We start from the raw sequence: 144,179 nt of genomic DNA on the forward strand, positions 1-144,179 counted from the left end.
TTCTTGCAACATTTATCAGCAAGGACGAAGGACAGAGCTCTAGGACTCTGTTCATTAAAAATATATATACTTGCTAAACGTATACGTTTAGTAAGTATATCTTTACAACAGATCTGTTGTTCTCAGTAACTATTCCAAGTACACATCATGTAATGCTCAATTGGACGTATACTGAAAAAACCCACATAAACTTATAGTTTTCTAGAAGTTTTATTTTTATATCACTTTTTTTTTTTTTTTTTTAAACTTTTTTTCACTTTAGTTTCTTTTCTTTTTTTCACTTGGCATGCTAGCTTCTCTATGCAGCGTCACTTCCGTCTCCTCCTTAGCAAAGCAAGATGGCGGCCGTCGTAGAGAGAGTTGATGGATGTGTTGGGTCCTTGGACTCGGACGCGGTGTCACCCAGACAGTCCAGCCCTCCACCGGACCAGCCGCACCAGAACAACCCGCTGTTAGGACTGCCCATTGTGGCCATCGATGCCATTCTGAATTTTCTGACCTACGACGAAATCAGCCTGCTGCGCTCGGTAAGACTAAAAAACAAGCCACCTACAAGGTGAACAAAGCTAGTGTTAGCCACATGCACGTATCGTTGGATACTAGTTATGTAAATTATTCGCAGAAATAATTGTATACATTGTTTAGACCCTGTGTTTAATGTCTGTGCAGCCGTCAATTGCAGCCATGGCCCGCAGTGCTCACTGCGCTGTTAGCTAATGAGCAGGGCAGCCTAGCTAAGCAGACACCGGAGTAACGTTACACCACAGACACACAAACACACCACAAGATGAATGTTGATGCTGAACCCAACTGTTAGATCCTGGGTGTGACTGTGTAGATATCCCTGCAGTTCACACATGTCCTGCCTTTTGGATTTGTACTTTAGTGAGGTTTGCTGGAAATCATTCACTGGTCAGTTTCCTGTGCTTTTCACTGCAGCTCTCTCAACAGTCCCTTTAACTAATTCTGCTAACGTTACATGCATAGTTGGCTAGTTACATACATGGAGGTTTTTGCAGGGCTTTATACAAGTGCACGTGGACTTTGTTGTAGCCGTGTTCCTTATTAGCGTTTTGCTATGCAAAATGTTCCGCCTCATCTAATATGGGGTGGCAGTAGCTCAGTAGGGAGTTGGGTTGGTTCAAGTCCCCATACGGACCAAAATATGGTGGTGGACTGGAGGCTGGAGAGGTGCCAGTTCACCTCCTGGGCACTGCCAAGGTGCTCTTGAGCAAGGCACCGAACCCCCAACTGCTCAGGGCGCCTTTCCAGGGGCAGCCCCCTCACTCTGGCATCTCTCCATTAGTGCATGTAGAGGTACTGAGCATGTGTGTGTAATCCAGGCCTGTGTGTAACGTGTCTAATAGTGGTGTAACGGTACGCAAAAATCACGGTACGTACCTCGGTTTTAAAGTCACGGTTCGGTTCATTTTCGGTACAGTAAGGGAAAGAAATGCAAACATTAAACTGCAGGTTGTTTATTACTATAAACTTTTTTTAACAATTTGTTTACACTTTTTTAAACACTTTTAATAAAATATAATAAATAATTTATATATAAAATAAAAAAGAATAAGAAATAAAATACTGCTGCAAAGTTCTCCACTAAATAAAATACTCTGTCTCAAACCAATATAATAAAATATAATGAAAAATATAAATAAATGGATAAATAAAATAAACTATGGATTACAGTGCAGCATTACCAATCCCAGCTTGTAGGCCTGCTCATATTAAAAAAATATATATAACTCTTCCAAAGTGTAAAGTGCATAATCAACAGTTTCAGTTCACACTCGCGTGATGCCTTTTCAAGTGCGTTAACAAGTTTGAAGTGTTGCCAGAAACATACCGGATCATTCCTGAGCAACGTCGGCACACTGCTTTCGTCTTATCGACTAGTCTTTGTCCATTGACGTATTTCACTGGGAAACCAAAGTGTTCCCAAACAGGAGACCTTAATGATATGGGTGGCTCTTCAAGCTCCGGCTTGTCCATACTGTCTATGGGCTTGTCTGCATTGGCCATGACGCTAGCTAGCGAGAGACTGGGCTAAAGCGTTCCGTTTATGTTGTTGTACAGCGCACGGTGTGTGATTTTTATTTTTTTCCCCAAACTACTTCAGCAGTCGATTTCATTGGTTTAGGTTACAGTGACGGCGGGTAGGTTTAGAGATCAGTGTTTGGTGTAGGCAATCTGTACAGTGATTGACATATTGACATGACCAATGAAAACTTTAGAATCAGCTGCAGGGCGGGATTTGCGCTGAACGCGGAGACTTCCGCCACTTAATATGTTCGTGTGGAAACACGAAAATTGACCTATGTTCTGCACACAAAAGATTGCATTCGGTGCACATGTGCACCGTACCGAAAGCCCTGTACCGAAACGGTCCAGTACGAATACATGTACCGTTAACACCCTTAGTGTCTAATAATAACAACTGAGGGAAAACATTGTAATTTGACAGGCTCCAACCTCGTCCATGACTGTTTGCATGTTTCTGATGAAAGTAAGACATGTACAAAATCTGCAACATGACTCCTCAGTTTTTCTTCTTGCTACAGTGTACACTAAATCAGACTCTTAGCCAGTACTTGTCTAATTGTCTCCGATATTTGATCCAAACCAACATGGTAAATGAATGGGTCAGTGCACATGCACCTTGTGAGATGGGTACACTTCCTGTTCACTGTGCACTGGTGAATAGTTTGCAGGAGTAGTGTTGCAAAGAGAGACAAATTTCCATGGGAAGTTAAGATGGAGAAGAAAGGAGATTTTTTTTCTAGTGAACTTATTTTTGAGAGAAATTAGGGCTGGGCGATATGGAGAAAATCAAATATCACAATATTTTTGACCAAATACATCTATCGATATCGCAATGATATTGTAGGGTTGACAATCGGTGCTTTCACAAAATATTTACACAATGAGATTTGTGATAAGTATTCATCAGTAATGTGGATATAATGACTAAGTGGTTAAAGGCAAATAATAGAACAGTCTGGAATGTTCTTAAAAGTAATTTCACTTTAAAGCAGCCTGTAAAACCAGGAAAAGACAACACTTATGTCATATTACGATATCCAAAATTTAAGACGATATCTAGTCTCATATCACGATATATCCATTTATATTGATGTATTGGCCAGCTCTAAGTAGGGTTGGGTACCGAGACCCGGTGCTAATACGGCACCGGTGCCTTAACGACCGGAATCTACTGGGCCGAATAGCAACGCGGTGCCTCATTTTGGTGCCACTTAAATATCTGCGCTGCTCTCTGATGCTCCGAAATGCACGTTAGAGGCAACAGAAACATCGCTGCAAGTCATGCTAATTAACACTACATGTTACACCGGTAACGTTAGCCTACCGTTAGCTAGCAGCTGGATTAAACACGGTTAAAGGTGCTCTAAGTGATGTTGGGTTACGTTACTTCTTGTTGATGTTCTAAGTATTGTCAAACAAAACGGAGGCTAGCTCGCCCCTCCCTCCTCCTCATCCCGTCGTCCCGTTTTTGTTGCCGTTTGTGGAGCCTGGGCTGTCTCAAGGGGGTAAGCTTCGCTTCAGAACTCAAACCTCCTATGGCGCCATTTTGATGCTACCAAACGATCACCCGACGTTAGCATCCCATTTACTGCCATTCATTTTGGCGTCACTTTGACAGTGAATAACTTTACATCTGAAGCGTTTAAAGACTTTTTTTGTCCATTGTTTATTTCTAAAGAAACACGACAATGTATAAAAGGTAGGGCTGTCCTCGACTAAAGAAATTCTTAGTCGACTAACACTTATATGATTTTGTCGATTAATCGATTAGTTGATGTAATCGAGAGAGCTGTGCTCTTTGAGAGGTGATTAAGACTAGAAAAGCACAATATAAATGTAGTTAATGAACCATCTGTAAAACTGACTTTCTCCACAATTAATCCTGCAAAAGCACCACTAGGGCTGAACGACTTTTGAAAATAATCTAATTGCGTTTTTTTTTCCCCAAATATTGCGATTGCGATTCGATTCTTTTTTTTAAGCTCTTTGTCTTCTGTATTATTCAACAAAGAATAATAATATAATAATTTATAGTATGAACACACAATTACACACTAGACAGTTAAATAAGTAAAAATATAGTATATAGTATATATCTATACACACACACACACACACACACACACACACACACACGTGTATTTTTTACAGTGCACAGAGAGGAGCTGCCTCCAGCCCCTCCCCCTCGTGAAGTTACGTGCTGCCGTGTGTACTTGTTCAGAGAGGCTATCGTTGCGTTAGCTAGTTGCTGGTGTTCTTGCCGTGGGATTAACTGTACTAATAAAACTGTTGAAACACCGCGGCCACGCTGCTGTGAAAGCTCCCTGAACGTCATTTATCAGTCTGGTTGTTACCCCTCTCAGTGGCAGCTCCTCCACTCATATCTTTATAACGGAGCTAACTGCTAACCGGAGCTAACAGCTAATCAGAGCTAATTGTTGCCAACCGAGCCTTGAGTTCTGTGTGCCTGTATCCATTAACTGCATGTATGGACTCAAGCCCGAATAAAACCCTTCATTTTATTAAAATGGCTGTAAAAGTTTTAAACTACAACTCAGAGTTGTTTGAATGACAGAAATCAGCTCAAGGTACGGCGTAGCGTTAGCGTGCTAGTTGATGCTTTCTCTGTGGAGTGCAGACTGATTTGCTCTCGTGAGTCATGTGACCAAATCGCAGCCTTTGCGATTAGGAAATCGCGTTTTAACATATCGCGATATTATCGCAAATGCAATTAATCGTTCAGCCCTAAGCACCACTTTAAATATTGTGTTTACCAGAAATGTGCTCATAAGTTTCTTGGAAATTAGTAATTAAGCATGAATAAGCATAAAAAATGACTCATCAACTAAAGAAATCTTAGTCGACTAAGACCAAAACAACCGATTAGTCGACTAAGAGGTGGCAGCCCTAATAAAAGGCTCCATTACCTTGTAGCTCACGTTATGGCTCCGTAGCAGACGTTTTTATAAAAATAGGCTAACGATTGGGTCATAACCACCAGACTTACTGTCTCATAGTAGAGGAATTACCGTATAGTACAGGAGAAGCTCTCAGGCAGTTTGGACTTCCATTAGCTGTTTAAGTGTAATTACTAATGTTAACTATCATTTTAGTGATCAATAATTAGCCTGTGTCTATGTTATCTCCTTACATATACCTACGCTCTCCATCTCTGCTAGATTGGGAATGATTGAGATTTCTCTTGGCACAGCTACCAGAAGACTTCCAACTTTCAGACAGGTTGCTACGTCACATTTACGTCGTCTCTCTCAGTTGGAGGCTGCTCAGTAACGCTCAGCCATCACCGGGAAAGAGCTTCTAACGGCCTTCACTGGTCTCCGTCCAGAGACACGGGATCTGGTGGTCCAGTTTATATACTGTCTATGGACTGTCTACAGAGACCAGAGCGAAAAATGTTGTAGCCTAAAAAACGTGTGACATCGCTTAGAGCACCTTTAAAATGCTGACGGCTAAGTGTAAAGTGTGGCTGTATTTCACTGTAGAGGACTCCCAACACCAGGCCGTACAACAGTCTGCAGCAGCCGTTGTCAGAAAAGCAACACAGACGGTGCGTTCACTTGAAACTCGCCTTGCCAGCCTCGCGGTGCATTGAAAGTTATTGTAAAATACACGTTTCCCATCTAGTGGTTGTTTTTGTCGTTTAACAGCAATTTACTGGTGGAGTAAGTTATTATTACATCATTGATAAATCATTTAATTTTGACCATATGGCCGTAGCAATAAACAAGCCCTTCTTCAATGTCGCCTACTGTCATTTTGTGCTCTTCTTTTTGTTCAGGCACCGTGTTAAAAGTATTGCTTTAGCCAACCCCTAGCCCTAAGAGGAACACACATCAAAAGCAACACTAGGTCTTTTGGCATGTTGTGGTTAAAAGTATGAACATTGAATCGTAAGCTGCACTGCATTCAGCAGCACTCTACCATCACATGTCATTTAGTATCCCATTAAATATGATTTCAGTAAAATGACAACCATCTGCATGCACAGTGCATTCTTGATCACATGTGCAGCACACACTACTGCCAACACTACTGCACTGTCTGAGTCAAAGGACTACATGCTTTCATGCATGTGTTGATTATATTAGTGGAGTGAATATATCTAAAATGTTTTTATTTCAGTTATCCAGCAGATAGTAGCCTAAAGTAAAGTACACAGTTTATACTTGCTAGTCTTTCAGGGTTTTCCCACAGAATGGGCCTTTGGGGGGGTTACTGTGCATGACTGTACGCATGATCGGTCTGTGTACAGTGAATGCAAGTCTCTGTTACCTCATTTGGCAGAAATCTATGCCTTTTCCTGTAATTTCTGACCATTTGATAAACAAAATTGTATAATATGCTTGAGTAAATGAAACCCTAGTGTGGCTTTGCCAGACCTTCCTCCACAGCGGATGAGAGGAAAACCTGCTCTGGTTTATTGGCACTTCTTTAAACCAATCACAATCGTCTTGGGTGGAGCTAAGCACCGGACGGAGCCACGGTGCCTCTGCAAAATAGTGTCAGTCTCAGGAAGGAACATGTTTTGGTGGAACATGTGAACCTTCAAAAGTAGTTTTAGTCGTGCAACAGAAAACTCAGATTGGACAGATAGTCTAGCTAGCTGTCTGATTTACCCTGCAGAGATCTGAGGAGCAGTTAACCATAGTCCTCACAAATCCACCAGAGGTTAGAACACCAACACAGAGAAAGAGGACAGGGACGGACATCTGGCCAAAAGGAGCACATCTGGCGGAATTTCCGGCGGCACCTGAACAATCCTGGAAGTGGAACGTCGTGGAAATAGACTAATGAAACCCCAATTAACAAAACCCAGTGTTTCCTGCAGCACTTTGCAGTTAAGGCGGCCGCCTTAACAACACACACATGCCGCCTTAACTAAGTCTTAGGGCAGAGAGCATTTCTATATGTTTCTCTGTCCTGTTCTTCACATCAGTGAGGCTTTCTTCTCTTGTTTCAACGAAGTGAATACATGACGAAGTGACTGGAACTATCATCACCTCTCACGGTGGATTCTCAATGTCTGGCTGCTGCTGCCCGGTCTTTGAGACACAGTTGTTGTCTGTTTTAATCACTACACATGGTTCACAATACACAGTTAGTTAGCATAGTTAACACTACACACAGTAGTGACGACGACGTCCATATTTTATACTGTCTATGCTACAAACCACCGTTAAGGATGCATGCCGCCACCTACTTTTCCGCTAGCTAGGTGGAGATGCTGTAGGCTAAAGGCCAATTTATGCTTCTGCGTTAAGTCGAAGGGTATGTATGTAGGTACGTGGAGACACGGAGCCTACACTGTAGCCTGACGTGCACCTCTCAAAACTTGTAACTACACGGCGCAGCGACGCACGCCGCTCGGCCGTGGCTTGGTAGCGTTGCATTTCCCCCGACTCATTTCCTGGATCTCCTTCTACGTAAACAACATGAAATCAAGAAGAGGGTTAACTTTTCCTGCTCCAGATTTCCCACCGTGGTCAGAAAGAACAGAGGAGACACTTTGTTTCTCTCACTAGGACTCTAGAGCTGCTAATCACTCTGAAGATAAGCACCGTCACTCTCTCTACCACACTCCCCACGCACACACACATGCCAGCCCTGCTATTCTCTTAAAGAGATCGACACACACACCAATGCAAAACTACTACGACTCCATGACTGTCCCATGGAGTCACAGGACAGTGTCTGGGTGTCACAGGACGTGTCTGACTGTCCCGGGACACTCCTCAGGACACTACTAACAGGACAGGACAGTTTTTGCTGCCACTGCTTCTCCCAAAACGGTACAAGCATCGATACGCGCTCACGGAAAACTTCCGGGATTTCTTGACGCATTGCTTCGAAACCTCAGCACAGAACGTAACATCGCTAGTAAGAATCCTAGAAAAGACAAATATCTTGGTGCTGAGGTGGCCGGGAAAAAGATTCTGAACCCCACCAACCACTGAAGTACAGTTCTGTTACCCTTATGTACATAGTCATCAAACCGAGTACCTGTTGTTCAACTATTTAATGTTGTCCAACTATTTAATGTTGTCCGTCTCCTCCAGGTGTGTAAGCGCATGGACGTGATCTGCCAGCGCGTCCTGAACCAGGGCTTCCTGAAGGTGGAGCGGTACCACAGTCTGTGCCAGAGGCAAGTCAAAGCCCAGCTGCCCAGGTCAGTATCACACCAGTACAAGCAATGCACCAAAACTGCAATGACAGGGGTCTAGTGACATCACACTCATGTTTCTGAAGGGACATTATAGGGAGGGGTGTCATAAAAACAATATTAAATAAAACGCCGATACAGATAATCTGCAAACAGCCAAAATACGGCCCGATCATCAGCCGGGGCCGATAATCGGTCTATCCCTAATACTTACATACTTTTACATAAGTAACATTATCAATGCAGGACTTTTCCTCATAACAGAGTATTTGTACAGTGTGGTATTAGTACTTTTAATAAAGTAAAGGATCTGAGTAGTTGTTCCACCAGTGTGTTTATCATAAATTGTTTCCAGGCGAGAATCGGAGAGGAGAAACCATTCCCTGGCCCGCCACGCTGACATCCTGGCTGCCGTGGAGACGCGCCTCTCTCTGCTCAACATGACCTTCATGAAATACGTCGACTCCAACCTGTGCTGCTTCATCCCTGGAAAGGTTAGCTCCGCCAAACGCACGGCAGCATTAAAAAGGCTTCTCTCCAGTACTAGGGGTTTGGCATGGGCCGGTACGAGATTGTGTTTGGTGTTTTAAGCCCCCAACGTCGTCTTCCAGGCAGAGCTGCATAGAAGGGACTAGGGTTAGGTGCCTTGAAGTCGACTGTCGCAACGCTGCCTTGAAGTCGGCGGTGGGGGCTTAAAACACCATCGAGCATGATAACCTTCAGCAAAAAAAAGATCACTCTTTCACAGTATCGCTGTATTGCAATTACAGCTATAAATGTATTATTTTGAAAAAGTCTGGGTAAAATAAAAAAACTCTTTTCCATTGAACACAATGTATTTTATTTTTAAACACACTGCACACTGGCAGGGAGAGGGATTTCTAAACTGTACTTTCTGTTACTGACGACTCAGTCAGAAACAGTATGATGAGGTTTTGAAAGCGTGACTTTTTTTAATCCATGGTATACCTTGAAACCGGCCCATGCCTACTAGGGGTGTAATGATGCCTCTATCTGGATCGATATAGCGATTCAGTGATCCGCAATCTAATAATATGGATGCAAAGGGAAAATATAGATACAAATCGTCTGAGATTCCCCTTTATTTTAGATTCCCACTTTATATTCATTGTTTTTATTAAAGAGAATAGTTTGTTTTCAATCTAAATGTCTGGAAGACCTCACTAATAAAATTGTCAAATCATATTTTAGTTGCTATTTTGAGTTGGAGCTGTGTTAAATGGGCATATATCCTCTCATATCGATGGCAGGCCCCTGAATTTAATCGTATCGTATCGTAACAGACTTAAAGATATCAGTAAATATCCTATCGTTGCCAAAAGAATGTTGGCAAGGCAGCTTTATATGTATAGCACATTTCAGCAACAGGGCAATTCAAAGTGCTTTACATGAAAACAGATTAAAAAATTTGAAAACAGATAAAATACAAGAATAAAAGTTACAGTGCAGTATAAGAAATGAAACATTGAAGAGCAATTAAAACAGTTAAATATATAAAAGCAGATAAAATAGGAATTTCTCTTTATATGCTTATATAGAATGTCATACAGTGTCAACAATGCAACTTCAGTATAAGAAATGAACAGTTATTTAAAGAAAGGCAACATCAAATAGATAGGTCTTTAGCCTTGATTTAAAAGAACTGAGAGTTGCAGCAGACCTGCAGTTATCTGGGAGTTTGTTCCAGATATGTGGCGCATAAAAACTAAATGCTGCTTCCCCCTGTTTAGTTCTGACTCTGGGGACAACAAGCAGACCTGTCCCAGACGACCTGAGAGGTCTGGGGGGTTCATCCTGTAGTAGCAGATCAGAAATGTATTTTGGCCCTAAACCGTTTAGTGATTTATAAACCAGCAAAAGTATTTTGAAATCAATTCTTTCAGGCACTGGAAGCCAGTGTAGAGAGACTTCAGTACTGGAGTGATGTGATCCACTTTCTTGGTCTTAGTGAGGACTCGAGCAGCAGCGTTCTGAATCAGCTGCAGCTGTCTGATTTTTTAGGGAGACCTGTAAAGACTCCGTTACAGTAATCTAGTCTACTGAAGATAAAAGCATGGACAAGTTTTTCCAAGTCCTGCTGAGACATAAGTCCTTTAACCCTTGATATATTTTTAAGGTGGTAATAGGCTGACTTTGTAATTGTCTTAATGTGGCTGTTAAAATTCAGGTCTGAGTCCATGACTACACCAAGATTTCTGGCTTGTCTGTTGTTAACATTATCGTTTGAAGCTGAGTGCTGACTTTTAATCGTTGCTCTTTTGCTCCAAAAACAACCACCTCAGTTGTTTCTTCATTTAATTTAAGAAAGTTCTGGCACATCCAGTCGTTAATTTGTTCAATGCACTTAGTCAGTTGTTGTATTGGACTATAGTCCCCTGCCGATAAGGTTATATGAATTTGTGTGTCATCCGCATAACTATGGTAACTTATTTTGTTGTTTTCCATAATTTGAGCCAGTGGAAGCATGTAGATGTTAAACAGGAGAGGCCCCAGAACTGAGCCTTGGGGAACTCCGCACGTCATATTTGTATGCTCAGATGTATAATTCCCTATAGACACAAAGTAGTCCCTACTCTTTAAATAAGACTCAAACCACTTTAGTACTGAGCCAGAAATGCCAACCCAGTTTTCCAATCGGTCTAGTAATATGTCATGGTCGACCGTATCAAATGCAGCACTGAGATCAAGTAATACCAAGACTGAAATTTTGTTTAAGTGGATGTCATTAAAGACTTTAACAAGAGCCGTCTCAGTGCTGTGGTGTGGTCGAAAACCCGACTGGAAGGCATCAAAACTGTTGTTTAGTGACAAGAAAAGGTTGAGTTGTTGAGAAACCGTTTTTTCAATGATTTTACTTAAAAATGGAAGGTTTGATATCGGCCTATAGTTGCTCATTAGTGACGTGTCTAGATTGTTCTTTTTTAAGAGTGGCTTAATGACTGCAGTTTTCAGGGCCTGTGGGAAGATACCTGAGAGAAGAGACATGTTTACAATCTGTAGAAGATCTGTAGCCAAACAATTTGCAACATTTTTGAAAAGGCCCGTTGGTAGAATATCAAGGCAGCAGGAGGAGGTTTTCAGATGTTGTATAATGTCCTCCAGGTTTTTACGGTTAATCATATGAAATTGGGTCATATTGGAATCTGTTTTGCCTGGACACTGTGACAACACATACCCTGTACTCGATATGGAAGCACTAACTGTTTGTTTAATTTTCTGAATTTTGTCATTGAAGAAGGTGGCAAAATCACTGTAGGCCTTTTTGGATAAAAGTTCCGATGCTACTGGTACTGGAGGGTTGGTTAACCTATCAACAGTAGCAAACAAAGCACGTGAATTATTATTGTTTTTGGCAATAATGTCCGAGAAGAAGGACCGCCTTGCATTCCTCAGTTCCAAATTATAAGTGCGAAGTCTCTCTTTATAGGTGTTGTTGTGGACCTGGAGATTAGTTTTTCGCCACCTGCGTTCTACTTTTCGACACTCTCTTTTTTCTGTTCTTACCAGTATGGCATTTCTCCATGGAGATCTTTTCTTATCAGAGACAGTTTTTACCTTAATGGGAGCAATGGCATCAATAACATTTGTAATTTTACAATTGAAATTGTCTACAAGCTCAGTGACTGAGACCCCTGAGAGGGTGGGTGTGGATGAGAAAAGCTGAATGAATGTTTCACTGGTGTTGTCAGTGATATACCGTTTTCTTATTAACTTTGTTTGGACACTTTTTTTGCACAGAGATAGTGCCATTAAAGAAAACACAGGAATGATCAGAGAGAGCAGCATCAGTCACCACAACCTTGGAAATGTTCAAACCCTTCGAGATAATCAAGTCCAGAGTGTGCCCCTTGTTGTGTGTGGGCTCCGTCACATGCTGAGTCAGTCCATAGTTCTCAAAAATACAACACAGTTCTTTTGTCCCTCTATCCTGGGGGTTGTCAACATGAATGTTGAAATCACCAGCAATAACTACACAGTCAAAGTTAATACAGATTAAAGACAGCAGTCCACTAAAGTCGTCAAAGAAGGATGCACAGTATTTAGGTGGCCTGTAGATAATTAGAAATATAGATCGAGAGGGGGACCTTAGCTGAAGAGCCACATATTCAAAAGAAGCAAAGTTTCCATAACATATTTGAGTACATTGGAACGAGTCGTTAAACAAAATGGCGACTCCACCTCCTTTCTTATTTGCTCTATTCTCACTCATAAAATTGAAGTTAGGGGGAGCTTACTCAATGAGGACAGCATCACTGTTATTATGGTCTAACCAGGTTTCAGTTAAAAACATAAAATCAAGATTGTGTTTAATAATAAAATAATTGATTAAAAATTATTTACCCGCCAAAGACCTGACGTTTAGTAAGGCTAAATGTAATGTAATCTAATGAAGATCTGATCTGAAATAATGTGTTAATATCCTCTCACCGTGAACATTTCCTAAACGTTCACCACAATTCTCTCCTAACTTGCTAGTCTTAGGCAAATGTGCTCAGTTCTACCGTTAAAAACAGAAATGTTCAGTGCTATATCAATTTTTCAAAGTCTACCATCCTTGTCTCGACGTATGGAGTGAACTGTACAACGTACAGCTCAGTGAGCTTTATTACAAATGTCAGTGTGATCTTTGAATGAGGTTTTCTTACGGTAGAAAATAGGGTTTAAAAGTGGACAAATTGTTGAGCTTTTCAGCTCTTCTCAGAAAAAGCTGGCTGCACTTCTCCACCCTGGCCAGCAGAGAGCCCAGTGACCTTTCAGCCTCTTTTCAGTCATATCTGTTGTGTGTTTTCTGGTTTTCTTGATTGATTTGCTGTGTGTGTGTTTCATCAGGTGATAGATGAGATTTACCGCGTGCTGCGCTACGTGAACTCCACTCGGGCCCCACAGCGAGCTCACGAGGTTCTGCAGGAGTTGAGGGATATCTCCTCCATGGCCATGGAGTACTTTGACGAGAAGATTGTGCCCATCCTGAAGAAGAAGCTGCCGGGGGCAGACCTGTCCGGACGCCTCATTGGCTCCACACCAGGTAATGCACATGTGTTTCTCCTGGCTCATAAAGTTAGAGTTCACCCATAGCAGCTCTCAATAAGACAATACAGGTATGTAGTAAAAATGGCAGCTCTTGTGGTTTCAGTCACAGTTTAAAAAGAAAGAAAGTATGGTGACAGAACACACAGCATGGCTGGTCGGAGGCTTCACTGTACGATGCTGAATGTTTAGATAATTAGAATTAGATTAACCCTCCTGTTGTCCTCGGGTCAAATATGACCCATTTTCTAAAAGCTTCTATATCAGAATTTTGGGTTTCTTTCAACCAACTTTTCAAAAAACAAAAATAACCTGGAAAATCAATTCACTACTTTCATTGAATTTGAGGGTTCAATTTGATAGCATTTGAAGAAAGAAATGAAAAAAGAATGTTGAAAAAAGTGACAAAAATGTCAGAAAGAGCTTCAGAAACGAGGGGGAAAAAAATAAAATGTCAAAATAGCACAAAGAAACTTGACAAAACATCGGAAAAAGTGTCTATTCAGCACTGGATGCTTATTTTCACATTTAAAAAATAAAAAATGTTATGGCTAAAATATCTGAAAACACGAGCTTGTACTGTGATGCATGTACACATTAGACATTGTTTCCAATACAAATAAATATGTCCAGATAATAAGATGAGTAGCTGGTTGTGGAAGTGTTTCTGCCCACTTTAAATTCCCATTTCAAAGTATATTAATGCTTACTTTAATGTTCCAGAAACACAGGCGTCTCATGAATCATTGAACCAGTGTATGTTCTGACCATGAGTGTGAAGTTTCTTTGTTTCTGAGAAATCGTGTATGTTCTGTCAGTTTGGTGTCAGGTGGCTCTACATACTGTAGGGTTTACCAGTTAATTCATATATTTGAGTTAATTTACAAACACATTATTTACAATGTTTATACAGTTAACTATTTACATATTTGTGTTTACACAGTCAGTATATGTGTAATTATTTACATCAGCAGTTATGAATCTACCTCTGTGGTTTTCCTCACATTTACCACACAGTCTCAGTTCTGCTAGCGTCTGATTGGTTCAGCTACATGTGATTGAGAAAATGAGGAAGTGTTGTTGTGGAGCTGATGTAGTGTGAAGAACAGTAAAGTGCTGCTCAATAAACTTATTGCCCCACACACACACACGTTACAATACTATAATACCCATGAGCCTTAGCCATCATTGCTTTGATATGGGTCATTTTAAATCATGTTAAATTCTTACAGTATTTTGTGATATATTACATTTACTCAAAATTCAATTGAGACACTGTTTATAGATGAAATAAGCAATGATTTACAAAAAGGAACCAGATCTTTTGAGTTGTTAAAGGATATGTAAGTTAATAGGACAATTGTCCAGCTTGTATTTACCTTTACGAAAGTGCTCGTTTTGCTGCTGACAGGCTCAGATTAATATTCTAAGTGTCTGACATTATGGAAAGGATCCCTACAGAGATAGACCTTTAAAACCGCTTTAAGACCTTTTCTGTTTAACCAGAAACGGCTCTGAAGTCGCTAGCTCTAAACCCACCAGACTCCATTTAAAAAAAGCAATACTTTTAGCGTGTATAGAGCCAATATATTTTCACATGTAAATTGGTAAACTATGTGTTTATTTCAACCAAAACTAGAGTTGTGATGGTTGGAAAAGTGGAAAGATGACCCCAAATGTCTTTTCGTAGTTTTATTTTGTTTCTGCCGACTTTGAATGAAATGTATTTTATGATGCTAAAATTACTGTTTATTTACATGGAGTCTGGTGGGTTTAGCAAACACAATTTTCACGGATGTTTTTGTTTAAAAAAAGGATCTTACGCTTTAACAGAAAGGTCGACCTCCGTAGAAATCCTTTCCATAATGTTGTCAGACACTTAGAATATTAATCTGAGCCTGTCAGCGGCAAAACGAGCAGTTTAGTGAAGGTAAATACAAGCTGGACCATTGTCCTATTATCTTACATTGTAGCTTGTTTCTCAGTTGCCGACTGCAGCGATCTCGCTTAATACTGGACCAATGTCAAAGATTGTTGTTCCCATCAGTCACTTCCAGGTTGATAAAAATGGTAGTTACCCTTCAATCTTTTGTTCTGATGATTCACCTACAGTACCACTGTCTTGTAAGGCTGCTGTCAGCTCTTCTTTCATGCTTCTAGACACACGAGTCTGATTCCCAAAGTCATTTATGAACCTTAAATACCACACACGTTGATGTGAGGCTCTCTGTTTCATATCATGGTACATTAAATATCTTTGGCTTTTGACTGGCTGGACAAAACAAGACATTTGAAGATTCATGCATGCATTCATTTACTATAAATGAATTCATTGAAGTAATAACTGACAGATTAATCAATACCAAAATAATTAATTTTTAGTTGCAGTTGGGGCACATTCTTGGCATGGGTTGAGTCCCCTTGTTCCCACATTTTAACATGCAATTAATTGTCTCAGAAATGATTGCAATTAACAATATAATTGTCTCTTTCAGTCAAATAAAAAAAAAAAAATCTTCATGTATTTATTATTCTGACAAATAAAACTTTTGAATGAATCCCAGATACATCCTTTGGTTATATCACGGTTCTGTGATGCAGATAATGTAAACCACGCCTCTTTATTATCATAAAACATTGTACTTAAATGAACATAAAACTGGACGCCTGGGCAGCTCCCCTGGGAGAGCGCGCCCATATATAGAGGTTTACTCCTCGACGCAGCGGCCGCAGGTTCAACTCCGATCTGCAGTCCTTTGCTGCGTGTCATTCCCCCCTCTCTCTCCCCTCCCATGTCTTCAGCTGTCCTCTGTAAATAAAAGCCTAAAATGGCCAAAAAATAATCTTAAAGGAACATAAAACTGATAATTACCATCAGTCATACCCCTTATGAGCTAATGTTGCTAATGTAGCTAATGTTAAACCCAAATAAAAGGTCTTGTCTTGCTGCATTTTTTATTTTGCTGGGATGGATCGCTTGTTTTTAGTTTATTTTGTGTAACCGTAAATTCCTAAAGAGCTGTGACCCTGTGTCCTGTTCCCACAGTGGCCGGTCCATCCACCTCCCTGACCACCATGTCCCTGTTGGCCAAGAACACGCCGTCGCGCTCGGAGATGACCAAGGTGCAGCAGCAGGTGAAGGTGAACGGCGCGTCGATGACGGTGCTGCGCCGCGAGATGCAGGAGATCCGCGTCAAGCAGCTGGAGCAGCAGAAGCAGCTGCAGGACCAGGAGCAGAAGCTGCTGGAACAGACCCAGGTGATCGGCGAGCAGAACGCCCGCCTCGCCGAGCTGGAGCACAAGCTCCGCGAACTGATGGACAGCAGTGCCGCCGCCCTGGGCGGAGCCCGGCCCGGCGCCCCCGTCCCCTCCACATCCAGCAGCGCCGGCGCTGTGGCCACCGCGGCCGCCGCAGCCGCCACCACGGCCAATACGGTGTTGGCCAGTGGCAGCGCCGCCGCAGCGTCTCTATCCAGAGAGCCAGAGGGCGAGGGGGGGGCATCACTCAAACGCACCAGAAAGAGCTCGGAGCTCCCGCGACAGTCCAAACGGCTGCGCAGCAAGAAATAAGAGACTCAGTGTGTCCATTTAGTTGAAGTTCTGTTTTTGGTTTCGAGGTCTGACTGATCACACCTTCTCCCAAATCTCCCCCACCCCCCCCGCGTCTCTGCCCACCCCAGCAACCCCCATCAGAATCAGAACACAGGCAGGTGGTCGGGCCTTTGCAGCGAAGCAACTATTTATTAAAGATTACGTTAAAATCACTGTATAGCTTTTTAACGTAGATGCTTTTCTAACAGGCTTATATGTTTGCCAAAACAATTTGGTAGGGCTTAACAGAAATTCTGATGGTGGGTTAATTTGGTCAACGGAAGTCACACGTCACGTCATATTAATGTAGTCCCTCCCTGGAATAAAATCTACCAATAGATTTAATTTCACAAACGCACACGATTAAAAGGATATCCCAGAGAAAATGCAGAGTTATGACGGTCCTTACATCACAATAACTAAAACTTCTAATAATAAACCTACTGGAAGTTAGTAGGAAGCAATGATTTCATTCATACGTTCTTCCTAACTTTGGCTAAGTGCAATAAAAATCTGTAACATTTTACTTGAAGGTATCTACATAAGAGTGACATGACACTCATGAACACGTGTTCATGACAGTGTCATGTCACTCTTATGTAGATACCTTCAAGTAAAGTGTAACCTAAAAATCCTCTAGAAAGTAAGACGTAATTGATATTCCTTGGCAGCTTGGTTGGTCCGTCCAAACTCGCTGCTCAGTTTTTGAATCGGCATTAAAAAAGGAAGAGATGGGATGTTAAAGAAGGAAAAGGGCAGCGTTCAGGTTGCATTAGTGTGTCACCTGTCGTCTCGTGTAGAAATAATAATTTCTATAAAGGGTTTCCAGCAGGACAGTCCTACAGCTCCTGGTGTTCATGCTTCTCTTTTACTGGATGTGCTGCGCTAAGAAGCACAAAGAACCGACAGAACTGCTCTCCAATGGATCATACCAGTGTTTTTACACATTTCAGCCTTTTTAATACAAATAATGCACATCTCAGAATTTTTTTTTTATAAAGTACACCAAGTGTTGCAGCATTTTGAGTGTTTGTACTTTCTGGACACTAACATTGATTTCACTGCAGAAAAGTGTACGTCATGACTTTGATTGCCTTGATATGCCTTGATTTTCAAACAGCCGTTTGAATTGTTTCGCTATCGAAATTAGAACTAGAGACCATGCAGTTGCACAATCATGCTTCATTTTTTTTTTTACAAAGAATTTCTTGTTGAAATCATTATTCTTGAGTCTGACAAAAATGTATGAACTCAAGTTTCACCTACTAGCTTTTGCCCGGGGCTTTCAGCCACAGCCCACAGCCTGAAGAAATAGTGGTTTGAAAATTGTGGGTCAAACGTGAGTTAAGAACACATTGGAATTAGTAGTTTGAAGATGTAGTTAAAGGCTCTGGCAATTTAATATTTTTTTTCCATCAAACTTATTTTTTTTAAGATCCACTTCTGCTCCAGCTTTTTTTCCCCCCCCCCCCCCCCAGAGCTTCCCGCTGCATCTCTCAGCCTTCAGTGGAGTTTGGTGTATTTCCGTGGCTAAGAACAAACTGTTTGGGAGTTTCTTGAGACTGAGTCGAGTTTCTGATTTCTCCCAGCATGCACCTGCTGGACTCAGACACTCAGTTACTGTTTCCAAGTCTTAATTATTTGTAGTAAATGGGTGGAAACGGAGAAAAACACTCGTATGGTCCCTAATAGTCAAAGTAGAAATTACGTTTAAAAAAAAAATACTGTATATGTAATGGCATTTAAAGGGTCTGTTCACGCATTTTCCTGCCTCTTCTCCAGTGCCGTGCAGATGTTTAGTTTTTTCTTGTCCATGTTTAGAGATCTTCTGCCTCCATTAACGGGAATGAGCCTAACTGCACGGATAGATGCCGCCAGAGGAGAGTGAGAAAATACATCTTTGACCCTTTAAGTGTAATTTTTCTTTTTCTTTTTTAATGTCACACCAACTTTGAAATTGAGGTTTAAAATCATTTAGTGTAACGCCTCCTGCACACTGGCTGCGTGGCGTGAGCGTGGCGTTTCTGTTGCGTGTCAGCTGCGTGGCGTTTTCTATGTCTTTACTAGTGCTGTCAAACGATTCAAATATTTAATCGCATTAATGTCATAGTTAACTCGCAATTAATCACAATTAATCGCACATTTTTATCTATTCTAAATGTCCCTAGATTTCTTTTTGTCCCATTATTTTTTTTATAATTCTTATCAACATGGAAGAGTGGATCGACTTGCTTTGTGCAAATGTTTTTTTATTGAAAACAACATTGGCATACTGTAGTGTTCAATTTCACACTAAGATTCTCACTTGAAGCAAATAATCTCTCACACAATGTAACGGCTTTGACGAGGGGGCGGAGAATTCACATCAGCCGTGTGCTTGGCCATCAGCTGTGTGCTTGGCCATCAGCTGTGTGCTTGGCCATCAGCTGTGTGCTTGGCCATCAGCTGTGTGCTTGGCCATCAAGTGGTATTTCAGACTGGACGTGCTGCGATGATAGCTCAGTTCACAACGACAAAACACACAGATCACTTTGGTCTTGTCTATGGAACTATTTGGCAACTTTTTAAAAGTAAACTTTCCATTCAGAATCTTATTGGCATCCATTTCGGCGTCTCGCGCTCGCCATCCACTCAAAACGTGACGTTAGCCTACTACTCTTTGGCCGGCTCCAAGCCCAAACGAGTGTGTGCAGCGTGCCTGTTTTGTTTCCGGTCTAGCTAGATCCGGTGTGGTGTTGTAGTTTTTCTAACGTTACTAGTTGTTGCAACAGCATGTGAAAAAAACTATAGTTTGCTAGGCCAAAAAGAAAAATTTGATGCCGTTAAAATGGGTTTGCGTTAACGCCGTTAATAAGGCGTTTAACTGACAGCGCTAGTCTTTGCACACCAGAAAGGTGTCTGACGCGGTGCTGCTGCTGCTAGCCTTGTCTGTACACAAGGATGTTTCCCATTGATAAAATGAAATATAGCGTGTTCTTCAACCCTATATACTGATCTGATTACAGCAAAGACGACGTCGGCAGTATTGATGGAAAAATAGGCTCCAGAATATTTCGTTCTGGATTGACAGGTGCAGTATTTGAAAATCAATAATTATTTATCATTTTTTTTAAATTACATTTATATCTGCATTTATGTCAAAACCTAGAGACTTTCAAACATCAAAATGTCATTTATTAAATGTATGCGTGTCGCGTGAAAAATAGGCGTCGGTTCTATTTCTAGCATGCTCGCGTTTTCGGCGCGACTCGAGCCGCGCCTGAGACATTCGTGTCACACAGGCAGTGTGCAAGCTCTAACCTGTTACCATGGGAGCCCGAAATAAAAACGGACACGCCACGCAGCTGACACGCTCACGCCACGCAGCCAGTGTGCAGGAGGCCTTAAGGAAGTACTGGAAGTTGTGACTGGTTACAGCGACGGGGTGCTAGACATGTTGTACATTTGTGCTCAACAGAACGGTTCAGAGTAAGATAGTGAAGGTCCCCCCGGTACTCCCCTCTCGCCTTGCTCGGCTGGGTTAGCTCTCAGCCAATATTGTGGCTGCTCTTTTTTCTTTGTTTGAACCTTTTCTGTCGTTTGGATGACCTGAACCACTCATGGCATGACCGTTTTTGGTAAAGAAACTTTGGAGATGCAGTTCACGTCTTGCTGAACACTAGCGCATATTATAAAGACACTGGGCAGAAAAAACACAAGAAGATGTTATCTAGTGGCTTAATTTGAGACTGCGTCTCAGTTTAGGAAACTGTACTGTAATCTTCATGTACTTTAAAGTGTAGATTGTGAATTATTTCATGTATGTATACCAAGAAAACTATCTTTTGAGTTGGCCAACTTGGGGCTAACTGTACGGTTTTTTGTTGCACACATTGCTGTTACAAATGTAAAAATCAAACCTATTAAAAACTCAACTTAACTTATCCACATATCTCTCTGTTTCCACCCATTATAAGCTCTATTTAAAGGTAACGTTCTGCATCCTCAATCACTTCACAGGTTCATTTATATTGGTTCACTTAACTCTAGTAGAACATATGCATTTGTAACATTTTAGGTTATTCCATTATTTGGTTTTGCACTTGTGAGAAACGCGTTAACACAAGAGTTACAGTGGACAGCCATGCTAGCGGATGAGTGAGGCTGGTGGTGCTTTGAGCTAAATGCTAAAGCTGATACAAAGCAGGTATAATATTGACCATGGTCCCCATCTGAAGGCCTATCCCAAATCCCAGTTTGTACATCCCAGAGTCCTCTCCTCGCGTCTAAGTCGCGCCCAGGGGAGGAGGTCTGGGTATCGTTAAAGAACGTTTGATACTGGTACTGATACGTACTAAACAATACCAATTTTATAAAACAAAAAGAGGTTACAACATTACACGTTACGTCACAAATGTTTTTATTTATCTTTCAGCATATGTAGAGTTTTTCCTGCGTGTCTCTACGACGTGTAACATTAGACAGCCAATCACAAACATTATCAGATCTTGGTAGAAGCATGCTGCATACTTATTGGCTCACTGACTCGATGAGATTTACTCCTTAGGTATTGAAATTGGGTATTAAATGACGAGGCATCTTTTGATACTTGATACTTTAGAGCACGGGTCTTCAACGTTTTTTAAGCCAAGGACAAACATAAAAACAGTTTACACTGTTAGTTAATTTCCTATCCTGGCCTGGGCTGGGACACACAGTCATACGGTTTGATAAAGGACTTATTGGACTTATCATTGCACTTACAATAATGAGCGTAGCTGCCAGGTCCTCCTGTATACGTCTCATCTCCGTTTTTTCCTGCATCCACCGTGTGTGTTTGTGTGTGTGTGCGCGCGTCAGTCTATGCTGATCCGTACCACCCCTACTGTATTGTATAAAATGAAGTTGCATAATAAACTGGGCCTAGTAATAACCTGTGGGCCCGCCTAAAGCCTTTATACATACCTTTTTTTTTTGCATAGAATACTAAGCTATATTAAAATAGGCTAATAGTTGTTGGCATGGTTTTATGAATCATGTTTTAATGTTAAACATAATGTGGCACAGTGAATCCTTTAGGAGGATGAACTGTATCTGTGGATGGCTACCTTAGTGACTACCTTACAGGCCAGTAAGCCTATCATCAGTGGGGATTTATATTTGCGTATAATATGCTGAATTATTTTTAGGGCATTTTAATTTTTTCGGATTTTTTCTTTTAAAAACATAATAATTTGGAGGCCCCCCTGTATTGACTTTGAGGACCCCCTAGGGGTCACGGACCCCCTGTTGAAGATCCCTGCTTTAGAGGCAATGCGGTCAGTGCCTAAAAAGTATTGAATTTGGGTACCCAGCCCTACAGGGGAGATTAGAGGCTGAAGAGTCGAGGCAACAGGCATTTAACGAAAGGAGACCTCCTTGCTCGGAGACCTCGTTTTGAAGCAATGTCGATTAAATATGAGGTGCGGCACGGCTGCATCAGCTGTCCATCGTGTTGATCTCTGTCAGATGAACAGATAGCACTTCTATATTTACTTTGAATTCTTTATCTTTATTTATTTATGAGGACAATGCACATTAATCAACATTTCTGTAAATGTGCCAGTGTTAGTCAGCTGGCTAGTTTGGAGTTGTAGTCCTGGGATTATTTATATGTGACAGTACCAGTACATCCCAACAGGGGGAGCCACAAGCTTTCCAGACAGTGTCATGATGTAAGATACTAAAACAAGACAAAATATATTCACTTCATGAGAAACGAGAAATCTCATTCATCCCATTGGGAATGAGGGTATCAAGGAAGTGTAACCAATACGCCTCCCTTTGGAGAAGGATTCGGTCCTTATTTCCACCTCTCTGACATCTTTACTGTCTCCATGCCCATGCACTGTAGTTCACTCAAGCTGTGGTTGTGACTGTTAAAGAGCCTACACCGATTTCTTATCATGATTACCAACAGAACACTTATGATCACAGATCCGGGTTTTTAAACTCTTGTTTCCCCAACATAATACAACTTGCAAGGACATTATAACAAGTAAACCCCAAATGTAGTATTACATGTGATTCTGCCCCTAACATTGATGTGAACACCAGACTGGGTGGGTGAGTTGATTCCCCTTGATCATAGTATAGCAGTGTATACAATTACAACAAGAAAAACTCCCACTAGGGATCTGGGATAGAAAAAATGAGTGAGCCTCTTAGGCCAATCGGACTTCACTCGATTATCACATGAATTGGAAGACGCTAAGCACAGGTATATCTAGACTAGGTTTGAATGAATCAGACCCCTAAACTTGGCGTAACTTATTGACACACGCACAAACAGGACCTATACAAATGCATTACAGTGGAACTATCATGCTTTCCCATATTTTCTGTCATATGAGTTAAAACGTTCAGAACAGTTTGAAATCTGAACATTTTAACTTACGGGGATTTCTCTGAAATACGTTTATCTGAAGTTTTGGCCACGTTTAACATGACAATCCGACATTATGACATTATAAATATGACAGAAAATATGGGAAAGCATGATAGTTCCACTGTAATGCATTTGTATCGGTCCTGTTTGTGCGTGTGTCAATAAGTTACGCCAAGTTCAGGGGTCTGATTCGTAACTTATTGACACACGCACAAACAGGACCTATACAAATGCATTACAGTGGAACTATCATGCTTTCCCATATTTTCTGTCATATTTCTGTTCTGTCAACAGTTTTTTCTACTCTCGGCTAAGTGTTACGCAACTCTAAGCCGGCCTTCTATGATTGGTCATCTGCTCCAGGTAGGCAGGACTGGAGTGTTTTTTTAAAGCTACTGCGGTGTTAACATTGTCGTATGTAGCTGCATGCTGACGGCAGTAAAAGATGTTATCTTGGCCGCCATGTTGTTAAATTCTCCCCAATTCTGGGTCACTTTACTCCAGAAACATTTCCGGTTATGTAGTATTTAGTTTAGAAGCTTTTAGCTGCGAGTTTTGATGGTAGAAAGTGCTGCTATATTTTTTTTTTTTGTGTCCACTGCTAACAACAATAGCTGCGTGCTAACGCCAGATAGCTGTAATCTTGGTGGGCAGTGTTTGTCATTTCAACCTTACTAATGTGCTCTGAATGCAGTTAAATATAATATAATATAATTTATTTTGTGCAGTTTTGATATTTAATTTATTTTAGTCACTTTTATCCATGCAGTTGTCATGTTCCTCCTCAGTTTCATATTAATGTGCTATGAAATGCACTTTGCACCTGTAAATATCTGTATTTATGTTTAAAATAAGATGAAATACGTGTGTTTTCAAAGGCTAGGTTTGAACTCCATAAAAGTGGGTCGTGACTTAAAGCTTTAGTACATAAGTTTTTGATATTAATGAACGTTCATTCACGTTCACGTTACATTCAAGCCGTTGCCAAATGAGTTGCTACAAAGCTAATTAAGACTATCAGCTCCACACAACTCTCTCTGGATCTCTCAGTATGACTATGTTCAGAAGATTGTGGCGTCCGGTGACTTTCCCACGCAGAAACTCAAGTGAAGATAATGACCTCTTCTGAAGAGTCCATCATGTTTTTTTAATCCTCCGTGTCCTCCTTGGCTACTAGCAACGGCGTGGAGGAGGGGTGGGGGTGGTTCGCAATCACGGAAGGCTTGTATCATGTGGACGTGCCGACAGTTTTGTTGTCATTACTTAGAATTCCTCATGGGGGAGACAGAAACTACGCACTATAGCTTTAATGACCAAATGGGGCAATGTGGGTCACAGGGTAAGACCAGTTGAGAACCCCTGACATAATGCACCATATTATTACATTTACATTTAAAAAAAAAGTGCAACCCCTGCATTTTGTAAGAACCGCTGCATTATGTGATAATTTATTACAAAATGCAGAGAAATGTATTACAACTCGCATTCAGGGTTTTTATTACAAAATGCGGCAGATTATTACATAATGCAGTTTTTTTTTTACATAATGAAATGAAAATGTATCACATTTTGACGCTGTTTTTACATAATGCGTTGTAATTACATAAGGCGTTGTTACACATCCACATCAGCCAACACATAAACGGTTCTGTCGTGGATTTATCGTGCCGGAATTATTTTGCAAAGTCTCCAAAAAGTCACTGAAGATCCAGACCGGATTACTAAACTTCTGGAAGGACTATGATCGCACTGAAGCCCTCTTTGGAAAGGCCCCGCCCCGGTGTTAGCTGTTTAGCTATGCTAAAACACAGAACAAGGCTACCTTGAAGCAATGCAGAGATATTGGAGATTATGTGACTTGATTCATGTATTCATAATCATTTATGTATTTTACAAAGACACTGTAATTCCATGATGGATTAAAAAGCTTCTGGATGGCCTACAATCGCATAGAGGACCCTGATAAAACAGCACATTTCTCAGCTTATAAACAAAACAAAAAAAGATCAGTTAAATAAGGTAAGTCTGCACTGTATTGATCTGGAGATATTAAATATGACACAAGGTGAGCTTGCCGGCGAGCTCAGGGTTTTAAAGGCACAACACAGGTGTCTGGCACCCTTTCCAGCCCAACAGCTGGAACTCAGTGTTTTTCAGGAACAGTGGCAATGGGTGAAACATAATGTATGTTGATGTTGGAGACCTCGCATCATTGTCATGCCCTCATTTTCTCATTCCCTCAACTTCCTGTGGAGCAAAACAGGAAGTGTTCCATTGTTATGATGTTCGACAGCTGCAGCAGCCCTGCACTTAGTAACTGGGAGAGGGGGGGGTGGTGGTGGTGGTGTGTGTGTGTGTGGGGGGGGGGGGGGGGGGGGGTTTCCATAAAGCCGGCCGGTATCCATAAAACATCGTGCCCATGATTCAATATAATCCATATCCTTCCAAAATCCTTGCAGCAAAAAACATAATTTGCAATACAAATGAGCAGTATGTAGTGCCTGAAATGGGCCAGTACTTGGTCCCCATGGATACCCTTAACTTCTGATTGTTATTTACAGTATTGTTAACCCTCCTGTTGTCCTCGGGGTCAAATTTGACCCATTTTCAAAAAGTTTCCAGTGTTTCCTCTATGTTGATATTACCGCGGCAGCCCGCCACGGTAAAATTTCTGCCGCCACGATATCAGAAATAGGGCATACGCACAACAGGGTTGTGCCGCTCCTTCAGCTGTTTATGAAAAGTCATAAAGTCATAATTACACGACTCTGCAGAGCCGTGTGCTCTACTGAACTCTTTCTCCTTTAGGGTGAGCAACTGGAACAGTGACAGGATGTCATAACTCGTGAAGTCATGGCAACCAAATAAACAGCGCGAGTACTACGTGTCACTCAATCTTAGGCAAAGTGACAAACAGCGACAAAAGCCGCGACATGAAATCCGCACTCACGTGGGTCCCCTGGAATATGACAGCTACAGTTTATTGGAAATTAGCATTGTGGACACTGAAGTTGATGAATTTACTGTTTATCAGACCCCAGATGAGACAAGAAGCTAACGTCAGCGAACGCTGTAGTGACGGTCCCTCTGCCTCTGACTTCCCGCTGCAGGAGACTCTGTATTAACGTTACTGTTTTAAAACTGTTTTCCATGTTAGTGGGGGTGCATACGTAGCAAAACGTAGCTAGTAATGTTCACTCAGCGTTTTGTTATTAAACTGTGTGCAAAATGAGTGGTGACGTTAAATCACCCTATGGTATTGTCTATTTGCTGGATGGTTTCAAGGTAACGGCCGGTAGCTAACATTAGCAGATAAGCCTGTACTTTTTGACGTTCAACGCTGAAAAAAGTGACAAAAACATCGGGGGGAAAGCGACAAAAGTGTCGAAAAAGACAAAGACGAAAGACTCTCCTCTTCAAGATAATTTTAAATCTTGACCCAGAAAAACTAAAAGTTGCATGGTCGATGGAAGCCAAAACAAGGTTTAATAGTATTATTAATAGCTGATATCATAGACTGTATATACAGTCTACAGCTGATATTTTCTAACCGAAATTTGCTATATGTATATATTATGATTTATTGGGAAAAACCTAACGATTCAATGTCAAATCTGACATTCAGCCCCCCCCATATCGGCCAAATGGAAGGATCCTTTGTTTCATAGCCACACTTTCAGACACTGCAACGACTGTGAGTTTGGTAGTCGATTCAGGCTCCTTGGATTGAATCGTTGAAAAGTCGCCCATTCGAGGTTACCCCGACAAGATATATGTATGAATATAAATATATCCAAGACACATTAAATGAGGTTGTCATGGAACTAATGCATTAGGGTACTGCCACCTTTTTTGTTCCAATCCAGGCACTGGTAAGGCAAGGCAGCTTTATATGTATAGCACATTTCAGCAACAGGGCAATTCAAAGTGCTTTACATAAAACATTAAAGAGCAGTTAAAAACAATTAAAAAATTAAAAACAGATAAAATACGAGAACAAAATTCACAGTGCAGTATAAGAAATTAACAATTATTAAAAAAAAAGGCAAAATCAAAAAGAAAGAACTGAACTGAAAAAAACTGAACGCTGCTTCCCCCTGTTTAGTTCTGACTCTGGGGACAGAAAGCAGACCTGTCCCAGAAGACCTGAGAGGTCTGGGTGGTTCATAGTGTAGCAGCAGATCAGAAATGTATTTTGGCTCTAAACCGTTTAGTGATTTATAAACCAGCAAAAGTATTTGGAAATCAACAGGAAGCCAGTGTAGAGACTTCAGTACTGGAGTGATGTGATCCACTTTCTTGGTCTTAGTGAGGACTGGAGCAGCAGTGTTCTGAATCAGCTGCAGCTGTCTGATTGATTTTTTAGGGAGACCTGTAAAGACTCCGTTACAGTAGTCTAGTCTACTGAAGATAAAAGCATGGACAAGTTTTTCCAAGTCCTGCTGAGACATAAGTCCTTTAACCCTTGATATATTTTTAAGGTGGTAATAGGCTGACTTTGTAATTGTCTTAATGTGGCTGTTAAAATTCAGGTCTGAGTCCATGACTACACCAAGATTTCTGGCTTTGTCTGTTGTTGTTAACATTATCGTTTGAAGCGGAGTGCTGACTTTTAATCGTTCCTCTTTTGCTCCAAAAACAACCACCTCAGTTTTTTCTTCATTTAATTTAAGAAAGTTCTGGCACATCCAGTTGTTAATTTGTTCAATGCACTTAGTCAGTTGTTGTATTGGACTATAGTCCCCTGCCGATAAGGTTATATAAATTTGTGTGTCATCCGCATAACTATGGTAACTTATTTTGTTGTTTTCCATAATTTGAGCCAGTGGAAGCATGTAGATGTTAAACAGGAGAGGCCCCAGAACTGAGCCTTGGGGAACTCCGCACGTCATATTTGTATGTAAGTCCAGCTGAGACATAAGTCCTTTAACCCTTGATATATTTTTAAGGTGGTAATAGGCTGACTTTGTAATTGTCTTAATGTGGCTGTTAAAATTCAGGTCTGAGTCCATGATTACACCAAGATTTCTGGCTTTTGTTGTTTTTAACATTGTCTTTTGAAGCTGAGCGCTGACTTTTAATCGTTCCTGTGTAAAAGTAATTTCTACAACACAGGATTGTAAATAAATGACATCAAATAATGATGTATACATACCAAATTTACAATATACCATTTCACAAGAAATAAAGCCATTGACTAAAAAGAGGAACCTAACATTTGTTTAGTTTAGCTTTGGTATTCATACAGTTGTCTTGTATTAACACAGTCCTTACACACACACACACACACACACACACACACACACACACACACACGCACACAGTCACAGTTCACGTTTTGTTTTTCTAGTGTGTTTCCTTCTCGCATTTAGAGGGCAAAGGGAAAGAGGCAACATCCGTGATCCTATCTGCCAACTAGAGTCAGAGTAATTTTTTTAGGAGTGCTCTCTGACAATTACTGGATGGACATAAAAGGCTTTGAGAGCTGACTGGCCTAAGAATAACCCCATTTAGAGCAATTTACTACTGTGGGAGGGAGGATCAGACTGGAAGTTTGTTAAAATGTTTTGATTTGTCCCATTCACCTCCCTCTCTGTGACCGCTCATCATCTTTACTTTCAGCTCCATTTGTGTTTTCTTCCCAACTACAATTATGCTAGTTCCATCCACTGTTTTGGAGGATTTTCCAGTTACTGATAAGAGTTTACTGATAAACTGGCTGATATCAGACTTTTATTACAGTTTTTCATGATCGCTAAGACCACTTAAAGGTGCTGTAGGCCTTTAAGCCAAAAAATTTGAACATCGACAACTTCTCAGTCCCTCCCCCCTTTCTGTTAAAGCCCAAAACGGTCTTATAAGCCCCTCCCCCCACAAGGGAGAGCTGTGCATGATAGAGCGCGTGTGAAGAGGGGGCAAGGTGAGGAAACCGATCTGCAGCTCATGCACGGGGAAGGGGAAGGGGAAGGGTAAGGGGAGGACGCTATGAAATGGGTGTGTCTGAGCAGTGATTGACACGCAGTTAGACACCCCCCCTGGCTCTGATTGGTGCATCTGAACAGGGAGCTGTGGATTTTTGCAAATCTCACTACAGGCTATAGGTGGAGCCAGAGAAGCTGGATTTTTTTTTATTTACCTGCTTCATGTAGTTCTACTGGAACATAGGGTCAGTTTCAGCAAATATGGCAGAAAGTTAGTTTTATAAGGCTTACCTACTGCACCTTTAATGGAACAGGGATCCACTTGATCTTCATCATCACCTTTCTAGCACAGCAGAAGTCTTCTCATGTATCATGACACATTTTCCACAACTTTTCTTTATACCGTATATACAGATCTCATTTAAAGACCCAAAACTCTTTCAATCAAATATCAGTCCTTCACTAGATCCAAACCTAGTGCATGGCTGTGGCGGTCCAGCCAAAAAGAATGACATGGAAAAATCTGATGCGGTACAATACAATAGTATTTCTAAATTTGGATACAATTCTTTATTGGCTCTTTGGTGAAGAAAGCATGCAGTACAAAAGCTGTACCATAATGAATGTCCAAACTTGTCTAGTCAACTTTAGGCCTTACATGTTATACATACTGTACAACAGTTCATGGGCACAGAAATATACGAGGGGCAATCTGGGACATTATTCACGATTTCCTCACACACATACAAGTGAAATGCTCTCACACACTATTGAAAGAATCTCATATACAATACTGAAAGTGAAATCCTAGCTTTTCAGTAGTTTCAATTTGTGTTCCAATAGTGTATATAAGAGTGTTTTAATAGTGTGTAAGAGAATTTCACTATGTATGTGTGTGAGGTTTCAGTATGGTATGTAAGCGTGTAATTTTTTAGTAGTGTATATGAAAGCATTCCAGTAGTGTGTGTGAGAGCATTTCACTTGTATGTGTGTGAGGTAATTGTAAATAATGTCCCAGATGGCCCCTCATAGTAGGACCTGCATACAAGAATAAAAACAAGAAAAAAAACCTTCTTAGAAAAATACCGTCTTTCTACAGTTCTTTCCAAATTAGTGTAAAAAAGTGCAGAGTGCAGCAGTTTTTTTTTATCTCTAGTAAAATCATCTTTGGAGAATAGAATACAGTTCATTCTGTGATTGGCTTTCTTGCCTTTTTTTGGCACATACTATGTAAAGGATCAGCTAAATAGCACAGGCATATAGCACAAATGAAGGTTGAACCGGTTCATGTTGATAGCTGTATTTTGTATTGGGTTGTCCATTGTGTAATGATTGATTGAAGGAAAATATTAGTTTGATCACAAGTTGTGTTGTTTGATGGAAATATTTGCTTTTCTGTCATGCACAATTTAGTTGACTGAAATGTTATGTAACTGGAGTAAATAAGTAATAAACGTTATTCATTTCCACGTCATTTCTTGTCAAATCCACAGGGAGCCGCAGACCCCCGGCTAAATGTTCATGTCGATCGAAGACTTTTTCTCTGACCTTAGTCTTTTAGGCTGCATCCATTTTTACATTTCAACATATACTCCCTGGCTATTTCAATTAAGGCCTTAGTTCAGTTCACTGTTCAGTTTCCAAATGTCAACTGTGAAATGGGAGAAAATATATAGATCTGGGAAGCTATTTGGCATGAAAAGGTAAAAGTCAAAGAGAGTGCTCAATAATTATATGGTTAGTTTAATTTATAATGAAACATCGTATTTTATAAACCATGTGTTTTGTGTGCAAACATCTTAATTAGTAACTAAAGCTGTCAGATTAATTAAGTGGAGTTCAAAGAACAATATTTTATAATATTAAATGTAGCGGAGTAGAAGTAGAAAGTGGCATGAAAAGAAAAGACTCAAGTACGTCAAATTTACTTTAATACTTGAGTAAATTTACTTCCACCAGTGGTAACTTACAATCGAGGCAGCGGTAGAGCAGCATCTCCCCTGCTAAGTGATTTAAAATTAATTTTTATGTCAAAGGAGTCTGGTGGCTAGATAGTAGATAGTATAGATAGGGAGCATAGATAACGGCTTCAGTTCCCCGTCTGAAAGGGCTGTCTGACGGCAAGGTAAGGCAGTGGAAATATTCTAAATATAGTCTACACTGAATAGAAAACTGTTAGCTATCAGTTCGTTAGTCCAACATTTTTTCTCAGACGCGGACCAATACTTATTATGTATGTGGTTATTACATCATGACTATAACCAATCAGACTGCTTGATTTGAGCTACCCATTTTAATAAGAGCTCTTAACCCTTAACATTTTCAATAACCAATTCAATTAGACTTTTATCATCCTATAGTGTCTTCATTGGTCCAATGGGCTCCTAGTAACCAAGAACCTGCAGCTCTCGGGTCTGCTTCCACTTTAAAAAAAGGCATCATGTACAAAAAGTTTCTAAACTCATGACTTTATGAATGGTTAATACATAATTCACTAAAGCTTCATAGATCAGTTATGATCCATTAATAAGAACAACCTTTGGGTTGCAAAGTGTACAACGGCAGATTTGAATTATTGTATGAAACTTTAAGTTATTAAAATGTATAACTACAGATGGCATACTATCTTCTGTTGTTGGCTTATTAGAAATTGAGTTACTCATGACCCTTTCATTATTGAATTAACATACAGTATAACTGCAGACTTAGCTTAGCTGCTGACAGTGTTGCTGTCTTCTCTTTGTTTGGGTCCACCCCATTTTGGATCAGGTCTTATTATTCTCAGGTCCTTTGTCCTTTGTGGATGGGGTCTATTACAATCTTACCCCAAGTTCTTCACACGGGGTAAAGGGTTAAGTAAGTTTTCCACAGGATCCATTTTAGATGAAGTCCAAAAGTGTGGCTTGGTGGCGTTGGCCTCTGGGAAACAATACAAAATATTCAGTCAGTCTGTATCGCTCAAATCGCTCAAAAATGTACACTGAGCTAATCTTGTCATCATCATGTCATTTGTCTTTACAGTATGTCCCACCCGTAATTATCCTCTATTCTGAGGTGTTGACATGGCAACATTGTGTCCAAAGTTAGGTTAGTGAGCAGTTCAGAATGGGAGCTTCTCAGCTATTTCTATATGACGTCAGTTAGTCAATTATTGTCTGTGTTATTATAATGGTGGGTTCACATCTCCTCGCTCCTCTCAGTTCCAAAAAGAAAAGATTCAGATTTTTTTTTTTGAGTTTTTGAAACCCATTCTAGGACCTCAGAGTGAAATATACGAGGAATGATAATAAAATAAAAAATCACTGTGTCAAAAACATGTGGGAATAAGATTCATACTATCCAGTCTGTGATTCACAATGTATTGCATACACTGGTCAAGAAATGAATGTATGATGTAATGCTCTCTCCTGCAATGGGAAAAGGGAAGAGGCCATGCAGTAAAGGCCTAATAGAATAAATCACTTCCCAATCCAATCCAGATGTGATTTCATTATTTTATCAGCTCCAGAGCTATTAATTCAACAAAACAAAGGCCATTTGGAGAGACACATGGTTTCCCTTATCCCCGAATCTTTTCCCCGACTCTAATAATTTCATAAACGGGCCAAAACACACAGGCTCAGAGTCGTCTCTAAACAATACACTCTGGTGGTGATCTCTCTGAAGTCCAGGTTCTCAGGAACATGATGAAGTCTGATAATATTATAGAACCTCTCGCCCTGCACGGCTCTCTCACGTCAGGCTACATCACTGACTCCAACCAGGCACAGTTGTTCATCATCAACATCAGGGCAGGGCTAGTCTCGCATTGTCAGACCTTCCTCCACAGCGCTGCGGAGGACGGTCTGTCTAGTCCACACGGCATTCTGGGATAAGAGAAAAACGTGCTCTGGTTTATTGGCATTTCTTTAAACCAATCACAATGGTCTTGGGTGGCGCTAAGCGTTGCACGGAGCCCCGGTGCCGCTAGAAAATAGCCTCGGGAAGGAACTTGTTTTGGTGGAACATGTGTACGTTCAAAAGTAGTTTTAGTTGTGCAACAGAAAACTCAGATTGGACAGATAGTCTAGCTAGCTGTCTGGATTTACCCTGCAGAGATCTGAGGAGCAGTTAACCATAGTCCTCACAAATCCACCAGAGTTTAGAACGCCAACACAAAGGAAGCGTTAGGTAACGGAAATCCGGGCGAAAAAAAGGACATAATGCGGAATTTCCGGTGGCAACGGGGCAATGCTGGAAGTGGAATGTCATGGATATAGACTAGAACAGGGCTGACAGAATGGGTGAGGGTAGACCAGGCAAGTACAACTTCAGCATTGGTATACTTTATTAGCTGTCCCATGACAGGTGTTGGCACTGTGAGCTAGTTGCTCTAGCTAATGTTATAAAGGTGAAGCCACAAAAACAGCATATTGCTGCAACGATGAGAAAAAATGAGATTTTTTTTTAATGGATAGGACAGTTGTAGTTGGGAAAGTGGGGCAGCAAAGGGCCACAGGTCGGACTCGGACCCTGGGCCGCTGCGGTAAGGACTGAGCCTTGGTACATGGGGTGCACGCTCTATCAGGGTGCCCCCAAATGTAGTGATGTTACTTCCTGTGCCGAGGCTTGGAAGCATGTGTCGAGAAATCCCGGAGGTTTTCCTTCCTCGCTGCCCGTCCGTACCACGTGACCGGTTTATGAAGTAGTTTGAATCCACATTTTATTACACATACACCAGCACATTCACCGCCGTCTGCCCAGGTAAACCACTGCCATTTTCCAGTTTTAGAATAGCATACTAATACTGCCTCTCTTTCGAAAAAATGACTGAATTATCCACATAGTTGGCGATTAATTAAATAGCTGAAAACTAATGGATTAATATTTGCCGCTCTATTGTATACATATACACATATAGGAAATAATAAATATGCTGCATATTACTATGTTGCATGTCACAGTCCTGGCAGATGTCCATATTGCATGGTCTGTAGATAGGGTTTGTACTGACCCATACTGTGTGTGTGTGTGTGGCTGTTTTGGGGATGGGGGGAGTTGATAACAATGGGTGGTGTGCAGTCGGGTGATAAGGGAGAGGGGAACTAGGATGGGTCGTTAAGGAGAGTGATAGCCTTAGGGGAAAAAAACTGGTTTGGTGGTCCTGGTGCTGATGGGAATGAACGTAAATTATTATTGTTTTTTAGCTATAATATTTCACTACTGTAAAAATGAGACAGCATGAATTCAACTCTTGTGACATCATCAGATGTCCCAGAGGGGCAATTGGTTTTGATGCGAGGTGTCTGCGGTCACTAGTGCCGTTCTTCTTCATTGACCAGAGTCTACAGAGCTGCCAGGTGTGCTGCTCTTTCATTTGGCTCCCTCCTCCTGGACTCTGTTATTTTTGGTGCTCCTGCTGAAAACAAGCTTACTCAGACACCATTTAATGACAGTCTACAAGTCCAACAAGCTCACACATGCTGCGTCAACACACAACAGCATGTGATTTCCATTGATGTAGAGAGGTAATAGGAGTACTACATGTCCTCAGGATACATTTAATTTGTGGTCTTTTATTACCTCTGCCAAGGAGGTTATGTTTTCGGTTTGATTTGTTTGTCTGTTTGTCAGCAGGATAACGGCAAAACTATGGGCCCGATGTTCATGAAACTTAAATGTTTCAAATAAATGTTGGAGCTGGCCCGAATCACAGAGCAGAAGAACAAATTATTTTTCACTTTAATTAACATTGCGAGATAGGGCATTTGGCAATGTCATCTTAAAATCCAGTAGATGGTACCAAAGTTCAGTAGTGACATAACATAGCCGATTGTAGAATTACGATGACTCCATACCATCATCCACAATAACGGATACCAGTAATCCTTTGGAGTAGCCTACAGAGATGGGAGTAAGTCACACATGGGCAAGTCACAAGTAAGTCTCAAGTCTTAACCTTCAAGTCTCAAGCAAGTCCAAGTCATGTTTTGTGACAATCAAGCAAGTCAAGTCAAGTCATACAAAACTTTCCATTTTTAAACAAGCTAAAGACAGCAGTTATGAACTGCTGGAGTTTTATTTGCATTATTTCCTACTCAATATTCAAAAGGCGCAACAGTTTAAATTTATAATATAATATATAATAATAATAATAATAATATAATTTGTCAGTGTATTTGTGAGTGAATGTGTGCGTGTGTGAGAGAGAGAGTGAGTGAAAAGTTATTAATATTCGTGAGTGTATATGTGCGTGTGTGTGAGAGTGCAGAGTGTGTATGTGTGCCTAGCTTTATTCACATACGTTTGTTTGTGTGTGTGTGTGTATGTGTGTGTGTGAGAGAGAGAGAGAGAGAGAGAGAGAGAGAGAAAGAGAAAGAGAGTGCAGTTTGTGTTGTGTGTAATATGTATGTATGTGTGTGCCTAGTTTTATTCGCTCTTAAACAAAGAGGGGAGGGTGTGCTTATTCATGGCCCAAAACTGAAGGGAGTTCTGTCCATCACAAACGTCCAAATAGTGGTTCAGCTGAATATGGGGACTGGAACCCGAATCTCTCCCGATTTGAAGTGTCTGATGAAATTCAACGTGGTGGTGGTTGACGTCGGAAATTATTGTATTGCAGACAGTTTGTTTCTTCTTTGCCTGGTCAGATGTGTAATCCTTATAGCCAAACTTTATTATTTTCGGTGCAGAGGGATCCATGACGTTAAGTTACTAGCCGTAGCCAGTCTCATTTACTGCAGGTCTGCCGCCACGTGCCGCATCATCATATCAATGGGTTCCCGCGCATGCAATAGCACTAAAATCGTAAAGTTAACTCCTCCTCAATATCAGAGGGGAAAAATGATATATTTATTAAACACTGTGTGTGTGAATAGGTGACAGAGGCAAATTGTAAAACGCTTTGTCCAGCGCTAATGGTGCTAAATAAATGCAGTCCATTTACCATTTACAGTAAAGAAAGAATCTGAATTTGATTGGCTTTAAGCCAATGTGTAGGAATTTCTCCCACCTAGTGTTGAGATCATATATCGCAATAAAATCTCTCACACCACGCAGTTCAAAGTACGTATTACAGCTACGGTAGCCTTCATGCTTCAAAAAGACGGTCTCCTGCTCTTTTCAATCTCCTTTTTCTTTTTCTGGGCGAAGAAGAAGACTCCTGTTCCTGAAATTCCTGTTTCCTTCTTCAAACTTGCCGGGGCCGGGAAGCTACGATACCCATTAGCAGCATTAGCAGCACCTGTGAGTTTATCACGTGACAGCGAAAACGCAAAAGGTGGAGCAGTATGTCTTGTATGTCCCTTACCGGGTAACGTATTTCAAGATGGAGCATGAATATGGAGCGTCTACCCCAGTTCATGCAAACGCAAATGTAAAATGTCAAGCCAATAGGAATACTTGGAATTGATGGTGGTGGTAAATATTCATGAAAAAGGACAAGTTTGTGAACAGGCAACACAGATTTGGATAATGAACAACTAAACATGTTACACACTGGACCTTTAAGTCGTAATGTGGAAACTACAAAGAAGATGCATTGTATTTCATTTTAACAACATGTTGATAACTGTTTCCAGTATTTGCGAACATAGAGAAAGGAAAGAGATCAGGTAAGCCATTAAATATAATCAGAATGATTAATTCCAACACCAGTTGAATTAACGCCAGTAGTTTTTCCGCAATCCTGCTGATGGACAAACAAACAAACCCAGAAAACATGACCTCCTTGGGGGAGGTAAGTGTTCATTAATTGCAGCCCTAATTCAATCAGGAGAGACTTCATTTAACAGTGAAATAAGTTCAATGAACATGGTGCATAATAGGTTGATATGTTTAGAGTCTTTGGCGATTAGACATCATCGCAACGTTAATTGATAAGATGTACAGAGGCCGTGGATGTATAGGAATATCCCCCTGATGGAGTCTAGACACTGGTGGGGGTGATGAAGGGATAAAGGAAGAGCCTGGAGATGTGGACGGATGTGATGTGAAGCGGGGGGTTTGATGATGGAGAAACCCTAGGTGCTGGGAATGATGAGAGCTGGAGGTAAATGGAGTGGAGGACAGTTGGATCAATTTTGCCTGAAATGACAACTGACAGCAGCAGAGAGTAGAAGAGATTTAAAGGCCCCGAACACCCACACAGGTGTTTTCATTCAACCTAGGTGACTAGACCTCTTCCCAGGACTGAGTAGGTGTGTCTAGACCAGTGTTGGGGAAGTTACTTTTAAAAAGTACTTGTACCGGGTGTCCATGCATTGTCGTAGACACATGCAGCCTCAACCGACACAAGTCCACTGCGGTCCGCTGCGTGTATGTATGAGGCCATCTCCAACGCATCCATCTGTGAGGTTGTCAGCTTTGTGTCTGCCTGGCTCAGAGCGCCGTCTAGCAAAAAGCCACAAAGCTTAAAACGCTCTCAAAAGTTAGCTTTGGCTGCTTCTCGCTTGCCATGATTACTCTGCTACCAGCCTCTGTCACGTCCCGTGTGGAGCTTGTGAGCACGCAGCTGAGAAGGCAGTGTCGCTGTCAAATCTGTCCCTGGGAAAAGTAACGTTGCGCCGAATTGAAAAAGGAACTACATTTCGTTACCAAATTTTCAGTGGAAGCGCGTTACACTACTTTTTACCTGAAAAAGTAGTTATGTTACTTTGTACTTTGTAACGCGTTACACCCAACACTGGTCTAGACTGATCGATTGACATCTTCCTAAACCTCTTGTTAGCTCTGTTGCCCCTGTTAGGGCAGGACAAATCATACCTTTATCATTCTTATTGGTAGAAAAGATTTGTGACCTAATAAACTCCCATCTATGCTCTGACCCACCTTCAACTAGAGGGTGACACGGGAATCAATTGTTGCTCCCATCCCTTCCCGAGCCCACGAAAATACTCACGTCATATCCCGATCATGTGACTGCCCCCCCCAAAATCTTGTCCTGCAAAATCCCGAGAGAAAGACTCCCGAATCCTGTCCCGCTCCCGTTTGGTTCCCTATGTGGTCTAAAGTTATCAGACTGTGTGCCCCCCTGTAGCATGTTTGGTTAATCACGGTCAAATCACTGAGGTTGCCTCGGAAATTTAGGCTACACTATACATGCATTACCTGCAGGCCTAGGCCTTTTCATTACGTAATTCCTAACGGAGATCTTCTCGAACGAAATGCCTCGCAATCTTTGGCCGCACTCAACACATTGCAGCGTCATTTTTTAATTTCATCTCCGGCTCCGTCCCGCTCCCGTTGATTTCTATGCTATCTATCTATATCATGGAGATTGTGTGTGCAAATCTGGTTGGTTTAACTGAAAAGTAAACACCCAGATTCAGCTGATGACAGATGCAGCTGATTAGGTTGGGAGGGAGAGAAATGTGAAGCATAGAAGTCTTCCTGAAAGAATTTACGCTGGGCTTCATCAGAGAGCATGTTTTTCCAGTTTAACATAATCGAGGCAGCAGATCATATTTGTTGCTGAATTTAGCCAAAAGTAACAAAACAGACAGGTTCACATCTACAGCAGTGGAAACAGGACAGGTCTGTGAGAGGTGTGTATTTTTACCTCTTGAGACATCCTTATTGTATGATGTAATGGTCTGAAATCAAAATGACTTGTGCAAAACAATGACAGCATGTGTCTTCCCCTGTTATTACGAATTATTGCTTCATTCAGGCACCACCACTAGCATTTTTCTAATGACAACGATGACTAATATGGAGAAACACGTGACCACTGTGGCAAAAACATCTCAACATTCCATACCAGACAGGATGGAAAGCATAATATTTCAATCCAGAAACCCTTACTTTGTTGTTGAACTTCAACACATTGTATTCAGGGTATCTTTACGGTGGCCCTGAGAGGCCACTGCACAGCAACCTAAGAAAACACACGCAAAGAGATCACAACACGCAACAAAAAGACAACACACGCAAATAGACCACAACACGCAACATTAAGAAAACGCACACAAATAGACCACAACACGCAACATTAAGAAAACGCACACAAATAGACCACAACACGCAACATAAAGAAAATGCACGCAAAAAGAAGCTTTATGTTATGTGTAGGGCAGTTAGCTGAGTTCACCAGGGGCCTGTTGCACAAAAGTAGAATGAAGAAATCCAGGATAACTGAAAAAGCGCAGCTTGACTTAGTGTGGTCCGCTCATCGCAGCTTAATCGGTTGCACGTTTGCCGAGCCAGGATGAGAAGGTGAAGCTATGTCAAGCCAGGTGTAGATAGCTGGGATAAGTGCACGTTCACGGCTTTCTTAAATAGACCACGGTATCGATCACAGATTTACTGATGCAGAAATGGAGAAGACGCGTGCGGCATTTGTTTCACCCGCTGAGCAGCAACTGTTAATGGAAAGTTACGAGGAGGTGAAGCATATAATATGCAAACAGGGAAATACGGCTGTTGTTATCAGACAGAGAGAAAAAGCCCGACAGACAATAGCGGACTGACTGAATGCGTAAGGATTTTAAAAAATCTACTTAGGGCCTACTAGTCACTCCACGTTTTTACAACGTTGTACATTCTGTTTTAATTGCTTTAATATGCTTGTTTTATGTGTTGGTTTTATTGCTGTATCTGCTTTTATGTGCTAAATGTGCTGGTTTTACTGTAAAGTGTCTTTGAGTAGCCTGTAAAGCACTATATAAATAAAATGTTTTATTATTTAGCCTACTTTGCCTTAAAAGTGAGCAGAGGGAATTCATGTTCCTTGGGCAATTCACCCTAAGGACTAGGCTTAATTTCAAACCCTTATTCATAATGTGAGAATATGTTTTACAACCATATGCACCAATCTCTATAAGCTATGACTAATTCTAAATATCTTTCTACAATTAATGTTTATACAGAACAAACATGACTGGACAAAAACTAGAAAAAAAAGTAAGTGACTTTAATACACACTGTAAGCATATCTGTAAAACAATATAGCCTATTATTATTCATGTTTTTTTCTCACTCCCAAGATCCAAGATGATAGTACCAACATAAAAAGATTAAGAAGCTTTGTGGCATTCCAACACATTCCCACTCCCATCTCGTAAAATACGGACGTTTGGTCAGGGTCCATTGTCGTCGTTATTGACGCTAAAAGTCTCTTTTAGAGTCCGCTGCACGGTGTGGGAGGATCCCCCTGCCTCCCCCCGCCTCTCCACGTTGCACGGGGCAAATTTCACGGGGAGAGCAGCGGAGGAAAAGCCCATTTCCTCCGCATTGTCCCACTTTATTTCCAGTGCATGTGCAACCATTTCTTACCATCTAAAGAACTGCAATAGTAGGATTTAAATCAAACTTGTGACAGCAATAGTGACAAGTAATGCATGTTAATAAAAATAAAGCAGAACACATTCAGAAGACAACGGAATAACTGTTAAACACGTTTATTTCGGATCAGAGCGCGGCAGCTGATTTAACACATCAGACTCCAGGATTAATCTTAGCCTGGCTGGTTAGCCTGGCTGGTTAGCCTGGCTGGTTAGCCTGGCTGGTTAGCCTGGCTGGTTAGCCTGGCTGGTTAGCCTGGCTGGTTAGCCTGGCTGGTTAGCCTGGCTGTTAGCCTGGCTGTTAGCCTGGCTGTTAGCCTGGCTGTTAGCCTGCTCTGGAGCAGGCTAGCTGCAAAGAATAAATCTCCATGGTTACTTGGCTGGGTTTAATTCAACCTGCTTTTGTGCAACCAAATCAAAGCTAAATTCATCCAGGATAACTTGAATATCCGGCTTAATCCCTTATCCTGGTTTTGTGCAACAGGCCCCAGATGTGTTTTGAGATGGAAAGGTCAGAACGTCAAGCTGCATAATAGATTCTTCGAATGTGTCAAATATCCAACATCCAATATACAGCCAACTTTACCACGGTATGTTACACCAGTGGTTCCCAACCTGGGGTCCGGGGACCCCTCAGGGGGGCAGCAAAGATCAGAGGGGGTGCGCAAGTCTTTATCTGGTTTGAGGTTGAGGTAAAAAAAAAATATTTGCACATGTTAAACAAATTATGATAATACACGAGAATATATAATGTATACAAAAGTCTGTATAAAAACTATGTATTTTTGTTCTCGCTTAAAATTGTAGGCAGGCTACTTAGTTGGCCAAACCTCCGGGACCTCTTAACCTGGGACCTTGCTGTCATCAGGTCAGCTGCTAGCTGCTAGCTGTTAGCTGCTATCATCCTCGTTTTTCCTGCCGCCACGGCATCACTATTTTATGATTGAAACATGGCGGAGAAACGTAAAAGTGCTAATAACTCCTCTGTATCAAAAAAGAAAGTAAGGCTCTATCTCGAGAGTTACCTCAACTTCGGTTTTGGAGGGGGGGGCTCAGCTTTTCTTAGACATAAGTAGGGGGGGTGCCAAGGAAAAAAGGTTGGGAACCACTGCGTTACACCACTGACTAGCCGAGTTCAAGAAGTCATCAAAATTGATCAATCCGCAGCGGTTGTAACACTAAACCTTGCAAAGCCTAGGCTAATATAAGAATATAATTTGAATACTTCATTCCCCGGGTGTGTTTTCATCCCAACCACAATCTTTTTCCTTAAATTAACTTTCTGTTTTAGTGTCTAAACTTGACGTTGCCGTAACCCTCAACCATCTGCAGCCACGTGTGCATCACTTAAAAGTGTCCCCTGGAAACACTTCCATTGTGTTGTGGTCTATTTGCGTGTGTTGTCTTTTTGTTGCGTGTTGTGATCTCTTTGCGTGTGTTTTCTTAAGTTGGTGTGCAGTGGCCTCTCAGGGCCACCGTATATCTTTGCTTCAGCTGGCTCTACGAACATGGCTCACAATGGTCAACTACAGTATCTGTGTAAATCCAGGATATTTTCTGCTACTCTCTAATGTTGTTTCAAACTGTGTGAGACCTTGCAGGACAGTTATATAACAGGTGAAAAGTCAATACCTGCAGAGACTGTCCAGATTTACATTAGCTACATCATTAGGGATTGGGTCTCTTGAAGAGCTTCCAAGCAAACACTGATGTTTTAACTGACAGCACACACTGTAGTATGTGTAGTGTTCCTTTGGAAGGGCCCTAACCACATTCCTGTTTTTGTTGGCACTCTTATGCATAGTCCATTATCTGGGCTCTGACAACAACCCCAGCAAAGACCAGAGGGGTTTTGTGTCTTTGTGTGTTATCAGTGTCACAGAGAATAGATGTGAGGAACATTGGAAACATGACAAGTTCTGGTTTATCATCAGGCAATTTCACTCAAGATAAAATAGCAGTTTGATTTTGACTAACAATAAGTGATGCAAATGTCACACGGTAGTGTGAGGTCCTGGTTTACCACCAAAAAAAAGGGTTTTCACTATTAAAATGTTTTAGTTCCACAGGATGACTCTTAAATCATTTATTTAAAATAAAACTGGTTTCTTCTGCACAGCATAAACAATGCTGAAAACCAAACTCTCCTCCAGTCGGTCACACCCGTGATTCTTTTCCTTTGTCCTGCTTCCTCTGGAGGCAAACCAAATTTTGAAAGACTAAAGTAAAGAGGGAGGAAAGGAGGAGGAAAGACATAAGAAATGTTGTTTGTTTATTTCCCCTTTTCTTTTTCCTCTTTAACCTAGTTTTATTTTTGTCTACAACCACATGTATTTCTCAATTTGTTATGTTTTGAGCCCCCTTTTTTATTTTTTATTGCTTAATCTATTATACTTTTCCCTCCGCCTGTCCCAGTACCTCCTCCTCCTCCTCCTCTCCTTTGACCGCTTCATAAACAAATTTCACACACACACACACACACACACACACACACACACACACACACACACACACACACACACACACACAGCAAGCTGTCTAGTGTAAGTGTCTCAATTATTCACACAAGGATTATGTTTTATCACCCAATGTAGTCTTGTTTGTGTTATGTCCCTCACTGTTCTTGTGCTGCATCACTTAATAAAAAATAAATTAAAAAAGCTAGGCTTACAGTAACAGTTTCACCTCATCGTCGGTCCAAGCTAATAAATCACTGCTCTGACTTTTCGCCATTGTTTTTCTTTGTCCAAAATATTCCCATTTATTTGCATTTCTTACATACATCCATGATTTTCAACCGCAGTAATGTCAGACAATCTGCTTCCTGTTTACGTGCATGCCCAATGTATGTGAATGGTAATGCCATATGTGTTGTCAGACATAGTAATATGGATGGAGATTAGTTCTACTACTGGAGCTAAAACTCTTGTGTGGACGGAGATCATTTGTTGTGATGTAGATGTAGCCTCAGGCACACTGGACGCAGTGGAGGAGGTTGTACAAGCATCTGGTTCAAAAGTAGTTATATAAAGTTATATAATGTTTTTACAATTGTCTGTGAGTTGAAAAACACAAATAGTTTGTTCTTAATATTTTATTTTGGCCTTTTGGGTCTTTATTTGAAAGGATAGTTAGCATAGGCGTAATTTGCAGGGGGGAAGGGGGGGTTACCACCCCCCAATAATCAATACTGGCCAGTGCAACCCCCCCAAAAAAAACATACTATAGTTTTCTTGACATAAATAAATTCATATGCACCATAAATTGATGCAGAAAAGGCACAACTTTTTGAAAAGTTCACCAGAAGGCAGGAAATGAAGTGTTTGATGTCCAAAATTCCAATTTTGCTCAAAAGTGGAGATCTCAACCCCCCCAATGTTGAGTTGTAGACAGGAAAGGGAGGAGAGAGAGGCAGCAATACATGCAGCAAAGGGCCGCTGGTTGGACTCGAACGCGCGCCACAAGTTAAAAATTCTCTTTTCTTTGGTGTGCCTTGGGCTGTGTATGGTGTCGCGCTGCTCCGTGTTTCCATCACATTTAGTTCATGGTTTGGTCATTTCACACCCTTGCCTGAGGAATCTGGTTTCTTGTTTGCCTTTAAACTTGCAGTAATACATGATTGGTTTTAGGTCAGCAAACTATTAGTCTGAAGGAAGCACTGGCCCTAGACTGTAAGTGTTATTATAACTTGTTTTTGATAATTTTACATAGTTTTCTATTGTAACGGAAATTAAGTTAATAATTATATATTGGAAAATTGAGAACAAGGGCTGTAGGTTCTGTCAACACACGCACGCACACACTCTCTCACTCACACACACACACACACACACACACACACACACACACACACACACACACACACACACACACACACACACACTGAAAAAGGATATAAATAATAGTTGACCATTAACATGAACATGTCCTATATGGGATTTGAATTACTGTAGTTTGCTGAAGAGACATCAGGCAGGGAGACAGAAGGGGGGGGAGGTCATTTAGCTGAAAGCAGTATGTGGGTGTGGCTGAATTCCATGACTTGGCTTTGTTTTTCTAGTTAGTTAAGGAAAAACAAAGGAATAATGTTCCAAAAATGCCAGGCAAAGTGATCCAGAAACGGGTCAATATTGTGAAGGAATGTGATATTCAAATAACATCACTCATGGAAATACAATACAGTCCACTGGTGGAAGAAAGTTGTTCAGACAAACAGTGAGTCACTGTAATAAAATGCCTTTCTCGTGAAATCTTTATCACATCATCTGATCCATACTTTGGTATTTCCTGGCTTGTGAGACTTTATAATGAAAGACATCGTTGCTCACTTCCCTCTCGCCCGGTCTCAGAACTGAAATATCAGTGGCCTCTCAGTCATTTCCTACACGGACACTTGGTGGAGATTGAAGAAAAAGCTCTCTGCTAAACTCAGGTGATACAGTCTGTATTTATGCAAGGGATTTAGCTGAAGGCAAACCCACCTCATCTCATATCGGCTGTCCCACATTTTTATCTCCTAGAATACAGTTGATGTTTTGGCTGATAACCTCAGTTCAGATTGTACACCTATAGAGCAAATAACTCTAAAATGATGTAAGTTATAAGGTGATGGTCCTTTAAACTTTGAACTGTAATGCAAAAGACTTCATGTTTTTCATTGTATAGATCCCCTGTCAACAGGTTTTATAATTATGCATCAAAATTCAATTATATTTACCCCCAAGATTCATTGTTTGTTCTTGTGAGCAAAAGAATAAAATAATGTTTTTCACACACAGCAGGTATTAAATCAGCCACTGTATTAACAGTGTATTTAATGTGTAAAAATTGGCTGGACAAAATTTGACATTCATGGTTCCCAGAGGATGCATGCTAATATTTTTGGTGATCCCCTGACTTTCCCTCGAGCATCACCACCAGGTCCAGATTTCCCTTTGTGCAAACACTTTGGTTCATGACCACACCTACTAAAACTGATGACATTCCCATCAGCTTCAGCTGTAGAGATGGGTTGATTTCCGGTTTCACCAGTCTGGACTAAACCGGTTTGATTTTATGCTAAGTGGTTGAACCTGGCAAACTTGCATTACAAACAGTGTTTGGCAGCAGTGGTGTAGTCTAATGTATTGTAGTGGGTATACTGTACTGTATATAAATATATTAGCCTATATATATGGGCTAGAAGCTTCCTTTGGGGAGGGGGCATATCATAGTGGGGGGTCTGGGTGTCCTCCCCCAGGGTTATTTTAAGCGTCAAAGACTTCATTTCCTGCATTCAGATACACTTTTATGTACCAATTTATGTTGGAAATAATTTATTTAGGCTATGCGAAGAAGAAAAACACAGATAACAATTCCAGATATATCAAAAATATAATGGAAAGTATGTTGTTACATGTCATTGGGCATTTTTAAGAGGGTATATGGGAATCCTGGAGCTTTCTTAGTGAGTATACTGTGTATACCTGCATATCACGTAGACTACACCATTGTTTGGCAGTAACTGGTTAAATTGAACTGAACTACTGAATCAAATAGCTTTTCAGTAGCTTAACGTGTGCATTTCTGAAGCTCAAACACAACAGAGCTTTCTGCTGCACTCTGAAATAAAACTGCTGAGGATCACTGATGCCACCGCCAAACACAGACGTGTATGTCGTGTACATGGATGTATAAAAAAGTAGCTCCTGGTGTAGTAAACTGTTTTTGCCATGTTGCTGTAGCTAAGCTTGCTACATGTATTCTCTGATCTCGCTTGGTACTGAGTGAGTTCCAATACTTTGTGGCTCTGATAGTACGTGTCTATATGGGCATTGTTTTCTGGTTGCCCTGCTTCCCAGTAGTGCACGCTAGTGAGCTCACCACCAGTTTCTCTTTACTGACCACTGAAAAGCAAAGAAAACAGTCTCCGCTCTCCTACAACCGCAATGGCTGGAGCTGATTGGATGAACGCGTCACGTGGGGCTGGCTGCTCCCGAATTTCAAAACCGACCATAATAGCGGCTCGTTCGGAATATGATCTGGTATTTTACGAAAATAGTTCACCGAAACATGTTTCTGAAAACATTTTAAGCGAGAAATAGGCCATGCAGTTGTTGAATCGGTCTTCATTTCAGATCGACAAAGCTGAGTTTAAAAGATTTCCGTCAGCTTTTGAGAGGCGGCGAGCTGAGCCAGCCACTCCTCATTTGCATAAAGTTGGCTGGATTCAACTTTGTGCAAATGAGGAGCGCGGCAGCTCAACGCCCCGCTTCTCTAAAGTCCCTGTGACGCTACCAGAATGCATTGCACGGCTGCTCCACTAGAAATGAATGGGAAGCAGGGAAATGACGCTGACAATGGACACACACCTTAAGGGCCTCTTTACAGTCGCCATTCCTGACCTGTCGCCCGCCAATGTGACGTCAAAATGACGTAGATTTCGCTGGCGCGCCAGGATTTTAAGTATTATTTTTAAGTACCATTTTTTATTTTATCTATTTTTTAGCGGCGCGCGACAAAGCACAAACAGGAAGCATGGACGAGTTCGAGGGCAACGTGATGCCAGGACTCTTAGAGTGACTGCAGGTCTCTCTTGTAAACTTATTGGGTTAAGATGAGTTCTTTCATGGTGAATGAAAGGCTTGATCCGACAAAGTAGCTCATCGAATCGTTGTGCAGACATTCTGAAGTATTCAAAGTGCTTCTCTTCTTCTCTTTGCCATTGTTTACCTTTTTCTTCTTCTTCTAGTCCGTAGAAATAGCAAAGTCGGTAGCCTTTCCTCAGCTACGACACCTCTGTTCAGGAGAAGACTGCAACACCATATAGCGACCAAGCGACCATATAAATAGAGTGTAAATAGTTACGGCGCTCCCATGACGTCACACTGGCGCGCGACAGGTCGGGAACGGCGAGTATAGCGCACGTTTAACAGAGAAGACTGCCTGCCAAACTCAGTAGATCTGTGATGTACTGCACAGTCACCTTGTTTGGTCGTCCTAGTTCTCCTCCCATTGTCTGAGCGCAGTGATACAAACTCATTTAATGGAAGAGTGGCCAAACCATTGATTACTTTATAGACTAGAGTAACATCAGCACGAAACACAAGACCATCAAAGGTCATGAGGTTATGTCTTTGAATGATGTTCCAGTGATGATAACTTGATGGCTTTTTGTCCAATGCCTTGAGCGTTTGTTTATAAAGTGCAGTGGAGCATGTGTTGTTTTTCAAGCTTGTGACCAGCTTGTGATACGGTGTATGTGTAAAAGAATTATTAAGTGCATATAAAGTTTTGCTGCATGTAAGGGGAGCTGGTTTCTAATATATCTAAAGTTCCTTACATTAAATTTGACTACTTTACACACCTGTTTCACATGTTTCTTAAAGGACAGTTGTGCGTCAAGTTATTCCCATCTATTTAAAATGTCTGGACACAGTCTGGAGCCTTTCCCCCTTAACAATGATATCTGGCTGACTTCCATTTTTTCTATTATAAAAATAAATACAGGCAGTTTTACTGATGTGAAGTGTCAGGCAAGACTCTAAGAGCCAGTCAGAAATGTTTGCCAGGGCCGATATTCGGCATATCCCTTGTCAGGATAGCTGTGTTAACTGTTAAAGTGCCCATATTATGAAAAAATCACTTTTTCTGGGATTTGGGGTGTTATGTTGTGTCTCTGGTGCTTCCACACACATACAAACTTTGAAAAAAATCCACCCATGCTGTTTAGAGTGAGATACAGTTTCTGAATGTGTCCTGCCTTCAGTCTCTGGGTGAGCTGGTCAAAATCTGCACGGCTTGTGACGTCACAAGCTGAAACGAGCAGGCTAACCGCAACCATTAGCTCGTAGCATTAGCATGCTAACGCTATGGCTAACGCTAGCATGCTACCTCGTTCTCAATAGCAAAGCACTGCTACAACACACACAAGTTCACCATAATCTACAAAAGAACTACTTCCATGTGCGCCCTCATTTAGAAGTCTCCCAGCTAATCCTGCCTTGTAACTGACCGAAGTTGTAGAAACAGCCTTTCTTTTACTGTCTATGGAGCGAGCTAGCTGACATGATCTACATCTGAGCTACTGGGCATGTGCAGTGCAATCAAAGATAGTACAGAAGAAGAAGAAGAAAAGAGGTCTCACTCTGTAGCTAAAACAGAGACCAGCTGAAAAGAGGATCTGCAGCAGTGAGAGAGAGCGGTGCAGTACAACACAAATATGGTGTTTTTTGAAAATTAAACCATGTAAACCTATTCTGGTACAACCTTAAAATACAATTATGAACCTGAAAATGAGCATAATATGGCTGCTTTAATGACAAATGGCTTGCAAACTATATTCCTATTAAAACTAATGACAGGTCTATAAATGAACCCTTAGCCCCAACTGTTCTGTAAAAACCACTGTGGTTGGTTTGAAATATTTAACAGTAACAATAAAATAGTTGTTACTATACCAACACCAACTGTGTTCTAATGTTGCTGTGTATAGTCGACTTGAGAACATGTGTTTTGTGGAGCTTTTAAGTGGCTCATAAGTGTAATTCACTGTGACTATCTAAAGTTTGAAGCTGTGATTGAAGTGAATATAAATCTCAGTGAAACATCAGCCTCCTCCCTCTTAATCCATTCTAACTTTTCCTCCAGCTCTGGTCGCTCCCTATTCGCCTTCAGGCTGAGTGTAAATCTCAGTCCTCCTCCACCTCTTTCCCAGCTCTGGCGGCTCCTCCTCCTCCTCCTCCTCCTCCTCCTCCTGCTGTCATTGCTCTGAGTGGAGCCCAGCCCCCTTTACTGTTGTCAGCTGGAGCTCTCACACACTCGCACACAAGCGCTCAGGCCGTCCAGCAGGCGAGGAAACACAGGTATCATGACCCTGCTCCAGGACAACCTCCACTCTGAATCCTCCAACAGATGCCTTGTCCACCACTGAAACGTCAAGGCAACCTCTTGAAAAACATGATGAGGAATCTCTGAGGAAGTGTTCTATTTTATTTTTTCATACTTGCCGCATTTGAATTGTCCTCAGACCTCAGGGATTGTAACAGTAACATGAGTGTGAAGAGTAAAAAGGCCGGGCTGGTCATCAGCTGGCAGAAGTCATTCTCCATCCTGGCTCCTTGGAGGAAAGGTACAGTCACCTTCTGTCTTCTCCCATGTCTGTCCATGGCATCATGAGTGGGTTAATCTTCCCCACCAGCTCGTGTCTCCAGTGAGATGAGATCAGGGCTTTAAATTGACAACCGGCAACCTGCCAAATGCGGGTAACATTGTAATGTTACTAGCCAATTTGGCAGGTGATGAATGAAGCAAATAACTCTGCGTCTGTTTGAATCGGCCGGCTGCAGAAATGTTTCCAGATTGGTCTGTTTTCCGCCAAGAAATTTGGGTGGTTTTGTGTGTGTGTTTGGCTTGGAAACGTAATCTTTATCTGGCAACACTGCTTGTAGTACTAATCCTACATTTCCCATCAACCCTATGTTGTGATCGCGTGATGCGTGCATGATCGATTACGAGCTACGCTGAACCGGAGAAGGCTTTAATGTACTGTATATCAGCCAAAAAGGATGCTTAAAATGTATTCAGCAGCACTCATAGTCTGGTTTATTTTCCTTGGAAAATATTTGACCAGTGGAAAATCTGATTGGCTAGTTAAAAAAATAAAATCTACTAGCCATGTTGGCTGAATCAGATGCAGCAGTGACTTGAGTCACAGGGTTTCCATCTGATCTCTCTCTGATGAGGGGATTTGTTGAAATGGAGGGATGAGTCACACTCTGAGGGCCTCTGTGCTGCTGACTTTTTAATTGAGCAGGAGTGTGAAACACTTTGAGAACTGCCTTAGCTGTGGGTCTACAGGGGCACTGTGATGTGAAGCAATCTGTAGATGTTTAAATTAAAAAAGAGCAGCTGCATCATATGACTCAGTCGGTTTTTATAAGAGTTTAATTGGATTCCCCGACAGGATTTTTCTTTCTAAAGGGCAATAAAGATTCAGGAGGAACTTTTAAGACTTAATTCTTTATCTTTTCTGGCTGCTTATCGTAGAACTTTTAATTTCACTTAAAGCAGTGCTTTTAATTAAAAAAAACTGAGAGCTGTAAGTGTGTCTGGTTCTGGTTGCCCCAACAAAACAGAGAACTCAGAGAACCCCCCCCCCATGTGTCTACTCTAACAACATAGAATAGCAGCTTTCAAAGGATAATTCATACAACAATGCAATCTGGTCTTTACTTATTGCTAGGTAATTGCTGTACTAATCATTACAGCAGCCATAAAGCAAATAATAGATAGTTATAACTGTAAAATTTGATCATATGTTCCTCTAATATATATTTTTTCTGATTGTGTGATTCATCATGACATAAATACTTTATTAGATTTTAAAGTTGCATTAATTCTTTTGGGCACTTGGAGGCAGAAGGTGATTATCCCTCCTCTTTGCTCGCTCCTCAGGGCAGAAAGAAGAGCTTTGAGCAGGGTCAGCCCTATGTTCCCACAGCCCGATGGTCCCACAGCCCTATTCAATTCAATTCAATTCAATTTTATTTATAGTATCAAATCATAACAACAGTTATCTCAAGACACTTTACAGATAGAGTAGATCTAGACCACACTCTAGGACCCAACGATTCTAGTAATTCCCCCAAGAGCAAGCATTTAGTGCGACATGTTCCCACATTTCTAAGAAGGTTTTTTTCACTGAAAATTAGGCCCTTGTTCCCACATGTCTAAGATTGTTCTTAAAAGTAGGCCCTATGTTAGGGTTAGGGTTAGATTCCATCTGTAGTCCATTGCTACTGGATAATAGGTTGGGTGTAATTGGCTACCAAATTGGGAGAAAGGGGGATCAAATCTGATACAAATTTATGAAAAAGGAAATGTGGGAACATAGGGCCTAATTTTGAAAAAAGTCTTAGAAATGTGGGAACATAGGGCCTAATTTTGAAAAAAGTCTTAGAAATGTGGGAACATAGGACTGTGGGAACATAGGTATGCTCCCTTTTGAGCCTTCACCGAGGAGGGACAGAACAACTTCTGGTTCAGCTGAGGACTGAGGAGTCGAGGAGCTAACAAATAAGTGACATGAGATGCAGCCCAGATAGTGAATGAAATTAACCGCGGAGAATTCAAACACTAATACAAAATGGCGAACACACTATATATATATATAGTGCTCTATTTCTGTGATAGGGAAACATTTGCTGTCTGTAAAACCCAAACAATTAGCTAAAGAGAGGCTAAAAGCTTTGTTAAACTGAAGGTTTGGTGATGATTCTCTTTGGGTTTAGCATTGCGATCAAAACCTTTCACATAACCTACATAATATTCCAGCTTTAAAGCTGCATAGGTCCTTTTGTTACCACTTGGGGCTGTGGTCCGTAAAAAACAATGAGCTAAAAGAGCTCCAAAGAGATGAGGGGAACAGCACAGTTGAGGATTTTCTCTGGTTTCTTTACTCTGAGTGACCCCTTTCACGCTCCAGTTGATCCATTGCAAATATAAATATACTAATAAGTGGCGCTTTATGAGGTGAACTTTAAATTCTATATAACAGCACATGTTTTGGACGAGTGTTGCTATGACATATTCAACAGTATGATAAGCAGTGTTCATCTGTGTTGAGTGTGTGAAATCTCTCCCTATGTGACGCTCCATGACAAGATCAAAACCATCACTACACTGAGAGTTCTCATAGTCATCCCTGTTCCCTTTTCTATACTTGACATCATGTTGCTCTGCATTCCATGTGTGAGCCTCGTTCAGATATCACTGTCAGCTGATTTACAGTACCAGCCTCCATACCTGCCGAGCAGCAAATCCTCTGGCCGTTTCGTTGTGGGAGGGATGATAAAGACCATTTTAAATGGAGGGGCCAGGCTGGGGCCACATGCAATTTTAGGGGTACCAAATATATAAAGCACAAGTGTTACATACCACCAACCCTCCAATGGTTTGGTTCTGCAAAAGACTAGATACACATATAAGAATGAACACAAAAATACCCAATCTGTGTTAACCTACATTTTATTTATCACTGCACAGAATAATATCCCCCTCTTTGGGGATGAAATGGTAATAAAAATATTTGCCACAGTTAGGGGGGCCAGAGGGGGATTGAGGCTTAATATGAGCCCATCTAGAACCGCCACTGAACACAAGACCTTCACCAAGGAAATGGGTGGGTGGGCTTTGAGTTTTAACCCAATTTACTTTAATTTTAACTTTTTGCAGGGGCGTCGGACTTGGGGGGGAAAAGGGGACTGAGTACCCAGGGCCCTCATGTGAGGAGGGCTCAAAAATATGCTAGAATGAATAACTGTGGATGCGGGGAAGGGCCCATAGAAAATGCCTTTCTACAGGGCCCAGAATTTTGTGCTACGCCCCTGACTTTTTGTGCCCAAACTTAACAGTCTCGTCACAGTTTTACAGTCTCCTTTTTGTGGCTAAACTTAAAGGGTAACTACCGTTTCTTTTCAACCTGGACCCTATTTTCCTATGTTTTTGTGTCTAAGTGACTGATGGGAACAACAATCTTTGACATTGGTCCAGTATGAAGCGAGATCTCTGCAGTCTGCAGCGGAGAAACAAGCTACAAAGTTAATAGGACAATTGTCCAGCTTGTACTTACTTTCACAAAAGTGCTTGTTTTACCGCTGACAGACTCAGATTAAAGGGTTGGTTCAGAATTTTGGACATAAGACCTAATTTCCAAGTTAGCCAGCGTGTTATTTATCAGTGGAGACCGTTTTCAACACATTTCATCCAGTCCTTCCAGTTGCAGAGTACGCTGGTGCTCACTGTAAGTGTCTGACAACATTGTCACAACGTGTCAGGACCATCATCACAGCCACCTTTTTGTAGCTAAACTTGACTTGTCGCAGTAATTTCGTATAAGATATCATGCGGATTGTTGTGCATAAGCGTGAGTACGTCATTATACGAACCCGTTGATGAGAATGCATTGCTCCAAGACAAAATCGAAACCATCACTACACTGAAACTTCTCATTCTCATCCCTGATCCCTTTTCTAAACTTGGCATCAGGTTTCTCTGCATTCCATGTGCGAGCCTCATTCCGATATCACTGTCAGCTTATTTACAGTACGAGCCTCCACACCTGCCGAGCAGCAAATCCTCTGGCCGTTTCGTTGTGGGAGGAATGATAAATCTGCTCATTGTTGTGGCTGTGAGGGAGCCCCTACGCTCTGCTTGACAGCAGTCACATTGTTGCCATGTTACTCAGAGTAGGAAGAAGAGGGCCATTGTTAAGATAACACTAACATTGTGTACAGTGTCGCTGTTTAGGTTCAGGAGGGAGCGGGAGGTTGTCTGGGGAGCTGAAGACGTATGAAATAACACTATTTTTCTCCGAACTGTAAGATAACATCACTGTTTGAAATCTGATGTTCTTTGTTTCATGAGACTGCAGAAAAGTGTGGAAAGAAGCCAGAAACGTTTTAATAACCATCCAAACTGCCCTCTCTTATCACCATTTGGTGACAAGTACCTGAAAAATTCAATGCCGAGTCAGATTCAGTGGAATGCTTTAAAAGTCAGGATTACAACGTAGAGAGGAGGTTGTCAGACATTATTCAGAGTTTAGGAATTGCAGTTGCTGAGGTTAGTAAAGTAGTACATATGGTATGTGTGACACATGTACTAAGAAGAGTAGGGTTGATAGATTCTCCAAGGAGGTAGTTCATGGTGTTTGTTGTCCAGCAGCACTTTATTATTATTTTGTATTATTTGATCAGTTCAGGTACATGGTTAACACAAAAGTATGATTATTTTCTTGGCAGCTAAACAATATATATATATATATATATATATATATATATATATATATATATATATATATATATATATATATATAATCTGAATACAGACACTTTCTATTTTGATTTTATACAGATACAGCTTTGCATTACACCCCTAGTGTAGAGGTGTTTTAGACAGCAGACGTTACAGCTGTTAAAACAGACATGTAAAGTTTATTGACATGACATTGCTTTTATTTCAGCGAAAAAGTCAAACATCTGACTGTATTATTGCATGTCCCATACAGCCTTGTTCCACACATAGCCTTAAAAAAGTCAGCAAAAAAGTTCCTTAGCCATCATAGAGTTTAGCAAATCAAAAGCAGGCGACCACACAGCCAACTCACAGCAACCTGTTTCACAGCCTGCATATGAAAACCCACTGGTTCTGTGGGAAAAGTCTCAAAGTCGACAAATCTGCCAAATTCGCGTAATTGCAGTTTGAAAAACAGATTCTGGTCTTTTTGGTTTGGCGCACAGCTAGGCGGCCGGAAATGTATTGTGAACCTATAAATTGATTTGCATGCCGGATCAAAATCTGCGAAGGGGCCAGATTCGGCCCACGGACCTTGAGTTTGACACCTGTGCATTAGAAGATGACATTGGAAGCGAGCTTGAATGAATATCATGGATAAGGGGGAAAGCAACTGTTTCAATGACATATCTCACACCCTGCAGTGTTTTGTGGGAATTGTAGACACAATGAGTACTTTGTTTTTAGGTTTTCTTTAGTAAAATGCTAAATGCAGTACTTAACCACACCACTGATTCTGACCGTTTTTTATGCTTGGCTTATAAAGCATGTGGAACTGCTGGATATGTTTCCCTCTGTCTCTTTGTACCCTTAAACCTTTGCAATCTTGAATATTTTTTCACACTTAACTAAGTGCAATAAACTGAACTAGTAAGAGCTCTAGAGTTTCAGAAAATGTCACCAAACATGTTTGATGTGAAAGCACCTTGAAAGTGTTTTGTGTGTATACGAGCCTTGCTAAATGTCTCATTGAAAAAACTATGAACTATGAAATTGGCTGCTTAAACCCCTATGTCCTGTATTTTTCAAGGGATGGGAAGTCTAACTTTAATTTGTCAGAGGTACTAAGCTGCAGGAGATTTGACTAGAGTTACAGTGCTCCTGCACATTCTTTCCTTATCTTAATGGTTTCTGCCCCCCTCGCCCCCCCTCCCGTTAACTTTGATAAAGAGAGGGAGCCTGGGTATCATCCCTAAGGTTGAAGACGCCACGACCAACAGAGCAGTGGGAAACAGAGCAGGCATCGCCACTGTGCCTCGTGTTGAGAGATGAGTCCAGAGATGTACCGGTTCTCCTGGGTTTAGAGGATGGTACCATGGGATAGTTTTGGGGGCTGCAGTGGTCATCACAAATCTGCTTTACGTCACTTGTTCAAGCTCCTTATAGGGCACGGGGACTCAGGGCTTAGTCCTTACCAGTGGTGTTATAGTCTGAAATTTCAATTCACGCTACCTCGGTTCATTTCATTTAGAGTAACATTTTCCTAACAGGGTTCATCTGACAGGTATTGACTAAGGATCGGCCAATACTGGTTCTTCAAGGCCGATACCGATACCGAGTATTAGTAGTTAATGTAATCTCGCTTTGCCAGACCCTCCTCCAAAGCGCGCTGAAGGAAGAGGGTCTGGCTACTACACATAGCATTCGGGGATGGGAGGAAAACGTGCTCTGGTTTAATGGCATTTCTTTAAACCAATCATAATTGTCTTGGGCGGTGCTAAACTCTGAGAGCCAGAGACAGAGCCGCTGCAAAATAGTCATGCGAGAGAAAACTCAGATTGGACAGATAGTCTAGCTAGCTGTCTGGATTTACCCTGCAGAGATCTGAGGAGCAGTTAACCATAGTCCTCACAAATCCACCAAAGTTAAAATTCCAACACAAAGAAAGTGGAAGGAAACGAAAAATACATGCATCCGGTGGAATTTCCTGCGGCACCGGAGCAATCCCGGAAGTATTACGTCAAGGATATAGACTATAGTTAATGAAACCAATATTTGGAACAGATATGCATTTACAGTGAAGATGAAAATCTTTAAGTCAAAATTAAGATTTTGGAATGTTACAAACTCCAACACAAAACTTTGTTTAAATGATTTAAGCAATTATTTAATAAATGAGAAACTTTCAACATAACACCCAATTAAAGACAGACAGATAGTGTTGTGGGGGGGGCATTAAGTCAGACTCAGTGGTGAGTGAAACCGAAGCAGAGGGACAGACACAGAGCTGTAGCCGAGCCAAAGTAGAACACTTTTTAATTCATTACCTTTATCGGTTATCAGGCAAATAAAATACAGATACAGATAATCTGCAAACTGCCAGAAAACGGTCCGATAATCTGTCAGGGCCGATAATCTATCTCTAGTATTGACTTTAGCTATAAAAAAAACTGTATTTGTCAGCAGAATTCTTACTCTGTTTTCAAACAGAATGCAAAGTGAATTTTGCTCTTCCACTCAAACCTGTTTTTGTCCTATCAGATCAGCGGTCAGTCTTGACCACTGACCACCCAGAGTGCTAACAGAGGGCTGACATACCCATAACCCACCTGGGCTGTAAAAATAACCGTCTTGTCACAGCCTGTTTATGACCTCCTGTGTTCAGAATCTGAGAGGCCCGAGGGCTTACACGTGCCTGCATGCAGTGCCTCAAAAAGCCTCCCGAAATCTTAGGATACCTCTCGAAAATCTATCTTCTGCATTAAAGGGCAGCCAGACGACACAGACCTGCTGCAGAAGGTGAAGCCTCAACGTTATCCCTTGAACATACTGTACTTTAAGGGGTAACGGAACTGAGTTTGTAGTAAAATAGTTTGTGATGTAATCCAGGTCCCAACCCCTCTACTTTAAAGAAATACATATAGTTCCAGTAGGTAAATTGTTATTTTTTCATTTGTGTTTGTATTTCCTCGGGAAAAGGAAGTTTGGGGTCCCCTTGCTGGAGCTGCTCCCCCCGCGACCCGACCCCGGATAAGCGGACGAAGATGGATGGATGGATGGATGTTTGTATTTAACCAGTGAGATACAGCGTGCTAATTAGTGAGACTTAGAGGTGTTGGGAGGTGTATGTTTTTTTCACTTTGGACAGAGACAGGGTAGCTGTTTCCCCCTGCTTCCAGTCTTTATGCTAAACTAATGGCGCTTACCCACTGCTAGTACCAGCTCTACTCGGCTAGGATCGACTCGTCCTCCATTTTCCATTGCAGAGTTACTACCGCCTCACACACACACACACAGAACGTGGAAACACCGTGGAATCACCGTGGAAACACCGCTGGATAAACTATTTAAAAATGGCGGGTTTATTCAGGACACCCCCCCGTCTGTCGCTAGCAATGATGACTCAGTGATTAGTGACGATTCTCTCCGACCAATCAGGAGTCTGCAGGTTTTCACGTCACCTTTTGGTATCGCCTCAGCTCGCTTGGAATCTCCATGGAGGTGATACTAAAAAAAGTCTCTGTTAGCAGGTACCAGGTACTTTTTATCATAATGGAAAACCAAAAAAGGCGAGTAGAGTCGAGGCGAGTCGAGCGGGTACCATGTAATGGAAAAACGCCAAAAGCTAACCTTGTCCTTACTCCTGCTCAATATTTAACACACAGACATGATCTTCTTATGTTTCCCAAAATGTTGAACGAATTCCTTTAAGATCATGGAATACTTTGATGCACAATAAGTAAAAAGGGCATGGGCTATCTGCTTGGAAGCAAAAAATGTGCCCGGTGTATTTAGGATTCATTTGAGGTAATTAATTAAGTAATTTAAATGAGTGACTTGTGGTGTTTTGGAGCCGTCATCTATTGGTCAGTCTGAGGCACCTCCACAGTGGTTTCGCCCCTCAGATGTGATGAATGTCAGTCGATAGTTGATGGAATTTGTATGTACTGTTGTATTTCATTAAGATTTCTTCTCTTCGGACTTCTCTTATTGTTTACCCTCGGGCGTGTAGCTGGATTTGGTCAAAATCAAAAGTATCAAAACTGATGCAGCGGAAAGATATCATCTTTTTTATTCAACACATTGTTCTTCCTTGACAAAACCTGGCGCCTCCATTACAATGCACCTCAAACGCCGACAGTTTGGGAAGGTTCTGCTAGGGTCATCTAGTGTATAGCCTCAAGCAGAGATGAGGCTGGGCTGCAAAAGTCTGTTTTTTGACTCCCAACACCCGCTGGCCTCTGCTAACCCCTGGATTCAGGCTGTGTTTTTCCCTCCAGCTTTCCAAGCAGCTCAGAGCTTTGTTCTCATGGTGTCCATCAGAGAGGGCAACAGGGCAATCCACTTATTCTAATTTAGCACCTTAAGTCCTGAAAACTCTGACTTTGTAATGGGACTCACTTGAATGACAATGCTAGCACTGCGATGGAATGTGAAATGAATATGATGGGAAATGGCTGAAGGACATTTCGAAAAAGAGGCTTTAGGATGAGTCTGGGGTGGGGGAAGGGGAGGAGGATTGTCTCTAATTATATGTTGTGGATTTTAGTCAAGCGCAGAGACTGGAAATAGGCTGAGTCAGCCCGTGTAGACAATTACAGGACAGAATATCTGTTTGTGGTGTTTGGGAGGGATGAGAACAGCTGGTTCAGGCCAACACCTGTCAGGCTGACGGTGGTTGTGTACGGGAGGATTGTATCACAATAGCAAGTAAGTAGGATTACTCAGCTGAATTGGCTGGATGACTTCAGTGTGTAATTAAAGTCTTATTTTCTGCTGGTAATTCACAGAAACAGACAGGCACTGACAAAATATATAAGAAAACAAAAAGGTGAGAATGGAGGTGGCAAGTTAAGTAAAAACCAATGTCTAATGTTTGATTTCCAGATTTGTTATTCTGCTTGTGCTAGAATTTATTTAAAGCAATAGCTTCTGCTTCGGTTCGGGACGAACAACGCCCCTAAGCTGTGATATAATCAAACCATATCACGGAATAAAATGAGCTATTTGTCTCATAAAATGTCACCAATTATAGCCATATGAAAGTTATAGTCATTTACAATTTAAATAGATTTTTTTCAATAAATAATCATGTTCACAATAAAATAGGCCCTCCTTGGCCGGCATACCGAAGCTGTTGCTATGAAATGCAGTGCCGGTAACGTTAGCCTACACTAGCAGCTAGCACAGGCCATTTCTTTTGCTCAACGCTAAAGAAAGGCACACAATAACACAAACTAGCTAATCGATCGAGACAACCGTAGACCAGCAACTAACCGATCGAGGCAGCAATAGAACAGCAACTCCTGTTTTCTGCGATGTCAAATTTACAGTTTAGGTCAAGAGTCCGGTGGCTTTGAAGGGAGCATAGATAAAGAAAGGGCTGTCTGATGGCAAGGTAAAGCAGTAAAAAAATGTTTTAATATTGCGTACACTTAAAGGGATACTTTGCTGCTCTGTGTCCTGGCAGTGTGTGCAGATGAACGGCTTCCCTCCGTTGCACCAGCTATCAGTTTCCTCAGACGCGGAGCGATACTTATTGTGCAAAGGAATAAGACGTCATAGTCGTTCTAAAACATAAAGAGAAGAGGGTGGTGAACCAATCAGATTGCTTGATTTGAGCTACCTGTTTTATATAAGTTGTTTAATTCATTTCAGAGCTTTAAACATTCTCATTTGATGTTTTTTTTTCAATTTCCACATTCCTGTTCAGTCGCTGAAAATAGATTGGCTTAAGCCGGGATTTGAGAAAAAAATAACTTGGACACAAAGACATCACAGAAGACTCCTACAGAGCTGCAGCTAATCTTCGTGAACCATTTTCTTTATTTTCTGAGCCCACTAGATGGCGCTCTTGGTTTTAAGAGAAAGGCCTAAATTCAGTGTATTCTCAACCCTTTGTTGAACAGAGAGCGCCATCTAGTGGGCTCAGAAAATAAAGAAAATGCTTCACGAAGCTTCATTTGGCCATCACTAGCTAATCCAGTCCAATCCCCATGAATTATTTTCACAATGGACCATTCTGCACCTTCTGATTCATGTCCAATGCCAATGTTCAGTGTCATTGCAGGAAGCAGTGTGCCCTTTATCTAGTGAAGCAAATGTGTAGAGGTCAGGGTGGTGAATGTAGCACGTCCAACTTTCATGCAGAACACCACAGTACGAGTTCTAACATAGATCTGCGATTCTTCTTTTTAACCACGCTGTTGGTTTCTTCGCATTATAATGTCAGTCCACCGGTCGGTTGGTCACCTCTTTGGTTAAGACTTAAATATGTCAACACCTGAAATATCTCAACAACTATTCAGTGGATTACCATGAAATCTGGCTCTAACATTCTGTCTGACTTTGGTAACCCTCTGACCTTTCATCTAGCAACGAGCAATGAGATTGACTTTTGGGGTTTATGACCACATACAGTAGCTGTATAATTGATATTCCCATCAAACTCAGCTAATTGCTGTTAACTTTAAAACGTTAAGTAAGTAAACTGAGCAATGCAAATGAGTCAATATTGAATAGAATAGAATACAATTTTTACTGGTTGCTTTTAACTAACTCCTACTAACTATACTTTTCCTGTTGAGAAATAAATTCCTAAATAAAGTTTAGGTTTGATAGAAACAAAAACATCCTATCTGTTTCATATCTGGCTGAGATATGATATAGCAGCTGACCTACATTTCTTTTTAGTATTTTGCTCCACCACCTGCTTTAGATCTATTCATACATTTGTTAAGGTACAAAACCTTTTTATTTTCTAAAACTGGGTGTGTAGGACAGACTTACAGTCAGATGTCTGGGTCAACAGACGTTGACACAAAGGCTGAAACCAGCTATACATATTCTGGCAGGGTAATTACACTCTGCCGTCTTGTAAGTACATGTTCAACTGACTCTTACAGCTGTAGGAGAGATAGGCATCTGTAGTGGCAAAAAAAAAAAAACCTGCCTCTGTGGTAGTTCCCGCTACAGTAGGTGTCTCCGGGACCACAATTTGCCATGGTGACAAACACACACAGACTTACAAGGTGAAACAATACCGGTGTTGCTGTCTCGGCTGGTAAAAAGCATAATCTGGTTGTATATAAAGTACGGTCATTTCTTTCTTTTCGGAAGAATAAGCAACACATATCTACCAAAGTAAACAGTGAGGCTGTGGATGAATATCATCAGTTTCTGGTCACTTGAGTGCTGTGTGAACTTTGCCCCCGGTTTCAGCTAATTGGTGAAGGTTGTTGGGGCAGTATTAATCAACTTTATTGGCTACTTATCTACCTACCAACCAACCAAACAACCAACCAACAAGGTGCATCCATCCATCCATCCATCTATCCAAGCACAGTGGCCGAGCAGGATACTTCAAGCACAACATTTGGTAACCTGGAAACCAGCCAAATACAGCCTGGAGGCTGCCATGGAGAACAACATTCAAGGCCACAGACCTCAAGTGAAAGAGTGGACAAGTGAACACAGACCTGAGCTAGGTTTGGATGGACTCAGGACAGAGGAACAACAGAGAAAGAGCTGGGGAAAATAAGTGATCTGATCTATTCCTGTGGGGCAGAAAGGTTGGGAACAAAAGAGCAAGGCAAAAAGGAAACCCCGCCAAAGTCCAGAAGGCAGCAATAAACGAAAGAACGTCTGTGGTCTGGACAGTGGCTACCTCCTTTTCGCACCTACATGGATGACATGACCACTCTGACCTCAACCATGCCATGTACCAAGTGTCTGCTGGGAAAGCTTCACGCCAACATAACCTGGGCACGGATGAAGTTCAAACCCAACAAATCCAGGAGCGTATCCATCATCAGAGGACTCGCAGACCAGAGATTCTACATTGATGAAACAGCCATCCTGATGTTGTCGGAGCTGCCAGTCATTAGCTTAGGACGGTGTTACAAGGCGTTTTGAGCTTATGGCCGACAACAACATAGACCTGTAGCACTGTCACTAGCAAAATTACTCAGAAAACCCAGCTCATTTGGAACTTCATTTGAAAGCCACGGAACGCTTGGGACATAAGGAGATATTGGAGAGGATGAGGAGAGCTGCCTTTGGTTTTCTGCTACACTTAAGGACGTTTGCAGTCAGCTGTTTGTGTAAAAACACGCAGGAGCTACGTGCTAATGCTAACGTTACATTGATACAGTTCTGGTTATAGTGTGTTCAGCATCGGATCAGTGGATTATTGTAAAGGGCCCAAGGTAGGACGTATGAGTCGCACTACACTTAATGGCAATTTAACTTGTTTGCACACATAACTAGGCATAAACCCAATGCATTGGTTGTCAATGAGGATGGACAATAGACTTTGGGTGGTTGTTTATGGCGAACTTTTGATTGACTATCACGGATATGCGCGACGCAGTGTCGGTTATTTAATTACTGGGACTGGTGTGCATAAACTTACCGCTGGTAAACCCAGTAGTGCGAGTAGCTCACTGCAAAAGCACTTGCTGATAAATTGGACAGGTTGCAAAATGCTAGAAAGACTAAGCTACACAAAGCAAGCCTCTTAAGAAAATCAATACAAAGTTTGATATTAAAGGGTGATAAAATATAGATTAAGAGTGCAAAGAATTTCCTCCTCCTGTAATTTAAAAAAATGAATGTCTATGACGTCATCAGCGACTAGTCAATGTTGACATGACTTTAATCACATCAGAGTCATGCAACCCCTAGTCAGTCCCTCCAGAAAAACGCGATTATGCGATCGCATAATTCAATGCATAATCAGCCAAAGTCTGCATATTTATGCGGGGGCCGCATTTTTTCAAATATGCCGCACTTTCGCCGCATAAATTGCTGATTTCCGCGCAAAATATGCTGGGCTTGCATGATTTCATAATCCCCGCATTTTCATTGCAAAAAAGTCACATATATCTTAGCAGAAAGTTGAAAAATGTTGCGTTTACTTGACACAAGAGCAGCCATTTCCCCCTGTTGCCATGGGAACGTTATGAAGTGACGTAATTACGCGACGTGAAAAGCTGCCAACCCCGCGATGAAGCCATGATGAAACCGCAGTCTTTGCAAGTTCCCGCAATTTCATCGCATAAAATTGCATAAATATCCCGCATATTCCGCATATAATCAAGGATTTTTGCCCGCAACAATCACAAAAAAACTCTGCATTTTTCTGGAAGGACTGCCTAGTATAGACCTGCTTACTCAAACGGTCTATGAGGTACCCATTACCAAAGTTGAGAAGCTAGAGAGGATAGTCAGTTCATACATCAAGAAGTGGCTTTGACTCCCGCATTGCCTCAGCAGTAACGGCTTGTATAAGAACGGTGCTCTGTCTCTAGGCTCACTGAAGAGTAAAAATGCACTGAAGTGAGGCTAGACATGACCCTGAAGACACTATGATCCCAGCAGCTGCTCCCAGACTGGCAACTGGGTGGAAGTGGCAATACAGCAAGCAAAATCTTCTCTCAGGCATGGAGACATCGTAGGACAGGAGCAGCAGGAAGAGGTAGTTTTAGACTCCGGAAAAGTCAACCCACATGGCACAAGGCAACATCCGCCCAGAAAAGAAAGCTAGTGGTAGCCGATGTCCAGCAGCAAGAAGAGGCAGAGAGAAGCACAAAGGCGGTCTCACGGTCCAAACAGGGCCATTGGACTAACTGGGAAAACCTGGAGCATCGTAAGCTCACTTGGAAAGATCTTTTGGAGAGATGGAGATTAAAGGAAGCTGAATAAGTGTTATCGCCAGAGCCAGCTATGATGTTTTCCTACACCCAAGTACCTTAACCAAAACTCGTTTGGAGAAGATCCATGATGTCCTCTATGCCAAACCCCAGCAACATTAAGGCACATCCGCACTGGCAGCAAAACCAGTCTGTCCCAAGGCCGCTACACCTGGAGGCACAACCAGGTCCTGGGACAACTCGCGATTACCCTGGAAGGAAGGAAAACTACCACCAATGCCCTATATCCCCCAATAGCCAGATTCTCAAACACCACCCCCTTTGTAATAGTGGGACCATTTTAAGTATATTAGGTACAGTAAGTATTTGCTATTAAATTTAATCTTAAATAGTAAGATATTGCCGCATTACTTCTTGACAGAATCCAGGTTGATTTGTTGACTTAAAGGCCTTGCGCATAATTACATGTAGTGTAGATTACTATGAAAATACCAAACATATCTTAGTAAAGCTGTTTTTACTCTCTATGGCTTCCTACAGTCCATGGCAGTCACTGTACTACATGTTATCAATGCGTCTCCATGACCTTCTTACAGTAATTCCTCTATCTGCAGGCTGTGTGTGAACCACAGCAGCTCTCCTGACACACTGATTACACAACTGACTGTGTGTGACAGTCTGACTGATACTGTCTGATACAGCCAATTAGGAATTATCAGGAATTGCTGCAGGAGACACTGGACATGGGTGTTAATCCTTTCTATCTCCCCTCAGGGTTTACAGTCCTGTCAAAATGTTTAAATGAAGTCTTCACTTTGATAGTACAGTCAAACCTGGGAGACACTATCTTTAGTTAATTTCACTCATATTGTATATTGGTGGTAGTGGCAGTTGTACTTCAATTTCTCGCACCTGCTATCTTTTAGTTTGCTCCTTGCCATACATACTGTACATACTGTACCTGTAAATCAAAAAGTAAAAATTAATTTAAAAAAATTGTTCACCTGCCAAAAACTTAAGAAAGCACCCGAAATACAAATTAGAGGTAGAAACGACTGGTTTTCAACACAAATGTGTTCATCTGATCTTGGAAGGTTATTGATAACTTATAAGCCTATGGTATATTACTAGAACCACTTTGTGGTTAACTGTTGAAATAACAGTAACGTTCCCTAGATGACTTGCCAATTGTCTGTAGTAAGCTACTTAGCTCTAAGGACAGTAGGAAGAGAGACATATACGTACCATCGCCACATTTCACTGACTGCAAAACATTCTGCATCTCTTTTGTGGAGCAGTTTATACTCCAGCAGAGGAGCTTCATATGAAATTGGATGGTGCAACACAGATATATAAGCTTACTCAATTTGAGAGCTCAAAACAATCTGGTAACCATATATTGCCAGATATTTTAGTGGCTATATGTAACTTTCAGTTTGTGTTGATTCTAGTGGCCGCAAGGGCTAGTTTTTTTTTACCACACCTGCTGTCGTAAAGATCTTTTCTTTACGGTGCTTACAGATTAACTAAGTAATCTACAGTATTACCCACTGTAGATTACTTAGTTAGTGTTACTGGGAGGACATATAGTTGAGATGAATGTTTTGCTCAGACAGAAAATCATTGATTTACAATAAGAGAGCCTATATAACAAATCTCCTGCAACCTTTTACCTGGTTGAACACACTAACACAGGCTTTTCCGGTGTTACACCGAAATCTGTAACTCAGAACGTGTGACTGTAGCGCCGTCTACCTCCTAAATCCTTTTGTGACTTTGCGGGAAAAATCGGAACGGGGAGAGGCATTAATAAAAACTATGCAAAAATAGCGTTATTTTCACTGTTAGTCTCGTTTGCTGTTACAGGTCATTTATGATCATAATATGAAAAACTACACAGTTTCAGAAACATTGGAAAGTTACGTATAGTTACTTTAAATAACCATATAACAATTATATTGACAGTTTGCAGTTGGTGACCATTAGCGTGTCAAAGTTCTCCAAAGTTAAACTCCATGAAGATGTTAGCTAATCATTTGATTTTAGCAATTCTGTTTGAATTGATATCTTTTGCTGCTTGATATAAATGCCCTCAGCCCTTTGATGATCTGACACTTACCTGGGAAAACTGTTCTGCTTCTGCTGAGCAGCTCTGCCTCTGAGAAACATCTGTAGAAATAAGAGTGAAGTAGGAGAGTTCTGGAGAAAACAGCAATAATCTAAGATAAAGCTTTTTTTAATGCCATGGATTCTCTATGCCTCTGCCAGCTGGAAGCATTTTATATTTCACAACTTGTTTGCATTGCTAATCCTTTTACATCCCACTTTGGCTTTGAGCGGCTTCAGAGGTATATTGCTCAGGAGACAGTAAACACTGATGTAGGCTACCATAGACATAAACACACAATGGGCTTCACTCAAAAGAGTGATGTCACTGGGAAAAACAATAAGTGTCAGCGGTGACCTGCCGAAGCGACAAAAGAAAAGAAAGAAATCGCTGTATGCATTCTTCTATTTTTCCCAGCATTTGGCCAAAACAGGAAATTGGTTTTCTAGTCTACACAGAAGACAATTTGTTTCGGGAGTAAACAGCTCGAGATGGGCAAATTCTGCTTATAGCATAAGAGGCTTATGGCAGACTCCAACAACAAGAGTTCACAGTGTCCATGAAGAAAATAAATGGGTAAACTTTCTTTTAAAATAAACGTCAGTTTTGGCTGTAGAGTTTTGAAATCACACTGAAACTTTATAGTAAGCAAAGGAACTATACGCAGGGCATCATCACAGCCTTGATGAGGCCATGGTGTGATTCAGTTAGAGCGTCGAGAGAGTAAACAGTGGAAATTTAATTTCCTCCAAAAGGCCATGTTAAATTCTTTTGAAAATCTAATAACTTCTGCTGGACCTGCGTTTGTGTTGTCCCGTATGCTGCTTAAAAAGCAATTGTGACCTGAGTGCAATCCTATGTTTGTATGTGCTGCAAAAGGGATATGTAGGGAATAAAATGTGTGACATAATCCAGCAATTAACTATCAGATTGATCTAATGATTGAAAACATATTATAACAATTGCTGGCTTTTCAGTAATTGCTCTAAATGTCTAACTGGCAGTCATGTATAAAGTACTTGAAAGCAATACTTGAGTAAAAGTACAAATATCTTAGCAGAAATGACCTTTTAGAATATTACTTAAGATAAGATAAGATAGACTTTATTAATTAATTGAGTAAAAGTCTGAGGCCACGTCCACACGTACCAAAACAATCTTTCCCCCCCCCCATCTTCCCTGGCATCATTTCAAGAATATTTGCATCCAAACGGATCCATTTGTAAATGACTCAACACGCTACTTCATATTCCAGGCCTATAGGTGGCGCTGTTTTTACAGAAATTACAGAAGAAGAGGCGGAGCATGCGCACAAAGCTTGCGCGCTGTATACAAACAGACAGTAGAAGAAGAAACCAAACACAAGAAGAAGACGACAAAAATGGCTGGTGCAAGGAAACCAGAATATCAGTATCTTCTCCAGCAGGAACACAAGCATGTAGTCCGCCATTGTTGTTGTTGTTGTTGTTGTTATTATGAGACGTCGTCGCGGGATAAGAGGTCGAGGGGTGTGGCGATGACATAATCAATACGCAAATATGCGGCTTCGCCGTCCAAACGAAGATGCAAGGGCGGCATTTTTGAATTTTTTGACCCTGGGACCAGGTTTCAAAAAAGTGCGTCTTCAGGCGGCGTGTTAACGGGATTCGTTTGGATGATCGGCCAAAACGATGCAAAACGTGCGTTTACACCAAAAAGCGTTTCCGTGTGGATGGCACTTTAAAGTATTTGATATTTACTGTACTTAAGTATGAAAAGTCATTTTCTGATATTAAATGTACTTAATCATTAGAAGTAAAAGTAAATAAAACCTTTCATTCTGAACTTGATTGTGGCTTCCCATATTCAGGGTTTGAACATCAAATTCAAACAATAGAATCTTTTTTTGTGTGAAAAATAATCTTGCAGTGGAGTAAAAAGTTAAAGTTTCCAGAAATATAAATAACCAAGTAAAGTACAGCTACGTGAAAATTCTACTTAAGTGCAGTAACAAAGTATTTGTACTTTGTTACATTACAACCCTGCCAACTGGTCCTCTAACTTACAGTAAACAACATACATCATTCGCCTCTGAAAACAATGACCATATGGCCTTTTCCTGCTCAGGCACCCCTTCCCAAGGGGGTTGACATCATTTGTGAGTGCCTTCAAAAACTGTTATATAAGTCTCTTTCTGATTTTGGATAATGTACGGTTCTGGCACAAAAAGTACTTTGCTAAGGTTAGGATAAGATTGTAGAGTGGGTTTAAAAAAAAAACTTGCAAGCATTGTGTGTCACAGTTAAACAAAGAATACCTAGCAAAGGCTAGAGAGGACCAAAAGAATCCATCATTGACATTCTGTCCTGGTCGTTATAATTCATAATTCACATGGTCACTAGAGGTCTTTGTCAGGCAAATGTGTCATATTACAGACTGATCTCATGAAGTGGCGTATCCATGACACGCCAATTCGTATGCCATTATTGGCGTGTTATCAAGATGCATACTTGCTTTTTAGCTTGTTTATCAATGCCGTTTGGCCTCCATTGACTTACATTACCTTGCGATTGCGTGTGAATTGACACCGTAGCGAGTAGTATGAAAGGGCGAAAATCTACGTAGGGGTGGAGGATGGGTCAAACACAGGACTTTCACCCAGGAGACTGGGGATCGTGTCCCGCGTGTGAAGTTTCCTAAACCCAAACCCGTTCTTCTTTTCCTAAACCCAACCCACGTGTGACGTTTCCTAAACCCAACCGTAGCCTCGCGATAACATGTAACCTCGCGAAACAAGCCACATGGCTTTAGAAAGTGGCGCGCTGTGACTGCCGTCCACTGTATACAGCGTAGACATAGTAGACGTACACGTGGATAGCTCAAAATGCGTACAGATAACACGCCACTTGGCTTGGAAAGTGGCGTGTATGTTTACGCAAAGTCATGATATCACGCTGCATATTAGGCATTTGGACAAATAACCGATGCTATCGTTTTTCTTACTTGTTCATTTGTCATTTGTAAATCTGGCCATACATAAGCACTGTGTAAAAACAGGGGAAGTGCACTTTACCTTTTTCACCTCTTTGTTTTTGTGTTGAACCACAGTGGGAAAAACAGATCTCTTTTAACATAGGAAAAGACCTGGTTCCTGAGCTGTTAGCAACTGATATTGCACAACCAAACACCAGAGGCCTACTATCAGTGTTTGGGCAGAGCTGCCTCTATTCATCAACAGGCTTATGAAAACAGTGGCCATTTTCTAGGAACTGTGCGTGTTGCTGTTTTCTTGAGTGATTGAAGACGCTTTCTCAGAAAAATCTCTTTTCATTGATTTGATGTACTTGTAATTTCATCAAAAGCAAGGCAATGCAAGGCACATTTCAGCAACAGGGCAATTCAAAGTGCTTTAGATATAACATTAAAGAGCAGTTGAAAACAATAAAAAAATATAAAAAAAAATATTAAATACGAGATTTTAGGACGCTAGTGTGGGACAATGTATAAGCCAATGCTCTATACACGTAATCCAGCCCAGAACGGCCGGTCCCATTGGACTTACTTTTTAATTCTCTTTATATGCTTACATAGATTGTCATACAGGTCCAATTTTCAACACTGTAACTTCAGTAACATTTAAAAATATATAAAATACGAGAATAACAGTTGCAGTGCAGTATAAGAAATTAACAATTACTTAAAGGTACATTGTGTAGGGATTTCTCCCATCTAGCGGTGAAATTGTATTTTGCATTCAAATGAATAGTGCTCTGTAGCGCCTCGCTTTTTCAAATGCGTGTTGCAACTATGGTAGCCTTTATGTACCAAGAAGCTATGACAACATGTCTTCCAATTTTCGCTTTTTTGGCGACGAGGATTCCTTCTCCTGTGGCTCTGCATAAGTATGATCTTCCATTTTGAACTAAAGTGCAGTGCAGGCTTTCAAATGTGCCGGGGCGGTGACAAGCGCCTCTCACTGATCTCCTTCTCCGTTTCAGCTGGTTTCAGTCACGTGACGCTGGCTCTGAACGAAAACGCGTTGCTAGTCGTTTATGTCCATCTCAGCGATTATAGTTTTTCAAAATGGCGGAACGACATGGAAGCCTCCTTGGACTTGCCCGTCCAATGTAAATCCAGATAAGAAATTCTTCGCTTACGAGGATAAGTCAGATCATTGGCAGAAGTCATTTTACACCAATGAGGACATATTTATGAATGAAGACATTGATTTTAGCTTATACAATACTTAAAACACTACACAGTGTACCTTTAAAGGAAGCAAATATTGCGTATTCGTATTAATCCAATTTAAAGATATTTCCCATTTAGAGATTATCAGTTGTGCCAAATTACAATCAAAGTTGAAAACCATCCAATCAGTTACAATCAGCTAACATCCTGTTTCTAACTGATTACTGATTGTGAATCATTCATCATTCAGTGAAGGCCTCCACCCTTCAAAATCACAACATCCCCACTGGATCATCTAAACCACACAGAAAGAAGTGATTGTCCAAATACACATATGCACACTGCATTCACTTTTGCTTTGGCTTTGATGTGCCTATTAACCAAAAAGCCAGATGCTTCCACTTCACATTCACTACACATTCAAATTCTCACAACATGCTTTGGAAAAAAATCCTTTCCAATTCCAAGGACTCCCTCCTCCAGAGTTCCCCTCTGAGAGGATAAAGCGTCGGATTTACCGCTTCAAAGAACTTTTAATCTCATATTTGCCTCAGCAAGATCTCCAATTCACCCTGCAGGAAGTCACCCAACCTCCATTATTGTTGAGGTGTATTATAGAACTCTGGAATTAAATTCTCCCAAAATGGTGCTCAGCTGCAGTTTTATTTCAAGCATTTGACTAAACAAATCAACCCCTAAACGGAATCCGGGCCCCTGCATTTTCCTGGGGAACAAGGGAATCCCTTTTACTTTTTCTCTCAAAATGCCAAGGTTAGAAGGTAGGAAAAAAATTCCATTTGATTGACAGAGAATCATATCAAATTGCCCACAGTGAGAAAGAGGAGAGGACACATATGGCTGCCCTCTATAATGGTCTTAACTGGAGCTTCAGATCAAAGCTGGACAGGTAGAGTACACAGACACATTGTATGGGTCCTGTGGTATTTGAGTTAAAGAATGTAGGATTACGCATCCATTCATATTACTATAGATAGATATATAGTACTTTTTTGTTAGTGAATATGGTCCATTGATGGTAAAAAGACTGGATCCAATCCAGAATTAGTGATGTTGACAGAATGGTTGAAATACCTGCACTTCTGCAGTCTTTCATTTTGGTCTTAAAATGCCCTGAAAATAAATTAGAGTTGTACCTCAGCCAGGTATTATTTAATCTGGCTATTGTTGAAATACCTTAGGTCAAGCCAATCCACTACTGGCAGCCATAAACTACACTTTGGCTTAACCTCAAGTATTTCAAGGTCTTTTGTTTCCTTTGAGGCATGTCAGAGACTTTTCAGACTGTGAAAACATTTCAAACTGGCGGCCCAGGTATTCAGATGGGGGACACTGTTCCCCCATGAAAAACAACATCATCAGTCATTTCAGCAAAGGCCCAATAATTCAGGTAACAAAGACCTCCAGATGCCCGTAAGGGTATACAAAACATGGGACTTTGACACATGAGAACGCTGTTTGTTTCATGTTTTACACCGACAGTCAATGTTGGGAATTTGTTTAGACTATGACCACAATTGTTTCCAAATCTTAACCAAGTACGTACAATTTATTTATAGTGCAAAAACAACAACTTAAATAAAAAATACAAGATGAAACATATTAAATACACAATTAAAATGACAAAGTAATACGTAAAAAATAAAGTGCAGACAGGTCAACCAAAAGCCTGTTCACAAAGGTAGTTCTTCAACTGATTATTAAAAGAGTCAACAACCCTGAACCTTGTTCAAGTAGTTATTTCAACCTAAACCAGGATCTTTCCCATACCAAGTCATTTTGGGAATAAACCTAACCAAACCTTAACCATTGCTATGTCAAATGAGAAAACAATTTAACAGTGATTTGTTAGAAGTTTCAAAGACAATGCCGTCTTCACTTCAGCAATTACAGACAACATATTATTGAGGGACTTGTTGAGATCTGGCCTAGAGAATAAATCTATATTTCTTGATCTGTTTAACAGGAAAAGGAGACAGAGATACAGTACTGGACAGTGAGGTTGTCCTGACCAAAATGAAGCTCTTCAGCAACTTCCAAGAGAGGTTCCTGATGGCCGAAGACAACGCGTCCACCACCTCCACCGTGTCTGTTACAAAGCAGGACATTTCGCACCCCGCCAAAGCCTCTGAGGTGAATTCCCATCTTGATGACAAGCCTGGACAGCCTCGGATGGAGTCTGACTCCGACTACTTGTCTGCCATTTTCTTACACTCTCAGCTGCCGAGGTTGTACAAGTTTGAGTCGGAGGACTCAGGAGTGGAGCTGACAAGTGGAGCTAACTCTCCGTCCACCCCGACAGGCTCTGAGCAGAGCTTCATGGTCCACAGTCGAGAGCCCTCCTGCAACACCTGCAACCTAAACTCTGACCCTACCACTCTCCCTGATAAACTAGTCACATATGCACAGAGCTCGGAGATTAAACAGGCAGAGGACTCAGTAGATAACAGTCTGAGCATAGCAGTGGATACTCAGGATAATGTGTTCATGCACTCAGAGGAACTCAGTTCAGCTGCGAGAGTGGAACTGCACATAGGTGAGGACGTGGATAGAGACCAGTGTATGGCTTCAGGAATCAGCCCTGAAAGGCATGAGGAGATGTCTGGACAGCTCAAGGAGAACAGTGCTGTAAGTGAAAGGACCTGCTTAGAGGATACGAGGTCTGGGAAGCAAACCTCAACAGGAGCCTGTGATGACATGGCGACCACTGACTTTCAGCCAGAGCCTATAAGGAGGAGTGCCACCAGTGACAGCCTGAGGGAGTACATGGACGAATGCTGCAGACTTAGTGAGGTAAGAAGAACATTATGTCCAAACAGCCACTGATATCCATACATATTCTGCACTTTATATGGGTGCAGGCTAATAAAGGTAGCCCAAATGTTCTTATCCCAAGCCACATCCTCCAGCTCTTCTTTGGAGACCTTTCTTCCTTGTTCCCGGGCCAGATGGGATAGGCTGTATAGCCCCTCCAGCAATTTCTGGGTCCATCCCAGGGTCTAGTCTAGACATGTTTACTCCAAAAATGTTACTTTAACATTTTTAAATCCAAAGTCACACATGAGGCTTTAAATGTACGTGTAGCAGATTGTCACCTGGCTTCACTTCGGTGTTCATCCACCCCAAATAGCCGATGCACAAACTGTACAGATGTTAGCTGTAGCTAGCTAGCAACATAGGTAACAACCATGTGCGTGCAGAGTATAGTCTGACCAACAGGGTTGTTTATGAGACATAACAGCATCGACATTTAAGAGTTAAAAAATCTGATAACAATGCATCAGCTGACATTCTTCTTCTTTTTTTAAACACATAACATTAACTTTTTTTTTTAAAGGATCCCTTAATTTTAGTTGTTAAAGTGCCCATATTATGAAAAAATCACTTTTTCTGGGATTTGGGGTGTTATGTTGTGTCTCTGGTGCTTCCACACACATACAAACTTTGAAAAGAATCCATCCATGCTGTTTAGAGTGAGATACAGTTTCTGAATGTGTCCTGCCTTCAGTCTCTGGGTGAGCTGGTCAAAATCTGCACGGCTTGTGATGTCACAAGCCGAAACGAGCAGGCTAACCGCAACCATTAGCTCGTAGCGCTAATGCTAACGCTAGCATGCTAACGCTAGCATGCTAACGCTAGCATGCTACCTCGTTCTCATTAGCAAAGCACTGCTACAACACACACAAGTTCACCATAATCTACAAAAGAACTACTTACATGCGCCCTCATTTAGAAGTCTCCCAGCTAATCCTGCCTTGTAACTGACCAAAGTTGTAAAAACAGCCTTTCTTTTACTGTCTATGGAGCTAGCTAGCTGACATGATCTACATCTGAGCTACTGGGCATGTGCAAGTGCTATCAAAGATAGTACATAAGAAGAAGAAGAAAAGAGGTCTCACTCTGTAGCTAAAACAGAGACCAGCTGAAAAGAGGATCTGCAGCAGTGAGAGAGAGCACTGCAGTACAACAAAAATATGGTGTTTTTTGAAAATTAAACCATGTAAACCTATTCTGGTACAACCTTAAAATACAATTATGAACCTGAAAATGAGCATAATATGGCTGCTTTAAAGAACAACGGCCAAGATATGTAATGAGCAGGATATTTTACAGGTAAAAAATAAACTGCTCTCTTGTTTTATGTTACCATAAACTATTTTTAGAATTTCTGTACTGTCATTTCATGAGAATTAAATAATCAGTCAGGCTCTAGTGCAGTGTACCTGTGCTGCATTAACATGACAGCTCTGCTTCTGACTAATTTCATAATGTGTTAGTTACTAATCTTCATAAACAGATATCTGTAGGCATCGGGACAAGATTTTGGTATCAGAAGCATTCTGGTTTTTGTTTGTAGTCCGTTTGTAGTCTGAGTAGTATTGACCAATCATATTTGAGTGGGCTTTGGTTGCATGCAGGTTAACAAAATCCGTGTGGACAGCAAACGAGGCAAAATGGTCGGAATGCAACCTGGGAACCTATTTGTTATCGTCTGACGATGGTTTAGCTTTTTAAAGAATGTATCTGCATTCATATCCTCTATTCTCAACTCCATTAAAGTAAAGTAAACTTTGCCCAGATTTCTGCTGGCTACACCAGAACCCCGAAAAGTTGGCTGTTGCCCCCAGAGTAGTCTATATCGACGACATTTAATTTCCGGGATTGTTCAGGTGCCGCCAGAAATTCCACTGGATGTCTGTTATCTCCTGCCGTCTTTGTGTTGGCGTTCTAAACTCCGGTGGATTTGTGAGGACTATGGTTAACTGCTCCTCAGATCTCTGCTGGACTAAATCCAGACAGCTAGCTAGACTATCTGTCCAATCTGAGTTTTCTGTTGCACAACTAAAACTGCTTTTGAACGTACACATGTTCCACCAAAAAAAGTTCCTTCCTGAGACTATTTTGCAGAGGCACCGTGGCTCCATCCGGCGTATAGCGCCTCCCAAGACGATTGTGATTGGTTTAAAGAAATGCCAATAAACCAGAGCATGTTTTTCTCCCATCCCAGAATGCTGTGTGGACTAGCCAGACTTCCTCTGCAGCGCTGTGAAGGAAGGTCTGGCAATGTGGGACTACCCCCAGAAGCTAAGTCACTGTCAGACCGATAGCTGATGGGTTCTATGATTGATTAGTTACTAACCTTCAGCATTCATGTTGGGCAGCTGTGGCTCAGGTGGTAGAGCGTCTTCTACCAGTCAGAAGGTTGGCGGTTCAATCCCTGGGCCCTGCAGTCAATTCAGGGTGTCCTTGGGCAAGACAGTTAACCCTGAATTGCTGCTGATGCATCGGTATGAATGTTTATCTGATGAGCAGGTTGCACCTTGTATGCCAGCCTCGCCCACCAGTGTTTTCATGAATGTGTGTGTGAAAAGTGAGGGTAAACGAGTGTAAAGCGCTTTGAGTAGTCGCTAAGACTAGAAAAACGTTATATAAATGCAGGCCATTTACATTTACAATACATTTCTGTGTGTGAGTGTGTAGTATGTTTAGTGCTTCCAAAACTGAATGAGGACAAAACGGAATATGGACAATTATAGTTCCTCCCTTTTGAGGGAGCAACGGAGATATTTTGTCTTCTGTCATTATCTTTATTTTAAACTCTTTCCATCTATGTCAACAGGTAATTGCATCACTGCAATTGAAATAAGGTTCACATTTATCATATTTAGTGCATTTATAGGTATGATTAACACATCAAGGCCCTTCGATTTTCAGATTCTGTCTTTAACTAAGTAGCTGAACAAAAGAATGTGAAAAGCACTGAAGCTGTACCTATGCTTTGACCTATTCCTATGCCAGAGAAATGACAAAAAAAGCCACTGTACTCATTCATAAGGGGCATGCTTTATTCATGTTACGGGAAAAAGTTATTTTCTTGTTCACATCCAAAATGGAAGAACAAAGTGGGCTCTAAAGAGAGAGCACCTGACAGCTGTGGAAGCTGCAAAGTCATAATCAGCTGTTTGATGTTCCTGAAAACATCACAGTCAGGCTTTGAGACTATCTCTCATTGCTATTAGAGTGAGAATCTAATACATGCGTATGAATGATGTTTTTGATTGGAGGGGAACAAATTGTGGAAATAATACTAAGAAAAGGCTTAAAGCATTTTTTAAGTTACAATCTTCTTTCCCAAAAGAGGATATAGTTTGAAAGAGTAAATTAATTATTAGTATTAATAACATTTCTATTGAAATTTTTACCAGTTCAAAATAGACCTACTAACAAATCTGTTTGACCGATACTGGATTTATGAGGTAGATACCAAAATTCCCTAAAAATTACATTACTATGCAATTTAGCCTGGCCTCTATTATCTGTGTTAGAACAGGAGTTTACAGCTACGCTAAGGCAGTCTTGTCTCAAGCTAAATGATAGCTATAGCATCAACATGCTAATATACTTACAATGACAATGCTAACAGGCTTATGTTTAACAGGTGTAATGTTTACTACTGTTACCGTCGGTGTCTCACATGTTAGCATGCAAACATTCATAATTAACACTACACACAAAGTACAGCTAAGCCTGATGGGAATGTCATCATTTTTGCAGGTATTTGGACATAAACCGAAGTATTTGACAAATCAAAATTATGACCTGATCATGGTCCTTAAAAAGGTCAAGGGATCAACTATTACTTTTCATCCTGAGGGGAACATGGCAATCCATCCAATAGTTGTCCACCATCCTCCTCTTCCTCTCGATCTTCCAAAACAATGTCAAGCTCAAAGGCCTTTCTGAAGACAAGGCTTTTATCATTGCTGGCACATTGGGCTAGCCAAAACACGAGCTTACACTCAGACAAAGGGCATTACGGTGGGGAGGGCATGCGTTACAGTGCACGGCAGCTTTTCCATGGACTTGCATGTCATGCAGCACCTGTTCATCTCTGCAGAGGGACTGGAGATTTTTCTAGCGATACTGTCGTTGACCACCTGCCCCTTCTCTCATCTGAATCAACCCCCCCCCGCCCCACTGTTTTCCAAGCCCAGAGCTTGGCGGCCTACCTGGATGCATCAAATAGGTGTCAAATATCTCAAATTACTCACATATTTACCTAGATAAAGGCTCTTTGATAGGTCCCTGGAGCCCCTGTAAGGTAATGGCGTGTGGCAGTGGCTTTTAGGGGCCCAGCATGACAGACTCTGGAGGTACATGAAGGTAAGGTGGTGTTGCCCCCACGGTCATCATTATCACTTGTCAGCACAGCTAATAATGTAATTCCTTTCCCTGCTTAATGGAACTCTGTAGTCCTTGGCAGAGGGATATTGGATTTTTCATGCCTCAAATATGTGAACATGAAGGACTTTGTCTGTTTTACCCACGTGCCTTTTCTCTTCTACTCTGTTCCTCTGTAAAGTATGTCATTGAATAAAACAATAATGGATTCTAGTACTCCACAAGTTTTAAGATTCAGATGTAAGAGAGACTGTATAATAGTGTGCATTGCTGTCATATTTTTAACATCAGGTAGTAACAGTGATCATATGGACCTTTTTATCTGCATGTCTGATATCACACCTGGCATCAATATTCAAAGCATACCTACCTCATCAGTGCTAGTGTGAAATGTAATTAATGAAGCCTGGAGGCTTTTGGTTGACTTGAATGCCTCAGCTGCACAACATACGTGAGAACAGCACAGATGTGCTCCTGCCTTCATTGGAAGGGTTGTTTTCAGTCACTTACATCACCCTGTAAAGACCCCTGTAAAGTCTATTACATTTCTGTCAATGAATACAAACTAAACAATAATGTGACCGACAGACTGATCAACAAATGAACTAATTACTGTTTTAATGCAAAGACTCCAACCTGTATTAATAAGCAGCATCTTGCATTTCAGTAATGTTATGTCTTCGCCAGTAACGTTAGGTAACATTACCTGTTCAAGAAGGGAAAAAGTAACAAATGTATAGACTTTCATCAAGAATTCATCAACATTTCAACAGAAAGTTAGGCAACAAATTAGCTCGGACATACCATAAAAAATGCAGGCCAGCACGCATATATAAAAAGTTAAGCTAATGCTAGCGTTACATTATTGCATTAACTTTATTGTTACTTTTAGTTTGAAATCTTTCATGTTTATAGATTCGTAGGTTATTGGTAGGAATAAGAGCAGCATAAATAGGCTGTCAACCGTCTGAGGGCTCAGTTGTGCTCCAACCAAAGTGCTTTCTGTAACCTTCTGGATATTTACAGCATTATCGCCCCCCCTCTATGACAGCAGGCTTTTCACACAGTCCTCAACTGTGGCCGTTCAAAACAGCTATGAACACTTTTATAAAAAGGGTATCTCAAATCAAGCACTCTAAATTGGTTCATAGCTGTAATGTAATAACCACATACCCCAGCTACGACTTCTAATTCCTTTGCACAGTAAGTATCAATTTGCGTCTGAGACTAACAAACTGATAGATGGTGCTGGAGGGAAGCTGTTCAACCGCACACACTGCCATGATACAGAGCTGGTTTAAAATCAGCAAAGTATCCCTTTCAGTGTGCGCTATATTAACCCTTGTGTGTTGTTCGGGTCTGTGGGGCCCGTTTTCAATGTTTGCTAGAAGAAAAATGATGCTATTTATTATGTCTTCTAACTCAAACTCATTGGCCTTGGCTAATTTTCTGTGAAGAACATAAAAATAACTTATTTTCAATGACTGCACATGGTACACCCCACACACACACACACACACACACACATAACTATTACATATGAGGTGTTCAGGTCTACTGGACCTGAGTGTAATAATTGTAGGTGCTATGAAACTATGTTGTCTTTCTGCACCTGCTATTCCCACACAAAGTTACACAATTGTTACATTTCAAGCACTTTCATCTGTTCTGATTAAGTTCTAAGAAATAAGCACCAATAATGATCAAAAATCTTGTTTATATTTGTTTTCTCACAAAAAAAAATGAAAATGATCATATGATCATAAATGTGATCTTACAGGGGTAAATGGCAAATATGAACCATAAACGATGTATATATCATTGGTAATTGAGCTAAAGTAAACATCTGTTATCTGTTATGTGTTTTTACATAAATTGTTATGGCTGTATTGATTTAAAAGCCTAATGATGTGGTGGGCCCACCAGACCCGGGAACATTGGCTGTGTAGCAAAAATATGAACACCACACAAGGGTTAAGATTTTTTCAGTGTGTTATGTTGCCGTCAGACAGACCTTTCTGATGGGGAACTGAAGCTGCTCTCTTCAAAGCCACCAGACTCTATTAATAAAAACAATCATTTTACCTGGCAGGACACAGTGTTCTACCACTGCCTCGATCGTTAGTTTGTTTCTGTTATTGTGTGACTTTTGTGAATCTGAACTAACTCTTTAGCGTTAGCAAAATAAATAGCCTATGCTGTTACCTACATTCCATAGCAACCGCCTCGATATGTGCAGGCAGCCAGCTCAGCAGAGCATATTTTATTGTGTATTTGTATCGGATCGAACAACTGTGATATAATCACATATCACGGCCTTCTGAGCTATTGCTGAACTGCCTCACAATGCGGTCGGAAAACCTGTTGTACGAACTTGCTCAGTTAGTATACACTCGCGAGGATAGGTTCACATTTTTCAAGGTTTTCCTTAAACAATAAGACAATATTTCCGTACCACACTGGCCTCTTTACAGCCAGTGTGGTACAGCAACCAAAAACGTCCCTTCTTAATGTGATTCCAATGTAAGTAATGAGGGACAAAATCTCAGGAGGAAGCTGCCGTCAATATAAGGCTTCAGCACACTGAACTTCAGCATGCATTCTAATACAGAAGGTGGATTGTGGATTTTGTCCTCCATCTCTTACAATGAAATCATGTTAGGAAATGATCTCTTGATGGCCAGTATGGACAAAAGGAACCATAATAGAACCAAATCCTCTTTCAATGTAACAAAGTGCATGCAAGTGTATTAAGATATGAACTTTTCCTTAAAATCTTCTGGAAGTTTGCTGAAGAAATACATTTGCATGTATTTTTGCAGCTCTCTAACCAAAGCTCTGTGATCCCCCATTTGCTGTAAAGTGCACTATATTTAATTTACCACATTGTGTCCAAATTGTTAGTTTGAAATGTATGCACTATCAACCCGTTCTCACTCCCAACTCGTAAAATATAGACCCATGGTCATTGGCTGTCAGCGTCAGATACGGCGCAATAAGCACCCCTCAGCGTGTGTATGGAACACACCGGGCAGAGCAGCAGCTCCGCGGCGCATGAAGATGATGTAGTTTTAAGAGCGACAATGGTAGCGAGTAGTATTAAAGCCCGAAATTCCGTGTGGGGAGTTTGATTGGGGTGGTAGATGGGTCAAACACAGGACTAACCCTAACCCTAAACCCAACTGTCGCGTTTTTCTTTTCCTAAACCCAACTGTCGCATTTAGATCAGACGCTAAAGGGGACTTTTAGGGTCAATAACAACGCCAAATGCACCTGACTAAGCGTCCGTAATTTACACGATGAGAGTGAGAATGTATTGGCACTATATAGTCCCCTCAAATATTCCAATAATGCAATTTTATGTTAATAATCCAATTGCGCATTTGATAGATGCAACACCTGTTGCAGCTACACATTTTTACAGGTAAACTATCTTAACCATTTACCTCGCAATAGATGAACAAGGGAAACTGTGCACATTAAAGATGGCAACCACTGTCGCCTCAGAATGCATAGAGGACATCAAAAATCAAAAAGCAAACATTTCCGTTAAAAAATTTGACTCAACTTTTGTTTTTTGTTGACTACGATACTAACCTAACAGTAATAAAAGAACTAAAATGTGACTAAACATTGTATACATTTTCATTAAAAGACCAAATCAAAGTCAGGTGCCAAAACTAACACTGGACAGGACAACTCCAGCATATAGTGTCCTCCGGGTCCTGCCTGACTGCTTTGAAAGCTATACTGCAGGGAAGTGAGGCAGAAACACTATCTGTGTGTGCTGAAAAGACAGGGGTCTGGCTGGGAGAAGCAGCGTACGTGCTTAGCCCGTACCTTCCTCCCTATCTGGATGCTCTACACATCTGGTGCTTCATTCCTTTCCAACACTGTCATCTTTAGGAAAGTATTTTGGACGTACCAAAGATAATGGAAACATCTACAAGTGCGGGTCAAAGAAGGCCTCAGTTTCCCCGGTGATCTTGGATATTATTGTCTTATCATGCTCTTATTTAATTGTGAAAGAGGTAAAAATGATTGCCGAATCGTCCTAGCAATCATCACATAAATACAATGCTTACTTGTTTAAAACATATGTCCCACATAAACGCAGAGTCTCTGTAGCCATACAGAGGAAAAGTCCAAATCCGAATAAAAGACTGGGTGTTTCCAACACAGTTCTTTGGTTCTATGGTTGTGATATTATAGGCTGTATGAATAACTTGACTGGCTTGGTCACACCTGTATATGTGGAACCATTTGAATGTGGTTCTCCAGAAAGTTTTAGCCACACTAGAAAGCTTGCTCTATCTACTATGTAGTTCTTAAGACTGAAACATGTTAACAAATATCTGCAAGTAATAAAATTTGATACAGATATATATGGTCTCCAGAGGATGAATCGTGTTGATGTTGGTGATCCCCTGCATTCATACCCAATGCACCAGCAGGTCCATATTTTATTTAGCTGTAGTTTGTGTTTTAGTTCTAACGCTGATTCAGCAGCATCCACACTATTGTTAGCCATATCTTTATTATTCTGACTGCTTCCGTACGTTTCAGTCACTTACAACGTCTGCATATTTTCAGCTACAGGAACCATTCAGATATGACACACACACACACACACACACACACACACACACACACACACACACAAAACTTAGATTTGTTCAGGCTTTTTTAAGCTTTCAGCTAGAACATCTTTTTTACATTACATTCAACTTTTAAAGCCAGTAATGAAGTTTAATGTCAGCTTTTTAGCATTCACGCACATTTTTCCTGCAGGAATTAGCGGTCGATGTATGCACCAACCCTCACTTATGATCATGAGCTTTGGGTGTTGACAGAAATAATGAAATTGCAGGTACACCCGGACAAATCAAGTTTGTTTTGGGGGAGGAACTCGGATTAGTAACAGACAATATTCTCCTGGCTCTCTTTCACTCACAAGGCTTTGTTTATCTGAATTCCTGCTAAGACTAATGGGACAAATGGTTGATCTGACGTCAGCCGCTAGTGGTCACCTCAGACAATATCGGATTCAGTATTGCATGCAAATACAAGCACATACTGTTTAGTCATTGTATGCCTCTAGCATAATCCAAACTTGCATTATTTCACATCCTTGTCACCTTAGTTAGTTCCATGTGTCAGACATTATTGGCCCTTGTCAGCGGAAACTCAGAGGAAGTGCAGCAGGGTGTGTGTGTGTGTGTGTGTTTGTATGTATGTGCTTTCCCATTTTAAAATGGGTCTATGCACGCATAAGAGGGCATTCCTGAATCTCACTCTCTCTTCCCGGCTGTGGATCACTCAGTGGTCTCTGTGGGGCCATGGATAAGATCAGCCCCAGCCCTGATAATGTGCCTGTCTCAGCCTGCATGGCCTGTGGTTACAGACCCTCCCCCTCATCAACAACTACCCCTGAGGAAGTGAGGGTCATCTCCTGGAAGGAATACCCTTCCTTATCTTAATTAGCCACCAAAATACTACTAGGTCTGGTAGCCTGGATGCTGTAAAGTCAACAGATGAGGAAATCCAACTGATAAATATTACATTAACCCTTTGAACTTGATAGATGCAGTTTGTGTCCAAAACTGATGGGGTTGATGAGAGCAGTGCGATTGAACCAAAACAGCAAATGTGCGGGTCGTAAAATCCAAACATTGTGCTACAAGATGCTAAAATGCTCCATAGAGCTGAGGAGGACTGTAGAGTTGGTGATAAATTACTCCTTGAATAAAAATATGACCAAACATTACATACAACTAAGCATAATTGCCCAGTGAGCTGTAATTAAACCTATGCCCAGAGGCAATGTTGGCAGGACATCTTTGTCCCAGCTATATATGATGACATATGATGAATCCCATATTATGTACTATGATGAATGTGTAAAAAAAAGCTAAAGGCAATGAAAACTGTCCTCCTGGCTAGACGGGGGTCACGGGGTGGAACCGGCCCCCCTGTAATAAGATTGCCCCTCCCCCTCCCCATCCATTGGATTAGAGTGCTGTCAATCTGACAATTGTGATTACCGTTGGATCAGAGTACTGTCACTTGGCTACGTGTTCTGCCAATCTTTCCAGCCCTTGTCACATAACCAATTAATGTTTCCATGACGACTATCCAAAATTCTGATACCATGGAACAGCACTGGAACTGTTTTTTTTTTAAAGTGGCAGACTGAGCCTATAGAAAATGTGTATTGTATTCAGATATACAATTTGTTTAAGATGAAACTAATAATGAATGTGATGTTTTATTTAGCAGAATTACATTGTTTTTCTATCCTATCCAATATTTACTATATTTCTTAGCAGATTTTCTATGCTGACTGATTATTGGTCCCCCCCTGTCCATACAGTGTCTCGTGTGGGAATGGGTTCCTGGTTGTGTGATCCACAGAGGGTTTGTCCATTAGAGGAAATGAGTGATGTCAGTCCTGCAGCCTGTTATGGCTTCTGGCCCATTGTTAGGCCGCTGTCTCCATCTCAGTTCCCAGTTGCCTGACTAGAGTTTCGGTGTCAGCAGCACGGAAAAGAGGGGGTAAAGACCCCGTCCTGAACTCACATCCTGCTTTTGTTGGGACACTTTTAGGAATGTTGATCATTGGATAAATATTTGCTCAAAAAAATCCTTTTATTTTGTATAGCTGAAAAACAGCACCTCCTGGCCGAGGAGAAAAACAAATCAAGGTTGCCATCCTTTGCATCCTTCCCTGAGTTCTTGGTGATGCAGCAACTGTAATTATTTTGCTCTTAATAGCAGCATGTGTGAAGCAAGCATAACTCAAATATTTGTTGATTGTGTTACAACAACTTCATTTCTACCATGGGAATGTGGAAAATAAGTTGTTTTTTGGATGATATTAAAATGGGGTCTATTTGCCAAAGACTATGCACATTTCCAAACTTTATTGTGCACCATGTCAATACATTTATTTCAAATTCTACATGAAGTCTCTCCTGATTGAACATATGATGTTGATGAGGTTCTAAATGGACATCCACTGAATGTTTGAAGTGATAATTATAAGGCATAATGAAACCTTACAAACTATCTTAAAAAGCAGGTTTATTTGAATGAACCACTTTCAGCAGTTCTACAGTTTAGTTTGTTTATTTGCACAATAAAATCAAGACAACAATAACACACAAAACAGTTAAATAATAAAAAAATAAAGATTGTGCAGGTGAGATTAAGAAAACCCCTAGGGGCTTATAGAAGGAGTCACACCTAAGGAAGAGAGGAATAATATAGATAATGAACAATTACAATTACAAGTGTCCTAAACAAAAAACCACAAATTGAACACAAGTAAGCACTGAATAAAAAAAATAAAAATAAAATAAAAGCATAAGGTTGGATACATAAACATCAAAGGCATAAAATAAATTAAAAGAATATAGATAAAATGAGGATATGTGGACTGATGTGTGTATGTGTGAGTAACAATGACAGACAGCAAGGCCAAACAAAATGTCATATGAATAGATGTCTGTGATCTGATGTATGAATTCAGATCAATACAGATAGTTAGGTTTGGTTAGTTAATCATATAATAAGCTTTATTGTTCGAATAACACATTCCCATTTTAATGTCAAATGAAATGACCAAATATGTTCTGGCTCCATTGGTCTTTTAACAGTTAGAATCGTTTAGGTTTTCTTTCTTTCAGTGCACAAGCTGTTATTTAGTTCATATGTCATCATGTAGGCTGTAAGTATAACTCTTCATTATGAAAATTAAATTGATGATGTTCTCTTCTAAAATCAGAATTCTTTCGTAATAAATCTAAGAAAGCGAGACATTTTGAAGAATATATATATATATATTTACTTCATATACAGTATGTGGTTCACATTAAACTGTCTGGGTCATGAGCCAGCTAACTTTCAATAAACCTTTGCACTTATAGAGGTTTGGGATTAAGGACTTGTTGCTACGACAACAGTTCCAGACACATTTTGAGCCAGCTTTGAAGAAACAAAAAATCCATACTCATGTCATCAACAGTCCAATCGGAATAACTCAGCAATCCACGTACCCGGGAGGCAGTACGTACCAGTGCAGAGCCAATATGAATTGAACTCGCAAAAGTATCCATACAGAAGAACTATTTGTGCATTTGCATTAAATATAGGATCAAGGGTCTGAAAATGCCATGTTCAGCACCATCCTGGCTTGGGCCTGTGCCCCTTGGCCACCGTGTTCCAAATGTGTTGCAAAGGCCACTAAGCAAAGGCTGAACATGGGTTTCTCCTGCCTTTGACTCGGTGCGTTACAGTAGGTCTTCCTACCTTTCCCTTATATCAGTGTCCGTGGAGATTTTGTTGCATGATAATTTCAGAAGCTTTTCCATCCTGACATACAATGATGTACATTAGGGGTGGGGGAAAAATATTGATCCAGCATAGTATCGCGATATTTTCCGTGGCAATACTGTATCGATACACAGACACCAAGTATGGATCTATTGTTATATATGTGTTGGTCAGTTTGTCTGATTGACAATCCCATTTTGCAGCAAAAAAATTGAAGTGAGATGAACAAACAGAGAAATGTGTCTTTTTAGATAAAACACATGTTGACAAAGTTTCCTTTTGGGGACATCATTTGAAGTTGGGAAAAAGGTAATAAATTACAATATATCGCAGAATATTGCAATATGTTTAAAATCACATTAATATCGTATCGTGACATAAGTATCGTGATGATATCGTATCGTGAAGCCTCTGGTGATCCCCACCCCTAATGTACATGGTGAATCAATCCGGATGACTCTCATGAATACGATCAAACTTAAACTCAAATCACAAATCAGTCATGCCAAAATGACTGTCCTTTCATATCCAACACAATGCAAAAGTTAAGTCTATGAGTAAAAAAAAATAATGGAAAAAAATGTTGTCTAGCTTACTCCTGGTACAATGACTAACCCGCACACCTTCTGTTTGTCCAGGCACAGCAGAGTCCCAACCCTCTGGGTTCAGGCCTGGGTTATCTGCAGCACATCTGCCAACTCATCGAGAAGATCGGCCAGCTGCAGGAGACCAACCTCCAGCTGCAGAGGCACATCTGCAGCCTGCAGAAGGACGACAGGATGACAAAGACCAAAGAGGTGTGGGACTGTTCGTATACTTATTTTTTCTCAGGGTGTACCTCTGTTACAGGAGCTTGACCCATTCTTCAGGCTAAAAGTCCAGTTGTTAGATTAATGTCACATATCAAAACATTAAAACAAATTGGTTGAAAGTAAATTGTGAAAGTGTGAACTTGTGATTTTAAAACTGAAAAAAATAGGATTCAAACACTTGAAAATAAGTTATAAAATTGTGTAGCTCTGTTGTAGCTCATCACTGCATCCTGGGCTGAGCGCCGCCCAGGACAGCTGTGATTGGTTTAAAGCTATAGTGCATTGTTTTCTGTCGTCCCCATGAGGAATTCTAAGTAACGACAACACCTCTGTTGTTCAGTCCACATGACACAAGCCTTCAATAATCTCACACCCCCACCCCTCCTCCACACAGTTGCTAGTAGCCAAGGAGGACACGGAGGATTAAAAAAACATGATGGACTCTTCAGAAGAGGTCATTATCTTCACTTGAGTTTCTGCGCGGGAAAGTCACTGGACGCCACAATCTTCTGAACATAGTCACACTGAGAAATCCAGAGAGAGTTGTGTGGAGCTGATAGTCTTAATTAGCTTTGCAGCAACTCATTTGGCAATGGCTTGAATATAACGGACGTTCATTAATATCGAAAAAATGTTACGCACTAAAACTGTAAAGAAACACAAACAGAATAGATAAGCGATGTAGCCAGACCATACTCTAAGTGCTGACACAGCGAGACTAGGGGTGTTTTGACATGTATTTCTGATGTGTTATTGTCTGTCTGATCACAAATCACGTTCAGAATGCAGAGCTGAAAGAGCAGATTCGAATCTCTGAAAAGGGTGTGTTGCTTGTCTGCAAAGCAAGTTTCGTAACTTTGAAGACAAATATTTCAGACATTTAAAGCTTTAGTGCTTTTTATGAGCTTTACTTTTTACTTTTTCAAATCTTAGTTTTAAGGTTTTGATATGTGATGGTAATCTAAGCTCGTGCAGGTGCACAGGTTTATCAAACTCCTGAATGAGAGTACCAATTATCATTTTCATCTGAGGCATTGACCCAGATTTTTCACGGTGAAGATAAACTCTTCAAGCCATGGGTCGTAAATTCTGGCCTTGTGTCACAGAGAACAATGCTGTGTAACGTTGCCAAAGTTTTCTAAAATGAAGGCCATGTGCCGAGGATACTATATTTACAACCTTCACTCTTTGCACTAAGAGAAAATGTGTACTGAAACTGCTAAGAAAAAAGCAATGTCAGCAGGCAATCTGCCTTTCTTCTTTGGTGAGCGACCTTAATTTGTTTATCAGTAAGCTACAAAATCCAGAGCCTCACCAGATCTCAATAACTATGCAGCTCTGGGTGTTATCTCAGTGCTCCAAAGACACACTCGTCATTTGTGTTGTTTTTGCAATGTTTTATCAGAAGTATTTTTTAGCCAGGGTGGGCATTTTCCCTGTGCAGTGAGATAAAAGTATTGGTTTCATTGCTCCAAATATTGTCAAAAGGCCAAATCTTTTGTGTAATCTATATATCATTGGTGTTTGCTTTGTTAAATTTGTCTGCATTAAGAGTGCCCCTTCCTGTATGTCTGTGGTTCCCAGTGGGCATGGATATTTGGGACCAGCTGAACAAACTGATTCTGTAATTTGATCGGTGCAATATCTGTGTGGGTGGGAAGAAAAAAGTATATCAAGTTAACCAGATAACCAGATGGGAGGCCGTGGTATGATGTTTATGTCACTGATGACTTTAGATGGTTGTAGAAATTGCCATGTGTGGGTCATAAATGCTGTGCATCATTGTCATCTTGAACAACATACTTTGGCTGATGTGAGGCGTAAAAGTTGTGCCAAGTCGGATATATTATAATAATGAATTGGATGTTGACATGACAGCTGCTTACAACTCGGACACGGGTCATTTCACTAACTTTGATTTGACATGTGTGCAGCATTAACCCCATCTGTTACTCTGTGACCCTGTATGTTGTGCAATGGGGGGAATGGAATCACAGAGGGCTGAGGTTACAGGACCACCCTTTGCTGTGATTTTTGATCGCCTTTTTATTTTCCATCACCACATCTAAGCTCATCAAAGAAAGAACACTAACACTAAGTAGACCCCTCCTCTCTCTAACGCAGGACAAACACAGCACTGGGGGGAAAATTTACAAAGAATGGCATGTGGCCGCTGATAGCACCATGAATTGTGCATCACTTGCAACCACTTGCAATTTGGTGGCCTCTGGCAAATTCTACTGCCACTTTTCCATCACATACACTGATCACTGATTATTGCATTTAATGAGTTTTCCTCCCAATATTTTTTTGTTTATATTTTTATAATACAGTATATTATTTTATTATTGCCTAAATCTATATCAGTCTATCAATCAACTGACGCAACCTGAGTAATGTGTGCACACCTACTTATGGTGTGTTCAAATGAATTTACGTGTTGTAAGTGTGGGGGACAGAGGGCACGACATGTAAAGTGCGGGAGAAATGTCCCCCCCATTCCCCATTCCCCACAAAAAAAAAACTAACTATGCACAATAGCTGCAGTATCATTATGATTTCCTATAATTTATTTAGATATACTTTATTTCCTCACACAAAAAGAGAGGGGAAATAAATGTTTTGGTCAGCTTCAAAAACAACAGTACTCTGCATTTATGTGAGTATCTACGTAATACCAGCTTCTTCAACCTTTTTTAGTACTCTATTCACACTGCAGGGTTCTCTACATAACATGAATGTTGATTTTCTGTTAAAGACATTGGCACAATACTTAAAGAGGGGATTCAGAAATCCTGAACTGATACTATAGTGCAGTCAGTTTTGGGCTCAGAGGCCGGAACAGCTTTCCACTGGAGCAATGGCCGAAGCCAGCAGGAGTCTAGGACTTCAAAGTTTTTAAAATAGACAAGTCAAGATAGTGACAGAGACGAAGAGGAAAGGAAAGGCTCACTGTCACATATTTAATTCTTACAGCCACCATTTTGAGTTTATAAATCGCCATACCTTTACATTTTTAACCAATATTTCGACGTCCACCTCAGGTCTGAAAATGTCTGTATACTGACTCCTCAGTAATGGACCAAGCCTTTTGGTCTGATTCCCTGCTGTTATATTCCCAATGGCATGATCCTATCTCAAAGCCTGTCTGACTGGCTCTGGTCTGCTGTTCACATCAAAACAAGCACAGCTGGATCCATGAAGGCTGGCAGAGGACAAACAAAAAGCAGTTACCTCCAGCAGTACCCCCACCCCCCACCAGCAGTGTAGTAAGTGGACCACTGGGGCAAGTAGTGTTGTCCAAAAGCATCCCATAGCCCAGATTAACATGTCATGTATGCAGTGTTAAAGAAATAAATGTTGAACAGCGCACACTATCCACTATTCCACCACACCACTCAAACTTATTCTCCTGTATTTGTTTCTAAGTGACTGATGGGAACAACAATCTTTGACATTGGTCCAGTGTTAAGCGTAAATGCTATAACCGGCAGCCACAGACTGGGGCAAATGTTCAGCGTCAGTGTGGTCCACTAAAAGTGCTTTATTTTGCCACTGACAGGCTCAGATTATTATTCTAAGTGTCTGACAACATTATTGAAAGGATCCCTACAGAGGTAGACCTTTAAAACTCTTTAAGACCTTTCTGTTTAACCAGAAACAGCTCTGAGATCGCTAGCACTAAACCCACCAGACTCCATTTAAAAAAGCAATACTTTTAGTGTATATAGAGCCAATATATTTTCACATGTAAATCGGTTAACTATGTGTTTATTTCAATGGTTGTGGTTGTGATGATTGGAAAAGTGGAAAGACGACCCAAAACGGCTTTTCATAGTTTTATTTTGTTTCTGTCGACTTTGAATGAAGTGTATTTTATGATGCTAAAATAGCTGTTTATTTACACGGAGTCTGGTGGGTTTAGCGAACACAATTTCACAGATGTTTTTACGTTTAAAAAAAGGATCTTACTCTTTAACAGAAAGGTCGACTCCTTAGAAATCCTTTCCATAATGTTGTCAGACACTATTGCCATCCAATTATTGTTGAGAAATTTCAGTTTGGACCAAAGTGGTGGACCGACAGACCGACAATGAGCATGATTAAACAACTTGACCAATAAAAAAGATAAAAGAATAGTTTCTATTGTTTAAAGGTGGATTCTGCAATTCTGGAGAAAGATTATTGATATTTGACCTCAATACCCAAACAATACTCTGCAAAAAGTGTATTGGATTAGAAACGACCACCTTGAATAGATTCTTGACCAGATATTTAAACCAGATTGTAGTTAAAATAATGTACTAACAAAACATTAACAATAAATACTAACTGATTCTGCAGTTGTGCATAAGATTTTGACCTGTTGCTGCTTCTTCCTCTGTTCAAGTTTATTGCATGTAGCTTTTGAGACAGCCATAATATAAAAGAAAGCATTGATCTTTTTCGTGTTTTTTTCTACTAAGTCTCTAACATCTGGAACCAAAGAGCAGATGTTTCAGTTCAGTAAAAGTAAAACTGGAGTTGGCATCTGCAGACCTGATCTGGTCAAACCCTGAATAACCTAAGGTTTAAGTTCACAAATGGTGAGGCGTGTGATATAAATGACGTTATGTAAGTGGTTATGTAATAAAACAGAGAGACGTGCTTTATTGATATCTGGAGGGAAATGTGTGTGTGTGTGTGTGTGTGTGTGTGTGTGTGCGTGTGTGTGTGCGTGTGTGTGTGTGTGTGTGTGTGTGTGTGTGTGTGTAGGCAGATGTGCAGTTGGATGTGTTGTTCTAGAGGCCCGTTTGAACCTTGCCTCACAGTAGGTGAAAGGTAACTTTAGAGCAGGGGAAGAGATCATGTGGCAAAAATCAGGAATTCCCTTTACATAATGAGCCATTTGGATTTCATGATGAAGCTGTGCATGTGTGTGTGTGTTTGTACAGTATAAACATCATTTCCTACAATAGAGCAGAAAAAAACACACCTCATCCCTCCACCCCCTATCGCTGCTGTCGTAGACTGCATTTGCGTAGTTTGCACTATTATGGGACTTTACATGGAAATTATGTCATACTGTAGTTCCCTTTCAGTGGGGATGGAAGGATGTGCACCTCAATTAGGCTGATGCTCTGGGATGACTCACAGGATGAGCATACTGACACTGTACACACGCATGCACGCCAGTGGTTGAACAGTTCAACCACTGGCAGTTCAGACACAAACGTGCTCTGGTTTATTGGCATTTCTTCTAACCAATCACAATCGTCTTGGGCGGTGCTAAATGCTGGACAGAGCCACGGTGCCTCTGCAAAATAACCTCCGGAAGGAACTTGTTTTGGTGGAACATGTGTACGTTCAAAAGTTGTTTTCTTCGAAATTGAACGTTGTTGATATGTAGACGAGACATAAAATAACCGTTTTCCTCCATCAATGGTGATGATTTTGGCAAAACTAATATTCAAAAGCATTAATTTTAAAATATAAACAAGGCAATCAGTTTCTAGAAAATGTATGATATAAAGTGCTAAATTAAGAATATTGTAAAAGCTGTTTGTGTTTCCTTCCTGCCATCTTTCTGAACAGGACTTTTTCCAGCAGCACTGCAGCTGTGGAGCAGCCAGCCTGGCCTTCCACGACGTCCACAAGAGACACTTCAGAAGTGAGTGTCTGTCCCCCAGTGGAACCCTCTCTGACCTGTCCACCATCCACGAGGTCACCCGGCATCCACTCATATCAGCCAGGAGAGGTACAGTCATGGCATATTTTACTTTATTTGCTGGAAATATAAGATACATAAATATATGATGATACATCATCGTGTATTTTAGGCAAACTTCTTTCTTTGTGTACAGTATGTGGGAAACCCATGCTCAAAAAATAGGACTGCAATTGTGTTTGATGGCACAGAACTCACCATACAAAGCCAAACTACACACTAAATGTTCATTAGAGAACATCTAGCAGACACATTTCAAGATGTGGGATATATATATATATATATATATATATATATATATATATATATATATATATATATATATACACACATACATACTCATCATACTATAAAGGCAGGATTCTCTGTGAGTCTGTCTGGTTATCCTGTTACCTGCATGCATGAAAAGACATCACTCGCAGCACGCTGTTGTTCAGATGTAACTTGACTATTGGTGCTTTCACAAAATATATACACAATGAGAGTTTTGATAAATAATCACCAATAATGTGGATACATTGACTAAGTGGGTAAAGACAAACAATAAAACAGCTAGTAAGTCTGGTAGGAAAATGACATCACTTTACTGTAATGCAGCCTTTAAAACCAGGAAAGACAACACTTGTCATATCTCGATATTACGATATCCAAAATATGAGACGATATCTAGCCTCAATATCAATATTGCCCAGCCATAGCTTCACTTCTTCCTTCACAATAAAAGCCCAACTTAAATCCACTCAGAGCATCTGGCTAAGAAGAAACTTTTTCACACGCTATTTCTGATCCGGGCAATAATATACAACACAATTGAGTTGCATATTTTATAAATGCTTTGGGGGGCTTCTGTAAGTTATTTTGGGGTACAATGACTTAGAATAGTAACATACTCTATATCTTTTTTTATATCTACACATCATTATAAATCTATAGCTGTTTGGGCCCCAAGGCAGTTGCCTCCAATGCTGAATAGTAAAATTTGTTTTGGGTGTTTTTCCCCGTGAACCAGAGTGTATTTCAACGGTGTTGACCGTGAATAGCCACGACATGGGTATGTGACACAACTATGTCATGGCAGGTGTGTTCAGGACCCAAGAAAGTGCAGTGTGAGTGTGAAGTTGAGCGCATCTCGAGAAAACGGCAAGCAGCAATTCCACAGGCTAAGCAATCGGCCCGTTCTGAACAGGCATGTTTTGAACGGACACTGCACTAGTTCTTATAATTATGGGAGACTTCATGTTGTTTGGAGAAGTTGTCTACCAATCGGAAGGTCGTGGTTCGACAATGTTGAAGTTTCCTTGGGCAAGAACGCCAAAATTGCTCCCAATGTGAGTGAATGTGTATCTGATGAGCAGATGGCACTTTGTATGGCAGTCTCATTCACCCGTGTATGAATGTGTGCAAGTTTGTGTGAACGGGTTGAAGTGCTTGCAGTGTAGAGCGCTTTGAGTGGTCGCTAAGACTACAAAAGCGCTATATAAATGTAGTCCATATAATCAATAAGTCAATTAGTGATGTCAAAGCGAATTCAAATAAAGAAAAAATGGTGGTTTGGCCATCATTACCATGGCGCACACTCTCAGTCTTTCCTTGAAGGCATTCATGGTGTTCAACTCAGTTGTTCATACCAAAAGTGACAGAAGTGGTTGTGTGAATTTTTTTTAAAGATAGCACACACCTGGCCAATCACTGCAGAAGTGGAAGTGATTATTGTATTGTTGATTATGGAAATGTGCAAAAACTGTTATGGTGCAGCACTCCTAAATCCGCCATAGGAAAGGAGGTTTCAAACACTGTTCCAGACCATGTCACAAGCACTTAAGGCATTTCACAATTTCACAGTGCAATGACAGATTTAAAGTGTGCTCACTCTACCTCCATATAATGTGAGTTAGACGATCTGGCTAAACTTCCTTTAAGTGATGTTGCTCAGAAACTGCTTTGGTGATTACAATGTCATCACAGCTGGCAGAAATACTATACCCAACAAGCTGCAGTAGGAACTGTTGGGATGAATGCAAGGTTGGCATTGTATATCAGGACAAGTATGAGTATATACTGGTAGATGCAACTTCATAGTACAGAGAAAGGATTGGGCTTTGAGAATATAACATTCATTCTTTAGTGGACAGGCTATTTCTCTGAGACATACAGTGGTAGTTTTCTGTGCTCTGTCTATGATATGCAACTGAGTGCCCTGGAGGTTACTGAAACCACCCCTGTTTAACCTATAGCATTTAATTACTAGTAGGATCAGCTCTTAATAACCTGCCACCGTGGGATGTGTCAACAAACACAGACACCCAACTACGTATTTGTGTTTTAATTTCAGTGTTTGTCTGAAATGTTCCTGAAATGGATCTGTATGTTATTACAAAGCTTTATCAGTACTTAGGTTTCATGTTATGTTATTGTTTTCGGAGCAGTTCACATTGCCTGAGGAGGCAGTGGTGGTTGACAGCTCGCCGGTCCAGTGGCAAAGATGGAATTATGACTCAAATGGGACATGGGCGGAATTCCTGGCATCCTGCTAAGGGCGGGACCACATAATGCCCCGCGGACTCTGGAATGCCTTGGCTCTTCCTCTGATGGGCAGGAAACTGGATCTCAAGAAGAGGTTGAGAAGTCAGGAGAGATGGGGGCCCAGATTAGGTGCAGTAAGCAGAGTGAATAGCTCTGACTGGGCCAATTTATTGTCATATACCAGCCACAGATTGTTAGGAGTGTTTACTCAGGAACAGGTGCACAAACTAATGAATTAGAGAAAGCGAAAAACAGCGTCAAGAGTGCTTCTATTGGATTTGTGTAATTGGAGAGTCGGGGCAAGGGTTAGGTTTGGGTTAAAATGTGGATGTTGGGTGCATTCACTGACAAAGTGGAAAAGGCAATGCAAAAGTTCAGACAGAATCATTCCAAATGTGTATTGACTGACTTTCATGTACTTACACATAAAAAGACGAGACACAGAGGGCCATGGTGAGTGGAAATGTGAGCCTATGTGATGAGGGGAGGTGTGTTTACACGGACGAACAGAGGCAAACACAGGCCTGTGCTGAGTTCCATCACCATTTGTCATAACAGTCATCACTCCCTTCTCAACATGTAAACAAACACTTCGCCCTAACAGAACAAACTTATGTAAAGTAAATGAGCAACATACAGCTTACACTACAATGATACAAACATGTTGTAAGTCAGTGTCAAGTTACAGTGTGTACATGCCGAACTTCTGCTTGACTGAAACTGGCTTCATAAGAATATTTATTGACTGGACCAGGTCAAGCCTTTTTGAAATCTAGTTTGGGAATAAGGGCCTCATCACCATTGCTTTCAGCAGCAGCAGGCAGCTGTTTTCACAAAAAAAAGCTCTGAGAAGCGACTGTACTCTACCTGCTCAGTAGCAAACAGCAGACTGGCACATTTAGAGCTAGCTGGTCAACAGTGGAGTGTTAGAGCTGTTACACACCAACCAGACGGCCGACCGTCGGCAGAAAAGCCAATCGGACTGATCAGTCGGGTCCCCGTGGTCCAAAAAAATCCCTCAAAACACACTGAGGCGACGTCGACTTGAGCCCACGCTCTGCGCGTAATACGTCTCCATAGCAGCAGGCGGCGCTTCTCTGTATTGTTTCCCAGAAAATGAAAACCGGCAGCTGATAGGATGAACGCGTCACGTGGGTCTTTTTTCTCCGGAAATTCATAGCCAGACTGTCATTGCGGCTTGTTCACAATACGATCTCATATTGTACTAAAATAGTTCACCGAAATGTGTTTCTGAAAACATTTTAAGAGAGAAATAGGCCGTACAGTTGCTGAATCTGTCTTCATTTCAGATCGACAAAGGTCCGATTTTCGTCAGATTTTGAGCGGCTCATCCACTCGCCATTTCCGGGTGAGTCCCGACTGTCCTGTCTCCGACTGAACATGTCAGGTCGGCCAAAATGACGGCCGACGGCTCCTCCAACGGACGACGGCACGGAACACACAGAACAGACTCGAGTCACCGACCTCGCCAGATGGTCCACCGGCCAATAATCAGCTCTGTGTGTCAGCGCCTTTAGGGTTAGGGTTAGGGTTGGCTGTTAAAGAGACAGTTAATGAAGACCAAAGAGAGCAGTTAGTTCATATGACTTATATTCATCGGGTGGCAAGAAACTCAACTCCAACAACCCTGTCTCCTTAAAATGATGTTTACAAATTCATTTCTTAAGAGATGGAATGCTTCCTGGAATGTTTTTTTTTTTTGTCAACAATATGAGTTTTTGATCATTTATCATGTTTCATTTTGTTCACCGACAATGTGCTACAATTGTTTACAATATCCACTCCACAAATGTATATATATATATATATATATATATATGGGGGGTGGCAGTAGCTCAGTCCATAAAGAGTTGGGTGGACTGGTAGCTGGAGAGATGCCAGTTCACCTCCTGGGCACTGCCAAGGTGCTCTTGAGCAAGGCACCAAACCCCCCCAACCACTCAGGGCGCCTGTGTGTAGTGTGTCTAACAAAAACAGAATGTAAACTTTTTTTACCCATTGGGGATCAATACAAAGTATAGATGAAATTAAAAATGACACATAGGCAATAAACTGGTTGTTGGTAGAGAAAAATGGCAGAAAATGTCAATGGTTACACAAAACAAAACATACTTAATAATATACTAATATACTATACTAATATTTAATCAAAACCACAATCTCTTCTCTTATCTAAGCTTAAGGCAGAAATGGCCTATATCAGGAGATTCAGCTAACGCGTGGATGTAAGAATATTGAATGTGCGATGCATTGTGTGGAAGGTTCTGGCCAAAATGCCTTGATTATAATCACTGCTGGTAAATATCTGTCTGAGGTACGTGCACTAGTCTATACCACCACCTTGAAATGTTCACTTGCATAACTTGTACGGTTTGGCTGCAGTACTACTGGAAAAATAATAAAAAGCTGAACAGTTTGAAGAGGTCCCGATGGTGCTGGGATCCACGCATGCACAAATTCCATTCTCCGGTGTCAGATTCCTGTGCTGTGTACTCCCACCGTCCACCCCAACCACCTCCTGAAGGCCTCTGTGTAGTTCAATAAGATACGTGCATGCATCATGGACTGGAAAATCATTTGCCAGTGAACATAACCCAGGCGAGAAATACATTTAGGCTAACATAATGCAAACTCCTTCAGCACTATGTAAATGTGACTTTTAGGACCATGGGTTGGACTCAAAATGCAGCGTTCGTCCCTCTCTGCTGATTGTGTAAATAAGTCATTCTTTGTTAAACCTTGTGTTGCCCTCGGGTCAAATTTGACCCATTTTCATAATTCTTTATATCAGAAAAATGGGTTTCTTATAACCAAATTTCCTAAAATGCATTAATGTAGGTTGTATGCAACATTCTTCGCAGGGAAAATGAATGATTACTTCCATTGAAATTTGGTTGTTTTATTGAATTTGATAGCATTTGAAAAAAAAAGTTAAATGGTTTTACAGTATCCTGACTAAACTTTGATATAAAGTTTCACTAAACATCCCCTGATCTTAACTGTTAGTCAAAATAATTCATAATTTCTGTTTTTTATATTCAAAAATTAGGTATAATGACATTTAAATTAGGTTTATTGACCATGAATTTAAAAAAAACATGCAAAAAAAGTTCATTTTCAATTTTGACGCGGAAGGAAAACAAGTTCATGATCGACAGGAAGACAACACGAGGGTCAACATGCCAATAACCACTTTATAAGATGATAATATGTCAGAAGTTTTCTACTTGCTCTGTCGACCCCAGGTGGCCAAACAATAATATTATTAATAATAACAACAATAAAGATGATGAGGATGAAGAGGCTTGGACCCCCTCATAACTGCTTACAGTTGTAGTTATTTCTGTTTCTGAATTTATTGTTTATTTCTTATTAATGTTTAATATGTTTGTGTTTCACCAAGGCAAATTCCACGTAGGGTAACTACTGTGGCAATAAACTCCTTTCTGATTCTGATTCTGATGATGATAATCTTATTTGAAACAAAATCCTGGCTTCCTCTACAGAAGCATGTCTTGCGTCCCCATGCCAAGCAGGAAAAGGATTGTTGAAGAAGTTTTCCTTTCAGTGCTTGATTATGGAGATGTTATCTAAGTGCTGCCCCTTCCAATCTTAAACGCCTGGACACAGTTTATCATTCTGCCCTCAGATTTATCACTGGAGACAGCTACAATACTCACCACTGTGTAAAAGTAGACCTATCATTATAAGCGGAGAAAGTAGTCTATATCGATAACCTTTCATTTATGAGATTGTTCAGGTTCCGCTTAAAATGCCGCCGGAACCCCCTCATTTCTGGACGGATTGCCATCACCTCCTTTGTGTTGGCGTTCTAACCTCTGGTGGATTTCTGAGGACTATGGTTAACTGCTCCTCAGATCTCTGCAGGGTAAATCAGACAGCTAGCTAGACTATCTGTCCAATCTGAGTTTTCTGTTGACTAAAACAACTGTTACACCAAAACAAGTTCCTCAGCAAGGCTATTTTGCAGCCGGCGCTTAGCACCGCCCAAGACGATTGTCATTGGTTCAAAGAAATGCCAAATAACCATAGCACGTTTTTCGCCCATCCTGGAATACTGGACTAGCCAGACTTTCCTCCGCAGCGCTGTGGAGGTCTGGTAACGCAAGATTATGGAGCTGTTATCTATAGAAGTGCTGCTCCTTCCAATCTTAAACGCCTGGACACAGTTTATCATTCTGCCCTCAGATTTATCACTGGAGACAGCTACAATACTCACCACTGTGTAAAAGCGGGCCTTTAATCACTAGCAGAGTACCAGAATGCTCCTTCCTTATATTGCTGCACTGTTAGCGTGGAACTCTGGTCCTTATCACACACGATCCAACAACCTGCTCTTACTTAAGGCCCCAAGGGTACAGTCAGAGCTAGGGAAATCGGTTATCTTTTGAATGCTCCAACCAACAGGCTTCAACAGTCATTTCAATTCAATTTCCTTCCAACATATGGCCAGTTTAGAGCATTTTTGTAATTGTTAGTTACTTAAATGTCCTTGACTGTATGTTGATTATTTTATTATGTAAAGATATACAGTATGTCTTTGATTTTACATAATTGTTTTTGTGACTTGCATGTCCTTGTTTCGATTCCAGTCATTGTATTTTACACTTTTTGCACTGTTGGTGTTTTGTGTTCTACATTTTAATGTGTATTCATTTAGTGTAATCTCGGCTACATTGAAAATGAGAGCTTGCTCTCAAATGTACCTCTGAGAACTAAAAAAATGTTGATGATGATGATGCTGCTGCTGCTGCTGCTGCTGCTGCTGCTGCTGCTGCTGATGATGATGATGATGATGATGATGATGACAATAATATTAATTATGCAGCTTTAAAGCCACTCTGTGTCAATGTGTAGATATAGGACGTTTCTGACTTTGGCACCTCACGGGCTGGTATTAAAGAGGCGCTTTGGTGTCTTTAAAAGGCAGTTTATCTATTTGCCATTGAGTGTCATCATTAGAGGTGATCCTAAAATATAATACTGGTAACACAATAAACCAGAAAGCATTGTAACACAGTGATAGTAAGCCACTTTGACATTTGCCCCCAAAACACCAGATTCACATTTTAAACTGTTTTAAGATACAAATGTGCACAGCAAAAAAACAACAAAACTCCACTTTGACAATAAATAAACAGAGTGCACATGTGCAAGAGCGTAGGATTTGTTTCACCATTGGGTGGTACACAGAAATGTTTCCACGTCAAACATTCATTCATATCCTGCACTCCAAACTAATAAATGAAATAATGAAAAAAATCTGTAAAATAACAGCAAAGGTTCTGGCAGCTCGTTACCCAGACTTTTTAGTTAAAGCGCGTTATATGATGCTAAAGGAGACTTTTAGCGTCAATAACGACAAAGGCACCCGACCAAGCGTCCGTATTTTACGAGATGGGAGTGAGAATGTGTTGCAAAACCTCATCATACCTCAACCATCATATTTTTTGAAGGGGACAAATCTACCTCTTGTAAATGTTGGGTGGGTTGGGAGGGAGGGGAGACATACTTACCCAAAAATAACATACAACGCGCTTCGCAAGTACAACAAAAGATTGGATCTCTACTATCATTTAATTTTGGGTGTTTTATTAATTTTTTTAGCATTTGAAAGAGAAATGAATGAAATAAAATGTTTCGAAACCTTCGAAGACCCTTCTGTGATTATTCTTCCTTTAATATTAGTCTAAATAATTCATCATTTCTGCTTCTTTAACTTGAGAATTAGGTATAGTTTCCTATAAGTTAGGTTTTTAATTGACCATGAATTCCAAAAATAAGTGTAAAACTATAGTGGTAGTAAGTTGGTGTTAGTGGTGTTTATACAGTGAAAAGAAGCGTTAAACGTCAAAAAAAGAGCCAAAAACATTGAAAAAGGCGCCAAAAGTTTCGAAAAAAAGAGACCAAAAGATCAGAAAAAGTTGACAACACAAGGGTTAAGAGAGACGGTAGAGAGTAGTAGGAAGGAAACAACAAAGGACTTTCACCCAGGAGACCGGGGTTCATGTCCCGTTCTTGTACCCGCTTATAACGGAAACGTATCTTTTATAAGCCCACCCACCATTTTTTCCTAAACTTAATTGTCCCGTTATTGTGCCGCATGTCAGTTAAATGTACGTCCCGACCCAGAGCGTCAATAGTTTAGATATGACACTAAAGGAGACTTTTAGTGTCAATAACAACGCCAAAGGCACATGCTCAAGCGTCCGTATTTTACGCGATGGGAGTGAGAATGTGTTGTCATTTGTCTGGTGGCAGTTAACAAATACCTGTAAAATGAATCAACTGCCTTCCAAAACGGCAGATTGGACCATATGAATACTGATCTCACCGTTGCTTAGCCAGGCCGTCTCTCCCACTCACACACTGTAACCACGTCTTGTTTGTGATGTGTTTTTCAGACATGAGCGCTGAGGGTCTGACTCCTGTCCCTCTGTGGAGGAAAGGCTTGAACCGAAGGAGTTACACTGAGGGGGAGGTCCGCTTCCTCGGAGACAGCACGGATGGACTCTCCGCCCCCCAGCGCATGGTGAGTCATGTGCACATGTTACAGGTTCACTTCAGCAGTGTCTTGGTATTATCCAACAAAGAAACTTTTCATGTAAATACATAATAATAATAATAATAATAATAATAATACATTGGATTTATATAGTGCTTTTTGAAAGTCCTCAAAGACTTCTTTTTCAGTGTTTTGTCACTTTATTATACCACATGTGAAACTTGATCTGCAGTCAGGAGCAAGATTTTTAAAAAAGCACATAAACGAAAGGACAAAATACAAAAACATAAAGTACAAAAATGTTTCCTGTACATACAATATACAGAACCCAATTTGACACCATACCACAGCAGCAGCCTCGAAAAAATAAATAAATAAATAAAAATTAAATGCGCAAATTAAGCTGAGATTTTACTCCAATTGCTCTTAAACTGGGGTACTCTGAATAGGGAAAGGATTAGGGCCACATCCTAAAAATGGATTTGAGTTCAGCGTTTAAAGTCAGAATTCTGACTATTTTATCATAATTCTGACTTTAAATTTAGAACTCAAATACATTTTTCACATGTGGCCCTAATCCTCTTCCGTATCTGAATCTACAGGCTGAGGGGAGTGTTTCAAACTCACAGTTAAGGTTTGTGCAATCTAATATAGACCAGGCCTTGGGGAGTAGCCTACTTGCTGGTCCAAGATGGCAGCCAAGGGGGTCTGTGGGATACCTATCACCTTACCAGCCACCTTCATGTTACAGTTTAGGTGGTTTTTGTCCCTGATGTTCAGCTTACCGTACCAAGCAGTCATGGCAAAAGATTTGATAAATGACTTATAAAATAAAGACATTACTTCCTATCTACATTAAAGGTATTTAACTTCCTTTGCTTACATAGGATATATGAGTACTGCCAGTATTGAGGAAATGAATGCCCAGTTTTCAGCTAGATAGCTAGCTTGCTTCTTAGTATTAACACTGTAATATACACAGAGTGCACGACCTTTAACATGTATGATCCATGATGGTCTTAAAAACAAATATTTTAGCAATGATTCACATTCTTCAGAAATTAGGACCGGTACTGAGCATGACAGGCCCTGCTCCCACCCCCCACCCACCCACCCACACAGACACACACACACACACACACACACACACACACACACACACACACACACACACACACACACACACACACACAGTGAATCACTTAAGATTGCCCAACATCCACCTCCTCTGTTAACTGTCTTTACGGCAGCAGAACTCTCACTGATGACACATGATGAATGAGATACTTTGGAGTAGGCCCTTTACAAGGGCCCCACCTGCTGGGAATTTACCGTAATTAATGTAGCGGGAGGATATTGCTTGTTTTAAGCACCAAGGGAAGTTAAGCTTGGGAATTTGGGGACATTTGCACAATTTCAATTTTAAAAGCATACCTTTTAATAGTGAACTTATTGTATACAGTGAAATACACATCAAAAAAGCAATACTTTGTTATGACCATTGAATAGAATTGTAAGCTGCACTGCATTCAGCACCACTCTTCCATCACATTAAGAATCCCATTAAATATGAATTCAGTGAAATGACAACCCTCTATATGCACAGTGCATTCTCCATCACATGTGCAGCGCACACTACTGCATTGACATTTCACACTGCATGTATTTGCTAAATTAATGGATTTATTTGGCAATGGATGGATGTCTGCTTATGGTATGGTAAAATGTTTGTTTCTATCTGCAAATAATACAGCCTGAGCAGATAACCACTATAGGTTCATTTGTATTCCCGTTATTTTCCATAAATTCACATGGAAGGTTGCCACCTTGCATATTCTCTGAATTTTACAGAACGTAACATTTTAAGTTTGAACACAAGATACTTTAAAAACAGCATTATGCCATGAGATCTACTGGGAATATGTTGTTGCCAGTACAATCTTTTGATTTTAATGACCATTGTCGCAGAACATTTAAGGACAAACCTAATTAGTCTGCTGTTCTGCTGTACATGTTTGTAACTTTAGTACAGAGATCTTCAACAGGGGGTCTGGGACTCCTAGGGGGTCCTCAGAGTTACTGCAGGGGGCCACCAAATTATTGTTTGATAGTTAAAAAATATGTGTATTTCCTGTCTGAAAATATAAATTAACATGAATCCAACATATTATTTGTAAAGATAAATAATTAACATTGATATAGGCTTACTGTCCTATGAGTAAGGAAGCCATCACAGATACAGGTAAACTTAACTGTTCCACATTTTAACAAAACATGATGTATAAATACATAAATATGTTAACAATTATTATTTTCTAAGCTTAGTATTGTATGCACCATAAAAAAAGGTATGTGTAAAGGCTCTAGGCTGTAGGCCCAGTTTAACTTAATAACTTAATTTTATACAGAAGTAAGGGATCCCTACTCCGTCTCTTATTCAGCTGAAGGGACCTTGGCCTTAAAAAAACATTGAAGACCCCTTCTTTAGTGTAAAGCTGTTTTCATACCAAACGGGAGGCAAGTTTAAGACATGGCACAATTGCATACAAAGTCAAAGGAGAGACGCGATTAGACGTGAATCTATCTGCATGAGTTGAAAATGGAAAGAAGGATGTGTGTGTATCTGTGGGCTTCATGAACGCGTACCGAGACGAGAGGACATGGGAGAGAGACTGGAGGGGAAAAACTGAGAGTGCATCCACTGCTATGTATATTTGGCACATTGGCTGTCAACAACACGGACTGCACAAACGGTCCCGCCGGCCAATTTGCACTTCCATCACTTTATGTCTGAACATATAAAGGTTAATATGGTGCAATATGTGAGCACTTGTAGCCTAATTTCTGAGTGAGCAATTGTATTTTTTTGAGAACAGAGAAATATATTTTGAAAGTACATACATTGCAGTTTGAAGAGAAATTATACACAAGCAAGTTTGAGCGAACAAAAATCTATTCCATGCTCAGCAATTTTTTACTATTATCCATATTAATGTGCAATAATAACCCCTGTCACGCAGTTTACTTATATATATATATATATACACAGACTCAACGCATTCGGAGGATTAAAGAAGGTCAATTATGACTGGCTGTTCGTCTCCAATTAGATCGATAGTAGCAAGAAACACAAATCTTCGGGGAACAGTCTTTGACACAACACCTGTTGGAAGCACACCTGAACGAACACTGAGGCGTGTGGGGGCTGCAGGCAGGGCTTTACAACTTTGGTCTTGTAGTCACTTGTCTCAGCTCAAAGTCATTTTGTATTAAATTGTTGTTGTTGCGTGTCTTTGTTGTTCAGCTGAGTGAAAACTGTACATGGGGCCGAGTCAAAGACCTGGTGAGGAAATCTAAGATGAGGAACCAAAGCAGGCTGGGAATGACTTCCACCTCACTGAAGATGTCCTGCCCACAACTCTACATGTAAGGAACACACTACGGACTCACTCTGTGCTGTATATTCTGGATATGGATAATTATACTAAATCAACACTAAGTAAAACATGACCCCTGTCAACATACTTTGGTTTAATTTTCTTCTGGAGATGTTTTATGGTTTGGTCCAGACCGCAAACTCCAATGCAGGGAAGCTTAATCTTAATGCTGCAAGATGTGATGATATTTTATGCAACAGTGTTCTTCCAACTTTGTGTCAGTGGTTGAGGGAAGGCACAAAGCCAGGTCCATAAAAAAATGTGTTTCCCAGTTTTGTGTGGAAGAACTTGCCTGGCCTGCACAGAGCCCTAACTTAAGGGCCACGGCTGTGACTATTTGTAGCATCCATACTGCTAATCCATCATCTTCTCTGCAAACCATCATCCCGGAAAAAAATCTCAATCATTATTATTATTATTAAACTTCATCGCTCTATCCCTGGCTTTACAAAGTGCTTCACTATTCAGGGTCAAATTAAACGATCACTAACAGGGAGATAATGGCTCAAATGTAAATTAAAAGAATGATGAAATTCATCACTCATGAGTTATTTAAAATTAAATGTATTAATGCACCTTTGATTGACATTTTACAGAAGGCTGTGCAGCAAAATGAACACCATCAGTGAAATTAGCATACAAACTAAAAACAATACCTATCTCATTCTCCTCATCATATCACCTGCAGCGATCTCAGCTCAAACTGTGCTAACGCTGGTCTGAAGTCAGCCTGAGGTGCACACATTTCACACATTCTTCCTTCATAAAAAACAGCTTATGCGGGGGAAAAGGTGTAGGCATCGTTTCTACATCCAGCTCCTGGATTTTTTTGTAAATAATATTTTGTCCATTAATCATGATTTGATCCTGTTTTCTAGTATGACACAAAAAAAACACTTTAAATCTGTTCCAAACTCCCTGACAAAGCCCAAACTTGATTGTCCTTCTCCCTGTGTTCTCCCTTGTATGTTAAACAAAACCTAAAAAAAGAGAAGGAATGCAAGTAATCTGGGAAGTGGGAAAAAGTGGGAAAAAGGCCAGCATTAGGGGGGGGGAAGAAAGGCATCTGATGTAGTAGAGTGTAAAGTGTGACAGCTTCCTGGCAGATAGAGATAGAAGGAGCGATTAGCTTCATTTTTGCCTGCGAGCGGAAGGGTCAGAGTGGATGAAATGTGTTTGTTCTTTATTTGAGAGGCTGTACATGTAGGACTCAGACAGGAGGTGGTGGTGGTCATGGCCCTTTTCATTGGTGGTGGAAGTAGTATTCAGATCTTTTACTTGAGTAAAAGTACTAACACCACACTGTAAAAATACTGTGTTACGGCCTCCATTTAAAGAAACAAACCAAGGCTCAAAAGGGATTGGAGGATGCAACATATAAAAAAGGATGCCAGACACAAGGTTAACAATTAACCAACAAGCTTTATTAAATAATGCAAAAATATTCACAAAAGTAGCAAACAAAGAGAAACAAAAAGGACTGGAGACCCCGGCCAAAAAGAACAAAAGATGGGAAGACACTGGACCAACCTCGCAGTAGGCCGTCGCTCCCCGCGTCTCCCCCTAAATTACCTAAAAAGGGTAAAATAATCCTAGAACAAACAAAAGAGACAAATAACTGAACGATCGGTAATCTCCAGCCCAAACTAACATAATAAACTAAAATAACAAAATTCCAGCACCTAAGTGTAAACACAAACTTGCTTGTGGAGAAAAAAGGTGAGGAGGAAACTCCTTTATGGCCCTTTTTCACAGCAGACATTTTGACTTGTCATAGTAGGAAAAGCACAGCTGAAATCGATAACCTTAACGACGGCTCAATTCCATCAAGTGTCCCAGTAAGCTATTTCAGTGAGTCAGCATGCACCATACCAGGACCTCTCCTAAGTGGAATGCAGCCATCATTAATGGTTTTGAATACACCTGTGCTTTTCCTACTATGACATGTCAACATGTCTGCTGTGAAAAAGGTCTATAGTGTTCTGCTGTGTGTGCTCTCCATGTGCCTCTGTCCCTTCACTCTCTGCCTTCTTATCACCCCCCCCCACTCTACCTGAGCACTGATTACGCTCAGGTGTGTAACAGGCAGAGGGAGGAGGGACAGAGAGAGAGAGAGAGAGAGAGTGACAGAGGGAGAAAACAAGACACACACACACCAAAGGCACATGTAACACTGTTACAAGTAAAAGTCCTGCATTAAAAATGTTACTTAAGTAAATGTCTGTAAGTAACATCAGGAAAATGTTGTTAAAGTAATAAAGGTAAAAGTACTCAATGCAGAAAAATCCTGACATTTTAGAAACTGGAATTGATCGAAACAGTTGTGTGTTTAATGGTCTATTCATTGACATCATGTTGGCTAGTTTCATTTATAATTCAAAATCGTATTGTAGAAAGTACATGTGTTTTGTGTGCAGGAATCTTAATGTGTAAAGTAACTAGTAACTAAAGCTGTAACAGATGAATGTAGTGGAGTAAAAAGTACAATATTTCTCTCTGAAATGTAGCGGAGTAGAAGTAGAAAGTGGCATGAAAAGAAAAGACTCAAGTAAAGTACAAGTACCTCCGGGTATGGAGATCGTTCATTTTTGTTGATATTGATCTCATTTTCGAGGCTGCTTAACGATCCGAGTCTTTATCGATACCATTTTCCATACTTTTCTATTATTTGGTGGAAAGACGAGACGACAAATTCTTAATCTTAACAGAACTAGTCTTTTATTGCAAAAACTGGGAGTCTGTGACTGTTTGATTTCTTCCGTCTCGGTCGCTGAGGAAGCAGCCCACAGAGCGGTGCTCGCAGCAGCCAGTTCCACTACCTTATTGATTTTCGGGTTTTGAGAAATTTGGAACTTAACAGAGTCTTGAGACCCATCCCTACTCAACATCTGCACTTAAAGTTGCAGTAGGTAAGACTTATAAAACTAACTTTCTGTCATATTTGCTGAAACTGACCCTATGTTCTAGTAGAACTACATGAAGCAGGTCATTTAAAAAAAAAAAATCCGGCTCCTCTGGCTCCACCTACAGCCTGTAGTGAGATTTGCAAAAATCCACCGCTCCCTGTTCAGATGCACCAATCAGGGCCAGGGGGGGTGTCTAACTGTTCAGATGCACCAATCAGAGCCAGGGGGGGTGTCTAATTGCGTGTCAATCACTGCTCATGCACACACATTCATTCTCCCTTGTGGGGGGAGGGGCTTAGGAGACCGTTTTGGGCTTTAGCGGAAAGGGGGGAGGGACTGAGAGGTTGTCGATGTTCACATTTCTTGGCTAAGTTCTGGATCTTCACAATCCTACCTACAGCACCTTTTAAGTACAGTACTTGAGTACAAAATATACGTAGTTACATTCCACCACTGGGCCCTTCAGCCCCTCCCTCTGTCCTGACCGGGGCTTGGCACAGACCTAGACGAACAGGGGTGGGGGGTGAAGAGTCAGGTCTGAGGTATGCCTGGAGGAGTGGGAGAATTAGCCCATGGGTTCAAGCTGAGGCCTGGGGAGACATGGCTGCAGTCCAGGATTCTTTAGAAACAACAGCAGCCTCCCGTTGAGACGTGCACGCCGGCCAACTGCAGCGCTGCTCACAGTGGAGGAATGATGGACAACATATCAATCAACCTATCAACTAACTCTATTACTGAGCACTTTAAAACAACCAAAGTTGACAAAGTACATACAGTAACTCACACACAGTGGTGGAATGTAAGTAATGTAAGTACATTTACTCCAGTACTGTACTTAACCCGTGTGTTGTCCTTGGGTCAAATTTGACCCGTTTTCTAACTTTTATTTATCAGAAATAAATGTTTCTTACAACCAAGTTGCCCCAGAATAACATGGATGCATGATGTATGGAACCCACACAACATTCTTCGCATGTAAAATGTATGATTATTTCCATTGACATTTAGTTGTTTTACTAAATTTTATTAGCCTGGAAATCCAGAACGATTAAGGGTCTGGCACTGAGTAATAAAAACAGCCCAACTCGAGGGGCGGCAATGAGCATGCATTAGAAAATCTCACTGCACGCGATTGGATAACACTACGACCAATCCCAACAATACACAGGGTGATGTATCCAGAGCCCCATACGCTTAGCTACCAGCGGAGCTAACTGGTAGATTAAACTCTTAGCTACCAGAGGAGCTAACTGGTAGATTAAACTCTTAGCTACCAGAGGAGCTAACTGGTAGATTCAACTCTTAGCTACCAGAGGAGCTAACTGGTAGATTCAACTCTTAGCTACCAGCGGAGCTAACTGGTAGATTAATCTCTTAGCTACCAGAGGAGCTAACTGGTAGATTCAACTCTTAGCTACCAGAGGAGCTAACTGGTAGATTCAACTCTTAGCTACCAGAGGAGCTAACTGGTAGATTATAACTGGTAGTCGTAATCTGTTTAGCTCACCTCTGACCCGCCTATATCAGATACACCGATGTGATTGGTGCAGCTCGGCTACAAGGGCATAGTTAATGAGCACCATTACTGAATGCCAGAGTGACTCGCTGAGCAAATTCAAATTGTGCTCTTGTGAGAACTCTGGATTTCCAGGGTACAATTTTATAGCATTTATAAGAAAATGTTTAAATTGTTTTAAAACCGCATCCTGACTAAACTTTGACATAAACCAGTCTGTGATTCACTCAACATCATCTGATCTTAACTATTAGTCAAAATAATTCATAATTTCTGCCTTTTTATCTAAAAATTAGGTTTAATTTCATTTAGGTATATTGACCATGAATTTATAAAACGCGTTGAAAAAAGTTACAAAAATGGTTAAAAAAGCGCCAAAAGAATTAAAAAAACGCCAAGTTTGGAAAAAGCGCCAAAAAAGGTTTTGACCCGCATGACAAAAAGTTCATGGCGACGTGAAAACTACACGAGGGCTAAGTCCAAATGTTGAGGTACTTGTACTTTACTTGAGTCTTTTCTTTTCATGCCACTTTCTACTTCTACTCCGCTACATTTCAGAGAGAAATATTGTACTTTTTACTCCACTACATTCATCTGTTACAGCTTTAGTTACTAGTTACTTTACACATTAAGATTTCTGCACACAAAACACATGTAGTTTATACAATACAAAATTATATTATAGATTAAACTACACAACTGTTTTGATTTTTTCCAGTTTCTAAAATGGGAGGATTTTTCTGCATTGAGTACTTTTACTTTAATATTTCTGCTCACACAGGCATAAAATACAAATAAAACAAATTAAAAGACATAAAACAAGGGGACGGCCATACAATAAAACAATAAAATCAAAATGTCAACATGTGGTGTAGAAGGCCAAGGAGAAGAGCTGGGTTTTAATAATGATAAACTATGTTTTCTGACACTCCCATGTTGAGCTGTTGTGATGCAAGCTGAAGGAGAGTCTCTGATGTCTACCAGGAATGCTGTAAAAAAGCCAGTAGCTCACAGTTCTAACTGTCTCCTCCTCTGTACAGGCCTGATCTGGAACCAGTAGAACCTGCTGCCAGAAACAGGAACTCCATGATTGCCTTGGGCCACCAGAGCAAATTGGACTTCCCGTGGCTACAATAAACATCCAGGTAGGGCAGACTACTTTTAGTCTTTTCACAGACTGCAAAAAAAAATCCTGCACACTGTCGAACTTGCAAAAAATATATAAAGTTTGATAATGGGCAATGTTTGGGTACTATCTTCAGGCAAATGGTGTTACATCCTGAGAAGCCATCTTTAATAGGAGGTGACTGTTTTTGTGCAGAAATCAACTTCCACATGAAATCAGGCATAAATACATAACATTCATTCACATATCCATTACTATAGAGCTTAAACTTCAATATAACCCCTGTTGATATATATCATACCATACCAGAGCAATCTATAATAGATGGATGTTGATTTCTGTATATTGATAGAGCATTCATATTGAGGCATATTTCCAAAACCTGCTGGTACCTTATCCATTAATACATAAATATAGGAAAAACACAGCAAGCATCCTCACAAAAAAACATCGTAGGGCATTAACTTAAATAACACTAAAATGTATACGAAAATATAAAAAATCAACATCATACATTTTGCTTACAAAACTCCACACTATTATACAAGTACAAAAAGGGCCTTAGAAAATTCAAGCTGCATCAGTGCATACATATATGTACACATATATCTTTTCACAGACAAAATCTGGGAAAATGTCCTCACGTCATTTGTTTCTAGGTATTTCTGCAAAATGTGGCTAAATTGGGAAATATTTCTAAACTCTGCCCTCCATCTTTGTCTCCACAGTTCCTCAGATCCAATTGGTCTCACATGGGGAAGAGGGGGACACCGTGACGATGATGAGAAGATTCAAGACTGGAAAAGAAACCGTTAAGGAAAATGAGGGAATTAGGAAGAGAGAGAACAATGGTGGAAAAGGAAAGGACTCGGAGGAGGCAGCTGGTGCTGCATGAAAGGGAGAATGAGAGTAATTATGTGAAACTCATTAACTGTATATTGCAGGGTACCTGGGAAATATAGGCGATGTTCTCCTGAAATTAAGAAAATGAGATTACTATATGTCCAAAATGATCTCCACTGTGATATAACTAACTGCATTACTTTCTCTGTTGATACTATTTACACTCCTATAGGTTTCCATTAGGATGGTGCAACCTTTGTAACAATCCAACTAATGTGAAATATACACATATTTCACAACTTTCCATTTTATATGATATGACGTTGTAAATGTGTTATAGACAAATCACACACCGCTTTGTATAGTGTGTGTGTGTGTGTGTGTGTGTGTGTGTGTGTGTGTGTGTGTGTGTGTGTGTGTGGGTGTGTGTGATGTTGCATAACCAGCGTGCATTCAGAGATAATGTGTATGAAGAGTGCAAGAGAAAAACCCTGCAGAGTTCCTGATGATAGGAGGTTGTGGAGAAACATCTCTCTCTCGATATAACTAGAAAATATATATACTGAATCCCACCCCTACACAAATATACACAGTACTGTGTCAAACTCATAAATAGCACCAGCTCCCCTAAACTGTAGTAAGTTGGCTTTCAGTTATACTGTAGTATTAAAGGGTAATTTGGTTTTTTATCAACCTGGACTATTTTGCTATGTTTTTGTGTCTAAGTGACTGATGGGAACAACAATCTTTGACATTGGTCCAGTATTAAGCGAGAATGCTGCAGTTGGCAGCGGAGAAACAAGCTACAATGTAAGTTAATAGGACAATTGTCCAGCTTGTATTTACCTTCACAAATGTGCTCGTTTTGCCGCTGACAGACTCAGATTATTATTCTAAGTTTCTGACAACATTATGGAAAAGATTTCTAAGGAGGTCGACCTTTCTGTTAAAGAGTAAGATCCTTTTTTAAAACATAAAAACATCCGCGAAATTGCATTTGCTAAACCCACCAGACACCATGTAAATAAACAGTAATTTTAGCATCATAAAATACACTTCATTCAAAGTCGACAGAAACAAAATAAAACTATGAAAAGACATTTTGGGTCATCTTTCTACTTTTCCAACCATCACAATTCTAGTTTTGGTTGAAATAAACACAGCATTTACCGATTTACATGTGAAAAATATATTGGCTCTATACACGCTAAAAGTATTGTTTTTTAAATGGAGTCTGGTGGGTTTAGCGCCAGCGACCTCAGAGCTGGTTCTGGTTAAACAGAAAGGTCTTAAAGAGGTTTTAAAAAGTTCTATCTCTGTAGGGATCCTTTCAATAATGTTGTCAGACACTTAATATTTATATATTAATCTGAGCCTTTCAGCGGCAAAAACAGAACTTTTAGTGGACCAAATTGACGATGCACATTTTTTAATAGATTGTGTAGATAGACTCAGAAAGGGAGAGAGAGAAGGGATGAGCTAGAGGTCGCCCCAAAAGCAAAAATGTTTGCCAAAGTACAGACTCTACAGACATTAGCTGTAGTTAGCTAGCAATGTAGCCTACACATTGTCCTTTAAACATAGCATGAACCATGGTTCTTTCTGTTGTTTTGCAAACTGCTCTGCTTTCCCTTTTGTCTTTGCATGTTCATAAATTAAAGTCAGAAACATTTAGGATAAGCCCAAAGTTTAAACATTTCAGTTGACACAATGGCATCTTTGCCTCAGTTCGTGCCACTAAGAGGAAAATTTGCAACCATTGGCATCCACTTGTTTCTTTGCATTAACTTCATATGCAGTCGAGCTACCTCAGAAATTTGCCTAAGGTACAGTCTGAACACACCTTTAAAGCCAACCCAGTTTTTATATATATGTATGTAGTTGGCCATGGAGACGGTATTTTGCTAGCGCAGTGCTTTTTCTTAGGGGTTGTCTTGATTTACATACATTTCTTGGTGAACAGAGATGCAAATACACAAACTGAACACCATTGAAAAGTTGCTATTTCTACAATTCTTTTGTGCTGTAGGCTATAATAAATGTAATAGCTCATAACCTTTATGATTCTCAGCAACCTCTATTATTGGCAGATTACAGGATCACTTGTTCTGACCCTCATCCTGATTTAGCAGTATGGATGGAGACCAAAAGATGATGAAAAAAAAGCAACAATAACCTTTTTCTCTCTACAGAGTAACCAGTAAAATATCTTTCGATTTGACAGCAAACATTAAGTAGCAGCTGCTTTGTTGTTTAGGTATGGAAGAGGACTAGGGTCACACCTTATTTGAGTTTTGATTCTGTCGAAGTCAGAATTCTGAGAAAGAAGTCAGAATTCTGTAAAAAGAAAAAGTCAAAAAAAAAAAAAAATGTTTTTAAGTATTTTAAAATAAAGTCAGAATTCTGAGACTCTGACTTGAATCTCAGAATTCAGACTTTTTTTTAGAATTCAGACTTTATTTTCATAATTCTGACTTTAAACTCTGAACTCAATACATTTTTTCACCTGTGACCCTAATCCTCTTCCATATTTAGGACACACACCACAACAGAGCTTTCTTATACCACCATTATACCTGGTAATGCTTCAGCAATACTGTTTGGATATAATGATACCATGGGATACTTATAGTATAAGTATGATATTATATTGTACTCCAAAGAGGTAAAATGTGTTGGGTCGTTCAGTAAAGGAAGGGATGTATGTTGAATTTTGTAAGACCATAACTGTTTTTTGTGTAAATTATATCTGATGTTTATCTGTAGGACGTCAGACAACTGTGTATGTATTATATGTTGCAATATGCATATTGCATCAATATTCAAATTTATTTTTCAAAATAAAGTTAAAGCAAAAGAACATATGTATGTGTGATATAATTTTGTTTACAGCATTGATTTTACTCATGTGGCACGTGATGAAATGTCATTTTCTTTAGGGATTTTATTCAGGGACATTGTACAATTAAACATGAAGCTTGTATAAAAACATTGAGAGATGCATTGTACCAGGTTTTTGCACAATTGCCATTTTCTGCCTGTAGTGGCCAGGTAGATAGAAGATTATATTAATAACAGAATCCAATGCAAATGGAATACAAAACGCCAGGTTATACAATTTTACAAAAATTATCATTCACATTTCCCACCGCGCCTCATTAAGATAATTTGCAAATATCACACACACACACACACACACACACACACACACACACACACACACACACACACACACAGTGCATCTCACTATCTTTGTGGGGATCCGTCATTGACATAATGCATTCCCTAGCCCCTTACCCTAACCTTAACCATCACCACTAAATGCCTAACCTTAACCCTTACCCTCACCCTAACCATAACCTAATTCTAACCCTAATCCTACAACCAAGTCTTAACCCTCAAACAGACCTTTAAACTTGTGGGGTCCAGCATTTTGGCCCCCCAAAGCTGTCCGGACCCCACAAGTATACTGTATTCCCGGTTTTTGGACCCCACGAATATAGTTAAACAAGAACAGACGCACACACACACACACACACACACACACACACACACACACACACACACACACACCTAAAAACATTTCCATTCACAAATATGTGCAAAGTATGAATTTAGTGTAGTAAAATTTGATTTGATTTGAAAATCCTAACACCCTCACCCCTTACCCCCACCCCTCCCATTACACACACACACACACACACACACACACACACACACACACACACACACAAAATTACTTTAAAATTTAATTTGAAATGATTTAACCGTTATGTATTTTGTGTAGTTTTTTGAAAAAAGTGTTTACGTGTTTTATGCAATTGAAAACTGAAAGACTGACAAACAGCTTATGGTTTTGTAGATTTGGTGTGTAGTTTCTCTCTTTGAGTGAGAAGTTTTGAAAATCGTGTGGCATGTAAAGATTTTGTGTGTAAGCAGTTGTAAAAAAAAACAACCGTAATGTGCCACAGAAATGATCATCAGTCTTGACTGGCCTCAGGTGGCCACAGTGACAAATTACACCTGAAAATGTTTTATTCAATTCAATTTTATTTATGGTATCAAATCATAACAAGAGTTATCTCAAGACACTTTACAGATAGAGTAGGTTATATTATAGATCTGAGTAACTTGCTGCTGAAGCCTGAAGCTGTCCTAACTTCTTCAGAGCCATGGGCAGCCACCCACCATGCAGCAGCCAGGGACCAACTGAGGCCAGCGTTTTGCTCAAAGGCAATGGAAATGATTATGCCTAACACTGACTTACACTGATAGTTTTTGATTCATTCTATTCTAATTTTAAATATTTGATTATCTTTTTATACATTTTCTGTGTGTAGCATGGAGAGGGCTATGACTGCATTTCATTGTGCAATCTGCATAATGACAATAACGCTGAACCCTTGAACCTTAATAACAAAGAGCAGACTGTTTCCTAGAGTCCACCTCCACAGAAATTGAAGAACAGATGTGTGTGAGATGCATTCAAATGGGTTCACCCACTGGGTCATTCCACCCACTGCAGCACATACCATGGTTGTCAGAGTCCTGCTCTGTGGCCAGAGGCCTTCAGACCTTCTGTTGTTCAGATTCTGAGTTAAAGTGTGATACTGACTACATTTACGTGCAATGATTATTCTGGTTTTTGCCCTTATTCTGAAAAAGACAATATTCCAATTTATAACCTTACACCAAACAACTTTTCAAGCGATTCCACTGTCGCAGACTAATTTCCAATATCGGAATGATAGGAACTATTAAAAGCAGGTGTTAAGCTGGAAGGGAGAGCAAAGAGAAGAATAAAGGAGAGAAGCACTCAGAGGAACCAAGAGACCATGGGTAAGAAGGAAAAGGACAGAGGCTGTGAGGAATAGCGGACCAGTGGGAAGAGTGAGCGGCATCGAAGGAGCGCCATGGACAAGAGTAGGGGAAGCGACGTGAAAAAGCAGAGGGGTGGTAACGCAATACACCCCTCTTCCAGCTAAGTACCCTCTCTACACTTTCTACCAATTGGTTTTAGCGGAACCCTCATTTTTAATTGAACATTTTTACCTCTGTGATTTTACGTCCTTGTTTTTCATCCCAGGCTGTTTGCCTTTTTACAGAGTCCTAGGCTCTTACAACTTGTAGGGGGACCAAAGAGGGAAAAGTTAGTATGCCTTTAAGTGGCATTGTCGGCATTTTAACTTTATTTTAGCCTTTTAATATTTAAATTCCAAATTGCTTTTATTTAAAGCTATAGTGCGTAGTTTCTGTCGCCCCCATGAGGAATGCAAAGTAATGACAACAAAACTGTCAGTGCATCCACATGATACAAGCCTAACTCCTTGTGTATCGAGCTCAAGCTCAACAGTGTGGTTCCAGTTCCAGAAGTAGAAATCAGATTTTCTCCATAAGGATTTTGATTATTAGCCATAATGTCTAAACTATCCAAGGTAGACCGACCACGAGCTACGAGGTTATGAAACAAAAGTTTCTAGTTTCCTGAAGAAGCTAGAAGTGCTTATATTAACCTGGTGTTAAGAAAATCATATTTTATTTGGGATGTTATAGAGAAGTAATACAATACCCACAATCATAAGCGTCTTTGATTGGTGGAGCTCGCTGTTACTATGAAAATGTTTACCACAGCCATGAACGTGCAAACAGCTATTGAGCTGCTAAGACTAAGGTCTATGATTGTTTCTGTACACAGTCTTGTACCTTTGACTTTTTTGCCGTTTTTAAAATGTTTTTTTTGCACCGAATCAAATGTTTTATTGTCACGATTTATCTCGTAGCTGGTTGGCTTGGTTCCAAACTCTTTATACACTCAACAAAATTATAACACTTTTGTTTTTGCCCCCATTTTTTATGACTTTTTCTATGTACACAAAAGACCTATTTCTCTCAAATATTGTTCACAAATTTGTCTAAATCTGTGTTAGTGAGCACTTCTCCTTTGCCGAGAAAATCCATCCACCTCACAGGTGTGGCATATCAAGATGCTGATTAGACAGCAGGATTATTGCACAGGTGTGCCTTAGGCTGGCCACAATAAAAGGCCACTCTAAAATGTGCAGTTTTGTCACACAGCACAATGCCACAGATGTCGCAAGTTTTGAGGGAGCGTGCAATTGGCATGCTGACTGCAGGAATGTCCACCAGAGCTGTTGCCCGTGAATTGAATGTTCATTTCTCTACCATAAGCCGTCTCCAAAGGTGTTTCAGAGAATTTGGCAGTACATCCAACCGGCCTCACAACCGCAGACCACGTGTTACCACACCAGCCCAGGACGTCCATATCCAGCATCTTCACCTCCAAGATCGTCTGAGACCAGCCACCCGGACAGCTGCTGCAACAATTGGTTTGCATAATTAAAGATCTTCTGCACAAACTGTCAGAAACCGTCTCAGGGAAGCTCATCTGCATGCTCGTCGTTGTCATCGGGGTCTCTACCTGACTGCAGTTCGTCGTCGTAACTGACTTGAGTGGGCAATTGCTCACATTCGATGGCGTCTGGCACTTTAGAGAGGTGTTCTCTTCACGGATGAATCCCAGTTTACACTGTACAGGGCAGATGGCAGACAGCGTGTATGGCTTCATGTGGGTGAGAGGTTTGCTGATGTCAACGTTGTGGATCGAGTGGCCCATGGTGGCGGTGGGGTTATGGTATTAGCAGGCGTATGCTATGGACAGTGAACACAGGTGCATTTTATTGATGGCATTTTGAAAGCACAGAAATACCGTGACGAGATCCTGAGGCCCATTGTTGTGCCATTCATCCACGACCATCGCCTCATGTTACAGCATGATAATGCACGGCCCCATGTTGCAAGGATCTGTACACAATTCCTGGAAGCTGAAAACATCTCAGTTCTTGCATGGCCAGCATACTCACCGGACATGTCACCCATTGAGCATGTTTGGGATGCTATGGATTGGCGTATACGACAGCGTGTTCCAGGTCCTGCCAATATCCAGCAACTTCGCACAGCCATTGAAGAGGAGTGGACCAACATTCCACAGGCAACAATCAACAACCTGATCAACTCCATGCGAAGGAGATGTGTTGCACTGCGTGAGGCACATGGTGGTCACACCAGATACTGACTGGTTTTCGGACCCCGCAATATAGTAAAACTGCACATTTTAGAGTGGCCTTTTATTGTGGCCAGCCTAGGGCACACCTGCAATAATCATGCTTTCTAATCAGCAGCTTGATATGCCACACCTGTGAGGTGGATGGATTATCTCGGCAAAGGAGAAGTGCTCACTAACACAGATTTAGACAGATTTGTGAACAATATTTGAGAGAAATAGGTCTTTTGTGTACATAGACAAAGTCTTAGATCTTTGAGTTCAGCTCATAAAAAATGGGGGCAAAAACAAAAGTGTTGCGGTTATAATTTTGTTGAGTGTATAAGCATTTTCTAATAGAGCAATTAAATAGGGAAAATCACTTCCGGAATCAGAAGGTGTTCAAAAAGTGGGCGGTCACTGTTGAGCTCTATATGTGTTCTTTGAGTTCTTTGTCGGTGTTTGTCGTGATTCCCTGCGTTTCTCCTCATGTTATGTCTTAGTTTTCCAGTATGTTTCGCTGTTTGGAGAAAAAATAATTTACTACTCCGTTCCTGTATCCTTCCTGTTGTTGTCTTGTCTGCTTTTGGGTCCAAACCTGTGCCAACTGTGACAATGAGGAGAAGGCAAAAGGCTTTGTGTGATATTGCACAGTGATGCAACATTTTTCTTGTTCTTTGTCCACAGTTTTACACTTCAACCTGACTAAACTGCCAAAATCAACACATCTGCCTGTTCCTTTGAGCTTGATTAGGAGGGTGTTAAGCTGTCTGTATAGCTGAGTATACGCTTGTTGGCACAACACTTATTTGAGAACAGAACAACCCTAACCCTCCCCAAAAACAAAAAACATGTGACTGAAGTTATGACAACTTGGCCAATAACTCAAATATAGTTAAACGCTGTGGAATTCTATTATTCATTTCTATAAACCTCTTATAAATGCACAAATTGAAGTAACTGGCGGGATTACACTTCACTGGAATTGTACCTTATATGATTACATGTGACAAATAAAACTGATTGAATGAACTACAATTGCCCAACAGCAACTTAATATTGCACATATATAATGTTATGGGACTTGCGAGAAACACATACAAGTGGTAAAAAATAATGGCCCAAAGTGAAGCAGCAAGAGAATACACAGAAATCATGTGTTAAAAGTAAGTTTTATATTAAAAAGTCATATCAAACAAAACTTCAATGAAAATCTTGTAACTCATTAAATCACGACTGTACAGATCATAAGTAGACAGTGATTATGTTTGAATGGCAACCAACACCTCTGACATGTTGACTATAGCCAATTAACGCACATTATTAAAGGTATACTGAATGTCTGTCACACTTTGTCCTATGGTAAGATGGCATCTTCAAAGTATTCGTTTGATTTTACATACAGGCAGTTTTCTTAGTTTTGCCTTCCAAGGCTGTCATTTTCTGTTCAGAGAAATTGATGTGCCATTCCCGGCTTCAGGTGGCCCAGGACACAGCTCGCCTTCTTTCTCACGTGGCCCGGCTGGGTCTCACAGTGAACTCGAAGAGGGGCTCTGTGAACCCCTCTCAGAGCATGACCTTCATTGGTGTGGCTCTGAACACAGTCACTATGAGGACCTGTCCCTCGCTTCAGCGTGTGGACAACATCCTTTACCTTCTTCCCCTCTTCTGAAGGGGCAGGTCGTTGCCTTACAGCCAGTTTGTTTGTCTCTTGGGCAAATGGACAACTGCCTCACGAGAGAGACTGTCACAACGGATGTCTGCCTCTTAGGATGGGGTGTGGTGTTTTCAGAACAGGACAGCTCGGGGCCAGTGGTCTGCTCAGGACCGCACCGAGCACGTCAATGTGCTAGAGCTACGGGCTCTGCACCTAGCGCTCAAGCACTTCCTGCCATGATTGTGAAGGATGTGCTTGTCCGGTCGGACAACACCTTGACTTGTCTTCAATATAAACCATGAGGGAGGCACCAAATACACACAGTTACTGCGGGTGTCCCAGGCTCTTCTGACAGCAGGCCCTAAAACCTCATGGGTATCTCTGAGCACATTCTCAAGATATTACAGGTTGAATGTTGCCCCCCTTCCATTGGGCATGGTTCTTTGTCCGAGTTTCTCTGCTTCATCTTTATGAGGTAAGTACTCAGGCAACACATTCTCACTCCATCCATCTTCATCCGCTTATCCGGTATCGGGTCGCGGGGGGAGCAGTTCCAACATTCTCACTCCCAATTCGTCATATACCGACGCTTGGTCAAGACCCCTCGGCATCATTTTTTAACAGGCAGGGTAAAAACACTAAGTTAGGGTTAGGAAAAGATTGTGGAACGGGACAAGAACCCCGGTCTCCTGGGTGAAAGTCCTGTGTTGTTTGACCCATCCACCCCCCCAACCAACCCAACCCAATCCAATGCGGATTTTCAGTCTTCAATACTACTCGCTACCGTTGTCGCTCTTCATACTATGGTGTCGCGGTCAAGCTGCTACTATAATACTAAAGGGTGCTTTGTGCATCGGTATCTGACGCTGAGCGCCACTGACCAAGCGTCAGTATTCAACGAGTTGTGAGTGATACTGGGTTGACTCAGGATTCCTCGTGGCATTGTTGTTATAAGTCAGCTAGTGTTAGCTGCCTCTGGCGGTCAGTAAGGATGTAATAGAACAAACATAACTACGGTTCTATGGATCCTAAATAAACGCCAGAGTTTTCAGTCACTTTTGTGACCCGGGAGAAGATTCTGTAGGAATAATTTTGTAGATGACACCGGAGGTTATACCAGAGCCGGGGTCATCCTGAGGTCACACATGACTTTGATATAAATACTCCACCTGGGCATGTGCGAGACGGAAGATTTTCAGTGTTAAGCACTGCCTATGTCTCCGCCGGCTACTTCCTGTTTAGGGCTCTGTTTACTTGAATGGGATTAAATGATTTAATTGCGTGGCTCTTCTAGACTTTTCAAATGTTATTGGACAGAATATATAAAATTCTGACAGTGAAACGAGTCATTTCGCTGGGTTTATGATGCTCGAAAAAATGTATCCACTGATTTACAGATGTGTCTTTTTTTCCATGGCGAAAAGTCTATAGGGAAAAGTCTTTTGGGCCAGAGGGCATCACATGACAGGTCTGGAGTTGCAATTCCACAGTTTGGCCACTATGTTTAATTTGCTTCAAAACCACGCACATTTCCTAAGGGCCTGACTTTCAGCGGTTGCTGTCCTGTTTTTGATTGGTCCAGCATGTGACAAAGGTGACTAAAACAAACTCAACAACAGTAACCACCAATGTACTACTGCATATTTATCAATTAGGACAACCAATACTTTAAAAACAAACCAACATGTCCAGGCCCTCATTGATATGTGGGGAAAGGAGGTCACTCAGAGGGAGCTGGAGTCAGAGGTTTTAAACCAAAAGGTAGATCAGAAGATTTCTCAGTGATACAACACACAGCCAAACAGTGCAGGAAAACAAATTATAAAGATGAAACAAGAAAACAGAAAAAACAAAGGATCACAATGCGCACAGCTGACCAAAATGAAAAAAATATGATGGAGTTTAATGAGCTTGACTCATTTTGAGCTATTAACTGGCTTGTGACGGCCCCAACAGTGGCTTAGATTCTCTGTTGGCGTAAAATCCAGATGGGTAACTTCACTCGCATACCAAACAGGTCATAAAAATTACATATTTGGTCCCACCATAGACCATAGACACCCTTTTCATGAAATTCTGAAATACATTAGTTTGAAAAATACTGTGAAAACACAAGGAAGAACTTAGTATGAAAATTCTTATGTTCCAGGTTTTTAAGATCATGCAGTATATATCTGTCTCATTCATTTAGATTTGATTAATGCTCCATTTAAAGTAAGCCACCGTGAGTAAAAAGCCAAAGACAAGCTTTAGGAGTTAGCTTGCTAACACACTGCAGCTGAATGTGACAGATCCACTGCTGGTGCTTAGATTCTGTATGATCAGAGTCCTCAGAAGTCTTTATCCCAGCCAGAGAGTTCATCAGGAGGCTCCTCTGTGTCAGGAGGAAACATGTCAAAGTAACTGTGATCCATCGGCCCCTTCAGCTGCAGAAACAACGAAAATAATCATGAAATCATTGCATTTTGTCAGCATGGGATCACTCACATCTTTCTCATTGACAGAGCTGCATTTCCATTGCACATCCTCTTATAAAACACATGTATTTAAAGTTAACACTTGTCAGGGACAGTTTGGTTTCTTTTATACATTTGGCCACAATAACAAGATGTATGTTTGGAGGAGGAAAAGCGAGAAGGCGAGGACTTCAAGCTTAACACTGTACCTACTAACAAGCATGGTGGTGGGATCATGCGTGGAAGTGGAAGTTATGAAGAAGGAAGATTACATATAATTCCTCAGGACCATCAGCTACAAAGGTTCATCTCAGATACAACTGGGTGCCAGCCATAGACTGTAAAAATAGTGGACGTAGCAGCAGTGATGTCACCCATTGGTTTGTGGACTGCCGTTTTGAAGCCTTGAGTTTGACAATTTGGGCGTTGCCGTCTTGGTTTTTTGAAACCGGAAATGCTGATTTTTTGACGAGAGGGTGGAGCTGGGGAGGATGACGCGGCCAAGCCTGTGGTGTTTATGGTTGCAATGAAGCTGCGCTAAGCTAAACGCTAAAGAGGGAAAGTTGCAGATCTTCAACCCTTCTGGAGCAGAAAATTGAGAATAGAATAGAGGTAGCTAGCTAGCTTGTTTGGCAGAATGCTGAACAATACCTTTTTAGGGGACAAAATGTTCTAGTTAACTTTGATGAAGTGAAAACACACAGTGTGAGGGTTAAAGTTTAAGATGAAAACATGGACAACACCAAAAAACAAGTTGAGGTCTATTTTAATGTCAAGAGTGCCTTGGTTAGCATTGGTAAGCCTCTGTCCTGATTGACAGGACGGCAAGTAGCCACGCCCCTAAAACATCCCCTGCTTTATCGTCTGTTTAAAAAATAAATGGGTTCATAATTTACAAATGAACATCATGCTGTATTGAAAAAGACTTGAAACTAGCGGTTGAGACCATAAACTTATTATAAAAATGTTATCTGAGGTAAAAAATCAAGTGAGTTTTGCTACCAGTGGAGTCACCCCCTGCTGAAAATTAGATTAGATAGAATTTTGAATGTCTGGGGAAAGAATAGAATGTCTTGCATTGTTCATTGTTAGGAAACAAAGGTCATAGTTTTACCTCTCTCCTCAATGGAGACAGCAGCTTGTGACGCCTCAAACCCTCCCAGTTAAAGCCCTGGAACCACCTATAAAACAAAAAAACTTTAAAGTTGGACTTCATTTGAGACTGCAACTTCTATTATGTTCTGACAATGTAACCTTACACCACATCACTATTTGGTGGAGAGTTTAAGGACACTTTTCTTAATCCAAATAGAAACCACATGGTGCACCTACTAGTTTAAGCTTTTTGGGTCATTCACTGAACATTGAAAATTTTAAGTGAATTGAAGTGAACTGTACTGCACAGTAGTGGCAAATTAAACCCTGAACAATCTGAATGCAACATGACATGACATCAAATCCCAAGGCTACAACCACATAGCTGTAATGGGTTCACCTGGTAAAGCTCTGTGTCACACATTATATTAGAAGTGTGGCATTCTCACAGCAGGGTGGGACACTGTACAAATCTAATAGGGCAGAGCTAAATCCGTCAATGATAAACAAATAAACATACATTTTCCAAACTTGCCTAACACAGATATCAGGTGATAATCTTTAATAATTGTCTATTGTATAAGGGCAGACCTGACACATATCAAATAATGCAGTTTCTGTAATTCCCTCTGATGTCAGTGTTTTGTATGACACGGTGCTATGATTGACTAAATGTTCTTGTTGGAAGAGAACATGTGTTAGTGTTTTGGAAGAATTATTTGATTTTGAGACATTGGTGGACATAGTGTATTGTGTTAGTGAATTATTGTATTTTGAAAATTAGTGTTAGAGTTTAGTTTTCAATGTGTGATTTTGAGCATGAAATTAACTGTTTTGTCAATTGTGTGTTGTAGGTGTGTTGGTGCGTTAAGAGTTTAGGAAAGTTGTTAAAAGTATTGAAAAAATTGTCATAACGATCTGAAAAAAACTGTAAAGACCATTACTGGTCATTACAAAGAGCTGAAACAGGACAGAAGCAGACCTGTGTCTTTATTTCTGTTTCTAGCTTGTCTGCACATTATGATTTGTCTTCTAACAGTCCTATTCAAGCAAACAAGCAAAGTAAAATGAGACATGTTTTGTGGCAATAATCTGTCAAATAAGCAAAAGAAATTGTCATCATTGAAATATTGACGTCATATTTATTCAAAAATAATTACTATGAGAAACAAAGACAGAGATGAGTGAAATGAAATGAAAAACAAATTCAAAATCTTCCAACACTGTTACTCATCACACAATAAAATGTGCCAAAAGGTGGGTAAGCATTCCTAAGGAAGCCCAGTATTACAAGTACATAAATCTACTCTGACAGGCACCACCATTCTCTAACCCGGACCTAACGCACCTTTAACCCTAACATCCTACTCCTACTTGGATGGCCAAGCAAAGAGCAGATACCCTGTGGCTTTACCCTGCCTTATACCTACATTATATCTGCGGTATGGCTCACTCGGTAGAGTTGTCTAGTAATTAGAGGGTTCCTGGATCAATTCCCAACTTATGAGCAGATTGGCACCTTGCATGGCAGCCTCTGCCTTCAGTGTATGAATGTGTGTGTGAATGGGTACATTTTGGCATGTGTTGTATTTGAGTGGTCGGTGGGTTAGAAAAGCACCATATAAATATACTCTATTTACCAATAGGTTTGATAGGCAGTTTCATCTGAATGCTATGGCCTGCTCAGTAGTCCACCCGTCATCCCTGCTTAGTTCCACTAGCCTTACCAACAGCCCTACCACAGCCAACAGCCATTAGTTATATCAGAAAACCTTTAACACTATACTGTTACAGTAAAAGCCCTGCATTGAAAATGTTACTTAAGTAAAAGTATGTAGGTATGATCAGGAAAATAATCTTAAAGTATTAAAAGTAAAAGTACTCAATGCAAAACTAGTAACTAAAGCTGTAAAAAGTAGAATATTTCTCTCTGAAATGTAGTGGAGTAGAAGTAGAAAGTGGCCTGAAAAGAAAAAGACTCAAGTAAAGTACAAGGAGCTCAACATTTGGACTTAAGTACAGTACTTGAATAAATTTACTTATTTACATTCCAACACTGGTGTTTAGATTGTAAACATGCACTGTAAACCCGAATGTTCAAAGTAATTAAATAGATTAAGTGGGGTATACTCAAAATTTTAGAAAAAGTTATACTAACTTAATTTTGTCAAGTTGGTGTAACATGTTCTTCATTTTTGAGTATTGTTAACTAATAATTTTTGATTAAATGGAACTATTTTGTGTATAAGTAAGCATAACTTAAAAACATAACTTAAGTGCAACTTAATAGAATTAAGTAATTACATACTAAGAATGATAAAGTCCTGTTATTTCTATTGTTTCAAATAGGGGTGATTTAAAAAAAAAACTTAATTTATATAGCACATGTTAAAATACAATAAAATCTCAAAGTGCTTCACCAAATAAGTAAAATTGATCATAATAAATAAATTGCAATCAGCAAATGGTCTGAAATGCATTAGACATTAGTGGAAGACAACATGTATTTATTTTATTTATTTTTTGTATTTTTAAAACAGTAACAATTTGATTGAGGCAAATGGTCTGAAATGCATTAGACATTAGTGGAGGACAAAATGTATTTATTTTTTGCATTTTTATTGTCATCAATTTAATGTTGCTTATATATTTTTTATTTTTATTTAAGTGTTGAGCAGCTGCAGGGATCATTTTTTATGCCGAGTTAATCTCTGATTCAACCTGCGAAGCAGAAGGTGGTGCTAATATGCATACTACCTTCCTTACCGCTCTTTGGAAAAAAACAGAAGAAGAAAAGTTTGAACAACGCAGCAAGGCGGGAAGCAACAGACAGTAGGCTTGCAGAAGTTACTACCTAAGCAGCAGCAATCAGCCTCACTGGACTTACTGTAAGTTTTGAATGTTAATATTCATTCACTTTTACTTCTTTTATACATTATACATTTTTACATGCGTTTGTCTCAGAGAGTGTAGAACTTCTCCAAGCCCCCGCCCTTCACTGGCTTATCACGGAAGTCTTGTAGGGATTGGCAACTTGTCAGATATAGGTTAGCTGCTAAAGAGCTAGCTAGCTAGCTAGCTAGCTAATTAGCGCGACCACTAACGTTACACACTCCACCAGCACAGCTAGCGACCCACCACTACCAGACTCACTGAAGAATTTTACGACGGATGAATCTAGTAATCACACGCTCATTCCCCGCTTAAAGGTGGTGTTAGAAAATGAGTTGTTAGTAGAAGCACTAACAGACACCTCATATGCGATAGTTAGTTTTTTGTTGATGGAAACTTTCAATAGTGCACCGCTAAGGTCCAATATCATATTAAAAGAGCATAAACGAGCATAATGAGTCAAACTGAGTTCCTACACTGCAAGTCCGCGCTCCCTGTAGCTTCTAGGGACGCTCGTTTTAAATTCTGTGTGAGCAGACTGTCTGAGACACGGAGATTGCTGTTAACAGAACACGAGTCAACTGCCCGTGCTCGCCCACTTGTATTGCGTCGGTTTTAAAACAAACGACCCTGCTGGAGGCAAGCTGCTTTTCATGACAAAGATGAATAAAGTAAAAACCCTTAACAGTAAAGCTTTGGTTTGTAGAAATGGCATTATTGTTGATTAAGCATGCAGTAAGGTTCAAGTGCTGCTGCTTTTCTTTACAGTAATGTTAATTTTGCTTGATGGCTTTAGTAACTTCACACTTTAGGGATCAAATGAAAAGATCATTAACAGGGAAGATTTATAAGTATTTATAATTCGACACTCTTTGAATGCTTTTACTTGTTCAGTTTCAGATCAGTTTATGCATTTGCATCTCTCTGTTCCAGTTTCAAAAAGTTAAGGAAGATAACTGGAGATGTGATAAAGATACCAGGTAATCCAATGAATCTCTCTCTCACACACACACACACACACACACACACACACACACACACACACACACCTCTAAATACCAGTAACTTAAATTGTTTTTTTTTTCAGACAATGTTTTAGTGTGGTAACCCTAAATCATACACACTCCCACATACACATATCATTTGTTTATTCTACTTGCCTGTTTGATCAAAATAATGCTTTTTGCCGTATTCAAGTCAACAGTTCATGAATGTCTTCTGTTCACGAATATCATCTTCCTAATTGATATTTAACCTTTGGCACTGAACAGATCATATTTTACTTTGTATTTGCTTGCAAATATTGTTGAAGAAAGATGGTGGAGACCACATTCCCCCTATGCCGACAGACCATAGTGATATCCTGCCCACCAGTGAACGAGCTCATGGACCTCTGGCCTGGTCTCAAAATAGAGTCTGAGGTAATATGGATCAGCTCTCTCTTTTAAAGTGAAAATTGTGATTCTTACTCATTTGGCCGATATTTTTGCTTTATAAATGTGTGCTAGATTCTTCAAATTGGACTGTTTTTTTTAAGTGTTCTCCTCCTGCTGTTATTTCTATGCAGTTGTATGCAGAGTTCCAGCGGATTACAAATCAGAACCTGCCCAACACATGCTATCCTGAGCTTGACCGCCATCTTCCTCAACCGATGACCTTATTCAGACAGAAGGCATCAAAAACTGGGAAGACAGCAGATGCTCTGGCTAAAATTAAAAAAAAATCAATGATGAACAGGTAAATAGATTTTTACACATTTCATAGGTTGACCCAGTGGAACATTGAACAGGTTCAATGATTCAAATGAGCTTTGTGAATTTTGCAATTAGTCCACTTTATGTTTGCCATTTGTCTGATTGCATTAAAGATGTGAACAGGTTAGAAAGTGGTAAACTACCACCAAGGTTGCAGACCCTCAAGAATGGCTTAATGATGTAGAAACTCATCTGAAAAAAGGCTGCAGGGTAAAGCATTATAAAAGGCTAGTTCAAAGTTATCTCCTTTTGTCTAAATAATGCCTCAAAAAGTTACTGCACTACTTTGCAGGTGTTCAGCCAATAGGCCCAAACTACACAATATGCCTTTGTTCTCATTAATATAATGCAAAAGTAACGCTAATGTTTTGTATGTTTTAATGTTTTTCTTAACCATTGTGGGCTGCACAAGATGACCCACATTTCACTGTGCATTTGATACTGGTTATGTAAAACATTTACATTTTAGAGTTTTAAGTGAAAATGTTCTTAAACAGTCTATAGAATTTTTGAAATTTCACCCAAATTGCTGCCCTGTTGCCTTACTCAGGAATTAACCAGGAAGCCAAAAGCAGTGTTTTTTTTTCTTTTATAGCTGTAGCAAACAATAATTTCATTTTGGTATTATTTATTATTGTTTTTGATTACTCCGATTATTTTCCTGACTATCTGATTAGTTGTCTGGTCAATATCAGAAATTTGTGATACATATTTATTTCCTAGGGCCTTAAAGCAACACGCCTACTTATTGGGGCTTATTCCCCGTATCCCCCAGAGTTCGATAAGTCCATACATACCCTTCTCATCTCCGTGCGTGTCGTAACTCTGTCTGATGCACCCACGCCTAGCTTAGCACAGATCCTGGAGGTAACCAGCTCCATCTATGCTCCTAATAAGTGACAAAATAACGCCAACATTTTCCTATTTACATGTTGTGATTTGTATAGTCACAGCGTGTACGAATAACAAGGTCACATGAGACACAGCCATCTTCTAACCGTATACAAACTGGGAACTATATTCTCAGAAGGCAAAGCACTGCTACTTGGGTGGAGTGATTTGCTTGCAGAACTCCAGGCGAACTCTCTGCTCCTCACCACGGGGCTTCTCAGGTGCAAATCACTCTGCCCAAGTAGCAGAAGTATCAGTGCTTCACCCTTTCTGAGAATAGTTGTCAGTATGTATACGGTTAGAAGATGGCTGTTTCTCAGCAGCTAGCAGTGGGTGCGTCAGACACGCACGGAGATGAGAAGGGTATGTATGGACTTATCTAACTCTGGGGGATATGGGGAATAAGCTAAAGTCCCAATAAGTCGGTGTGTTCCTTAAGTGACCAGGAACACATTTGGAAGGCTAGAAGTTTTTCTTCTTAAAAATCTCTCAAATGTATTTATTTATTTATATACAATTTATTTAAGTATATTTTAAAATTATTTTTTTATTCTATTTATTTTAATTTATAAATGTTTATTTATTTTTGTATTTAATTTTAAATTTAACTGTTCAAAAGCGGACTTTCATGACTTTTAGATATATTAAGTTAGGTAAACTTAATGTAAGTGAGGCAATCAGCCACAAAATTTTTAAGTTTTGAGTCACATGTTTTTAAGTAAACAAACTCAACATATTTGACTAATGTGTACTTAAAACAATGACAACACAAACTAATAAACATTGAGTTTGGTTAACATAAACTGGTGTGGTTGTGTACTTATTTTTTTAAAGTTCTGTGAACTTATTCCTGTGGTTTGTAAACTCAAAACTTTTAAGTCATAATAACTGAAAATAATTGAGCTGCCTTAACAGAAAACTGTAAGTCATATTAACTGCAAATATTTGAGTTGAGTTAAATGAGCACTTTTAATTTAACTGTTATCAAAAGGTACATGTAGCAATTCATCCAACCTTTTAAGTTCTGGAAAATTTTGACTTTTAAGTTAATCAACTTAAAAAAATTGTGGCAACTGATTGCCTCACATTTTTTGAGTTCTGGTAACTTATTCGGGTTTACAGTGTGTAAATTATTCTTTGTGTGGCCATCGCCACGCCATCCATCTTTATATACAGTTTATGAATTGTATCTGCTCAGGTTAAAGCACCATGGCTGGCCCAACATCACCAGAACAAATCACAAATCTGAATCAGTTATCAAAAAATTCCTCAAACAGAGTTGCCAACTCTGGTCCTATGAAAGTAGCTCGCACTAGCTACAAAATTCGCTAAAAGTTGTCAGATAAGGTCATACACTCATTTGCATATTGGTGACATCATTGCACATTCATTTGCATAACGTTTAGTGGTTGTGTCGGTTACAGCGAGGGAGAGATCACCTAAAGCCATGTAAAAGGTAGATAGAGAAATCTTCAAATAATCACAAACTCACTACAGGGACATCATGTAGTATGGAAGTTCCAATCCAGAGAGTTTTAGAGTGAGAGTGTCAACGTAACCATAGAACTCACTACAACCTAACTCCCACTCCTGCGACAAGCGGCGTCCTGCTGCCTGCCCCACACCTACTGACTGCCTGAGAAAACAATATGAATTCATAGACAATATGACTTTGTGTGTGAGTGTGAGAGTGCAGGCAAGTCTACAGGGTCATCAGTTGGCCACCCTTTCAGTCAATGGTGTTTGGTTGAGACACTGAGAAGACTCAAAAGCGTTCCAGTGTCCCAGAACCAGAATGTTACAACACCTAACATAATGGAAATGGAAACAGAAACACCATGGCAGGATGGTTAGGCTATCTACCATGCATGCTGCCATCAACAGCAGCATACCCAATATACCAAACCAACCAACCAACTGACCAACCAACCAACTGACCAACCAACCGACAAACCAACTGACCAACCAACCAACCAACCGACCTACCTCAGCATGCACCATACACCTTTGTTCATAACATTACAGGATTAAACAGGGAAATTATAAAAATCATGTGGAAGTTTCTATATCTATGCAGTTGTTTGATTTTTATAAACTTAATCCAAAATAATAATGAACGGACAAGAATGGAGACTGATATCGTTTGGAAAGTAAACATACTTGTGTTTCTTTATGTCAATGATGCCATTCTTTTTGTTTCCCAGCCTCTCCACTGGGTTTAGCCTGTGAGGAAAAGAAATAGAAGTTTAGCCTATTTTGGTTTAATGTCAGGATCAATAACCATTTTGATGTTCTGTTTAGAAAGAAACAGCCAGGAAACTTGACACAAATATGAATAAATTAGTCTAACACATATGGCTTAATAATAAAGCATCAGCAGCATCTACACACGACAAAATAAATATAAATAAAATATTTTGCTTTGATTCACCGTACTTGCAGAGTCTCCGGATGAGGTCGTCTGGACGCTTCCCTATTCTCTTAGGGAAATCCACCTTCTCAATGCCATGGAGGACCATGGTGTAAATCTTTATGGGGTCTGAGCCAGCAAAGGGTGGGCTGGAACAGAAACAGCTTTTCAGATTTCCTGTTTATTGCAAAGGTAAAACTTCACAACAATGTTCAAAGGATGAGTTTACCATTTTGGGAATCATGTTTATTTGCTTTCTTTCTGAGAGTAAGATTAGAAGACCAAAGTTTCATGTCACAAATCGCATATTCTTAGACTTTAGACAGAGCCACGCTGGTTGTTTCCACCTGCTTCAAACCTTTATGCTAAGCTAGGCTAACCCAGCCTGACTCCAGCTCTGCATTTAACACACAGATTGGTATCTTCTCATCTCATTGTCTGAAAGAAAGTGAACAAGTGTATTTCTCAAAATGTTGAACTATTCCTTCAAAGACACAATGCAATACTAAATTACATGGAAAGCTGCAATATTAGCGTAACTGGACTTAATTAATCATCAAAAGGCCTCACTGGTACCTCACTGACAGAAAACAGTAGTGTCAGGGACTCTATTCGAACCTGACAGCATGTAGATGATGAATAACCCTAATTAATCATCATCTACATGCTTTATCTGGGTCTCAGATTGAATTGCTATCTTGATGACACTAAACTGCCTTGGTATCATCAAATCCATAGTTGTGAACATCAAATGTATATGCTTTAACATGTTTCAAGAAGTACACATCTCAAGAGTAGCAGATTCTCTCTAACTGACTCACTTGCCAGTGAGAAGTTCAAATATGAGGATTCCCAATGACCAGCAATCAGCCCCAAAGTCATGGCCTTTGTTCATAATGACTTCTGGGGCCACATACTCTGGAGTGCCACAGAATGTCCAGGTCTTCTTTCCAAGGCCGATGTTTTTAGCAAAGCCAAAGTCTGCCTGAGAAAATACATAGGACTTAGGAAAACAATACAGATTAATGATGAATAGCAGTCTTTAAAAGACATAACCCTAACAAGAATTCAGAGTGGCTTACCATTTTGACATAACCCTTAGCATCCAGTAGAAGGTTTTCAGGTTTCAGGTCTCTGTAGACGATGCCCATAGTGTGGAGGTAATCAAAGCCCTCTAAGACACAACCAGTACAGAACCTGGTTGTGGACTCATCAAAATAACTCCTAGTAGGTTATGAAAAGATCAACAAATTAATAGAACCCTATGAGCGGACACAGAGCCAACTAATGGCCAGTTTCAGGAAAACTAGGGCTGTTGCAGTTAATGTTCGGTCTCTTAACCCCTGAACCAATGGGACATCCCAGGAACAACTTAATGTAGAGCAGAAGCACATGGCAATCATGGTCTTCCCAACAAAATGTTACTTTGTATAGAGTTTACATGTGATTATAACATGTGCGTAATTGCTAGGTGGGTCACATTCCAACTAATGTACGACAGAGGGAAATTTGCGAACCAATTGTCATTCATCAATACTCAAGCTCATATTTTACTGTGTTTAATTATACTGATGTGAGGGCGATCTGGCTGCGACATCTGTCACCCCATTGCTCTCTAGGGTTTATTCGTGGGTGTCTTGTGACTCTGAGGTAGAATGGTCGCCCCATAACCACAAGGTTGGTGGATCAATCCCTGGCTCCTACGGCCACGTGTCAAAGTGTCCCTGAACCCCAAGTTGCTCAGTGGACAATGTATGTATAGCTGTCCCCTGCTCCTAATACTTATATGCTAAATGCAGTAATAGAATTTTACTACGTTTTACTATGTGTATGTGACGAATAAGGAATAAACTTTTTTTTGTACTTGGTCAGATAGAGGCAGCATTCATTGTACTAAACGTAGTGGTGTACAACAAAAGACACAAAAGAAGAAGATACTCCATGCATACGCGTGTGTGTATATGTGAGTGCACACCTTCCGGTAAAAATAGACAATGGAGCGGAGGCAAAGAGGTAGACAGAAAACAGACTGACGTAGGTTCCAAGACATTGTATTACTCACTCGCATAACAATATTGTTGGCAGTATATTGCATGTTGTGTTGAAATTCATTTATTTCAGAGTTTGAAGAAAAGTTTTTTTGTAGAACTTGGCTAGCAGTCAACCTCCATATCACTAGTTGTTGTTCTAAGGTCTGTGTCTCTCTTTGGGTTATTTGCTTCATTAAAACTAACATTGAGTGTATTGTATCCATTCATGGCCTCATGCAAATCCAAACAAAACTATTTCCCCTAAACTATTGCTAAAGACAGCACATACAGTAAGTACACAACAAGTTGCTTCACTCGATGATCAAGTTTTTTTAATAACCTTTTTGCTGTCTTTCGTTCGGCCTCTGTTAAGCTTGTTTGCAGTGATAGGCATACATTTTTCGGGTGCTCCACTTTTTATTACTTTTTATTATTTGATAGAAAACTTTTTCTGGGTCCAAAGAGAGCCCAGGTAGGTGAGTACTAAATACAATTTAATATTGTTTTTGGCTGAACTATTCCTTTAAGTTACTCTTTAAATATCAATCTATGGATCTTTTCATTTGTAGTTGTTATGAATGTAGCAAAAGCACCTACACTCACATATCCCGCAGAACAGTCCACAGCTCTCCACCAAGACACACCTCCAGCAGCATGTAGACAAACTTATCATCCCGAAATGTTCGGAATAACCTGAAATACATGCACAGACAGCCAAGAGACCCTTTGTTAACTTCTGCATTAAAAATACCTCATAATCAACTTGCTAGCATAGTAACAAAACATAGATAAAAAAACAAACTAAAATTAGGACCTCAAAATATAAATAATGATAGTCCCTGGCAATATGCTGTACATTGGTGGTGAACGTCCAGTAGAAATTGCATTCATGTTTTGTAATGGCATTGATTTCTTGTATTGGTAATGCAATCTGAAAATGTAATAATGATAAACATATACCAACAACATGCCTTATATTGGCTTATAAAAGGCCACCAAAAAAAGTGAAGCATTGCAGATTACAATTGCTGATGCAGCAGCTCTTCAGAGAAAGACTTTTGATGCAGGCTCTAAAATATCTCATTCTCTGAATCTAAGAATGCCGATTCTTATATGTTTCAGTGTTCATGGGTTGCATGAACACTGAAACGTATAAGAATCGGCATTCTTAGATTTAATTTAACACTGAGACCCCGTACAAAATCTCTGAACTAATAAGGAAGAAACTAACTGGTAGGACGAGTGTATTAGTAGTGTAGTGGGAGCGTGAACATACTACACTGAACACTACATTTTGGGTGAACTTTTCCCTTTTGAATGACAGTCAACAGACTGCTTGCACAAGGCCTTTGTTCTTTAAAGTCATAGTCCAGATAAATCTCAGTGCAGCGGTGGGACCTGGGTCAGCAGCATTCTCCTAGCAGGTTTCTTAGCAACTCCGGAGAAACCAAGACAGTGACCAGCCCCCATTTTATCTTCTTCTTAGGGAATACAAGGAGATTGATCCGATGGCTAACCTACCCATTCTCTAGCCTCTCTTGTTCAACATTTGATATGCTTTCACTAGCTTAGATTATGGAAAACAACTAAATATCTAAAAATCACACCTTGCTCTTCATTAAAAAAAGAAACCTGATGGGTAATGATGTTTGTGGCCCACACCTGATGATAAACACAGAGTTTGTTTGCTGAAGGATGTTTTTCTCAGAGTAGATGTGCTCCTGCTGTCTGGTGTCCACAATGTGCTTCTTCTTGATGCACTTCAGAGCAAAAGTTGTGTCCTCGTCTTTCAGCTTCACCTGAGAAACAGCAGAGAGGAGCTCATTGAGCAAACCACACAGAGGGACACTGGAAAAGTATATAACACAAAAACTAACAAACATAATTAACCAACATTGCTACAGTAAATGTGGAGGCTGATGTAGAAACTGTATACCCTCTAATGGCCACTAGAAGAACAATACTCTGATTGTAGTGAAGAGGCTAGGGGAAATCTCAGGCTTCTCTCATGATTTTCTAGAATGGCTTAAAAGCTACATGTCGCTTGAATGTTTGTCCTTGTGTTCCATGAAGTACATTGCCAGGATAAAGCCTGACAGGCTTTGCCCCTCCCCTTCTGCTATCTGTGTGTTACTGTTTCACAAGTCTCACATTGCCAGACCTTCCTCCACAGCGCTGCAGAGGAGGGTCTGGCTAGTCCACACAGCATTCTGGGATGGGAGAAAAACGTGCTCTGGTTTATTGGCATATCGCACCAATCACTGCAAAATAGTCTCAGGGAGGAACTTGTTTTGGTGGAACATGTACGTTCAAAAGTAGTTTTAGTCGTGCAACAGAAAACTCAGATTGGACAGATAGTCTAGCTAGCTGTCTGGATTTACCCTGCAGAGATCTGAGGAGTTGTTAACCATAGTCCTCACAAATCCACCGGAGGTTAGAACACCGACACAAAGGAAGAGGAAGGGGACGGACATAAAGAGGGACATCCAGCGGAATTTCCGGCAGCACCGGAACAATCCCGGAAATGAAATGTTATCGATATAGACTACTGTTGCATGTATCCCTTTTTACAGGAAACAACAACCTCCAATCTAACAAGATACACGTTGAAATTGACGAAGTTTTGATGACAATTTGGATAATGCAATAAGGCAGGCCTGCTTGGTTATTTCGATGAATGATTGTAAAGATTTACAAAGAATATGTTCACGGCATTTACTATTTAACAGGGATGTGCTAGCACGTTTGCCCACTGGTTATGAAAAGAAAGATACTTTGCATATCTATACCATGAGAGAGGCAAAAGCCTGATAAAGTTTCTTTACAACTTTTGCCCACAGGTTATGGAAAGTTTTATTTTCCGAGCATGGCCTATCGTCTGCAGCGAGCTAGCAACGATAACGTTAAACACATAGACATGGTGTAAAAAAGGCCATGGTTTTGGTTGTGTTTCCCTCACTAGCAGGAGAAGAACTAGCAGTCAAGGAGGGGTAACTGCAGCTCACAATGCAAGACAAAGAAAGGACGAAAAAATTGCTGCTGGCCAGTTCGGAGCTTAGCACCACCCAAGACAATTGTTATTGGTTTAAAGAAATAACCAACACAGAGCGTTTCTTTTCTACTCTCCCAGAATTCATGTGTGGTGTAGCCAGATCTTACTCCTGCTCTTTGAAAATAGGTCTTGCAATGCGACGCTATCCCTCACCCTATCATATCCACCGATCCAACCTGAGGATGATGTCACATACACTACCCCTTTTATTTTTGAGGATATATTTTTCAAAATACTTATTTTTTATCTGTTTGCTACATTGGTAATAATTTTACTCAAAAAGATGATGAACATGACTGACCCACTTAGTGAACATATCACTAACCAATAACAGGGTCAGGGATTGGCAAGACAAACATATCACCCGTAAACGCAACCCAGCTCAATCATTTCCAATATAAAAGGGGGGCTGACTAACGACAGGTGATAGTTAGGGCATTACACTTGGTCACCTTTCTCGGCATATTAACATATATTACAACCACTGTTTTAAGTTGTAATACTTTTACTCCAATTGGGCTTATTTAAGTAGTATTTGATCCAGGATTAGCAACAGAGCACGAGGAGCCACGTCTGCTCACCACGCCGCCATAACAGGAAGTCTAGTCGGGGCATTATAGTGTTACTGCAGCTCACCAGCTCCACTCGTCCAAATCCTCCCATGCCTAGTGTAGCTATGACCTCGAGCTCCTGAAAAGGCCGGTGTGGAGGCAGGAGAGCAATCTTCTCCCTCAGTCTCCTCAGCTCCTGGGCCTCTGCAGAATCAATCTGAGGTGAGTGGGGCCTGAGAGAGGAATAACACAGGACATGTGATTACATTTGGGTCCTTATTGCTTTTCAGCCTACACTGACACATTTGAAAACAAAACTTTAAATCAGTCTACCAGAAGTAAAACTGGAAATGCAATATGAGAATATGACATGCAATAAGTCACCACCATTATGATCTTACACAAAGACCTAATTAACATTTGTACAGCTGCACATGATTATTCAGGCTGTTCTCATGAACCATTCGTACCTATAGCTACGAAAAGTAATGCACTGTAATTCGTATGTATTCCAGGTATGTATTACTGTATGCTCCAGGTTGACTGCCGCTGTATAAAAACCGAGTGGTGGATGGGTCCTAAAACACAGGGCTTTCAAGCAAGGGAGCAGGGTCTGGTCCAGGAAGAAATTAAGGGAAAAGGGCACAGGTGTGTGTGTGTGTGTGTGTGTGTGTGTGTGTGTGTGTGTGTGTGTGTGTGTGTGTGTGTGTGTGTGTCCCGGGAGTACTACTTAAGGGGGCCGGTGTTTCGACCCAAACCACCATATTTTTTCTAATCTTAACTAGTTGTTTTGGTGTCTAAACTTAACTGTCGTCGCAACATGATGGTCACCTTTTGTTGGCTAAACTCAACTGCCACGGCCACTTTCATGACCGTCCCCTTATGGTGCTCTGTACCTACCTTACAGTCACCTTTTCTCGGCTAAATGATGCATTGTGCATGAGTTTTCGTACGATATCATACCTGTATATAAGAATGTGTTGGATTATTGTGTCATCCTGTTATTGTGCACTTACAGGGCATTTCTCCTCTCATCACTCCTGGAAAGCTCTTCCACGTATTCCTTCAGGTAAGACTGAAGTTCCTCATAAGTTCCCACCATTTGGTTGAAATTGCTGGAGAGGAGGAGGCAGGGGGCAAAGGCATGAACAACTTTTATTTCAGTGTGTGTGTGTGTGTGTGTGTGTATGTGTGTGTCTGTGTGTGTCTGTGTGTGTGTGTGTGTGTGTGTGTGTGTGTGTGTGCCTTGCCATTTCTAAGCACAGTATTGACTTTTCATTGCTATGCAGACATCTAACTCTATTTAACAATAGTATATAGTTATATTTTTGTTTAATTTTACATTTGTTTAATTTTGTTCTTGTCTATACATTTGTTAATTATTTGTTAGATAATCACAGCTAGCTACTTCCCAAACCAATATGTCATATTTTTAATAGATGCTTACTCTGTGGGGACCTGTCCACAGTTTTTGAAAGAGTCTAAATAATGACCTTTATCCCCAGATGGAAATGCATCTTTCACTGGCTCCAACTGTAAACCTATTAGCATACTCCCTGTGCATGCTTGGTAAGATACTTTATTATTTTAGTAAAAACGGCCTACTTAAAAAAGCACAGCATGCTTATAGACCAGGGCACTCTACTAGCACTACATTAGTACACATGACTGATCAATGTTTACACATGTGGATGACAGGAAACTAGTTGGGGGCTGTGCTCTTGGATTTTACTGCAGCATTTGATGTCACTGACCATAGTATTGTTATTGCCAGGCTTATTGCCAAAGGAGAGCTGGGCAATATATCAATATGTTATCTATATTGTGATATAGATTTAGATGTGTCTCTGCTTCTCTTCCTAGTCGTAAGATTCATCTACCAACCCTTATAGAGCTGGCTCAGCTCTTAGTTATGCTGTTATAGTTTTAGACTGCCGGGGGACTTCCTTTGACACACCGAGCTCCTCTCTCCTCTCTTTTTCCATCTGTGTGGATTCATGGCCCAGTAATGCATGTTACTAACTTATCTCTGGGGAGCTTACTCCCCGGAGTCCTTATGTTTTCTCGCCTCGCAGTTTTCCTTGGATTGGGGTGGCACCTAAATCATGGTTGCAGATGCCGCCGTGGTCCTGCTCAACACCATACTACGTCCCATTTCGCTCTGAACTCCTACAACTATTCTTTCTAGTCATAGTTCCATTATCTTTATTGTTACTATAATTGCAACTGTTCATCATATCAACTGCTATAATTATTATGAATCATATTTCTCTATATCTGTATATCTGTATCAGTGTCTCTGTGTCCCAACCGGCACCAGCAGATGTCTGCCCACTAAGAGCCTGGGTCTGTCCGAGGATTCTGCCAAAAAGGAAGTTTTTCCTCACTGTTGCACTAAATGCTTGCTCTTGGGGGAATTACTGGAATTGTTGGGTCTTTGTAAATTATAGCGTGTGGTCTACACCTCTATCTGTAAAGTGTCTTGAGATAACTCTTGTTATGATTTGATAGTATAAATAAAATTGAATTGAATATGAGACTAGATTTGTCTTAGATTTTGGATAAGTAAAGTGATATCATTTTCTGAATTTACCAGACTGTTCTAGCTGTTCTTTTATTCACCTTTACCCACTTCATTGTAGTCAGTATGTTCACATTACTGATGATTTTTTTATCAGTAATTAATCTTATTGTGTAAATATTTTGTGAAAGCAGTAATTGTCAACCCAACAATATTATCGAAATATCGATATTGAGGTATTGGGTCAAAAATATCCTGATATTGATGTTATATTGTCCAGCCCTACATCAAGGTTTTTCATGTTTAGCTATTGCCCTCTTCTCATCAAATGCCTAGTCAGATCCATAATCTTGTGTACTTATTTTCTGATCTGTCACTTTCTACAAAGATGCTGGGATCAGGGGCATCCACACTCCTTAATATATCCCTAGGAATACTATATACCAGTTATAGTAAGAGTAAACAGCAACAACAAAAAACAGTATCTAAAAGGTCTGGTATATGGGTCCAGGTGTACATAATACATAAACATCCAGCTACTCACTCTCTGTCCACCACCAGGCAGTGTGTGTCGTTCTCACTGCAGATGATGTTGGCTGAGCGCACATCCTCACTGTAAACATACAGGTACAGTTCAGTCAAACAAATAACACAAACCCACATGTACACTCTCACTCTCTGTTCTTGGCAGTGGCGGTTCTGGGGGCCTTGACCCCCCTCTGGCTCCCCTAACTGAGGCAAATATTTTCATACATTTTTCACCCAGACTTTATCCCCAAAGAGAGGATATGTGCAGTGATAAATAAAATGTAGGTTGACACTGAATAAGTATTGTTGTGTTTATTGTTACTGTATATGTGTTTCGGCATGTAACACTTGCGGTTTTTATTTGGTACCCCAAAAATCGCACGTGGCTCCAGTCTGGCCCCTCCATTAGAAATGGTCTAGAACTGCCACTTGTTCTCGGCCCTCTGCTCTTCCCTTTGTACATGTTACTTTTTGGCCAAATTATACACAGCCATGGTATTAATTTCCACTGCTATGCTGATGATACTCAGCTGTATGTGCCTATAGAGGCGGATGATCATTCCCACATTATTACATTAGAGGCCTGCTTGTCTGCTGTGAATGACTGGATGTCAAGTAATTTCTTGCTCCAACATTCAGATTAAACTGATCAAGTAGAGTCAATTTAGACAACTCAGTGATACGCAAAAGTCAGACAGCCAAGACTCTTGTGTTTGAGTCAACCCTTTCTTTTCATTAGCTCAAAAAAGAAATCACCAAAATCACCTTTTTTCACCTGTGCAACAAAGATAAAATCAGGTTTCTTTAATCCATGGCTGATACAAAAATCCTAATTCACACTTTTGTATCATCCAGACTGGATTATTAACCACATTACACCAGTTATAGCTTCCCTTCATTGGCTCCCGATCCATGGCAAATCAAACTTGAAAGTGCATCAGATTGTAAAAAAAATTGTAAACGAGCACGCCCCTTCCTACCTGCCTGACCTCCTTAAAGCTTGTGCTCCAATCAGGACTTTCTGTTCTCAAAATACAGGGCTCCTTTCTGTCCCCAGAGTTTAAAAGAAGTCAGCACAAAGTATGTACGTATGTATGTATGTATCATGTATCATGTAAGCCTAGTAGTTATAGTCCTGTCAGTCCTGCTGATGAGAATAATATGAACTCTCTGAAAGGCAGTTTTCAGGGGTAATCCAAAATATTACTATTTTTCTGCTTGGGGTGAAGATGTGTTAACATTCTGCGTTTCATTTTTACTTTTTGAATTTGTTTAGAGACTGCAGAAAATTCTGCAAAATTCTTCAGCCTTCTGTGAAGCTGTTGCTTGTACCTGATGAGAGCTTTTTCTCCAAAGTAGTCTCCAACTCCCAATGTCTTGATTTCCTGTGGTTCAGCCAACCCCTCTGTGCTTTGAGTTACTATGACCTACAGATATATAGAAAATATACAAACATATAGAATGAGGCACAATAACTAGTGTTTTAATCAGTGTTATTACCTCCGCCAAGGAGGTTATGTTTTCGGTTTGGTTTGTCTGTTTGTCAGCAGAATTATGGGAAAACTACTGGCCTGATCTTCAAGAAACTTGGTGGAAGTGTGTAGCATGGCCCAAGAAAGGAACCAATACATTTTCGAATGGATACACAAATTATTTTTTACTGCATTGCAACATTGTGAGATAAGTCATGCCTTGGCGGAGGTCTGCGCTATCCGAGTGCCCTTCTAGAATTGCTGTCTGTTTTATCATTGGAAAGAAATTCTTTCACTATTCGACTAACTGTATCAAGGCAAGGCAGGTTTATTTATATAGCATCTTATCATACACAGAGCTCATTCAAAGTGCTTTACAGGCAAAACACCAACAACAAACAGAAGTATACGATAAATGAAAGCACAGACATTTTATAAAGGTGCAGAGAAGTTAAAAAATAAAATAAATAAAAGTACTATAACACAAGACTAATTAAAAGCTGTGGAAAAGACAACAGTCTAGAGATGTGACGAGATTATAATGTGACAAGATTTCTCGTCGAGGTAAAAAGTGTCTTGCGATATCAGTACACAAAAGCAGAGCAGCAGCCTCGAAATTAGCATAGAAGATCCCCCTATTTGGTAGTTTGACTACTCGACTACTTTTTGGAAGTAGTTGATCACTACCAAACTGCAGCAGTCATGAACGCTGTAGTATATACGCAGCTATGTTCCATTTCCCATTCATATCTATATCACCAAGAAGAAACTCGAGATAGGACAAATATGAACCTTATCATTAAACTTGTTTATATTTTTGGCATGGTGTATTTTCTAGATTTGATGGATTTTGCATATCTCTTTATTAGGGCTGGGTACCAAATTCAATACTTTTTAGGCACCGACTGAATTGCCTCTAAAGTATCGAGTAACGTAAAATATCCTCGTCATTCAAAACCCAATTTCAATACCTAAGGAGTAAATCTCATCAACGTCAGTGAGCCAATCAGCATGCAGCGTGCTTCTTCCAAGATCTGATAATGTCTGTGATTGGCTGTCTAATGTTACACGTCAGGAACAAAAATAAAAAGATTTGTGCTGTACTGTGCAATGGTCTAATTTCTTTTTTTTTTTTTGTTAAATTGGTATCGAAATACGTTTTGTTTAGGAACCGGTATCGAAGTCACGGTATTGGTATCGCTACCGGTATCGGATAATTTTTAACGATACCCAGCCCTACTCTTTATATATTTTTTTATACATGCACCTTTATTGATATTGTATACATGTGTCAGGATGTGACTGTAGGCAGCTTTTCATTTTGTTCCCAAAGATGCATGTTTTGGTTAATTGCCCAGTTTGAGTTTTAGCAGTGTGTATTTTTCATTTGGTTTTAGTACTAGATGTGTTGCATGTGTTGTTATTTGCATGGTTTTGGGATTTGCTGTGTTTTTCTAATTGTTTGTTGGACAGGGAATTGGGATTATGAGAAGCAGCTGTGGTTGCCTGGACCCCCCACCTGTGACTGATGACATTTTTCAAATGTTACTGAACACAAGTACAGATTGAGAAAGGCCTAGTGGTTTATACTAACAACACCAGACTCCAACCAAATAATTGCTTTGAATTAAGAAGACATTAAGGCTTTAAGATGGTCACAACAACATTGTGCAGATGTCTCACCTCTCCTTTTGCGATAATAAAGAAAGTGTTCCCTTCTTCACCTTCTCGAATAATATACTCCCCTTTTTCAAAATAGTCCTGAAAAGACAAAAGGTCAGTCATTCTCTTTTCCACTTAGATACAATTTGAAAAAAACCCAGATTCAGTCACAAACAGATACTGCATGGAAGTGGATAGAATGAATAAAGATTACAAGCAAAAAATGTGGTGGAGTGGGAAATACTCACCACTTCAAGACAATCGACAACCTTGGCTAGTTTCTCCTCAGGCAGTCCTTGGAGCAGAGACACACTTACACACACCCCAGAGAAACAAAAACACACAATCATTATGTGTGTTAGATCATATACAGGGAAACTGCAAAACAATGTAAATGTCAAATTTAATAAAGAAAACCTTATGATGATAGGAGCTATTTAAATGTGGCTGTGTGTATAACAGGTGGACTTTGGCTGAAAATAGACAAATTGTATATCCTTAGGGATAAACATGAGAATTTGAGAGTGTGTTTTGTAAATGCATAACTGCTTTATAGTTCTGCACAGGTCTAAAACTCACACCTGAACCTGGCATGTACTGTAGCTACATCTTAAAGACCTGACCCGACTGTACCTGTCGTAAAGTCCCATTTGGAACTCAAACCTCATCTGAAAGTCAAAGCTATATTTAAGCATAATTTCATTGCTGATTGTTAGCATGCCAGGCTAATGCTACAAATCGTCTGCACGCTTTTCTGAGTTTGGAGTAATACTGCCAACCTCGCTGAAAACACTAGTTATATTGTAGTTGAGAGAAGACACACCGAGCTGGTCATTTGTGTTTGTACCTGCGCAGAAAGCTGAAGTACTCCTCATGTCTGGCCTGTGTGGTCCGCATCATGATGGTCTGGAACGTCTGGCGGTCCAGAGCCCAGATGTGAGACTGGGACACAGCTAGATGAGAATGGAACCATCAACAACTCATTAAACCTTTTGCTTTATCATCACTGTGGGGGATAGTTAAGGGTCCTTCTAAA

The 144,179-nt window shown here is 40.5% G+C and overlaps 3 protein-coding genes and 1 long non-coding RNA gene across 5 annotated transcripts in view; 2 read left to right on the forward strand and 2 right to left on the reverse strand.

The window, feature by feature from the left end:
• The first annotated feature begins 297 nt into the window (after positions 1-297).
• fbxo28 (F-box protein 28) lies at positions 298-17,594 on the forward strand. Its single transcript, XM_031300372.2, has 5 exons — positions 298-527; positions 8,127-8,236; positions 8,586-8,724; positions 13,082-13,277; positions 16,326-17,594. The coding sequence occupies exons 1-5, from the start codon at positions 339-341 to the stop codon at positions 16,847-16,849; spliced, it is 1,158 nt and encodes a 385-aa protein (XP_031156232.1). The 5' UTR covers positions 298-338; the 3' UTR covers positions 16,850-17,594.
• Positions 15,390-38,414, reverse strand: LOC116050371. The gene is made up of 3 exons (XR_004105078.2): positions 38,013-38,414; positions 32,923-32,924; positions 15,390-15,400 (listed from the first exon to the last, which is right to left on the reverse strand). It is a non-coding gene; the product is annotated as an uncharacterized LOC116050371 (long non-coding RNA).
• Positions 38,415-49,228: 10,814 nt separating this feature from the next.
• si:ch211-250c4.3 (uncharacterized protein LOC100535981 homolog) lies at positions 49,229-111,086 on the forward strand. 2 transcript variants are annotated; one of them, XM_036003716.1, is made up of 8 exons: positions 49,229-49,567; positions 72,146-72,972; positions 86,334-86,492; positions 92,082-92,244; positions 101,184-101,311; positions 104,589-104,710; positions 110,184-110,288; positions 111,031-111,086. In XM_036003716.1, exons 1-7 carry the CDS (start codon positions 49,489-49,491, stop codon positions 110,278-110,280), a joined length of 1,575 nt encoding a protein of 524 aa, XP_035859609.1. In that variant the 5' UTR covers positions 49,229-49,488; the 3' UTR covers positions 110,281-110,288; positions 111,031-111,086. The 2 variants fall into 2 exon arrangements, with proteins under 2 accessions (XP_035859609.1, XP_031156233.1); XM_031300373.2 differs by having other exon boundaries at positions 49,230-49,567; positions 110,998-111,067.
• A 10,917-nt stretch (positions 111,087-122,003) lies between these two features.
• The window catches only part of LOC116050373 (cGMP-dependent protein kinase 2), a 37,714-nt gene continuing 15,538 nt past the window's right edge, over positions 122,004-144,179 (reverse strand). Inside the window, exons 6-20 of the mRNA XM_031300375.2 lie at positions 143,991-144,096; positions 143,392-143,455; positions 143,165-143,242; positions 141,342-141,436; positions 140,026-140,094; positions 137,977-138,075; positions 137,046-137,193; positions 135,020-135,156; positions 133,961-134,050; positions 132,410-132,551; positions 132,149-132,312; positions 131,354-131,476; positions 131,078-131,140; positions 123,400-123,466; positions 122,004-122,255 (exon numbers count right to left, since the gene is read on the reverse strand). Coding sequence (XP_031156235.1) covers positions 122,160-122,255; positions 123,400-123,466; positions 131,078-131,140; positions 131,354-131,476; positions 132,149-132,312; positions 132,410-132,551; positions 133,961-134,050; positions 135,020-135,156; positions 137,046-137,193; positions 137,977-138,075; positions 140,026-140,094; positions 141,342-141,436; positions 143,165-143,242; positions 143,392-143,455; positions 143,991-144,096 — 1,541 coding nt within the window. The 3' untranslated portion in view covers positions 122,004-122,159. The remainder of the gene's footprint in view (positions 122,256-123,399; positions 123,467-131,077; positions 131,141-131,353; positions 131,477-132,148; positions 132,313-132,409; positions 132,552-133,960; positions 134,051-135,019; positions 135,157-137,045; positions 137,194-137,976; positions 138,076-140,025; positions 140,095-141,341; positions 141,437-143,164; positions 143,243-143,391; positions 143,456-143,990; positions 144,097-144,179) is intronic.

The sequence above is a fragment of the Sander lucioperca genome, chromosome 7, assembly GCF_008315115.2.
Source record: "Sander lucioperca isolate FBNREF2018 chromosome 7, SLUC_FBN_1.2, whole genome shotgun sequence".
Classification (NCBI taxonomy): Eukaryota; Metazoa; Chordata; class Actinopteri; order Perciformes; family Percidae; genus Sander; species Sander lucioperca.

Excerpts from the sequence above, each read along its gene's own strand:
- fbxo28 (XM_031300372.2), top strand. The coding sequence starts at position 339 with ATGGCGGCCGTCGTAGAGAGAGTTGATGGATGTGTTGGGTCCTTGGAC. Across the intron at positions 528-8,126 it reads AAATCAGCCTGCTGCGCTCG|GTGTGTAAGCGCATGGACGT; the intron begins GTAAGACTAAAA and ends CGTCTCCTCCAG. Across the intron at positions 13,278-16,325 it reads CCTCATTGGCTCCACACCAG|TGGCCGGTCCATCCACCTCC; the intron begins GTAATGCACATG and ends CTGTTCCCACAG.
- si:ch211-250c4.3 (XM_036003716.1), top strand. The coding sequence starts at position 49,489 with ATGAGTGTGAAGAGTAAAAAGGCCGGGCTGGTCATCAGCTGGCAGAAG. Across the intron at positions 86,493-92,081 it reads GGATGACAAAGACCAAAGAG|GACTTTTTCCAGCAGCACTG; the intron begins GTGTGGGACTGT and ends CTTTCTGAACAG. Across the intron at positions 104,711-110,183 it reads TCCTGCCCACAACTCTACAT|GCCTGATCTGGAACCAGTAG; the intron begins GTAAGGAACACA and ends TCCTCTGTACAG.